General features: G+C 41.4%; 1 protein-coding gene and 1 pseudogene across 1 annotated transcript; one reads left to right on the forward strand and one right to left on the reverse strand.

Moving 5' to 3' along the window:
* Positions 1-14,855: 14,855 nt before the first annotated feature.
* LOC133067914 (pregnancy-associated glycoprotein 1-like) lies at positions 14,856-57,870 on the reverse strand (annotated as a pseudogene).
* A 46,141-nt stretch (positions 57,871-104,011) lies between these two features.
* On the forward strand, positions 104,012-112,679 carry LOC133066315 (pregnancy-associated glycoprotein 1-like). The gene is made up of 10 exons (XM_061157269.1): positions 104,012-104,064; positions 105,129-105,279; positions 106,257-106,374; positions 106,474-106,592; positions 107,792-107,985; positions 108,894-109,010; positions 110,514-110,655; positions 110,740-110,811; positions 111,197-111,226; positions 112,533-112,679. The coding sequence occupies exons 1-10, from the start codon at positions 104,012-104,014 to the stop codon at positions 112,677-112,679; spliced, it is 1,143 nt and encodes a 380-aa protein (XP_061013252.1).
* The last annotated feature ends 31,500 nt before the right edge of the window (positions 112,680-144,179 follow it).

Raw genomic sequence — 144,179 nt, forward strand, 5'->3', positions numbered from 1 at the left:
AAGCCATAAATGGCATGGATCTGGCAGAAGCAGAGTATATTAAGAAGAGGTTGAGAGAATATAGAGAAGAACTATACAAAAAATATATTAATGACCTAGATAACAACAATGGTATCATCACTCACCTAGGGATAGACATCATGAAATGTGAAGTCAAGGGGGTCTTCAGAAGCATAATTACAAACAAAGCTAGTGGAGGTGATGGGATTGCAGGTGAGCTATTTGAAATCCTAAGAAATGATGCTATTAAAGTGCTGCACTCAATATGCCATCAAATTTGGAAAACTCAGCAGTGGCCACAGGACAGGAAAGGTCATTTTTATTGCAATCCCAAAGAAAGGCGAGTTCAAAGAATGTTCAACTACCACACATTTGCACTCATCTCACATACTACCAAAGTAATTTCTCCAAGCAAGTCTTCAACAGTACATGAACTGCGAAATTCTATATGTTCAAGCTGGATTTAGAAAAAGCAGAGGAACCAGGGATCAAATTGCCAACATCCACTATAAAAAAAAAAAAAAAAAAAGAGAATTCCAGAAATATACCTACTTCTGCTTTATTGACTATGCAAAAGACTTTGACTGTGGATCACAACAAACTGTGGAAAACTTACAGAGACTGGAATACCAGACCATCTTACCTGCCTTCTGAGAAATATGTATGCAGGTCAAGAAACAACAGTTAGAACTGAACACGGATCAAAAGACTGGTTCCAAATCGGGAAAGGAGTATGTAAAGGCTGTATATTGTTGACAGAATCAATTCCTAGGCAGATTGATAAGAAGTCCAGAGGTCCCCAAGGAGAGAGGTGTCTGGAATTCTCAAGGAGGAAGAAAGGATAAACTTTTTGTGTCCCTCTATGTTTCTTACAATTATATAAGGATAATGCATCCTGCTTGAGGACAGTTTCTGAAAAAAAACAAAAACAAAAACAAAACTTCTGGCTAATCCTGTTATCTTAAGGTGTAAATTATGGGAGTAGGTCTATTGAGGTGTTTATGACCTCCAGATATTATTTTGATTCACTGTGATAACTAATTAGAGAGCATATAATTCCAATGCTAACATTAGCAAGGGGGTACTCTTTCTGCCCCCTTCTGATGCCTATGTCAGTAGCTTTCTCTATCTCCTTTATACTATAATAAAATTTTATTACACAAAAGCTCTGAGTGATCAAGCCTCGTCTCGGATTGAATTCTTCTCCTCTGGATGCCAAGAATCCAGGCATCTTTGTGTGGTTCAGCAACAACCTTTCATCTTGGGGGGATTCTTCAGGAAAAGGTAAGGATGCTTGGAGCTCTAGTTCCTTGTTCTCCTAGCGAACACGTTTTCTGCTCTGCTTTACTAGCTCTATGCTGTGCTTGTGTGAATGAATCACATGCCCTGCACAATGCACATGTGGAGCCCCGCTCTGCGGTTCCGTGGTGACCTCACACAGCTTATGGAAGATACTTGTTGGGGGTTTACACCGACCTGCTAATGCCAAGAGGCACCCTTGGCTTCTTTGGGGGACCCACCAGAAATGGGAAAAGGTGTGTGGACTGAACTCTCTCTTTTGGTCAAACTTTTTGATCTCTTTGATAATTTCAGAGCTCTTTGGAATTAGAAGTACTAACATAATCTTTTGGATCATAGACTGTAAAGGGACTTGTGACCTATGCTATTACTGTGTACAATGACTTTGGACCCAAACTTGGATTGGTAGCCAGGAAGCGCCTAGCCTTGCTAGGCATGGAAACTTTGAAGATAGATGGAGCTCTAGCTTCAAGAGCATCTCTGAGGTTAAAGGTTATTCAGATTGGAACGTCAATGATTTTTTTTCCCCCCTTTGGTAATGCAGGCTCTTAGTGGACCAAAGGAGACTCTTAGACTGGTGTGGTGATTCTTAGGAGGCTTTTATATTGGTGTTGTGAGACTTGGAAGGAACATCTCAGGTTTATGTTGATATTGGCCGGATTATGGTCAGCAATATACTTAGGGTTGTGCACAGGCACTTAGGTAACGAGAATGCATCCCCCAGCGATTAAGCATGGGAGGCGTTCTGGAAGGTTACTCTGATTGCAACCTGGGTGGCATCAGAGGCAAGCAAGGTTTTAATGGTGAGGAGCTGGACGTCACTCAGGGATACCATCATGTCTACCCCTGGTGCATCTCCACCCCATCTCGGTGGTAGAACCAGGAGGGACGTGTACATTGCCTGCATTGGTAAGGGACCCACTAACTCTGAGCAGGAAAGAAAAGCTTTGGTGTAAAGTCTCTATACCCCCATCTAGAGCAGGCAGGGATGCCTCCAGTAGAAAGAGGGTGCTGGTCGCTTTTTTTTTTTTTTTTTTCTCTCTTACAGCGGGGAGCTAAGAATTCCAGCCTCACTACTTTGAACTGTATCCTGAAAAACGGATAGATTTGATCCCCAGGGCTTAAAGAAGACACACCCGGTCTTCCTATGTGATACTGCATGGCTACAGTGTCCATTGGAGGACAGCGAATGCTGGTTGGTTGGAGGGTCTCTTAAGTATAATACTGTTTTACAATTAGACCAGTTCTGTAGAAAACAAGGGAAATGGGTAGAAGTAGCATATGTGTTGCCCTTTTTCTCTCTGTGAAATATGCCAGACTTGTGTCCTAAGGGTATAGATTTGGGTGTGACACCTTCAGCTCCCTCCTGTCCTCCTACTTTGCTAGATGAGATGGAGGACAGGAGACAAAGAGATAAAGAAAAGCAGGTTTCTCCAATCTATCCCTGGGATCACATGCACAGAGCAGCCAGAGAGACTGAGGAACAGACACACAAGCTGTTTCCTCTTCATGAAGCACTCAGCAGGAGAAATAATCAGTCTATGAGAGTTAATAAGCCTTTTTCTTATCAAGAAACACAAAAAATCAAGGAGGATCTGGGAGACTATTTAGAGGACCCAGAAATATATATTAGAGCTTTTAAAGGTGTTTAAAGACTTTAAAGGTATTAAAGGCAAAAAAGGACAAGGGAACAGGTGGAAGCCCTCGCAATGGCTATGAAAACCGTTCTTAAACAGCCTGAGAAAAATGCACAGAGGGACCTAGGTGAAAAGGGATGGGATTGTTATTACTGTGGAAAGGAGGGGCACCTCAAGCGAGATTGCCCTCAGACATCCAGGCCACCCCGGGCTTCATGTCTGGTCCACAAGGGACCACACTGGAAAAGACGGCCCCCAGAGGCATGGGTGTCAGGGGTCAGACTCTCAAGACAATCAGGACTGAATGTGCCCACAGGTCCCCACACAAGCTTCTTTCATAATTGCACCTGAGGAACCCCAGGCATTGGGGTTAATTAATAATTAATTATTAATTATTACTGCCCCCCATTAATAAGTGTGTGTGTGTGTGGGGGGGCAATCCATCAATTTCCTTTTAGATACTGGGTCAAATTACTCCGTGCTTACTGAAACCCTGGCCCACTTTCTTCCCGATCTGCTTCTGTAATGGGACTGTCTGCATGAGCCAAAATGTATAACTTCAGTTTTTTTTTTTTTTTTTTTTTTTTTGTAAGTTGTGATTTACTCTGTGCTATTTTCACATGAGTTTCTGATTGTGCCAGATTCTTCCTCACCCCTTTTGGGGAGGGATATACTGAGTAAGGCCCATGCCTCAATTTTCATGAATATGGAGTCTTCCCTTTCTCTCCCTTGAATTGAACAAAATGTAAATCCTAGCATATTGGCTCATGGAAAATCTGTGGGTCAAGCACAAAATGCTATTCCTGTAGTTGTCAAGCTCAAAGACCAATACTTATTTCCACATAAGAAGCAGTATCCACTGAAACCTGAGGTTAAGGAAAGGTTAAAACCCATCATTGAGAATTTAAATGAGCAGGGGCTATTAATTTCCTGTAACAGTCCATGCAACAGTCCTATTTTGGATATAAAGAAATCAAATGGTAAATGGAGACTAGTTCAAGATTTACAAGTAATTAATGAGGCTGTATTTCCTTTACACCCCGTGGTGCCTAATCTTACACGCTATTGTCTGAAATTCCTGAGCAAGCCAAATGTTTCTCAGTAATTGATTTAAAAGGTGCCTTCTATTCAGGGCCTTTGGCAGAGGAAAGTCAATTTCTATTCACCTTTCGGGACCCTGCACAGCCAGCTTCTCAATTAACCTGGACAGTTTTGCCCCAGGGATTTCGATAGAGTCCTCATTATTTGGACAAGGTTTGTCATGGGATCTACAAAACTTTAATAGCTCCAAAGCTGTGGTGTTACAAAATATAGTTGACATTTTCCTCTGTTGTGAGACAGAGGAGGCTTGTTCACGAGCCTCAGAAGACTTCTTGAACATTCTGGCAGGCTGTGGTTACAAGGCATCAAGAAAGAAGGCTCAGCTTTGTCAACAATCTGTTAGATATCTGGGCTTAATCTTATCAGAAGGGACTAGGGCCATAGGCCCTGAGAGAATTAAACCTATACTAAATCATCCCCTACCTATGACTTTAAGATAATTGAGAAGATTTTTGGGAATCACTGGCTACTGTCACATTTGGATTCCAGCTTATGGGGAACCTGCCCAGCCTTTAAATAAACTTATAGCTGAAGCTCAGCAGGCCCAAACTGACAAACCGGTTTGGTCTCCAGATACTCAAAAGGCTTTTAAGGTTCTTCTGATTGCCCTCCTGAAAGCTCCTGCTCTGAGCTTGCCCACAGGGTCAGAATTTAATTTGTTTCTCACTGAAAGGAAAGGTGTGGCCTTGGGAGTTTTGACACAACCCCGAGGGCCTCACCAGCAACCTATTGCTTATCTAAGCAGAGAATTAGATGTAATTTCATGTGGGTGGCCCCACTGCCTAAGAGTAATTGAGGCAGTGGCTTTATTAGCACCTGAAGCTTTAAAAGTAATTAATGAACGAAACCTTACTGTTTTGACTTCTCATAATGTGAGTGGAATCTTAAATTCTAAGGTTAATATTTGGATGACAGACAGTAGACTTCTTAAATATCAGTCATTGTTGTTAGAAGGACCATCAACTAAGCTTAAAGTGTGTGGAAATTTAAATCCTGCCACTTTCTTTCTTGAGAAGGAAAATGAAACACCTGATCATGGTTGTTCCCTATTCTTAACTTTAAACTATGCAGCTTGGGGGGATCTAATGGATACCCCATTAGACAATCAAGACATGGAAATATTTACTGATGGCAGTTCTTTTGTTCGGGATCGAGAGTGTAAAGCAGGTTACACCGTGGTGACTGCTCAACAGGTTTTAGAAGCAGAATCTCTCCCCCAGGGAACCAGTGCTCAGTTAGTGGAGCTTGTGGCTCTGACCTGAGCTCTGACATGACATGACATGTGAAGTCGCTCAGTCATGTCTGATTCTATGCGACCCTGTGGACTGGTAGCCTACCAGGCTCCTCCATCCATGGGATTCTCCAAGCAAGAATGCTGGAGTGGGTTGCCATTTCCTTCTCCAGAGGATCTTCCTGATCCAGGGACTGAACCTGGATCTCCTGTATTGCAGGCAGATGCTTTAACCTTTGAGCCACCAGGGAAGCTCTAAAGTTAAGCAAAGGGCAGCAGGTAAATATCTACACTGATTCTAAGTATGCTTATTTGATTTTACATGCTCATGCTGCAATATGGAAAGAAAGACAGTTTTAAACAGCAACAGGAGAACTTCTTAAACATTTCAGAGAGATCGAGAGAATTTACCTGCTATATACTGTCCTAAAGAGGTAGCTATTATGCATTGCAAAGGACACAACAGGGATGGGAGTAAAGTAGGTGAAGATAATCAGCTGGCTGACTGTCAAGCCAGAAAAGCGGCACTTTATGAAGGCCACACACTACAGATGCCTTTGATCTGGACAGGTCCTGTGGAACAGGAAAACCACAATATACTGAGAAAGAATTAGAAAGATATGAGAAAAGAGGAGCAAAGATTACTGATAAAGGATGGTTACTGTCTGAGCATGAATTATTAATAATTCCTGAAAGTGCTCAATGCAAAATTCTTAAGGGTTTACATCAGAGTTTTCATTTGGGTGAGAGAGTACTTACAAGATAGCTTCTCGTTTGTTTGAAGGGAAAAATGTAATGAGCACTTAAAGAACACTATCAAAAGGTGTGAGGAATGCCAGAAAAATAACCCAAAGACTGAAAAGCTGGCAAAATCTGGATTACAAGGAAGTGGAAAGTATCCTGGAGAGGACTAGGAAATTGATTTTACTCATATGCCAAAAGCTAAGGGATATTCTTACTTACAAGTTTGGGTGGCTACTTTTACTGGATGGATTGAGGCTTTTCCATGTCATAGTGAATGAGCTAAGGAGGTTATAAAGATTTTAATTCATGAAATTATCCCCAGGTTTGGACTGCCACGGAGCCTTCAGAGTGACAATGGCTCCGCCTTTAATGCTGCTGTAACTCAGGGAGTGTCTAAAGCTCTAGGAATAGAGTATCACTTACACTGTTCCTGGAGACCCCAATCCTCAGGAAAGGTTGAAAAAGTTAATGACATTATCAAAAGATATCTGTGCAAATTAACTCAAGAGACCCAGGACAACTGGATTGAAGTCCTACCCATAGCTTTAATGAGGGCTTGAACTGCTCCCAAAAATGAAGGACTGCCCCTCCCCCCCTTTGAATGTATTTATGGAAGGCCTTTCTTATGCACAGACATTGTTAGAGACCCTGAAGATTTGGAATTAACTGGTTATGTAACTCAGCTCTCAGTTTTTCAACAGGCATTAACAGAACTCCCAGAGATGACTCCTGACCCAGCTCTGAGTCAAGCAAGCCTCTATCTGAGCCAGGAACCCAGGTCATCATATTGGGGCCTAGGGGCCAACCCTGGAGCTCCACTGGGAAGGCCCTTACCAGGTTATTCTTTCTTCTCCCACAGCTATCAAAGTGCCAGGAATTGATATGTGGGTACATCAGACTCGAGTTAAGAGGTGACGCTCTGACCAGAACTAAGTGACTTCATTTTATGTCTTTACTTTCTATGCTCTGACTTTATACTTTTCAGATGGGCCTGATAATCTATGTGAGCCTACTTATGTTTACTTCAAATATCCTGAGTCTGTCTTTTGATCCTCAAAACAATGCCTTCATGTCCTGGGCTCACTCCTCTGCAGCATTTCACAATCAGTCTAACAGCTGGGTCTGTGGAGAACTCTGCTCCTCGTCACTGGAAGGCTTCCCATGGTGGACATCTCCACTTCAAAGAAATACTTTCTCCAAGTCTGCACATACCTTTGACAACACTCATATGCGATGCCTCTTCTTCTGAAGACATCTAACAATCCTAAAATGGATGGGTGCAACACATTGTACTTTAACTATGGATATAATGTGACTTTTAATTTCAATTATACATTGTCTAGGTTCAATGACGAGTTTGCTACATAAAAGGCAAATCGATCTTGATCTAATGGCTTTTTACCTGATGTCTATCAAATATGGAATGAGGTTATATGGTTAGCTCCTGAAAAAGGACATCTAATATCTACTGCCCCTATATGCGGGGAACAAATAGAACCATCCCCAGAAGTTAGTCGGCAAATTAATTATAGTGATTCGAAACACTTGGGATTTTTGCCTCAGGAAATACGCAGTATAATCATTCCTTTGTTTTCCAACCCCAATTCATATCCTCCCTTTCTCTGGCCAGCCACTGATTGGGACTGGATATCTCAGTCATGCTGGCTTGCTCCAATCAGGACTTATTGGATATGTGGCTCTTACCTATGGGCATGGCTTCCCCCTGGTTAGATAGGGAGATGCACCCTAGGCCTAACCTTTACTCATGGCTTTATATTTTCAGAGCTTCTGGAAAAGCCTGCTAATTTACCCCACCTTAAAAGCCGGTGGGCAAGGTCTGTATTTCACTGGTATGATTATTTGGCTGCAGTGTCTGTTCCCTCTTTGGGAACTACAGATGTTATGCTACGAGAGGATGCTTTGGCTAATTTTACTCAGCAGGCATTACAAGATTCTCAAAAAGCTATTTCAGCTCTTAATGCTGAAGAAGCACAAATTAGAAAGGTAGTTTTACAAAACAGATTAGCTTTAGCTATTCTGCCAGCTGTGCAAGGAGGAACTTGTGCCATTATTCACACTCAATGCTGTACTTATATACCTGATATGAGCACTGATGTCACTCATTTTACTAAACGCATGACTACGATGATTGAGGCTATGCAGACTCCTGAAGCCTCAATTGCCTCACTTTGGGAGATGTTAACTAGTTCCCCATGGAGGAAAACTATCTTAGTGACAATAATTCTAATTGTTCCACTTTTGCTGTTTGTTCCCTGCATCTGCAACTACGTAAGTGGATTTGTTTCTAGTCAAATGAAGGATTTTAAGTTACAAATGGTTGTCTGATCTCCTATCTGTGCCACAGGTTCCTCCAACTATTAGTTGAGGTTCCTGGATCAGAGAACCTCAGTATGAGTGTTAGGAGAATATACTGCGTTAACGATTTAGGGACCAGAACCCTAAACAGCAGAAAGTAGTTATGGAATGAAAATGAAGCCCCTTTCCCTTGGCAACATAATTCTCCTAAAAGAAAAGAGGGGAATGAGGAATGGGAGGACATACTGAAAGTAATGAAAGAGAATAACCTACAACCTAGACTACTGTATCCAGCAAGGATCTCATTCAGATATGAAGGAGAATTCAAAAGCTTTACAGAAAAGCAAAAGCTGAGAGAATTCAGCACCACCAAACCAGCTCTTCAACAAATGCTAAAGGATCTTCTCTAGACAGGAAATGCATATACGTATGCGTAAACGTGACCCCAAAACAACAAAGTAAATGGCAACGGGACCACACCTATCAATAATTACCTTAAATGTAAATGGGTTGAATGCCCCAACCAAAAGACAAAGATTGGCTGAATGGATACAAAAACAAGACCCTTATATATGCTGTCTACAAGAGACCCACCTCAAAACAAGAGACACATACAGACTAAAAGTGAAGGGCTTGAAAAAAATATTTCATGCAAACAGAGATCAAAAGAAAGCAGGAGTCTATCAGATAAAATAGACTTTCAAATAAAGGATGTGAAAAGAGACAAAGAAGGATACTACATAATGATCAAAGGATCAATCGAAGAAGAAGATATAACAATTATAAATATATATGCACCCAACATAGGAGCACTGCAATATGTATGGCAAACGCTAATGAGTATGAAAGAGGAAATTAATAGTAACACAATAATAGTGGGAGACTTTAATACCCCACTCACAACTATGGGTAGATCAACGAAACAGAAAATTAAGAAGGAAACACAAACCTTAAATGACACAATGGACCAGCTAGACCTAATTGATATCTATAGGACATTTCACCCCAAAACAATCAACTTCACCTTTTTCTCAAGTGCACACAAAACCTTCTCCAGAATAGATCACATCCTGGGCCATAAATCTGGTCTTGGAAAATTCAAAAAAAAATTGAAATCATTCCAGTCATCTTTTCTGACCACAGTGCAGTAATATTAGATCTCAATTACAGGAAAAAAATTGTTAAAAATTCAAACACATGGAGGCTAAATAACACGCTTCTGAATAACCAACAAATCATAGAAGAAATCAAAAAAGAAATCAAAATATGTATAGAAATGAATGAAAATGAAAACACAACAACACAAAACCTATGGGACACTGTAAAAGCAGTGCTAAGGGGAAGGTTCATAGCATTACAGGCTTACATCAAGAAACAAGAAAAAAGCCAAATAAATAACCTCACTCTACACCTAAAGCAATTAGAGAAGGAAGAAATGAAGAACCCCAGGGTTAGCAGGAGGAAAGAAATCTTAAAAATCAGGGCAGAAATAAATGCATAAGAAACTAAAGAGACCATAGCAAAAATCAACAAAGCTAAAAGCTGGTTTTTTGAAAAACTAAACAAAATTGACAAACTGTTAGCAAGACTCATTAGGAAACAAAGAGAGAAGAACCAAATTAGCAAAATTACAAATGAAAATGGAGAGATCACAACAGACAACTCTGAAATACAAAGGATCATAAGAGACTACTACCAGCAGCTCTATGCCAATAAAATGGACAACTTGGATGAAATGGACAAATTCTTAGAAAAGTATAACTTTCCAAAACTGAACCAGGAAGAAATAGAAGATCTTAACAGACCCATCACAAGCAAGGAAATCGGAACTGTAATCAAAAATCTTCCAGCAAACAAAAGCCCAGGACCAGATGGCTTCACAGCTGAATTCTACCAAAAATTTAGAGAAGAGCTAACACCTATCTTACTCAAATTCTTCCAGAAAATTGCAGATGAAGGTAAGCTTCCAAACTCATTCTATGAGGCCACCATCACACTAATTCCAAAACCAGACAAAGATGCCACACAAAAAAAGAAAACTACAGGCCAATATCACTGATGAGCATGGATGCAAAAATCCTTAACAAAATTCTAGCAAACAGAATCCAACAACATATTAAAAAAATCATACACCATGACCAAGTGGGCTTTATCCCAGGAATGCAAGGATTCTTTAATATCCACAAATCAATCAATGTAATACACCACATTAACAAATTGAAAGATAAAAACCATATGATTATCTCAATAGATGCAGAGAAAGCCTTTGACAAAATCCAACACTCATTTATGATTAAAACTCTCCAGAAAGCAGGAATAGAAGGAACATACCTCAACATAATAAGAGCTATATATGACAAACCCACAGCAAGCATTACCCTCAATGGTGAGAACTCGAAAGCATTTCCCCTGAAATCAGGAACAAGACAAGGGTGCCCATTCTCACCACTACTATTCAACATAGTGTTGGAAATTTTGGCCACAGCATTCAGAGCAGAAAAAGAAGTAAAAGGAATCCAGATAGGAAAAGAAGAAGTGAAACTCTCACTGTTTGCAGATGGCATGATACTCTACATAGAAAACCCTAAAGACTCTACCAGAAAATTACTAGAGCTAATCAATGAGTATAGTAAAGTTGCAGGATATAAAATTAACACACAGAAATCCCTTGCATTCCTATATACTAACAATGAAAAAACAGAAAGAGAAATTAAGGAAACAATACCATTCACCATTGCAACAAAAAGAATAAAATACTTAGGAGTATATCTACCTAAAAACACAAAAGACCTATACATAGAAAACTATAAAACAATGATGAAAGAAATCAAAGAGGACACAAACAGATGGAGAAACATACCGTGTTCATGGATTGAAAGAATCAATATTGTCAAAATGGCTATCCTACCCAAAGCAATCTATAGATTTAATGCAATCCCTATCAAGCTAGAAACGGTATTTTTCACAGAACTAGAACAAAGAATTTCACAATTTGTATGGAAATACAAAACACCTCGAATAGCCAAAGTAATCTTGAGAAAGAAGAACGGAACAGGAGGAATCAACCTGCCTGACTTCAGACTCTACTACAAAGCCACAGTCATCAAGACAGTATGGTACTGGCACAAAGACAGAAATATAGATCAATGGAACAGAATAGAAGGCCCAGAGATAAATCCACGAACCTATGGACACCTTATCTTCGACAAAGGAGGCAAGGACATACAATGGAAAAAAGACAACCTCTTTAACAATTGGTGCTGGGAAAACTGGTCAACCACTTGTAAAAGAATGAAACTAGAACACTTTCTAACACCATACACGAAAATAAACTCAAAATGGATTAAAGATCGAAATGTAAGACCAGAAACTATAAAACTCCTAGAGGAGAACATAGGCAAAACACTCTCCGACATAAATGAAAGCAAGATCCTCTATGACCCACCTCCCAGAATATTGGAAATAAAGGCAAAAATAAACAAATGGGACCCAATGAAACTTGAAAGCTTTTGCACTACAAAGGAAACTATAAGTAAGGTGAAAAGACAGCCCTCAGTGGCATCAGAGGCAAGCAAGGTTTTAATGGTGAGGAGCTGGACGTCACTCAGGGATACCATCATGTCTACCCCTGGTGCATCTGCACCCCATCTCAATGGTAGAACCAGGAGGGACGAGTAGGTCGCCTGCATCAGTAAGGGCCCAACTAAGTCCGACCAGGAAAGAAAAGCTTTGGTGTAAAGTCTGTCTATAACCCTATCTACAGCAGGGAGGAATGCCTCTGGTAGAAAGAAGGCACTGGCTGCCTTTTTTTTTTTTCCTCTCTCTTACAGATGGGAGCTAAGAATTCCAGCCTCACTACTTTGAACTGTATCCTGAAAAACTGGGATAGATTTGATCCCCAGGGCTTAAACAAAACACACGTGGTCTTCCTATGTGATACTACATGGCCACAGTATCCATTGGAGGACAACAAATGGTGGCTGATTGGAGGGTCTCTTAAGTATAATACTGTTTTACAATTAGACCAGTTCTGTAGAAAACAAGGAAAATGGGTAGAAGTAGCATATGTGTTGCCCTTTTTCTCCCTGTGAAATATGCCAGACTTAGGTCCTAAGGAAATAGATTTGGGTGTGAAACCTTCAGCTCCCTCCTGTCCTCCTACTTTGCTAGATGAGATGGAGGACAGGAGACAAAGAGATAAAGAAAAGCAGGTTTCTCCAATCTATCCCTGGGATCATATGCACAGAGCAGCCAGAGAGACTGAGGAACAGACACACAAGCTGTTGCCTCTTCATGAAGCACCCACCAGGAGAAATAATCAGTCTATGAGAGTTAATAAGCCTTTTTCTTATCAAGAAATACAAAAAATCAAGGAGAATCTGGGAGACTAGTTAGAGGACCCAGAAAAGTATATTATAGCTTTTAAAGGTGTTACTCTGCTTTATGACCTTACTTGGAAGGATGCAACGGATGTCTTGGGACAAACACTGACTCCTGACTCAACGACTCAAGTATTGGGGAAAGCGGTTGCTTATTGAGATGAATGGTTAGGTAATGATTCAGTAGGGAAGAGGGAGGATGAGATAACCACCCTACCCACTAGAAATCAGGCAGTACCAACTACAGAACCAGACTGGGACTACAACACAGCTGAATAAAGATGGGATCAGAGTCATTTTGTCAGATGTGTTCTTGAAGGACTCATGCAGGCACTTGCTAAGCCTTTCAGTTCAGTTCAGTTCAGTTCAGTCACTCAGTCGTGTCCAACTCTTTGTGACCCCATGAATCGCAGCACGCCAGGCCTCCCTGTCCATCACCAACCCCAGAAGTTTACTCAAACTCATGTCAATCGAGTTGGTGATGCCATCCAGCCATCTCATCCTCTGACGTCCCCTTTTCCTCCTGCACCCCCCAATCCCTCCCAGCAGCAGGGTCCCTTCCAATGAGTCAACTTTATGCATCAGGTGGCCAAAGTACTGGAGTTTCAGCCTCAGAATCAATCCTTCCAATGAACACCCAGGACTGATCTCCTTTAGGATGGAATGGGTCGATCTCCTTGCAGTCCAAGGGACTCTCAAGGGTCTTCTCCAACACCATAGATCAAAAGCATCAATTTTGGGGTGGAGAGGGTGTGGAGAAAAGGGAACCCTCTTACACTGTTGGTGCGAATGCAAACTAGTAAAGCCGCTATGAAGAACAGTGTGGAGATTTCTTTAAAAAGTAGAAATAGAACTGCCATGTGACCCAGCAATCCCACTTCTGGGCATACACACTTAGGAAACCAGATATGAAAGAGACACATGTGCCCCTATGTTCATCACAGCACTGTTTATAATAGCCAGGACATGGAAGCAACCTAGATGCCCATCTGCAGACGAGTGGATAAGGAAGCTGTGGTACATATACGCTATGGAATATTACTCAGTCATTAAAAAGTATTCATTTGAATCAGTTCTAATGAGATGGATGAAACTGGAGCCCATTATGCAGAGTGAAGTAAGCCAGAAAGATAAATACCAATACAGCATACTAATGTGTATATATGGAATTTAGGAAGATGGTAACGACAACCCTATATGCAGAACAGAAAAAGAGACACAGATGTACAGAACAGACTTTTAGATTCTGTGGGAGAAGGTGAGGGTGGGATGTTCAGAGAGAACAGCATTCTAACAATTATACTATCAAGGGTGAAACAGATCACTAGCCCAGGTTGGATGCATGAGAGAAGTGCTCAGGGCTGGTGTACTGGGAGATCCAGAGGCATGGGATGGAGAGGGAGGTGGGGGGGTGGGGTCGGGATGGGGAACACATGTAAATCCATGGCTGATTCATGTCAATGTATGGCAAAAACCACTACAATGTTGTAAAGTAATTAACCTCCAACTAATAAAAATAAATGGAATAAATAAATAAATAAATAAAAGAATGTCTTTACTGGGAACTCAACTGTCCACCACCTTGATGTTGCTTTGTCTCCAACTATAACAACCTCTGGGATTAAGAAATCAGTTCTGTAGTTATAGATGTCAAATGATGAACTATAGGGTTCATGACACTCTTCCTCCTTATATATGTTATGTGTGAAACTGTTTAGTAGTAAGAAGTTTATACAAGGTCCATTTTGAAGTTTCTTAGTGATACCCTGAGGAGCCCAAGATAACAGACTCAGGCAGGTTCCCAATGAATGAGTAATTGGAGGACTACATGCTCCTTACTCCATCTCATCTCTTGTCATCTGAAAACTGTCCCCCACACCTGAAAAACTTACCGTCCTCCACGCCCGCCCCTCCCCACCATCTGCATCTCCATTTCCCTGCTAATCTGAGTTATCTTGGTGGAGATGTTGATTCAGGACAGAGTCTGGAAGCAGAAGGAATGCAGACATTTTTATAAACAACGAACTAGGCAGACCGCTCCTTGGTTTTACCTTCTTTAGTGCCATCGTCAGGTGAGGGATTTGGCCTGGGTAAGGAGTGAGCTACCAGTGGGACTCCATAGATATCTGCAAGTGAGGGAGGAGGAATTCAGAACCCAGTCACCAGGAGGTGGGCAGCTTGCATAGGACCCTGGAGAGAAAGAAGAAGTACAGGGAAAAGAATAGAGCCTAACAGAAAGCCAGACCTACCTGAGTCCTCTGGTTAAACATGTAAGTCACGTCCTTCCTGCTGGAATTATTACTCCAGATGTGGAGGGGATAGAGCTGTACTCACTGCCAAGGAGTCACGAGGAGATGGACAGCCTCCCCCAGAGGCACTTTGATTCCTCTCTAACTGTGTGTATCCTCCCAAGCCAGAGAGCAGGTCATCCAAAAGATGACCTATTTGAAATAGTATTTAAAACACTACAAAATTTGTCTAAGAGCCTTGGCAGAGTTTTGTGGGAGAGAGGATTAATCAGCCTAATTTGGGTTTCCACTGAAGAATCTACAAGCTTCCCCATTGGTAACTTCTGACTTATAATGACCTGATCTCATCTCACAGAACCCAAGTGATGGTAAGTTCCAGTGGGCAAGGCCTCTAAGGTTCTTGGTGTCACAGCAGCTGTGTGCCAAGTGATCTACTACTCCCAGGCCTGAGCCCAGGATGCAGGAACATCACCAGACAGTTACAGCCCCCGGCCCACCAGAGGCAGCCTCAGGATCCTCAGCAACATGCACCTCTGAGCCATTTGTCCGCTGATTGGCACTGAGCTTCAGTCTGGAACATGTGTTCTGGAGGAAGTCCAGTCTCCCTCATCCAAGAGATGGGAAACTGAACCCTGGTGTGTGTGACTCAGCTTAAGGCTGCAGGTAAGTTAGTGAAGACTTGGGACACAGGAACTGTGGTTTCCAGGCTAGGAGGCTTCAAGGAAGGGCAAGAGGAGTGAAAGCTCAATTGCACCCACTGCTGGGCAGCTCTCAGATGTCTGCAAGCACCAGAGTGGAAGTTCCTTTCCGTTGCCCCTCAAGTCTGGTTCCGATTTGACCAGCAAACCTGCCTCCATGTAGCAGCAGGAAAGCAATATTCAGGGCTGTTTCTTCTGTTTTCAGGGCACAGTGGGGAAGGCCCAGCTGTTGTGACCCAAGGAGGCAGTCTTGCAGGTGGTGACTGACTCACTCCCAACTTAGGATCGAAGGAGCACCTGCTCCTGATTCACATAACACAGACCCTTGGGTGCCTGGGTGACATTAAACTGCATTCACAGCTAGAAGCATTCTGTTCTCAGCCTTCTGGCAACTTAGGTAAGTGTCTTATGTTTCCTCAGGGAACCCCTGGCTGAGCGAAGCTGGGGTTTGAGACTAGTGTGGATGAAGGAAATGTGTTCCCTCTTTGATGCTTCAAGAGATCTTGGAGATTCAAAGGCCTTAAGTAGGTTACAATCAATTTTATGTTTTTCAGGCACTTTGCTTTATGAATCTCATTGGAGAAAAAGGACAGAGATACAGGACAAGGCTGGATATCTCTGGTTCCCAGCTGATTGTGAGTTGAGTTTCAGCCACTAGGCTTCAGAGTCAGGGGCTGATGTTATTCACAAGCCACCTTTGAAGAAGGAATAGAGGAAAGAGTTTTGGGGGAGAGAGCAGTGTGGTCAAAGGGCCATGGGAATCACACAGAGCAAGATGAAACAAGAGTGATTACTTGTTTCTTTGCTCTATCAGTTCCTTGGAGTTTCTACACCTGAGAACAAGTACATGGAGTTAGTCAAGGCATTGGTGGTGCCCCTGGCACCTGATGCTCCTGGTGATAACCAGTTTGTGTACACACCCCTGTGTCCAGAGCCGATTCAGCCTTGTGATAGTCCCAGGTTCTTCCTTGTTGGGAAGGTTGATATGGCTCATTGCTGCTAACTCACAGCTGAAGCATGGGATGACGGCATGGTGGTTGACCTGCAGGCTGCGTTCCAAGCATGGAAGAATGGTTGGCAGTGGAAGGGTAGCCATTTATTAAGCATGGTTACCTTGGTTCTTAGCATTGGCTACTTCCCACATCTAGAATGCTTTTCTTCCAGCTTTTTGCGTGGCCAGGCCCTTCTCAACATTTAGCATCATCTCAAATGAGTGTCTCTCAGGTTTGCTTTTCCTGGCCACTGCACTCTCACAAGCACAGACTCTGATTCAAAAAGTGCCTAGACACTTCCCTCGGCCAAAACAATAATTATAGTTACCACAGTGGCAAGGTGGAAGAAGGATAAATTGAAAGTTTGAGATTAATATATGTATACTACTATATTTAATAGATAATCAACAAAGACCTACTGTACAGCACAGGAATTCTGCTCAATAATCTGTAATATCCTGTATGGGATAAGAATCTAAGAAATAATAGATACATGTGTATGTATAAGGGTATTAATTTCCCATACAACTAATATTAATACAATACTGTAAATACACTATACTCCTATATAAATTAAAAGTTCAATTTAGAAAAAAAAAAAAAAAAGATTACCTGTAGAGACCTATGTTGTTCTTTAGAGACGCAGGATTCCAGATATGATGCTGGGGTTGGCAGAGTGGGTGCAGAAATCTAGAAATGATCTGAGGTTTCATTTTCCTGAGCTTTGGTGTCTTTGGCTTCTAGTGTCACCATTCATTTGTCTTTCGAAGATCTAGTACAAGGGCTTGGAGATGCCAGCGGGGTGTAGTTGCAGGATGAGAGGGAGGTGTTTGTAGGAGAGTGAAATCCCAGCTCCCTAGCCTTGGGTTGGGGCACGTTTGAGGCACAACTTACGTCCCAAATTCCATGTGAAAACTGACTGTAGTTTCCCTCCCCACGACTTGCATGAATTCAGACCCAGGCTGGTTTCATCCTTTGCCATGTCCTGGTTCCCCTGAGACCACACTAGTTTCTCTGGGATATTTTTTTGTTTGTTTGTTTTTAATTTTGGCTGTGCTAGGGCTTCATTGCTGCTCAGGACTTCTCTATTTGCAGCAAGTACAGGCTACTCTGTAATTGCACTTGTTTTCAATCCTGTGCTTCTCTTGAGCAGATCACAGGTTCTAGGGTGCTGAAGCTCAGAAATTGTGGCCCACCAGCTTAGTTGCCCTGGGGCAGTTGCAATCTTCCTAAACCAGATCTCAAACACATATCTTAAGCACTGGATCAAAAGGGAAAACAATCTGAAAGGAATTTTATTTTATTTTATTTTCTCCTTTATTTATTTATTTTTTCAGTGGGTTTTGTCATACATTGATATGAATCAGCCATAGATTTACACGTATTCCCTCTCCTGATCCCCCCTCCCACCTCCCTCTCCACCCGATTCCTCTGGGTCTTCCCAGTGCACCAGGCCTGAGCACTTGTCTCATGCATCCCACCTGGGCTGGCGATCTGTTTCACAATAGATAATATACATGCTGTTCTTTCAAAACATCCCACCCTCACCTTCTCCCACAGAGTTCAAAAGTCTGTTCTGTACTTCTGTGTCTCTTTTTCTGTTTTGCATATAGGGTTATCGTTACCATCTTTCTAAATTCCATATATATGTGTTAGTATGCTGTAATGTTCTTTATCTTTCTGGCGTACTTCACTCTGTATAATGGGCTCCAGTTTCATCCATCTCATTAGAACTGATTCAAATGAATTCTTTTTAACGGCTGAGTAATATTCCATGGTGTATATGTACCACAGCTTCCTTATCCATTCATCTGCTGATGGGCATCTAGGTTGCTTCCATGTCCTGGCTATTATAAACAGTGCTGCAATGAACATTGGGGTGCACGTGTCTCTTCTGAAAGGAATTTTAAATGTATCACTTTTACTTGAATCTTGGCACCATGGCTGATTGATGAGAAGACTGATAGAAGATTGTCCCCTGCTTCAAGCAACCTCCTGAGATCAGGACTGGTTTAGGTTCCCCTCCCAAGTGTTCCTACAGCATCTTGACTATCCTGCTATGTGGCTTTGTTCTTGTTTGAGTTTCTGAAACCCACACTAGACCACAGCTTCCAGAGGGCAAGGCTGTCATTTGACTGCCCTTTCAAGTGACTTAAAAGGCTGTCACTTGTAAGTATACATCAGTAGATCTTGTCTCATTCAGACTCTAATGTCAAGACAAGGCTAACACAAAGATCAGTTATTCTATTATGAGTGTTAGGTTATAGGTTCAACTACTGTAATCAAACCCTAAATACCATTGTGTTAAACAGAATACAATTTCAATTATCTTTCATATAATGGTAGTGCAGGTCTCTCCAGAGAGATGGGGACCCACTTCTTTCTTGTCACATCTTCCACCTGTGCTATGTACCTCTGGTCTAAAATGGCTACTCCAGCTCCTGTCATTATATTTACATCCCAGCTCGTGGGACAGAAAATAATTTTTCCATTTGGAAGTGACTTATCAACTCTACTCAAATTCCACTGGTAGAAGTATCTTCCATGGTCATGGCAAACCTGGGGTGGTGGGTTCACAGAAGGGCAGGGTAATGTGATCCTACTACAGAGCATTCATGATGAGTAACAAGGGCCACCGTCCTTCATTCATGTCTCTGTAATTCTTTCTTTTTTGATTCTCCCCGCAAATCTCTCTGTCTGTTTTGGCCTGCAGATATGGATATGGATGAGGTTATAAGAGAGGAAATGGCCCAGGCTCTACAAATATGTAGAGAACAAGAAAGGAAAGAAGATAAGAAAGTATAAAAGTGCAAAATCTATAGGAAAGCATGCTTGTAATCATAATTTTGCATTTATACAATTTAGGTATGCTGCTGCTGCTGCTGCTATGTCACTTCAATCGTGTCTGACTCTGTGGAACCCCATAGATGGCAGCCCTCCAGGCTCCCCATCCCTGGGATTTTCCAGGCAAGAACACTTGAGTGGGTTACCGTTTCCTTCTCCAATGCATGAAAGAGAAAAGTGAAAGTGAAGTCACTCAGTCATGTCCAAATCTTAGGGACCACATGGATTGTAGGCCACCAGGCTCCTCCGTCCATGGGATTTTTCAGGCAAGAATACTGGAGTTGGGTGCCATTGTCTTCTCCGTTATGAATCAATTTATAAAATAAAAAAATAAGAGAAATGTAAAATATAAATATATTAACTAAACCCAACAAAATAATAAGGCTGTATCATATTATACACATAGTAATATCAGGATTAAATTTGGATGCACATTGCAAAAAACTAAAACAACCATAATTTTAGCAAGATAAACTTGATTTTTCTCTCCCACTGAAACAAAGCTGGAGGTGGGCCAGCCAAGCCTGGGTGGTATCCATCTCCAAGTTTACATGATTGGCCAATACAACTACAGGAGTTCCAGTCATCTCAACTAAACTCCAGACAACAGTTAGGAAATAGGTGTGGAAGGGAAGAGTCTCATCTCTCAGCTAAATCAGCTCCTTGAAAGCAGTCTTCCAAGAAATCCCTCTTCTATATCTGCTTGCATCTCAAATTCACTGATCATGACAAAGAGCATGGGTGGGCAGGAAATGCAATCCTGTAGCTCCTGGGCTCATAACTATATAACAAACCATTTTCAGTTTTGAAAGAGAAGCAGAAAATAGATCATTTTGTAGGTAGCCACAAGTGCCTGCCTTAAAGAAAAAACCGTTTCTGAATGGATGAGACTGAATGGCTGGGCAGTATGGGAGCCAGGAGGAAGGAGAAACGATGGGAAACAGTTAGATGGATCTGAACTGTGCTCCAGATAAGAGACAGACTGGTCAGTAGAGATCTTCTAAGGACTGAAGTGAGGATTATACATACCACATGACCCAATTTGTTCTGAAAACTGCTTTTCCCACTCAGGTCCAAAATCTCTCTCAATTCTTCAGCTTCTAAATACCTTGTCTTTGTTACCTCACATTCTGGCCTACCTGTCTCACCTTCCTTATTTCTGTTCACATCACTTCTCCGTCTAGTCCACCAGCATTGCAAGGTCCAGAGCTGAGGAGTTAGCAATACTTTCTAGAAGTGGGTAGAAACACAATGACTATTTCTACTTTAGTATTTGTTTGTGCTGATCAAGGTCTTTTGAAGGACTGAGATGGCTAGAACTATGGAGATCTCATGTTTCCTCTAAAATCCTAACCAAGAATGTGACTTTCTTGGCCTTGGAGGGGATGCTTTCACTTTTGCACCACAGGTCTTAGCAGAACAATAAGTCCCCTTTATATGAACAAGTTACATTTCAAAAGGGTGTTCAAAAATCCCAATTTCTTCATAAGTCCAGCAAAGTTACTTAGGTAGCCAACTAAGACAATTGCTTATGTATTAAAATGGTAGTTTAATAGCTTTATGATACTATTTATGCAAGTAATGCATAAAATAACAAACACAAACAATATAACAAACATATTTAATCTTGCAATACCTAGAGAGAGTATGGCAACCCTCTCTAGTATTTTTGTCTGGAGAATCCCCATGGCAAGAGGAGCCTGGCAGACTACAATCCATATGTTGCCAAAGTTGGACACAGCTGAGCAACTAAGCACAACTTTAAAAGTAGAGTAGTAGTACCATCTACATCACCACTGCATTTATGCTTCCGTCCAGACAGCGTAGGCTTGAAATAAAAACACTGCACTATTGTCCTCCATACACTTCTGTACAATAAAATACGCAAAGCACACCCACTTGTCTGGGATGTGCCCACGACAATGTGTGTCAGATCTGTGAAATAACTGATGTGATTGCACATTCAGTTGCATTTTTACATGTTTGAAAGTTTTCAACTTGAAGGTCTGTATGTAACAGACTTGTTACACATGCTTTCAGTGAATGTATGTAGTGAAGGAACAAGAGATGAGAGTAAGGATCTACCTGTTCTTTCCGTTTGTCCATGTATTATGGCCACTCTAAATAGGAATTTCAGTGGGTATAATTGAGGCCCAGTGTATGGGAACACGGTTGCAAGTGACAGAGGACCAGGATCCCAGGATGTAGAGCAAGAGCCATGGTATGTTGAAAAGAGCCAAGAGTGTGAAATAGGAGGAAACAAGTTGTCACTGGTTTATGTGAAAGACTTGGCAAATATCATCTGGATTTGTCTGTAGTGATTGAGCAGTGGTTTAGACGAGCAGTCCCTGTTGCCCAGGGTGTGCAAGAGAGGAGAAGAGAGTGGAGACTGAACTGTGAAAATCAAACCTGTATCCCAGGTCAAGTATGTCTAGTATTGAAGAGACATAAGTCCTGTCAATTTATCTGCTCCCTCCTGAGAAGAATTAGAGTAGTATAAGAGGGAAGGTCCACACTATACTATCACCTAGTTCTTCTTTTGTCCAGTGAACATTGATTTCTAATGCAATTTCTTTATAAACAGGGCCTATACTTTGTATGATGGAAGACTTCTAATTTACTGTCCCATATAAACATTTGGGGCTCTTCTGTGCCCAGGCACATGGTGCCCTGGAGACTGGAACGCTCTGTTTCGGCTTCAGAGTGCAGTGTACGGGGATCTGCTGTCATCTGGGGCCTGGGTTATATCTTCAGTCTGGGTTCACATCTGAGGGGTTAACTCTAGTTGGGTTTAATTCTATCATCTTGCTCTTTATCTTCAATTTATCCCATGTTCTTTCTTGCCACATCTCTTTCTATCCCTGACTTCTTTGTGACTGAGTAGTTTTAATGATTCCCTTTTATATCCTTTGTCACTTTATTAAATATAACCATTTTTAAGTAGTTTTAAGATCCATGGTATGCACCTTTAACTTGCCCATCTATCATTATTAGTTATGATAATTATTAATAATTATTAAATTATTTATTTATTTGTCATTTCTTTGACTGTGTTGGTTCTTAGTGTGGAATGCAGGTCTTCTTTGTGGAAGGGATTCTCTATTTGAGCAGGGCAAGCTCAGTACTTGCAGCATGTAAACTCTATTTGAGATGTGCAGACTTAGTTACTTAGTGGTATGTGGGATCTTAGTTCTCTGGCAAAGGAACAAACCAGCATCCCATGCAATGCAAAGCAATTCCCTAACCATTGGACCACCAAGGAAATCTCTATATTTATCTTTTAACACATATTACATGTTTATCATTTTGGGTACTATTCATTCCCCTGGAGATCCAGATTTCCACTTCGTTTTAAATTCATTCTGACTTGAGACCTTTAAAAAAACATTTATTACATTGGTGTGTTGGTGGTGATGCAGTCTTGTAGTTGTTGTATGTCTGAGAAAGTATTTTATCTTGTTTTTGATATGTATTTTTCTTGGCTATAGAATTCTGAGTCAATTATATTTCTTTCAGTATTTTAAGATGTGGTGCCAGTGTCCTCTGGGTAACGTTGTTTCACATTCCTAATCGGCTGTCATTCCCAGTTTTGTTCTGCTATTTCTGTTTTCCCTTCTGGTTACATTCTTTTGATTGATTATTTTAAACAATGAATTATGATATGCCTTTTATTGGTTGTCATATTTCTTGTCCTTGAATTAATTGTGCTTCTGTGTTAACGGGTTTAAAGCTTTCATGATATCTGGAAATTTTTCAGCCAGTAATTATGAAGTTCTTTCCTCTATTCTCCTGTCTTTCACTTCCTGTGGGATTCCATTTACATATATTTTAGCACTCTTAAAGCTGTTTCTAAGCTCTCTGATGCACAATTAATTTTTCCCACAGTCTTTCCTTTTTATTTTACATTTCAATATTTAACATACTCAATATTCTTCAGCTTCATGAATATAAGGATTGTTGATGTAGGAAGTATCTTAATGTCCTTTCTTGCTAATTATGTGATGCATATTTTACCTGTGTTTTCACTAACTGATTTTTCACTCATTATGGGTATTTTCTTGCTTCTTTACACATTTGGATTTTTTTCTTCTTAAGTTTATTTATTTATCTTAATCAGAGGATAATTACTTCACAATATTGAGATGAAACTAGGACGAATACTTTCACAATTTATATGGAAATTTTAAATTGGATTGTGGCTGTAATCACTTTTACCCTTTGGATGCTGGATATTTTTTAATTTTTATAAATTTTTCCTTTCACTGTTTGCAAACACTGTTAATTTCTTGGAAACAATTGCATTTTTGAAGGCTTGCTGTTCTTCACCAACTCCTGGAGCTTGGGCAAGCTCATGTCCATCAAGTCAATGATGCCATCCAACCATCTCATCCTCTGTCGTACTCTTCTCCTCCTGCCTTCAATCTTACCCAGTAACAGGGTCTTTTCTAATGAGTCAGTTCTTCACATCCGTTGGCCAAATTATTGGAGGTTCAATTTCAGCATCGGTCCTTCCAATGAATGTTCAGGATTGATTTCCTTTAGGATTGACTGGTTGGATCTCCTTACAGTCCAAGGGATGCTCAAGAGTCTTGTCCAACACCACAGTTCAAAACCATCAATTCTTCATTGCTCACCATTTTTTATGGTCCAACTGTCACATGCATACATGACAACCGGAAAAATCATAGCTTTGGTTATACTGAACTTTTTCAGCAAAGTAATGTCTCTGCTTTTAAAAAATTTGTATAGGTTTGTCATAGATTTTCTTCAAACAAGCAAGCCCCTTTTAATTTCATGGCTGAAGTCATCATCTACAGTGATTTTGAAGCCCCCAAAAATAAATCTCTCACTGTTTCATTGTTTTACCATCTATTTGTCATGAAGTGATGGGACCAAATGCCATGATCTTCATTTTCTGAATGTCCAGTTTAAACCAGATGTTTCACCCTCCTTTTTCACTTTCATCAAGAGGTTCTTCAGTTCCATTTCAATTTCTGCAGTGAGAGTGGTGTCTTCTGCATATCTAAGGTTATTGATATTTCTCCTAGCAATCTTGATTTCAGCTTCTACTTCATCCAGTTGGCATGATGTACTCTGCATACAAATTAAATAAGCAAGGTGACAATATACAGCCTTTACCTACTGGTTTCCCGATTTGGAACCAGTCCATTGTTCCATGTTCAGTTCTAACTGTTGCTTCTTGACCTGCATACGGATTTCTCAAAAGGCAGGTAAGATGGTCTGGTATTCACATCTCTGGAAGTTTTCTGCAGTATGTTGTGATCCACACAGTCAAAGGCTTTTGCATGGTCAAAACAGCAGAAGTAGGTGTTTTTCTAGAATTATCTTGTTTTTTCCATGATCCAAAGGATTTTGGCAATTTGATTTCTGGTTCCTCTGCCTTTTCTAAATCCAGATTGAACATATGGAATTTCACAGTTTATGTAGTATTAAAGACTTGCTTGGAGAAATTACTTTGGTAGCATGTGAGATGAGTGCAACTGTGTGGTAGCTGAGCATTCTTTGAAATCACCTTTCTTTGGGACTGGAATGAAAATGAACTTTCGAGTCCTGTGGCCACTGCTGAGTTTTCCAAATTAGTTGGCATATAGTGCGGCACTTTCACAGCATCATTTTTTAGGATCTGATATAGCTCTACTGCAATCCCATCATCTCAACTAGCTTTGCTGATAATGATGCTTCTGAAGGCCCATTTGAATTAGCATTTCAGGATGTCTAGCTCTAGGTGAGTGATTACACCATCATGGTTATCTGGGTCATTAATGTCTTTTTTGGACAGTTCTTCTATGTATTATTTCAGCCTCTTCTTAATATATTCTGCTTCTGTTAGGTCCATATCATTTCTCACTTTTATTGTGCCCATCTTTGCCGAAAATGTTCCCTCCCTTTATCTAATTTTCTTGAAGAGATCTCTGGTATTTACCATTCTAATATTTTCCTCTATTTCTTTGCCTTGATCACTTAGGAAGGCTTTTTTAAAATTTTTAATCTCTTCTTGCTATTCTTTGGAACTCTGCATTCAGATGGGTATGTCTTTGTTTTCTCCTTTACCTTTTCCTTCTCTTCTTTTCTAAGATTTTGTAAGGCCTCGTCAGACACCCATTTTGCCTTTTTGCATTTCTTTTTCCTGGGGATGGTCTTGATGTGGCATGTACAGATCAAAAAAATGAAGATCACGACATCCAGTTCCATCACTTCATGACAAAAACCTGGATAAACACTGAAAACAGTGACAGCCTTTATTTTCCTGGGCTCGAAAATCACTGAAGATAGTGACTGCAGCTGTGAAAAAAGAGATGCTTGCTCCTTGGAGAAAAGCTATGAAAAACCTGACAGCATACTAAAAAGCAGAGACATTACTTTACCAGCAAAGGTCTGTATAGTCAAAGCTATGGTTTTGCCAGAAGTCGTGATTGGATGTGAGAGTTGGACCATAAAGAAAGCTGAGCACCAAAGAATTGATGCTTTTGAACTGTGGTGTTGGAGAAGACTCTTGAGAGTCCCTTGGACCTCAAGGAGATCCAACCAGTCAATCCTAAATGAAATCTGTCCTGAATATGCTTTGGAAGGACCGTTGCTGAAGTTGAACTTCCAATACTTTGGCCAATTGATGAGAAGAACTGACTCATTAGAAAAGTCCCAGATGCTGGGAAAGTTTAAAGGCAGGAGGCAAAGGGAAAGATAGAAGACGAAATTGTTGGGTGGCATCACCGACTTGATGAACATGAGTTTGAGCAAGCTATGGGAGTTGGTGATGGACAGGGAAACCTGGCATGCTGCACCGCATGATATAGCAAAGAGTTGGACATGACTGACAGACTGAACTGAACTGATGTACAGAGGACATCAGGGAGCAGGCAGAAGTCTTTGGGGAAGGTAGAGGGATCAATTCCTGGCTGGCTGACAATGATGGGTCAGGAGGCCTTTTAAAGCTGGAGAAGCTGTAGGGAAGCAATTCCATGCCAGGTGAAGAGAATGGTAAGAGAAAGACAGGGCGGCAGTGCTGGGATTTCCCAGAGGACAAGAACCCTGTTTGATTAAACTTTATCAATGCTCAATATTGTTCAGTGATTGGAAACATGAGTTTTGTTTTGGAAGTGGTAGAGCAATAATCAATGGAAGGACTGATGTTGAAGATGAAGCTCCAACACTTAGGCCCCCTGATGTGAAGAGCCAACTCATTGGAAAAGACCCTGATCCTGGAAATTTTGTGGGCAGAAGGAGAGAGGTCAAAAGGATGAAATGGTGATTCAACATCACTCACTCAATGGACATGAGTTTGAGGAAACCACAAAACAGTGAAAGCCAGGGAAACCTTTTCTGTTTCCGTACATGTAATCACATAGAGTCAGACATGACTTAGCAACTGAACAATACCAATGAGAACAGAGGGTCCAGTCAATCCTGTGGCCCTGGTGGGAGTGGTGAAAGATTTAGGTGGAAGGGGAGGCTTCCCATCCTCTGGTGCAGGTCCTTAAATCCAAGACAAGGAGCACAAGGTTTTGAATGTGTAATTAAACATTGTTTTCTGAAAAAAACAAAACAAAACAAAAAAACTGTATTCTGCAGGAGTGAGAACTTTGGCTGAGTTTGTTCTATAGATTTTCTGAGGGATGTGGAAGGGATATGGATTGGGCTGAGCCTGCAAAAACCAGGTGACCAGCTGCTGGAGGGCGAGTCATGTGGTAAACATTCTGCACTAGGTGGAAAACGAATCCAGAAAAATTGTCCCTTATGGAGTGTAGATACCAATGTATCAGATTGTTTCAACAGATCACTTCAGTGCTGTTGTGGGGCAATCGAGAAATGCATGATGATTTGTTTGCTTTTGTCAATTCCTGTGGGTAGTTAGATGAGTCAGTGTCTGGTTACTTCACTGCATGTTTGGAATCATGCTTGGGAAAGAAAACTAGATGAGGTCCACACATATTTTGTTGTTAAACAGCAAGCATAGGAAGGTTTCTAAGACAACTGTAGGTAATTTAAACATGAGGGGCTAAATGGGGGCAGTTTCATTTAACAGGCTCAGATTGGACTGTACAGGTTGCCATAGTTGATGCTATGTCAAGTAGCTATAAGAGATACTTGTTGCTACTCTGGAGATTTGGGAAACTGACAAGAGACCAAGAGCCTTTTTGGCTTTCCTTTCAGTGTGATTTCAGGGGAGAAGTAGTTGACAAGGAAAGGCTGACTGGTAAGGCTGAGGAAGGGATTAATCTGAGAAAGTAATCATTAGCTCTTGTGGGAACCCAAAAAACTGAAGCATCGGCTCAGTCAAAGTTCTGTGTCATGGTTCAGAAATAGAGGTCATTTGGCTTGAATCTATATTTAGCCTTGGAGATGGCAGCCATAACCTCTAAACAGAAGATTTCCTTCTCCCCAGGTGGCAGAATAATTCATATTTGTTCTAGACTCAGAAACCCAGAGAGCTCTTTTAGGGCCACTTGTTCTTTGCAGGCACACATGCAATCTAGATGGTGGGATTATCATCATGCTGCCCATTCTCCAGATGAGAAAACTGAGGTTAAGGGACTTGATCAAGGTCACACAGCTAAGTATGTGAAAAGCCAAGCACAAACCCAGGGTAACAGTCCTCAAATTGTGTGTTTCTGCTCCACACCCACTGGGAGTGGTGGGTGGTGATCTGCAACCAATGCTTAGGCAGAAGCAAGCAATATTCAGGCTTAAATTGAATAAAGTAAGGAAAACCATTAGAAAATTCAACTATGACCAGAATCAAATCCCTTATGATTTTATAGGGGAGATGAAAAAAAGATTCAAGGGATTAGGTCTGGTAGCCTGAAGAACTATGGATGGAGGTTTGTAAAACTGTACGGGAGGTGGTCACCAAAACCATCCCCAAGAAAAACAAAAGTGAGTAGGCAAAGTGGTTGCCTGAGGAGGTCTTAAAAACAGCTGAGAAAATAAGAGAAGTGAACAGCAAAGGAGAAAGGGAAAGATACACCCAATGGAATGCAGACTTCCAGTGAATAGCATTCACTGGAATGAATAGCAAGGAGAGATAAGAAAAGTCCTCATAAGTGAACAGTGCAAGGATTACTGGAATACAACAGAATTGTAGAATATGGATCTCTTCAAGAAAATTGGAGATACCAGAGGATCACATCATGCAAACTTGGGCACAATAAAGGACAGAAAACTCAATGACCTCACAGAAGCAGATAGATTAAGAAGAGGTGGCAAGAATGCACAGAAGAACTACACAAATATGGTCATAATGACTGGGATAGGGAAGATGCTGGGGTCACTCACATAAAGTCAGGTATACTAGAGCACGAAGTCAAGTGGGTCTTAGGAAGCATCACTACAAGCAAAGCTAGGGAAGGTGATGGAATTCCAGCTGAGTTGTTTAAAAATCCTATAGAATGAGGCTGTAAAAGTGCTGCATTCAATATGTCAGCAAATTTGGAAAACTCCGCCATGTCCACAGTGCTGGAAAAGGTCAATTTTCATTTCAATCCAAAAGAAAGGCAATTTCAAAGAATGTTCAACCTATCATGCAATTGCGCTCATCTCACTTGCTAGCAAGGTAATGCTCAAAATCCTTCAAGCTAAGCTTCTACAGTACATGAACTGAGAACTTCCAGATGTACAAACTAGTTTGAGGAACCAGAGATCAAATTGCCAACATCCATTGGATCATAGAAAAAGCAAGGGAATCCCAGAAATACATTTTCATCTGCTTCATTGACCATGCTAAAGCCTTTCACTGTGTGGACCACAACAAACTGTGGAAAATTCTTAAAGAAATGGGAGTATTATGTCATCTTACCTTTCTCCTAAAAAAGTCTGTATGTAGGTCAAAAAGCAGCAATTAGAATCAGATATGGAACAACTGAAAGATTTAAAATTGGGAAAGGAGCATGACAAGGTGTAGATTGTCACTCTGGTTATTTAACTTATATGTAGGATGCATCATTCAATATGCTAGTCTAGATAATTCCCAAGCTGGAATCAATATTGCTGGGAGAAGTATCAACATCCACAGATATGAAGATGACACCACCCTAATAGCAGAAAGCAAAGAACTAAAGACCCTCTCGATGAGGAGAGGAGATGAAAATACTGGCTTAAAACTCAAGATTCAATAAACTATTGACAAAAAGATACTCACCATTCATGGCATCCAGTCCCACCACTTCATGGCATATCAATGAGGGAAAAGTGGAAAGGGTGGCAGATTTTATTTTCTTGGGCTCCAAAATCACTATGAACCTTGTTTGCAGCTACAAACTTAAAACACACTTGCTCCTTGGAAGGAAGAAATGCTATGAAAAACCTGGACGGTGTATTAAAAAGCACAGATTCACTTTGCTACAGAGGTCTGTAGTGTCAAAGCTATGGTTTTTCCAGTAATCGTGTACAGATGTGAGATCTGGACCATAAGACAGGGTGAATGCCAAAGAATTGAGCTTCTGAACTGTGGTGCTTGAGAAGATTCTTGAGAGTCCCTTATACAACAAGGGGATGAAACCAGTCAATCTGAAAGGAAATCAACCTCTGACCCCTGCTGTCTCAGCTGAGGCATCTATTGAGGGCCTCCAGGTGGAAAGAACGGATGCTTCCACAGCAAAAGTACCTAACCATGGCAGCTCCAAGCAAAGAGTTTGTAGCTCCAGAGGAGGAAGCTCAGAAAGGCTGAAGGCTCTGTGTACCCTGGGCCCCCTGAAACAAGCGTTGCATTCTCCCCTGCATCATTGAAGGCCAAGGAAGGGGCATTTTGGACCCTGGAGGAGGGGGATGGCTCAGGAATCCACTGGGACCACCACTTACCAAGTAGGACTGGAAAGGACAGAGCAGGCATATGTGGCAGAGAGCTGGTGACTGGGGTGTGATCACAAAAGGGAACCAGCTCTGCATGAAGTACCTCACCCAAACTCCCCTGGAGGAGAAGCCCAGTGATAAGTACCTCTGAGATGGGAAGAAGAGTGTCTATATCATTACCCCTTAGAATTCCTCTGAATGAGGAGCTGGTGGAGTTGGTGGGTCAACACAAGCACTTCCATGGCCTAGACCATCCCCCAGTCGCTATCCTTGGGTCTGCCTCTCCCAAGCTTCAGTCATGAAGTTCTGGAGGAAACTGAGAATCATGTGTGTCCTCTGGGTCAGGGCCAATGACTACGTAAAGCCATCTGCCAGGATGGCTGATCTGGGGCTCTACATGTGGTCTGAGGTGGGTCATTCAGGGAACACACTTGAAGTCTGATGTCTGCAATCTTTTTCCTTATTGGAGATTCCTTCAGGACATAAAACCCTAGAGCAGGTAGCTTGGACTCCCTTACTAGGTGTAGAAGCCTTAAGGAAGAAAGTTGTCAGGCTAAGACCCTCAAAGAAGAGTGAAGGTTAGAAAGAGAAATATGATGACCTATGATTTCTTGGGTCCAGTCACTGAGATCCTTATATTTGCTCTCAGTCTTTTGTCCTTGATTCCCAGAAACATTTCAATGAATCTCCCCATTCTTCCAAGCCGGTTGCAGTTGTCTCCCCTTTACTGTGATTCAGACTTTGTTCCAGATCCTTCCCGATCATTGTACAACTCCCAGGCACAAACATACGCACCCATTTGTTTCAACACCATTATGAGTGAAACCCTTTATTCTTTACTGAGAATAGGGTGTGCAGACCACCAGTTACAGTTCACCAGCATCTTGGGCAGGAGTGCCCTAAGTGTGAGTGAGTGTTTCTTAGGGGCGGCCGTACTGATTCCTGTGCCACTCCAAGCATGTACACTGCCTGTGCCGGGCCAATCCTGTCATTTCCTCTATCAAAGACTGAGAAATGCGGTCTCAGGAAGACGTCACCCAGGATCCACGTCTCTGTAGATGTACTCACTGTGTGCTCTTAAAAGGTGGTATAGCAGTGGCCTCTAGAATCCTGAGGGAGTCAGAGACACACACCAGGCACCTTGAGCCCTTACATGCGACTCCCACAAATATCCAGACCCAGCACACTTGGTTTTATTTCCCTCTTTTGGTAAGTATCAAAGGATTTTCCCTTTAGCAGGGGATATGTGAGAGCTCATCCAAAACCAAAAAGGGCCCATACATGCAGTTGCCATGAGGAAGAGTGTGGGGGAGGGGAGAACTGGGAGTTGGGGAAACAAGGAATGTTAAAAAAACTAAGTCCTAATGTAGAGCATAAGGAACTATATTCAATATCCAGTGATAAACCACATGCAAGAGAATAAGAAAAAGAATATATACTTTTTATGTGTATAACTGAGTCACTTTGTTGTGCAGCAGAACTTAAGGCAACACTGAAGATCAGCCACACTTCAATACAATTTTTAGAAAAGAACAAGAGTGTCCCCTGGTTCTCCTCACTCCCTGTCTCTTTCCTTCTGACTCCTGCTCCTTGTTTTCTCTGCAGAGAATGCCGGTTCTCCTCCTGCATCCCCACAATCCGTACTTTATTTTATTAAAAAAAAATTTATTTTGTATTGGAATATAGCTGATTAACAATATTCTGGGTTTCAGGTGGACAATAAAGTGACTCAACCGTATGAATCCGTGTATCCTGGTCCCAGAGATACCCCTCCCATCCAGGCTGTCATATAACTGAGCGGAGTTGCCTGTGCTACACAGTAACTCATTGTTGGTTATGCATCTTAAATATAGCAGTGCCCACAACACGTTCTTGAAGACTTAACTCAGGAGCTCTGGGAAACCTCCTTCAGCCCACACTCACCCATTCTGGCCACTCCAGGCTTGATTGGGTAACTTACTCTGGTTCCCCATTCCCACCGGTCAGTCCGTAGCCCTCATCACCCCTAGTAAGTCCCCAGTGCCCCAGTGCAGAGCACCTTGGGATGCCATTTGCATGGAATCCAGTGCAGTGTTGCCTAGAACCAAGCAACCCTCCATATGGCTCCATGAGTTTGTGGTTTTAGAATTCCTGAAATTCCCTCTGTTCCTCAAAGCCTTGTTTGAGCACATCAGCCTGCTCTGAACTCCCATAGGGAGCTGACATGAAGCATCCACCCTGTGCCGGGGCTGAGCAGTCACCATGCACTCTTTATTCACCTTAGCATCCAACCTCCTTAGAGAAGGGTCAGGTATCCCAACTTACAAAGGCGTCACTTGGCCAGAGCAAGGGGAAGATGGTAGCCGAGAACTAGGCTGACCATGTAATTTATCATCCAAACCAGGAAAACTGCGAGAAGGGGAGGGAGAGTGTTATTCCCTGTGTTGAGACAGCACACTGGGACTGTCCCCAGCCATTCTCCTTGTCACGTGGCCTATTTCAGGGACTGCTAGCGCTGACTTCCCGGGTTCATGCATCTGAAGTTTCATTTTGAACTGAAGCTCCTTGAACACTGAGGACCTTAGTGTTCCTCTCTCGTTGAGACTCCCACCATGCCAGCATGGTGTGGCGTCTCCGCACTTATTTCGGGATGATCAGTGTCCCAAACGGGCCTTTACTCTCAAATGGTTGGTGCTGTGGGAGGTTCTGGCCCAGCCACAGGGCTCAGCAGCATCTGCAATAGTGAGAGATGGCCTGCAGAGGGCGGCCTCCTCCCAGCAGCAGACCAAGGGTTATTTTGAGTCCCTATTTGAGAACCACCCCTCAGGGTCCTCCCCTCACCTCGAGGATGTAGGCTCGAGCTGGCACTGGGTAGTTGATGCCATTGATGGTTGAAGATAATACAGGGCAGGTTATTGACCGCAAAATATGAAACGTAGTGCTATTAGAGAGAGAGGGAGAGAGGTTGGCCCTGGGGATCATTGTTGTGTGTGGAGACTGGGAGTGATCCTGGGGCATGAGCCTCCACCTCGGAACCCCGTGGCGAGGCACTGATGAGCTCCTGGATGTTATTGATCAGTCTTCTTGAGCCAAGGGTCAGTGATGCCCCGGTGTCCACAAGAGCCTCGCAGGTTCCAGAACAAGCAGTTAACCTGTCTTTTCACGGAGATGCTGAGAGACAGTGGAACAAAGCAGGCATCGAGGTCACTCTGAGTCTCCCCAGAGCTGCCCCCTTCCCGACTGTCTCCTAAACAGCCCTTTGTCTCTTACCCTGAATCTTTTCCCTTTCTCTCGACACGGCATCTTCCTTGACATCCCTGAATGCAGTACTTGAGTACACCAGGATCTTTGGTACCTTGACACAAGCTGGTTTTCCTTCCTAGAAGAGTCCCCTCCCCTTTGAAGAGCAAATTTTTTCTTATCTTCCAGATTCCAGCTTAACTGATATGGTTTCAGGGAAGTCTTTCCCCCGGTATTTATCAGTCTCCCTTCTTGACACTCTCTGTAGACCCTTCTTCACGTCTAGCATGTACCAAAGTCACAATTCATTATGAGTGTGTGTCACTTCTGTGCATCTGCCTTCTTAGATGTGAGGGCGAGTTTTAGTCTCATTGCCTCTCTAAAGTGCCTGGCACACAGTGGATGCACAACGCTTCTCTGTTTAGTGAGTGAATGAAGACTGTGAAAATAATGAATGAGAAACATCCAGAGAGCTGTGCAAATAACCAGTCAACCACAGGGTGAAGATGGAGATTCGCAGGGTCAGGAGATTCTCATAGTGGTGGGAATGAAGGGCTCCTCTGTGAGAGGGTGTCTCCCAGCACTGCTGCTGCAACCAGCTCGGACCTTGAGACCCTGGCCAGGAAATACATGACTAGCACATAGAAACTCCAAAAGACAGGTCAGCTTTTGTCTGAGTGTATCACACAGAATGCTATCAGTTGTTGCCTCTTGTCCTCAGGTCACTTCTGGATCCCACCTTTCTGATTTTCTGTTATAGCTCCTGCCCCAGTATCTGCCCATGTACGTGGGGTGTCTTTTTATTAGTTGCTTTCATGTCTTAAGACTGCAGCCAATCTCTCTCCACTGCTGAGCAGCTTCTCTAGAAGGAGACCTGTTTTCCCCATTTGCTCAGGACTTACCCTGTTTTTAAACTTGCATTTATCTGTACTGAGAACTTGCTTGGTCCCAGGTAACCCTGGACAGTTGGTCATCTTATAACGCTGTCCAGGCTGGTGAAATCCTCCCTGACCCTGTTCACCACACTGCAGAGTCCTCTGACTGTGCTCCCCGCCTCACAGGGCAGTGGGTGCAACGCTCTCCCAGCTGCACAGACCTCTCTGGACCCTGTGAGGATCCTGGTCAGAGCGCTGGTCAGGAGGACTGGGGTGATTATGAACGCATGGGTTGTTTGTGTATCTATGTGCTTGTGTGTTTGTTTGTATGTGTGTTTGTATGTTTGTGTGTGTTTCTGTGTGTCTCTGACTAGTATGCATGTTTATACGTGTCTCCGTGTATGTTTATATGTGTCTGCTTATGTGTTTCCATGTGGCTGTGTGTCTCTCTGTGTCGTTGTGGGTGGTATATATGTCTGTGTTACTATGTGTCTGAGAATCCATTTGTGTGTGTCTGCCTGTGTCCATGTACAGTAGTGGGAGCATCCCTTGGGTTGACCCTCAGAGGGAGAGGCTTACTGGTCCATGTGTACACGCCAGTCACCCACTTGTGTCAATGGTATCCAGTTGAGCTCTCCCTTGTAGTAGTGTTGGTCCACCCCACCAAACATCACCACACTGCCTTTTGCCCTGCATGTGTAGAGAGAATAGAGGAGGGGATCTTTGGAGGACAGTAGCAACAGCACTGTCTGAGAGCTTTGCTTCTCCACCCATCAAGGCCCTAATAAGTTCCCCATCTACAGATGCAGAAATCGAGTCTAGGAGCGATTGAGAACCAGACTGAGGTTGGTTACTGGCTAATGAGTGGTACAGAGGAGGTTACAAGCTGAGTCACCTGGTTGGGCTCCACCCACTATGTCTTCTGAAGATGCCCTGGACCTCCTGTGACCTGAGTCCTCAGACACCCTCAGAGGACAGCTGCTGAAGTATTTTGGCTCTCTCCTTCTCCAGGTTGTCATTTTTCAAGAAAATCAAGGCCTGGGAGTGCTAAGAATGTGGGTTCAGGTCACCCAGACTAGGCTCCGCTGGCCTGTGACCTCTACTGTCCAAAGGGCCCCACACTCAGAAGGGAACCCACCTCTGCTCTCCCTGTTTTGAAATGCCTAATATTTAGTGAGCAAGGGGGTCCCACACTTTTGTTTTGTGCCTCACGCTTTCATTTTTCACTGGCTCCTGCAAATTGGGTAGCTAGTCCTGAGCTTGCTATGAAATGCTAATGAGGAAGGAAAGCTACCCACCATCCTTTTCCTTCCTTCCTTATCAAATTCATAGGCAAATCCTATTGCCTTTTCCTCCAACTTGTTTCCTGTTGCCTCCCATTAGTCTTCCTCCTCACTCAGTCCCCTAGACCAAGCTACTGGTCTTGAGCCCAGGAGCATGGTTGTGTTCCAATAAAACATTATTTATAAAAGCCAGTGGTGAAGCTATGTATGGCCCTAGGCCTATAGTTATCCTGGGTTAGATTATCTCTCAGAATACTTCTTTATCAAGTGTTCTATAATTTTCGTGCAACTGAAAACATCCTACAGCTAATTTAGAAAAGGCATTGTCCATATCAAACTTACTTACTCAAGTGGAAGGCAAAATCCGGCTAAGAAATGGCACCTTGATTCTTCAGGTTGTCAAAGATGGGGATATCTCCAAAGATGGGTAGCTCAGGGTAGTTCAAGCCCAAGATGCCATCAAAGGTACACCCTCACACCTGTATTCTGCCACACGTAGACCGATCGGCTGGTCAGTACTTACAAGGTCCCCAATCTGTGGGAGAGAAGAGTATTCCCACTTACAGATATGTGAAGTGGGGCTAGGACTGGAATGGGGTGCACTGTCATTAGATCCTCAGAGAAGAATTGAGGTTGGGCTGTGTCTTTGGTGGACTTCAGATGGTTAGACCAAGCTGGGAGGGGAATTAGGGTTCCATTTGTGAGAGGCTGTGAATTTTATAACATCTGGCCCTCTGAAAAACACCAACTGAGTGAGTCAAATTGGCCTCGTGGCTTCCGTACAGGTTGGGCAACCGAGTCAGGCCAGGTCCCATCAGTGCCCCCTTCTGGACAAAATGAGCCGAGAACAAGGTAGCCTTCTCTTTGGCATCACTGTGGCCTAATGACAGGAATGGACTGCATTCTCTGTAAGGCACTGTGGATTCTGCATCTGTCCAGGAAGACAGAAGCTGAAAACACAATCTTGCTTGCAGGGATCTATGAAATTACTGCCTGGGAAATTCACTTTTGGGGGTATGTCTGTATTACTTTGGGTACGAGAGAGAAAGAGAGAGAGAGGAACTACTGAAGTGTGTTGAGGAGGCAGGCCATAGGTTTTATTAGACTCTCAACGGTGCTCTAAAGTGAGAACTCATCTATCAGGGCCCCTGACTTATCTGGCCTCCAGTTTACCAGTCTGGATACCTAAAGCCCTTGACTGCCCCGAGGGTCCCTAGATCAGTTTTATCCTGTCCCCAAACACCCCACAGCAACTGCAGTCCTGAAAAGCCAGTCTAGCTCCATTGTTCACCATATGTGTGACCTCAGCAAGGCCTTTGCTGTCTGCACCTGTTTCCTCATATGTCTCATAAGCTAATCAGACCACCTGCTATGTGGGGTTGTTGCAGGATTAAAACAATTATTACCTGAAAGTGCCTGGAACAGTCTAAGAATATAAAAGTGGGTGTTTTTTTCCGCTCTTCTCGCTCCTAACAAAATGAACCTTGAACTGCTCATGGGCAGAGAAGCTGCAAGTCCACACCTCAAGCCACTCTCTGAGTTACTTAATCTGTTTACTTGTGTGTCACCACAGGCACTGCCTCCCCAGGGATAGATTCCTGTGGGTAAGGTGGCCAATATCTATGGGAGTTAGGCTAGGAAGGGTCCTGCCAGATGGTCCTGCATCTGTTTTGCAAGCCATGGTCACTCCACAGGCAGTCCTGACACAGCTTCTGTTTACACATTACCCGAATGGTGTCATAAGCAAGAAATCCCTTCATGCTCCCAGATCCATATGCAATGCTGAATGTCTTTTGGGTAGGCCGGAAGGTGGAAGACTTGTAATGTCTGAACCTAACTTGTGTAGCTGCAGTCAAGAAATGAGTGTCATCAGGGCCAAGAGTGCAAAACAGGGTGGCAGGGCAAATGAAAGATGGTCCAAGTACGGGGTGTCTGTACTCACAACAAGTTGGGCTGGTGCAAAAGAGGGAGGGTACCCACAAGTCAGATGAGCCTGTGTCAAAGATAACCTGGAATTCCTAAGGGGGTGTTCCAATGGTGACGTTACCCACATAGAGCATCTACAGGGAAAAGGAGGGAGTGGGTTAGTGCAGAACATCTAACTGCATAGACATCTAAGAAGATTTAGAACCTTGCCTACTTGAAGAAAAAAAAAATGCTAAAAACATCATAAAAATGGATACTAAGGGCCATATTCAACATTCATGGTTTCATGTCATCTTCCTAGCCATTTCATGAGATATGCATTGCTGTCTTCGTTGGAGAGGAGATTGCTAGGAGGATAAGTTTTCAGATGGCAAAGTGAAGACTTCAGGGACAGCCCAGGGACATACAACTGGCCTTAGCTAGTGGGTCAAATGGCAGAGATAAGGGGTACCTATGATGCCAGTCTGCATCAAAGATTTAGGGCAGTGTAGTACTTCAATTACATGGTTTCAGCATTGGAAAAAATGTCATATGCATCCACAAGATATTTTATATCATCCAACAAATGTACAAGGAAGTACTGTGTGTTGGGTTCTGGGTTAAAGGCTTCAAAGTCAAAGCTGATCAAGACAAATGTAGTCTTTATCTTAAGAGAGCCAGCAGTCTAGTTCTCACAAACTCATGGCCCCTGGAGGCAAGATAAATTATAGTAGGACTAGGTGGCCATGCCGGACCCTGGGCAGCACAGACCTGATCAATGGGAGCAGCCTTTCCTCCACTTCAACCATGCTGGAAGGCAGGCCAGTTGTCCATGTTTTCAATAGAATCAGAAGTTTGGATATTTATGTACAATCTACTGATTTTAATATTAGCAGCTAATTTTTTTTTTCCCCAAAAAAACAGTTGGAATGCAATCTCCACAATGATGTGCGGAAATCAGCCTTCAGTCTCTGCACTTTTTTATTTCTGGCCTAGACTTGGGAGTGCAGTGGAGACAGAGAGGAATTTAACTCAAGTTAGTTGATTTACAAAGCGACTGAATGCATGTAAACATGTTTGTTTCCTTTCTGTTTATAACGAAAGATCATCCGGGATATAGAAGCCAATGAATTTCACTGCTGAAGATAAATGGATATATTTCTGATACAATTTCCCCATAGGATCTATGCCTTGAAAAATTTTGTCTACCAAAGCAAACATACAAAAAATAATTTTGAAATGTCTTCCCAATAAAAGAAGACAGAACAACTGTGGCAGCCAAAATAAACACAGTTGTGTTTAATGACTCATCCAGGACTCCCAGGGCCTATTTCTGCATGGGATCTATCCAGGCCTGTCCCTTGAATATAATAGGAGCCTCTCGTATTGCCAGGTGTATGTAGGTGGGACACTGTGACTTAATGCTCATTTTTGCATATTGTTTAAATGCAGTTTTGGCGGTTGAATCCCAAAAGGGGAGTATGACATCACTGACAAATGACACACGTATATGCCCTTTGAACTATGGTGTTGGAGAAGACTCTTGAGAGTCCCTTGGACTTAAAGGAGATCAAACCAGTTCATCCTAATGGAAATCAGTCCTGAATATTCACTGGAAGAACGGATGCTGAGGCTGAAGCTCCAATTATTGCCCACCTGATGGGAAGAACTAACTTAATGGAAAAGACCCTGATGTTAGGAAAGATTGAAGGCAGGAGAAGAAGACAGAAGATGAGATCATTGGATGGCATCACCAACTTGATGGACATGAACTTGAGCAAGGCCTGGGAGTTGGTGATGGATAGGGAAGCCTGGCATGCTGCAGTCCAAGTCGTTGCAAACAGAAGGACACGACTGAGTGACTGAATTGAACTGTACAAATACAGAACAAGACTGATAAATCTCATTGCATCAAGTTGGTGACTAGCTGCCCATAACAACACATTACTTAAGTGGCTTTAGAATTCAGAATTATGACTACATTCAGAGTGGAATATCTTCTAAGGAAAAACAAAAATACTGCCCATCCAAAACAAAACCAAAGAAAACAAAAAGAAAAATAGGAAAGAAATCTGAAACTATATTCAACAACTTATTGTTCCTCATATTGCTTCTGTTATTGTGACAGAGTCATATATATGTTAACAGGCAAAAACAGAACAATAATTAAAACTAATGTTCTGAAGTAAGCCTTTCAGTGACTAGAAAATGAGGCTCACGCATAACATAAAGAAGTTTAATTAAAACCCTGCTGTCTTAAATCTTGAACTGAAAGAATAAGTTTCTACCAACTAATTACATTCCTTTTTATTTTATTTTTAAAGGAAAATGTGTACTTCCTACTCTGACCATTGTAAAGCCTACAAGCAATGACAACTTGATAACACTGACTATTCTGAGGTCTACCATGTAGCTTCTAAATACATTTTCCATCAGACGATCCATGGATTCTTAAAGAGAAGGCTGATTTCAGGACTTGGTAAAGAAATACACAAAATAATCTTGGGAATCGTGATGGACAAGAAAGCTGAGGGACTTCAAAGACCAGTGGGGACTGGACAGAAAGTTTAGGAATCCAAATGAAAAGGCCAACCATCTATCAGTTTGTTGGCCAGAATGATGTTTCCGCTTCTCAAACAACTGTTTATGTTTGTCAAAGCTTTCCTGCCAAGAAGTAATGCCTTCTGATTTCATGGCTGCAGTCATCATCCACAGTGGTTTTAGAGGCTAAGATGATGAAATCTGTCCTGCTTTGACCTTTTCTCCTTCTATTTGCCATGAAGGATGGGGCTGGATCCCATGAGTTTTTTAATATTTAATTTTAAGCTGGCCAAATGTGTCCAAATGTTAATAGGCAACATCTAATTTGTCACTGTGATAGACTGCTAGGGCACCAACTCACCATTCTGAGCACTGAGAAAGGAAAATAATCATCAATATTTATGCTATTTTTGTTTCTATTAAGCATATGTTATATACCTACAAACAGTTCCAGGAAAACAAGCTGGACTGTCCTTTCTGGGGGTGATGAGAGAGTGATGGGGGCAGCTATAATACAGATGAAGCCTCACTGACTTGCAGCTCACCTCCTGCTGTGGAAGTCTGGTTCCTAATAGAGCAAAGACTGATATTGGTCCTGGCCCACTGTGCTGGTATTGTGGACTCCTGCTCTAAAACCAATAGTGGGACATTCTGTAAGAAAAACCACCCTGCTTCCTCCCAGTTTCTGAACAAATAAATGGCATTAAAATTGGGAGAGGAAGATATTTTTTCTTAAAGGAGAACAACCAAGTGCAACATATGATTACATTCTTTCAATAAACTGTGAAAACCGCTTTTTGTGAATCAAGGAAATTTGTACATGGACTGGATATTAGATGGTAATTTTATTGGGGACAGAAGAGCATTTTTTTCACATCTTATCATTTTACCCCAAATACTCATTATGTACATTTTGTGAAATGTTCATCTCATCCCTAAAATACTTCAGGAAAAATAAATAAAGAGGACAAAAGAGAATTAAATGAGGGTCTGTCTTGATTTAAACACAGATATGCATACCTGCTATGGATTTAATTGTGCCCACCCTTGACTGCCATTGTGATGGAATTAGGAATTAGGGTCTTTGGAGGTATACAAGTTGACATGGGGTTTTGATAGTGGTCCCTCATGATGAGATTTGACTCTCCCTCTTTTTCTTTCTTATTCTCCCTCTTCCTCCTTCCCTTCCCCCTCCACAAGTGAGAACATAGCAAGGAGAGAAAGACCTGATACAAATCAAGAATGTCTTCACTGGGAACTCAATTGTCCACCACCTGGATGTTGCATAGTCTCCAGTATATGGCAACCTCTGGGACTGAGAAATTAGTTTTGTAGTTATTGATGCTGGATTATGAAATATAGGGACATGACACTCTTTGTTCTTATATTTGTTATGTTTGAAATCATTTTGGAGTAAGAAGTTTATAGAATGAAATTTCTCTCTTAGTGATACCATGAGGGGCCCAAGTTAGCAGATTCAGGCAGGTCTCTGAAGAGTGAGTGCTTGGATAACCACTGCTCTTTACTATAACTCTTCTCTTGTCATCTGAAAACCATCCCCCCTCACCTGACAACCTTACTTCCAACCCTATCTGCATCTCCACTCTCTTGCTAAGCTACTGAGTCATCTAGCTGTAGGTATTGATGATTCAGGAGAGGGTCTGGAAGCAGAAGGAATGTGGACATTTTTATAAAGAATGAACTGGGCAGACCCCTCCTTGGTTTTCCCTTCTTTAGTGCCATATTCAGGTGAGGGTTTGGGCCTGGGTAGGGTGTGAGCCACAGGTGGGACCTTGTAGATATCTGCAAGTGAAGGGAGGAGGAATTCAGAAGCCAGTAACCAGGAGGTGGGCAGCTTGCACAGGACCCAGGAGGGAAGGAAGAAGCATTGGGAAAAAAATAGTGCCTACCAGAGGGCCAGACCTACATGAGTTCTCTGGTTAAACTTGGAGGTCATGTCATTTCTGCTGAAATTCCTACCCAAGATGTGGAGGGGCTAGAGCTGTACTCACTACTATTGAGTCATGGGAAAAGGGAGAGCATCCCCCACGGGCCCTTTGATTCCAGTATAACTATGGGCATCATCCCAAGCCAGAGAGCAAATGGCAGGTCATTCAAAAAATGACCTACTTTAAACACTATTTAAAATACTACAAAATTTGTCTAAGAGTTCTGGCGTATCTTGTTCCCAGAGTTTTTTAGAAGAGAGGATTCATCAGCCTAATTGGGTTTCCGCTGAAGAATCTACAAGCTTTGCCATCGGTAACTTCTGACTTATAACTGCCTCATCTCAACCCACAGAACCCAAGTGATGGTAAGTTCCAGTGGGCAAGGCCTATAAGGTCTTCGTTGTCACAGCAGCTGTATGCCACTTGTTCCATCACCCCCAGTCCTGAGCCCAGGACCTACGAACATCACCAGAGAGTTACAGACCCCTGCCCACCAGAGGAGGCCTCAGCATCCTCAGCAACATGCCCCCTCTGAGCCATTTTTCCAATGATTGGCACTGAGCTTCAGTCTGGAACAAGTGTTCTGGAGGAAGTCCAGTCTCCCTCATCCAGGAGATGGGAAACTGGACCCTGGGGTGTATGACTCAGCTTAAGGCTGCAGGTAAGTTAGTGAAGACTTGGGATGCAGGAACTCTGGTTCCCAGGCTAGGAGACTTCCAGGAAGGGCAAGGTGAGCGAAAGCTCAATTGCATTCTCTGCTGGGGAGCTCTCAGAAATCTACAAGTACCAGTGTGAAAGTTCCTTTCCTGTTGCCCCTCAAGGCTGGCTCCGATTTTATCAGCAGACAGGCCTCCATGTAGCAGCAGGAAAGAAATAGTCAGGGCTGTTCTTCTGGGTTCCAGGCACAGTGGGGGAGCTCCAGTTGCAATGGCCCCAGGAAGCAGTCATTCAGGTGGTGACTGACTCACTCCCAACTCAGAATCCAAAGAGCTCCCTCTCTTCATTCATACAACACAGATCTTTGGTGACAGGATAACATGGAACTGCATTCACAGTGAGAAGCATTCTCTTCTCAGCCTCTGGCAACTTAGATAAGTGTCTTATATTTCCTCAGGGAATCCCTCAGTGAGCGAGTTTGGGCTCTCAGACTAGCCTAAATGAAGGGGATATGTTCCCTCTTTGATGTTCTAAAGAGACCATGGAACTTCAAAGGCCTTGAGAGGGTTATAATCACATTTATGTATTTCAGGGACTTTGCTTTATGAATCTGGTTGGAGCAAAAGGACAGAAACAGAGAACAAGGCTGGACATCTCTGGGTCCCAGCTGATTGTGAGTTGAGTTCCAGCCACCAGGCTTCAGAGTCAGGGGATTATGTCATTCACAGGCCACATTTGAAGGAGGAATAGAGGAAAGAGTTTTTGGGCAGAGAGCAGTGTGGTCAAAGGGACATGGGAATCACATGGCACAAGATGAAACAAGAGTAATTACTTGTTTCTCTGCTCTATCAGTCTCTTGGAGTTTCTACTCCTGAGAAGAACTACATGGAGATAATCAGAGGCAGTAGTGGTACCCCTGGCACCTGATGCTCCTGGTGATAACCAGTTTGTGTACACGCCCCTGAGTCCAGAGCCGATTCAGCCTTGTGATAGCCCCAGGTTCTCCCTTCTTGGGAAGGCTGTAATGCCTCATTGCTGGTAACTCACAACTGAAGTATGGGATGAGGTCATGGTGGTTGACCTGTATGCCAAGGTCCAAACATGGAAGGCAGGTTGGCTCTGGAAGGGTAACCATATATTAAGCTTGATTACTTTGGGTCTTAGCAGTGGCTATTTCCCACATCTAGAATATTTTTCTCCCAGCATTTTGCATGACCGGGTCTGTCTCAAAGTTTGGCATCATCTCAAATGAGTCTCTCTCAGGCTTGCTTTCCCTGGCCACTGCACTCTCACAAGCACAGACCTTCATCCAAAAAGTGTCTATAGACACTTCCCTTTGTCAAAACAATAATTCTAATTGCCAAAGTGGAAAGGTAGAAGAGGATAAATTGAGAGCTTGAGATTAATATCAATAAAACTTTATTCAATATATAATAATAATAATAAAAAAAGATCTACTGTACAGCACAGAAATTCTGCTCAATAGTCTGTAATGTCCTGTATGGGAAAAGAACCTAAGAAAGAACAGGTACATGTGTATGTATAAGGGAATTAATTTCCCATACAACTAATACTCATACAATACTGTACATTAACTATAGTTTTATATAAATTAAAAGCTGAATTTTTAAAAATGCTTATGTCTAGAGACCCATGAAATTTTCTAGACTTGCAGGATACCAGATATGATGCTGGAGATGGCAGAGTGAGTGTAGAAATCTAGACATTATCTGAGGTTGCATTTTCCTGAGCTGTGGTGTCCCTTTGCTTCTAGTGTCACCTTTCATTTGTCTTTGGAGGATCTAATACAAAGGCTCGGAGATAGCAGCTGGCTGTTAGTTGAAGGATGAGAGGCAGATGCTAGTGGGAGAGTGAAATCCCAGGTCCCTAGCCTTGAAACCTGTATGCAGGTCAAGAAGCAACAGTTAGAACTGGACATGGAACAACAGACTGGTTCCCAATAGGAAAAGGAGTATATCAAGGCTGTATATTGTCACCCTGCTTATTTAACTTATATGCAGAGTACATCATGAGAAACGCTGGGCTGGAAGAAGCACAAGCTGGATTCAAGATCACCGGGAGAAATATCAATAACCTCAGATATGCACATGACACAACCCTTATGGCAGAAAGTGAAGATGAACTAAAAAACCTCTTGATGAAAGTGAAAGATGAGAGTGAAAAAGTTGGCTTAAAGCTTACCATTCAGAAAACTAAGATCATAGCATCTGGTCCCATCATCTCATGGCACATAGATGGGGAGACAGTGGAAACACTGTCAAACTTTAATTTTTTGGGCTCCAAAATCACTGCAGATGTTGATTGCAGCCATGAAATTAAGAGATGCATACTCCTTGGAAGGAAATTTATGACCAACTTGGATAGCATATTAAAAAGCAGAGACATTACTTTGCCAACAAAAGTCCGTCTGGTCAAGGCTATGGTTTTTCCAGTGGTCATGGATGGAAGTGAGTTGAACTATGAAAAAAGCTGAGCACTGAAACATGGATGCTTTTGAACTGTGGTGTTTGAGAAAACTCTTGAGAGTCCCTTGGACTGCAAGGAGATCCAACCAGTCCATCCTAAAGGAGATCAGTCCTGGATGTTCACTGGAAGGACTGATGCTGAAGCTGAAACTCCAGTACTTTGGCCACCTCATGTGAAGAGTTATCTCGTTGGAAAAGACACTGATGCCGGGACGGATTGGGGGCAGGAGAAGAAGGGGATGACCGAGAATGAGATGGTTGGATGGCATCACCGACTTGATGGGCACGGGTTTGAGTAAACTCCGGGAGTTGGTGATGGACAGGGAGGCCTGGCGTGCTGCGATTCATGGGGTCACAAAGAGTCGGACACGACTGAGCGACTGAACTGAATGACTGACTGACAGACTGAGCCTTGGGTTGGGGCACAACTTATGTCTCAACTTCCCTGTGAAATCAGGCTGTAGCTTCCCTCTCCATGACTTGCCTGAAATCAGACCCAGACTGGTTTCATCCTTTTTCATGTCCTGCTTCCCCTGAGACTTCACTGATTTCTCTGGGAGAATACTTTTTTTTAAAAATATAAATTAATTTATTTTAATTGGAGGCTAATTACTTTACAATATTGTAGTGGTTTTGCCATGCATTGACATGAATCTGCCACAGGTGTGCATTTGTTCCTCATCCTTAACCCCCCTCCCACCTCCTTCCCCATCCCATCCTTCTGGGTCATTCCAGTATACCATCCCCAAGCACCCTATCACATTCATCAAACCTGGACTGGCGATCCATTTCACATATGATAATATACATGTTTCAATGCCATTCTCCAAAATCATCCCACACTCGCCCTCTCCTACAGAATCCAAAAGACTGTTCTATACATCTGTTCTCTTTTGCTGTCACATATAGGGTTATCATTACCATCTTTCTCAATTCTATATATACGCATTAGTATACTGTACTGGTGTATTTCATTCTGGGTTACTTCACTCTGTAAAATAGGCTGCAATTTCATCCACCTCATTAGAACTGATTCAAATGTATTCTTTTTAATGGCTGAGTAATATTCCATTGTGTATATGTACCACAGCTTTCTTATCCATTCGTCTGCTGATGGACATCTACATTGCTTCCATGTCCTGGCTATTATAAACAGTGGTGCAATGAACTTTGGATACATGTGTCTCTTTCAATTCTGGTTTCTTCGGTGTGTATGCCCAGCAGTAGGATTGCTGGGTCATATGGCAGTTCTAGTTCCAGTTTTTAAAGTACTCCCAACACTGTTCTCCAGAGTGGCTATACTAGTTTGCATTCTTGTCAACAGTGTAAGAGGGTTCCCTTTTCTCCACACCCTACCCAGCATTTATTGTTTGTAGGCTTTTGGATAGCAGCCATTCTGACTGGCGTGAAATGGTACCTCATTGTGGTTTTGATTTGCAATTCTCTGATAATGAGCAATGTTGAGCATATTTTCATGTGTTTGTTAGCCATCTGTATGTCTTCTTTGGAGAAATGTCTGTTTAGTTCTGTGACCCATTTTTTGATTGGGCCGTTTATTTTTGTGGAATTAAGCTGCAGGTGTTGCTTGTATATTTTTGAGATTAATTCTTTGTCCATTGCTTCATTTGCTATTATTTTCTCCCAATCTGAAGGATGTATTTTCACCTTGTGTATAGTTTCCTTTGTTTTGCAAAAGCTTTTAAGTTTAATTATGTCCCATTTGTTTATTTTTGCATTTATTTCCAATACTCTGGGAGGTGGGTCATAGAGGATCCTGCAGTGATTTGTCAGAGAGTGTTTTGCCTATGTACTCCTCTAGGAGGTTTATAGTTTTTGGTCTTACATTTAGATCTTTAATCCATTTTGAGTTTATTTTTGTGTATGGTGTTAGAAAGAGTTATGGTTTCATTCTTTTACAAGTGGTTGACCAGTTTTCCCAGCAACACTTGTTAAAGAGATTGTCTTTTCTCCATTGTATATTCTTGCCTCTTTTGTTGAAGATAAGGTGTCGATAGCTGTGTGGATTTATCTCTGGGCTTTCTATTTTGTTTCACTGAGCTACGTTTATGTCTTTGTGCCACTACCATACTGTCTTAATGACTCTAGCTTTGCAGTAGAGCCTCAAGTCAGGCCCGTTGATTCCTCCAGTTACATTTTATTTCTCAAGTTTGCTTTGGCTATTCGAGTTTTTTTTTTTTTTTTTTTTTTTTTTTTTTTGTATTTCCATAGAGATTGTGAAATTATTTGTTCTAGTTCTGTGAAAAATACCATTGGTAGCTTGATAGGGATTGGTTTGAAAATCTATACATTGCTTTGATCGTATACTCATCTTCACTATATTGATTCTTCCAATCCATGAACATGGTATATTTCTCCATCTATTTATGTCCTCTTTGATTTCTTTTATCAGTGTTTTATAGTTTTCTATATATAGATCTTTTGTTTTTAGGTAGATTTATTCCTAAGTATTTTATTCTTTTCATTGCAATGGTGAATGGGATTGTTTCCTTAATTTCTCTTTTTGTTTTCTCATTGTTGGTGTATAGGAATGCAAGTGATTTCTGTGTGTTAATTTTATACCCTGCAACTTTACTGTATTCATTGATTAGTTCTAGTAATTTTCTGGTGAGTTTTTAGGGTTTTCTATGTAGAGGATCATGTCATCTGCAAACAGTGAGTTTTATTTCTTCTTTTCTAATCTGGATTCCTTTTATTTCTTTTTCTGCTCTGATTGCTGTTGCTGAAACTTCCAAAACTATGTTCAATAGTAGTGATTAGAGTGGGAACCCTGATCTTGTTCCTGACTTTTGGGGAAATGTTTTCAATTTTTCACCACTGAGGATAAGGTTTTCTGTGGGTTTGTCAAATATAACTTTTATTATATTGATGTATGTTCCTTCTATTCCTGCTTTCTGTTGTTGTTTTTTTTAAATCATAAATGGATGTTAAATTTTGTCAAAGGCTTTCTCTGCATCTATTGAAATAATCATATGGTTTCTATCTTTCAATTTGTTAATCTGGTGTATTACATTGATTGATTTGTGGATATTGAAGAATCCTTGCATCCCTGGGATAAAGCCCATTTGGTCATGGTGTATGATCTTTTTAATATGTTGTTGGATTCCTGGATTCCTTTTGCTAGAATTTTGTTAAGGATTTTTGCATCTGTGTTCATCAGTGATATTGGCTGTAGTTTTCTTTTCTTTTCCTTTTTTTTTTTTTTTTTTTTTGTGGCATCTTTGTCTGGTTTTGGTATTAGAGGGATGGTGGCCTCATAGAATGAGTTGGGCAGTTTGTTTCCCTCTGCAATTTTCTGGAAGAGTTTGAGTAGGATAGGTGTTAGCTCTTTTCTACATTTTTGGTAGAATTCAGCTGTGAAGCTGTCTGGCCATGGACTTTTGTTTCCTGGAAGATTTCTGATCACAGTTTCAATTTCTGTACTTGTGATGGGTTGGTTAAGTTTTTCTATTTCTTCCTGATACAGTTTTGGAAATTTTATTTTTCTAAGAATTTGTCCATTTCTTTCAAGTTGTCCATTTTATTGGCATATATTTGCTGATAGTAGTCTCTTATGATCCTTTGTATTTCTGTGTTGTCTGTTGTGATTCTCATTTTCATTTCTAATTTTGTTGAGTTGATTCTTCTCCGTTTCTTTTTTGATGAGTCTGGCTAATGGTTTGTCAATTTTATTTATCTTCTCAAAGAATCAGCTTTTGACTTTGTTGATTTTTGCTATGGTCTCCTTTGTTTCATTTGCATTTATTTATGCCCTAATTTTTAAGTGTTCTTTCCTTCTACTAACCCTGGGATTCTTCATTTCTTCCTTTTCTACTTGCTTTAGGTGTAGAGTTAGGTTACTTATTTGGCTCCTTTCTTGTTTCTTGGGTTAAGCCTGCACTGCTATGAACCTTCCCCTTAGCACTGCTTTTACAGTGTCCCATAGGTCTGTGGTTGTTGTGTTTTCATTTTTATTCATTTCTATGTATATTTCAATCCCTTTTTTATTTCTTCTGTGCTTTGTTTGTTATTCAGCAGCGTATTGTTCAGCTTCCATATGTTGGAATTTTTAAAAGTTTTTCTTTTGTAATTGATATCTAATCTTACTGCATTGTGGTCAGAAAAGCAGCTTGGAATGATTTCAATTAATTTGAATTTACCAAGGCTAGATTTATGGCCCAGAATGTGATATATCTCGGAGAAGGTTCCATGTGCACTTGTGAAAAAGGCGAAATTCATTGTTTTGGGGTGAAATGTCCTATAGATATCAGTTAGGACTCACTGGTCTATTGCATCATTTAAAGTTTGTGTCTCCTTATTAATTCTCTGTTGATATATCCATAGGTATGAGTGGGATGTTACGGGCTCCCACAATTATTGTGTTATTGTTCATTTCCCCATATTTTAAAAACAATTTTGGCTTCACTAGGTCTTTATTGCTGCTCAGAATTTCTCTATTTTCAGGAAACAAGGGCTACTCTGTAATTGCAGTGCACTGGATTTTCAATCCCATGCTCCTCCTGATGCAGATCACAAGCTCTAGGGCACTCAGGCTCAGTAGTTGTGGTCCGCTGGTTTAGTTGACCTGGGGCATTTACAATCTTTCCAAACCAGGTCTCAAACGCATATCTTAAGCACTGGATCAAAAAGGAAAACACTTTGGAAGGAATTTGAAATACATCACTTTTACAGGAAACTTGCAACCATGGCCTATTTTTAAGGAGACCTACAGAGGATTCTCTGCTACCTCCAGCAACCTCCTGAGACAAGGACTGATTCAGGTTCCCCTCCCAAGTTTCCCTACAGCATCTTGAAGCTGTCCTGCCATATGGCTTTGCTCTTGCTTGAGTGTCTGAAACCCACACTAGACAACAGCTTCCAGAGGGCAGGGCTGTCACTTGACTCACTTGTAAATATAGGTCAGTAGATCTTTTCTCATTATACCAGACTCTAATGTCAAAACAAGGCTAACACAAAGATCACTTATACTATTATGAGTGCTATGTTACAGGTTTAACTACTGTAATCAAACCTTAAGTAACATTGTCTTAAATACAATACAATTTCAAATATCTTTCATCTAATGTTAGTGCAACTCTCTCCACAGAGATGGGGACCCAGTTCTTTCTTGTCACATCTTCCACCTGTGCTACTTATCTCTGGTCTAATATATCTACTCCATCTCCTGTCATTGCACCTGCATTCCACCTAATGGGACAGAAAATAACCCTTCCATATGGAAGAGACATATCACCTCTACTCAAATTCCACTGGCCAAAGTATCTTCCATGGTCATGGCAAACCTGGGGGTGGTGGGTCCACAGAAGGGCAGGGGAATGTGATCCTACTACAGAACATTCATGATGAGTCACAAGGGCCACCATCCTTCATTCTTGTCCCTGTAATTCACTCTTCTTCGTTTCTCTCCACACAGCTCTCAGCCTGTCTTGGCCTGCAGATATGGATATGGATGAGGTTATAAGAGAGGACATGCCCAAGGGTGTACAAATATGGAGAAAAAAAGAAAGGAAAGAAGATAAGAAAGTATAAAAATGCAAAATCTATAGGAAAGCATGCTTCTAATAATAATTTTGTATTTATATGATTTAGGTATACCTGGGGTTTATGAATCAATTTATAAAATAAAAAATAAGAGAAATGTAAGTATAAATATATTCACTAAACACAACAAAATAATAAGGCAGTATTATATTAAACACATAGTATTATTGGGATTAAGTTTGAATGCATGTTGCAAAAAATTAAAATAACCATAACTTTAGCAAGACAAACTTGATTTTTCTTTCCCACTGAAACAAAGCTGGAGGTGGGCCAGTCAGAGGTTGTGTATAATCCATCTCCAACGTTACATGATTGTCCAATTCAACTGCAAGAGTACCAGCCATCACAACTAAAATCCAGGCAGCAGTTAGGAAGAAGGTAGGGAAGGGAAGAGACTCATCTCTCAGGTAAATCAGCTCCTTGAAAGCAGTCTTCCAAGATATCCTTCTTAAAGGTCTGTTTGCATCTCAAAATCACTGGTCATGACTAAGAGCATGGGAGGGCAGGAAATATAGTCCTGTCTCTTCTGGGCTCATAGCTGTATAAAAACTATTTACAGTTTTCAAAGAGAATAGATCATTTTGTAGGTATCCAGAAGTGCCTGCCTTAAAGAAAAGACTTTTTCTGAATAAATGTGGCTGAACTGCTGGACACAGTGTGGGAGCCAGGAGGGAGGAGCAGCAATGAGAAACAGCTAGATGGATCTGAATTGTGCTCTGGAATAAGGAGGCAGACTGGTCAGTAGAGATCTTATAAGGACTGATGTGAGGATTAGACATACCACCTGACCCAATTTGTTATGAAAACTGCTTTTCCAACTCAGGACCCAAATCTCTCTCAATTCTTCAGCTTCAAAATACCTTGTCTTTGTTACCTCACATTCTGATCTACTTGTCTCACCTTCCTTATTTCTGTTCACATCTCTTCTCCATCCAGTCATCAGCATTACAAGATCCAGTACTGAGGAGTTAGCAACACTTTCTAGACGTGTGTAGAAAGACAATGAGCTTTTCTACTTTAATATTAGTTTCTGATGATCAAGGAGTTTTGAAAGGACATTGATAGCTAGAATTATGGAGATCTTACATTTCCTCCTAAATCCCAGACAAGAATGTGACTTCCTTGGACCTGGAGGGGATGCGTTCACTTTGTATCCACAGGTCTTAGCAGTGAAGTAAGTCCCCAGTATATGAAAAGGTTACATTTCAAAAGGGCATTCAAAATCCCAATTTCTTCATAAGCCCAGCAAAGATACTTAGGTAGCCAAGTAAGACAATTTCTTATATATTAGTTTAATATAGTGGTTTAATAGCTTTATGATACTTTTCACACAAATAATACATAAAAAAGAATCACAAACTATAAAACAAACATTTTTAATCTTGCAGTACCTGGATAGGGCATGGAATCCCACTCCAGTATTCTTGTCTGGAGATTCCCTATGGCAAGAGGAGCCTGGCAGACTACAGTCTGTATGTTGCCAAACTTGGACACAGCTGAGCCACTAAGCACACCTTTAAAAGTAGAGTAGTAGTACCATCTACTTCACCACTGCATTTATGCTTCCATCAGACAGCGTAGGCTTGAAATAAAAACACCATTGTCCTCCATGCACTTCTGTACAATAAAGTACACAAAGCACACCCACTTCTCTGAGATGTGCCCACGGCAATGTGTGTCAGATCTGTGAACTAACTAATGTGATTGTACATGCAAATGCACTTTTACATGTTTGAAAGTTTTCAACTTGAAGGTTTATATGTAACAGACTTGCTACACAGGCTTTCAGTGAATGTATGTAGTTAAGGAACAAGAGAGGAGAGTAAGGAGCTGCCTGTTATTTCCCTTTTTGCATGTATTATGGCCACTCTGAATAGGAATTCCATTGAGGATAATTGAGGCCCAGTGTATGGGAACATCACTGCAAGTGACAGAGGACCAAGATTCCAGGACGTGGCACAAGACCTATAGTTGGTTGAAAAGAGACAGGAGTGCAAAAAAGGAGGAAACGAGTTTTCCCTGGTTTATGTGAAAGACTTGGCAAATATTATCTGGATTTGTTTGTAGTGATTGAGCTGTGGTTTAGAGGAGCAGTCTCTGTTGCTCAGTATGAGCAAAGAGAGGAGAATGAACAATGAAAATCGAACATGTGTCCCAGGTCACGTATTTCTACTATTGAAGAGATGTAAGTTCTGTCAATTTTTCTGCTCCCTCCTGAGAAGAATTAGAGTAGTAAAAGAGGGAAGGTCCACACTATGCTATCACCTAATTCTTCTTCTGTCCAGTGAACATTGATTTCTAATGCAATTTCTTTATAAACAGAGGATGTACTTTGTATGATGGGAGATTTCTAATTTACTGTCCCATATAAAACTTTGGGGCTGTTCTGGTCCCAGGCACATGGGGCCCTGGGACCTGGCAGGCTCTATTTTGGCTCAGAGTCCAGTGTATGGGGATCTGCTCTCATCTGGGGCCTGGGTTATATCTTTAGTCTGGGTTCAATTCTATCATCTTGCTCTTTATCTTCAGCTTTTCCCATGTTCTTTCTTCCCATTTCTCTTTTCATCCCTGACTTCTTTGTGACTGACTAGTTTTTATGATACCCTTTTATATCCTTTGTCACTTTAATAACTGTAAATGTTTTCTAAGTAGTTTTAAGATCCATGGTATGCATCTTTAACTTGCCAATCATTATTAATTATGATAATTATTAATAATTATTAAATTAATTATTTATTTATCTTTTCTTTTTTAGTTTGGCATGCAGGATCTTCCTTCTGCTAGGGAACTCTCTATTTGAGGAGGGCAAGCTCAGTACTTGCAGTATGTAAGCTCTATTTGAGACATACAGCCTTTGTTGCTCAGTGGCATGTGGAATATTAGTTCTCTGGCAAAGGAACAAACCAGCATCCCATGCATTGCAAAGCTGATCCTTAACCACTGGACAATTGGGAAGGCCCTATATTTGCCTTTTAGTGTATATTACATGTTTTTCATTTGGGGCACTCTTCATACCCCGGTAGATATAGATTTCCACTTACTTTTAAATTCCTTCTGACTTGAGACTTTTTATAAAACATTTATTACATTGTTATGTTGGGGTGATGCAGTCTTGTACTTGTTGTATGTCTGAGAAAGTATTTTATCTGGTTTTTGATATGTATTTTTCTTGGGTATAAAATTCTTAGTCAATTATATTTCTCTCAGCACTCTAAGATGTGGTGCCAGTGTCTTCTGGCTAACATTGTTTCATATGCCTAATCTGCTGTCATTCTCATTTTTTCTTCTACTATTTCTGTTTTTCCTTCTGGTTACAATTATTTCGTTGCTTTTTTTTTTTTTTTTTCATTTATTTTTATTAATTGGAGGCTAATTACTTTACAATATTGTAGTGGTTATTGCCATACATTGACATGAATCAGCCGTGGATATACAAGTGTCCCCCATCCTAAATCCCCCTCCCACCTCCCTCCCCATCCCATCCCTCTGCGTCATCCCAGTGCACCAGCCCCGAGCACTTCTCATGCATCCAACCTGGACTGGCTTTTAAGCAATGAATTATGATATGCCTTTGTATAGTTGTCATATTTCTTGTTCTTGAGTTACTTGAGCTTCTGTGTTTATGGGTTTAAAGCTTTCATCACATCTGGAAATTTTTCAGCCAGTAATTATGAAGTTCTTTGCTCTATTCTCCTGTTTTTCACTTTCTGTGGGATTCCATTTACATATATTTTAGTATTCTTAAAGTTGTTTCAAATTTCTGTGATGGACTATTAAATTTTTTCCCAAAGTCTTTCCATTCCTATTTTCCATGTCTCAACTTAACATACTCAATATTCTTCAGCTTCATGAATATAAGGATTATTGTTGTAATAAACATTCTAATGTCCTTCCCTGCTAATTATGTAATCTATATTTTTAACTGTGTTTATGCTAATTGATTTTTCCATCATTATGGACATTTTCTTGTTTCTTTGCACATCTGGATTTTTTTTTGTCTTTTTAAATATATTTATCTTAATTTGAGGATAATTATTTTACAATATACGATGGAATTAAGACAAATACTTTCATGATTTATATGGAAATATTAAATTGGATGTTGTATGTGGTCATTTTATGCTTTGGAAGCTGGATATTTTTTAACATTTAGAAATTATTCCTGGTACTATTTGCAAACTCTGTTCATTTCTTGGATAGAATTGTACTTTTTGAAGGCTTGCTTTTCAGTTTTTTAAGCTGAAATGAGACCAGCTTTAGATCAGGTTTATTATTCCCCACTAGCAAGGCAATATTGTCTTCAGGGCCCTACTGATGTCATGGGAATTATGAGTAATTTCCACTCTGGTGGGTGGAGACACAATTAGACTTGGCTCAATTTGAGGCTCAAAGATTTTTCCCTATAATTCTAACTAGGACTATCAATTCTCCACTGAAAACTGGAGGGGTGTCACCTGTACACTGCCACAGATCTCTGTGTGTAGCTCTTTCCTGTGAACTTTAACTACCTACAGCCTCAAATCTCTCTTCTTGAGGAGACTGCTTCTCTCTGCCTAGATACCCCTTCCATGGATGTGTTGGAAACTATTTCTTGGAGTTGGGGCAATTGTAGAACTCACCTTACTTGCTCCCCGTCTCAGGAATCCATTCTCTGCTGCCAGATGTTTGATGTAAAAAACTGTTCTTTCATGTATGATGTCTCCTTTGGAGGTGTTTGAGACAGGAAGATAAATGTGTCATTTGCTCCTCTATGTCTACCAAAATGGATGTCCCCCTGCAATCAGAACTCACTGAATGCCTTGTGAATGGTAGGTACTGACTTCTGTGCATGGGTGTGGGCTTGATTGGGGATACGTCTTGGGGCCTTGGGAAGCCCAAGTCTTGCTGGAGAAACATGCCAATTACAAATAGTATTTGCTATGGGGTATGTTCAGTTCAGTTCAGTTGCTCAGTCATGTCTGACTCTTTGCAACCACATGGACTGTAGCATGCCAGGGCTCACTGTTCTTCCCAACTCCTGAAGCTTGCTCAATCTCATGTCCATCAAGTTGGTGATGCCATCCAAACATCTCATCCTCTGTCGTCCTCTTCTCCTTCCTTCAATCTTTCCCAGCAACAGGGTCTTTCCTAATGAGTCTCTTCTTTACATCAGCTAGCCAAAATATTGGAGCTTCAGGTTCAGCATCAGTCCTTCTAATGGACATTCAGTATTGATTTCCATTAGAATTGACTGCTTGGGTCTCCCTGCAGTCCAAGGGACTCTCAAGGGTCTTGTCCAACACCACAGTTCAAATCCATCAATTCTTCATCGCTCACCATTTTTTATGATCCAACATTCACATCCATACATGACAACTGGGAAGAATCATAGCTTTGATTATACTGAACATTTTCAGCAAAGTAATGTCTCTGGCTTAAAAATGCTGTTTAGGTTTGTCATAGCTTTTCTTCAGAAAAGCAAGCATCTTTTAATTTCATGGCTGCAGTCATCATCTGCAGTGATTTTGGAGCCCCCAAAAGTAAAGCTTCTCACGTTGTCCATTGTTTCACCATCTACTTGCCATGAAGTGATGGAACCAAATGCCATGACCTTCATTTTCTGAATGTGGAGTTTAAGCCAGATGTTTCACTCTCCTCTTTCACTTTCACAAAGAGGTCCTTTAGCTCCTCTTCACTTTCTACCATGAGGGTGGTGTCATCTGCATATCTGAGGTTATTGATATTTCTCCCAGCAATCTTGATTCCAGTTTGTGCCTCATCCAGTTGGGCATTTCTCAAGATGTATTCTGCATATAGGTTAAGTAATCAGGGTGACAATATACAGCCTCGACATACTCCTTTCCTGATGGAACCTGTCTGTCGTTCCATGTTGAGTTCTAGCTGTTGTTTCTCGACCTGCATACAGATTTCTCAGAAGCCAGATAAGATGATCTGGTATTCCAGTCTCTGTAGGTTTTCCATAGTTTGTTGTGATCCACTCAGTCAAAGGATTTGCATAGTCAATGTAGCAGAAGTAGGGATTTTTTCTGGAATTCTCTTGCTTTTTCTATGATCCAAAGGATGTTCACAATTTGATGTCTGGTTCCTCTGCTTTTTCTAAATCCAGCTTGAACATATGGAATTTCACAGTTTATGTACTGTTGAAGACTTGCTTGGAGAAATTACTTTGGTAGCGTGTGATATGAGTGCAACTGTGTGGTAGTTGAACATTATTTGAAATCACCTTTCTTTGGGATTGCAATCAAAACGACCTTTCCAGTCCTGTGACCACTGCTGAGTTTTCCAGTTTATCAAGCACACTGTATATTAGATATAGTCCCTTAAATCTATTTCTCACTTCCACTGTATATTCATAAGGGATTTGATTTAGGTCATACCTGAATGGTCTAGTGGTTTTTTCCACTTTCTTCAATTTCAGTCTGAATTTGGCAATAAAGAGTTCATGATCTGAGCCACAGTCAGCTCCTGATCTTGTTTTTACTGACTGTATAGAACTTCTCCATCTTTGGCTGCAAAGAATATAGTCAATCTGATTTTGATGTCGACCATCTGGTGATGTCCATGTGTAGAGTGTTCTCTTGTGTTGTTGGAAGAGGGTGTTTGCTATGACCAGAGCGTTCTCTTGGCAAAGCTCTATTAGTCTTTGCCCTGCTTCATTCTGTAATCCAAGGCCAAATTTGCGTGTCACTCCAGGTGTTTCTTGACATCCTACTTTTACTTTCCAGCCCCCTGTAAAGAGGAGGACATCTTTTTTGGGTGTTAGTACTAGAAGGTCTTGTAGGTCTTCATAGAACTGTTCAACTTCAGCTTCTTCAGCATTACTAGTCGGGGCATAGACTTGGATTACTGTGATATTGAATGGTTTGCCTTGGAAACAAACAGAAATCATTTTGTCATTGTTGAGATTGCATCCAAGTACTGCATTTCTGACTCTTTTCTTGACTATGATGGCTACTCCATTGCTTCTAAGGGATTCCTGCCTTGCAGGTAATTGCTCCTTACCTTGGAAGTAGGGTAGCTCCTTTCGACTGCCGCCCCTGAGCTTGAATGTGGGGAATTTCCTCTTCACCGTGCTTCTGCAGTGACTTTGCAGCCGCCATGCTTCTGTACCGCCATCACAGCTGTGGCTAGCAATAATTCAACAACTTATTCTTCCTGATATTTTTTCTGTTATTGTGACAGAAACATACGTATGTTAATACCTCAAAGCAAGACAATAATTTAAACTAATGTTCTGATGTAAGCTCTTCAGTGGCTAGAAACATAGGTTCACACATATCATAAAGAAGTTTAATTGAAATCCTGCTGTCTTAAATTGTGTACTGAAAGCATAAGTTTGTACCAACAAAATATATTCAGTTTTATTTTATTGTCTAAGGAAAATTTATACTTCCTCCTGTGACCACTGTTAAGCCCAGAAGAAAGACAACTTGATAACAGTGACTGTTCTGAGGTCTAACATGTAGCTTCTAAATATATATCCCATCAGATGATCTTAAAGAGATGGCTGATTTCAGGACTGGATCAAGAAATGCACAAAATAATCTTGGGAATCTTGAATGACAGGAACCTGAGGGACTTCAAAGACCAGTGGGGACTGGACAGAAAGTTTAAGACTCCACATGAAAAGGCCAAACATCTACCAGTTTATTGGGCAGAATGATGTTTCTGCTTCTCCTCAACTGTTTATGTTTGTCATAGCTTTCCTGCCAAGAAGCAAACTTCTTCTGAGTTCATGGCTGAATTCACCATCCACAGTGGTTTTAGAGGATAAGATGAAGAAATCTGTCAGTACTTCCACCTTTACTCCTTATATTTGCCTAGAAGGATGGGGCTGGATCCCATGATCAGAGTGTTTTAATATTTAATTTTAAGCTGGTCGAATGTGTCCCAATGTTAAAAGACAACATCTAATTTGTCACTGTGATAGACTGATAGGGCACCAACTGACCATTTTGAGCACTGAGAAAGGAAATAATCATCAATATGTATGCTATTTTTGTTTCTATTAAGCATATGTTATGCAACTACAAACAGTTCCAGGAAAACAAGCTAGACTGTCCCTTATGGGGGTGATGAGAGAGTGATGGGGATTATCTATAATGCAGATGAAGACTCACTCACTGCCCTGCAGCTCACCTCCTGCTGTGGAGGTCTGGTTCCTAATAGACCTGGGACTGGTACTGGTCCTGGCCCACTGTGCTGGTATTGTGGACTGCTGCTCTAAACCCAATAGTGGGACATTCTGTAAGACAAACCACCCTGCTTCCTCCCAGTTTCTGAACAAGTAAATGGCATTAAAATTGGGATAGGAGAAGTTATTTTGTCTTAAAAGAGAACAACCAAGTGCAACAAATAAGTACATTCTTTCAATAAACTGTGAAAAGACAACTGCTTTTTGAAAATCAGGGAAATTTTCATATGGAATGGATATAAGATGTTCATTTTATTGGGAACACAAGAGCAATTTTTTCACATCCTATCATGTTACCCCATATACTCTTTATGTACATTTTGTGAAATGTTCATCTCGTCCTTAAAATAGTTCAGAAAAAATGAATATGGAGTAAGATAGAGAATGAAATAAGGGTCTGTCTTGATTTAGAAACAGATCTGCATAGCTGCTATGGATTGAATTCTGTCCATCCTTGACTCCCAATGTGATGGGATTAGGAAATAGAGTCTTTGGGAGGTACTCAGGTTGACATGGTGTTTGATGGTGATTTCCTCATGATGGGATTAACCTCTCCTCTTTTTCTTTCTTATTCTCCCTCTTCCTCAGTCCCCTCCCCCACCACATGTGTGAACATAGCAAGAAGTGAAAGACCTGATGTAAGTCAAGAATGTCTTTACTGGGAACTCAACTGTCCACCACATTGATGTTGCATAGTCTCCAGTCTATGACACCCTGTGAGAGTAAGAGGTTAGTTTTGTAGTTATAGATGTCAAATGATGTAATATATGGTTCATGCCACTCTTCCTTCTTATTTTTGTTATGTGTGAAATCGTTTAGTAGTAAGAAGTTTATAGAAGGTCCATTTTGAAGTTTCTGTCTTAGTGATACCCTGAAGAGCCCAAGATAGCAGATTCAGGCAGGTTCCCAATGAATGATTAATGGGAGGGCCACATGCTCCTTGCTCCAACTGATTTCTTGTCATCTGAAAACTGTCCCCCACACCTGACAAACTTCCCGACCTCCCCCCTGGCCCTCCCCACCATCTGCATCTCCATTTTGCTGCTAAGCTCAGTCATCTAGCTGGAGATGTTGATTCAGGACAGGGTCTGGAAGCAGAAGGAATCCAGACATTTTTTAAAACAATGAACTGTGCAGAGCCCTTCTTGATTTTCCCTTCCTTAGGGGCATCGTCGGGTGAGTTATGGGGCCTGGGTAAGGAATGAGCCACAAGTGGGACTCCATAGATAGCTGCAAGTGAAGGGAGGAGGAATTCAGAATCCAGTAACCAGGAGGTGGGCAGTTTGCACAGGACCCAGGAGAGAAGGAAGAAGCATTGGGAAAAGAATAGTGCCTAACAGAGGGCCAGACCTACCTGAGTCTTCTGGTTAAATTTGGAAGTCACTTCTTTCCTGCTGGAATTCTTACTCCAGATGTGCAGCCAATAGAGCTGTACTCACTGTCAAGGAGTCATGCAGAGATGGACAGCCTCCCCCAGGGGCCCTTTGATTCCATTATAACAGTGAGTATCCTCCCAAGCCAGAGAGCAAATGGCAGGTCGTCCAAAAGATGACATACTTGAAATAGTATTTAAAATACTACAAAATTTGTCTAAGAGTCCTGGCATATCTTGTTCCCAGAGATTTTTAGGAGAGAGGATTCATCAGCCAAATTTGGGTTTCCGCTGAAGAATCTACAAGCTTCCCCATTGGTAATGTCTGAATTATAACGACCTGATCTCATCCCACAGAACCCAAGTGACAGTAAGTTCCAGTGGGAAAGGCCTCTAAAGTTTTCGGTGTCACAGAAGCTGTGTGCCAAGTGGTCTGCCACTTCCAGTCCTGAGCCCAGGACCCAGGAACATCACCAGACAGTTAAAGCCCCCGGCCCAGCAGAGGCAGCCTCAGCATCCTCAGCAACAGGCACCTCTGAGCCATTTGTCCACTGATTGGCATTGAACTTCAGTCTGGTACAAGTGTTCTGGAGCAAGTCTAGTATCCCTCATCCAAGAGATGGCAAACTGAACCCTGGGGTGTATGACTCAGTGTAAGGCTGCAGGCAACTAGTGAAGACTTGGGACTCAGGAACTCTGGTTCCCAGGCTAGGAGACTTCGAGGAAGGGCAAGATGAGTGAAACGTCAATTGCATCCACTACTCGGGACCTCTCAGTTGTCTGCAATCTCAAGAGAGGAAGTTCCTTTGTTGTTGCCCCTCAAGTCTGGTTCCAAATTGACCAGCAAACCTGCCTCCATGTAGCACTAGGAAAGCAATAGTCAGGGCTGTTTCATCCATGAACAAGGCACAGTGGGGAAACCCCAGTTGTTTTGACCCCAGGAGGCAGTCATGCAAGTGGTGACTGACTCACTCCCAACTTAGAATCCAAAGAGCACCTGCTCCTCATTCACACAACATATACCCTTGGCTTCCTGGGTAACATGAACCTGCATTCATAGAGAGAAGCATTCTCTTCTCAGCCTTCTGGCAACTTAGGAAAGTGTCTTATGTTTACTTCGGGAACCCCTGGCTGAGTGAATTTGGGGCTTGAGACTAGCCTGGATGAAGGGGCTGTGTTCCCTCTTTGATGCTGCAAGAGACCTTGGAGCTTCAAAGGCCTTGAGTAGGCTACAATCACATTTATGTTTTTCAGGAACTTTGCTTTATGATTCTCGTTGGAGAAAAAGGACAGAAACACAGGACAAGCCTGGACATCTCTGGGGCTCAGCTGATTGAGTTGAGTTTCAGCCACCAGGCTTCAGAGTCAGGGGCTGATGTTATTCACAAGCCACCTTTGAAGAAGGAATAGAGGAAAGAGATTTTGGGCAGAGAGCAGTGTGGTCAACGGGCCATGGGAATCACATAGGGCAAGATGAAACATGAGTGACTCCTTGTTTCTTTGCTCTTTCTGTTCCTTGGAATTTCTACTCTTGAGAACAAGTACATGGAGAGAGTCTAGGCGCTGGTGGTGCCCCTGGCATCTGATGCTCCTGGTGATAACCAGTTTGTGTACATGTCCCTGAGTTCAGAGCCGATTCAGCCTTGTGATAGCCCCAGGTTCATCCTTCTTGGGAAGCTTGATATGGCTCCTTGCTGCTGACTCAAAACTGAAGTATGGGATGAGGCCATGGTGATTGAGCTGTTGTCCACGTTCCAGGCATTGAAGGATGGTTGGCAGTGGAACGGTAGCCATTTATTAAACTTGGTTACCTTGGTTTTTAGTAGGGGCTACTTTCCACATCTAGAATTCTTTTCTCCCAGCTTTTTGCATAGCTGAGTCTTTCTCAACATTTAGCATCATCTCAAATGAGTGTCTCTCAGGTTTGCTTTCCCTGGCCACAGCACTCTCACAAGCACTGACTCTGATCCAAAAAGTTCCTAGACACTTCCCTCGGTCAAACCAATAATTATAGTTACCACAGTGGCAAGGTGTGAGAGGGATAAATTGAGAGTTTTAGATTAATATATGTATACTACTATATTAATTTTTTCCCAATTATTTTTATTAGTTGGACACCAATTACTTTATAATATTGTAGTTATTTTTTGCCATACATTGATACGAATCAGCCATGGATTTACATGTGTTCTCCATCGTCAACCCCCCTCCCACTGCCCTCCCCATCCCATCCCTCTGGGGCATCCCAGTGCACCAGCCTGAGCACTTGTCTCATGCATCCAAACTGGTGGTCTGTTTCACACTTAATAATATATGTTTCACTGCTGTTCTCTCAGATCAACCCACCTGCGCCTTCTCCCATGGAGTCCAAAAGCCTGTTCTATACATCTGTGTCTCTTTTTCTATCTTCCACATAGGGTTATCGTTACCATCTTTCTAAATTCCACATATATGCGTTAGTATATTGGATTGGTGTTTTTCTTTCTGGCTTACTTCACTCTGTATAATGGGCTCCAGTTTCGTCCACCTCATTAGAACTGATTCAAATGAACTCTTTTTAATGGCTGAGTAATATTCCATTGTGTATATGTACCACAGCTTTCTTATTCATTCGTCTGGTCATGGACATCTAGGTAGTTTTCATGTCCTGGCTATTATAAACATTGCTGTGATGAACTTTGTGGTACGCGTGCCTCTTTCACTTCTTGTTTCCTCGGTGGCTATGCCCAGGAGTTGGATTGCTGGGTCATAAGGCAGTTCTGTTTCCATATTTGAAAGAATCTCCACCATGTTCTCCATAGTGGCTGTACTAGTTCGCATTCCCACCAACAGTGTAAGAGGGTTCCCTTTTCTCCACACCCTCTCCAGCATTTATTGTTGTAAACTTTTGGATAGCAGCCATTCTGACTGGAGTGTAATGGTAGCTCACTGAGGTTTGATTTGCATTCCTCTGATAATGAGTGATGTTGAGCATCTTTTCATTGTATACTTTACTATATTTAATAGATAATCAACAAAGACCTACTGTATAGCACAGGAATTCTGCTCGATAGTCTGTAATATCCTGTATGGGAAAAGAATTTAAGAAAGAATGGATACATGTGTATGTATAAGGGAATTAATTGCCCATACAACTAATATTAATACAATACTGTAAATACACTATACTTCTATATAAACTAAAAGCTCAATTTAGAAAAAAAAAAAGGTTACCTGTAGAGACCAATGGGGATCATTAGACAGGCAGGATTCCAGATACAATGCTGGAGATGGCAGAGTGGGCGTTGAAATTTAGACATGATCTGAAGTTGCATTTTCCTGAGCCTTGGTGTCTTTTACTTCTAGTGTCAGCCTTCATTTGTCTTTGGAGGATCTAATACAAGGTCTTGGAGACACCAGCTGGGTGTACTTGCAGGATGAGAGGGAGGTGCTAGTAGGAGAGTGAAATCCCAGCTCCTTAGCCTTGGGTTGGGGCACATTTGAGGCACAACTTATGCTCCAAGTTCCATGTGAAAACAGATTGTAGCTTCCCTCTCCACGGCTTGAATGAAATCACACCCAGACTGGTTTCTGAGTCATCTAACTGGAGATGTTGATTCAGGACAGGGTCTGGGAGCAGAAGGAATACAGACATTTTTAGAAACAATGAACTGGGCAGATGCCTCCTTGGTTTTCCCTTCTTTTGTGCCATCTTCATGTGAGGGATTGGGCCCAGGTAGGTAGTGAGCCACAAGTGGGACTGTGTAGATATCTGCAAATGAAGGGAGGAGGAATTCATAACCCAGTAGCCAGGAGATGGGCAGCTTGCACGGGACCCAGGAAGGAAGGAAGAAACACTGGGAAAAGAATAGTTCCTAACAGAGGGCCAGACCTGCATGAGTCTCTGGTTAAACTTGTAGGTCACGTCCTTCCTGCTGGAATTCTTACTCCAGATGTGCAGTGGATAGAGCTGTACTCACTGGCAATGAGTCACGGGGAGGTGGACAGCCTCCCCCAGAGGCCCTGTGATTCCACTCTAACTGTGGGTATCCTCCCAAGCCAGAGAGCAAATGGCAGGTCATCCGACAGACTAGCCTGGATGAAGGGGCTGTGTTCCCTTTTTGATGCTGCAAGAGACCTTGGAGCTTCAAAGGCCTTGAGTAGGTTACAATCACATTTATGTTTTTCGGGGACGTTGCTTTATGAATCTGGTTGGAGAAAAAGGACAGAAACACAGAACAAGCCTGGACATCTCTGGGTCCCAGCTGATTGTGAGCTGAGTTTCAGCCACCAGGCTTCAGAGTCAGGGGTGATGTTATTCCCAAGCCACCTTTGGAGAAGGAATAGAGGAAAGAGTTTTTGGGCAGAGAGCAGTGTGGTCAAAAGGCCATGGGAATCACACAGGGCAAGATGAAACAAGAGTGATTACTTGTTTCTTTGCTCTATCAGTTCCTTGGAGTTTCTACACCTGAGAACAAGTACATGGAGTAAGTCAAGGCATTCCTGGTTCCCCTGGCATCTGATGCTCTTGGTGATAACCAGTTTGTGTACACATCCCTGAGTCCAGAGCCGATTCTGCCTTGTGATAACCCCAGGTTTGTCCCTCTTAAGAAAGTTGATATGGCTCCATGCTGCTGACTCACAACTGAAGTATAGGATGAGGCCATGGTGGTTGACCTGTAGGCCAAGCATGGAAGGATGGTTGGCAGTGGAAGGGTAGCCATTTATTAAGCTTGGTTACCTTGGTTTTTAGCAGGGGCTACTTCCCACATCTAGAATGCTTTTCTCCCAGCTTTTTGCATGGCCGGGTCCTTCTCATCATTTTGCATCATCTCAAGTGAGTGTCTCTCAGGTTTTCTATCCCTGGCCACTGCACTCTCACAAGCATAAACTCTAATTCAATAAGTGTCTAGACACTTCCATTGGTCAAAACAATAATTATAGTTACCACACTGGCAAGGTAGGAGAGGGGTAAATTGAGAGTTTGAGATTAATATATGTATAATACTACATTTAATAGATAATCAACAAACCTACTGTACAGCACAGGAATTCTGTTCAATAATCTGTAATATTCTGTATGGGATAAGAATCTAAGAAATAAGAGATACATGTGTATGTATAAGGGTACTAATTTCCCATACAACTAATATTAATACAATACTGTAAATACACTATACTTCTATATAAATTAAAAGCTCAATTTAGAAAAAAAAAAAAAAAGGTTACCTGGAGAGACCCATGGGGTTCTTTAGACAAGCAGTATTCCAGATATGATGCTGGAAATGGCAAAGTGAGTGAAGAAATCAAGACATGATATGAGGTTTCATTTTCCTGTGCTTTGGTGTCTTTTGCTTCTAGTGTCACCTTTGATTTGTCTTTGGAGGATCTAATACAAGAGCTCAGAGACACCAGCTGGGTGTAGTTGAAGGATGAGTGGGAGGTGCTAGTAGGAGAGTGAATTCCCAGCTTCCCAGCCTTGGGTTGGGACACATTTGAGGCACAACTTATATCCCAAGTTCCATGTGGAAACAGACTGTAGCTTCCCTCTCCACGACTTGCATGAAATCAGACCCAGACTGCTTTTATCCTATGTCATGTCCTGCTTCCTCTGAGACCACACTTGTTTCTCTGGGATGATTTTTTTTTTTTTAATTTTGACTGTCCTACATCTTCATTTCTGCTCAGGACTTCCCTATTTGAGGCAAGCAAGAGTTACTCTGTAACTGCAGCACACTGGTTTTCAATCCTGTCCTTCTCTTTGGCAGATCACAGGCTCTAGTGCACTCAGGCTCAGTAGTTGTGGCCTACCAGCTTAGCTGCCCTGGGGAATTTTCAATCTTCCACAACCAGGTCTCAAATGCATATCTTAAGCACTGGATCAAAAGGCAAAACACTCTGGAAGGAATTTGAAATGCATCACTTTTACATGAATCTTGGCACCATGGCCTATTTATGAGGAGACTGATAGAGGATTGTCCCCTGCTACAAGCAACCTCCTGAGATCAGGACTGATTTAGCTTCCCCTCCCAAGTGTTCTGACAGCATCTTGACTGTCCTGCCATGTGGCTTTGTTCTTGCTTGAGTTTCTGAAACCCACACTAGACCACAGCTTCCAGAGGGCAGGGCCGTCACTTGACTCACTTGTAAATATATGTCAGTAGATCTTGTCTCACTCAGACTCTCACATCAAGACAAGACTAACACAAAGATCAGTTATTCTATTATGAGTGTTAGGTTACAGGTTCACCTACTGTAATCAAACCCTAAATAACAGTCTTAAATACAATAAATTTTCAAATCTCTTTCATATAACGTTTGTGCAGGTCTCTCCACAGAGATGGGAGCCCACTTTTTTCTTGTCACATCTTCCAGCTGTGCTACTTACCTCTGGTCTAAAATGGCTACTCCAGCTCCTGTCATTACATCTGCATCCCAGCTCGTGGGACAGAAAATAATACTTCCATTTTGAAGTGACTTATCAACACTCTTCAAATTCCACTGGCCAGAGTATCTTCCATGGTCATAGGAAACCTATGGGTGGTGGGTCCACCAAGGGCAGGGGAATGTGATCCTACTACAGAACATTCATGATGAGTAACAAGGGCCACCATCCTTCAGTCATGTTCCATCATTCATTTTTCTTTGCTTCTCCCCACACAGCTCTCAGTCTGTCTTGTCCTGCAGATATGGATATGGATGTGGCGATAAGAGAGAAAATGGCCCAGGCTGTACAAATATGAGGAAAACAAGAAAGGAAAGAAGATAAGAAAGTATAAAAATGCAAAATCTATAGGAAAGAAGGCTTGTAATCATAATTTTGCATTTATGCAATTTAAGTATACCTGGGCTTTATGAATCAATTTATAAAATAAAAAAATAAGAGAAATGTAAAATATAAATATATTCAATAATCAGAACAAAATAATAAGGCTGTATCATATTAAACACACAGTAGTTTCAGAATAATGTTTGGATGTGCATTGCAGAAAACTAAAACAACCATAGCTTCAGCAAGATAAACTTGATTTTTCTCTCCCACTGAAACAAAGCTGGAGGTGGGCCAGCCGGAGCTTGGGTGGTATGCATCTCCAAGGTTACATGATTGTCCAAAACAACTACAGGAGTTCCAGCTATCACAACTAAAATCCAGACAACATTTAGGAAATAGGGGGGGAAGGGAAGAGTCTCATCTCTCAGCTAAATCAGCTCCTTGAAAGCAGTCTTCCAAGAAAACCCTCTTCTAGGTCTACTTGCATCTCAAAGTAACCGGTTATGACTAAGAGCATGGGTGGGCAGGAAATGCAGTCCTGTAGCTCCTGGGCTCATAGCTATATGACAAACCATTTTCAGTTTTGAAAGAGAAGAAGAGAATAGATCATTTGGTAGGTAGCCACATGTGCCTGCCTTAAAGAACAAACCTTTTCTGAATGGATGAGGCTGAATGGCTGGGCACAGTGTGGGAGCCAGGAGGAAGGAGAAGCAATGAGAAACAGCTAGATGGATCTGAACTGTGCTGCAGAAAAAAAAGAGACAGAATGGTCAGTAGAAATCTTCTAAGGACTGAAGTGAGGATTATACATGCCACGTGACACAATTTGTTTTGAAAGCTGCTTTTCCAACTCAGGACTCAAATCTCTTCCAGTTCTTCAGCTTCTAAATACCTTGTCTTTGTTACCTCACATTCTGACCTACCTCTCTCACCTCCCTTATTTCTGTTCACATCACTTCTCCATCTATTCCACTAGCATTGCAAGATCCAGGAGTGAGGAGTTAGCAATACTATCTAGAAGTGGGTAGAAACACAATGACTATTTCTACTTTGGTATTTGTTTGTCCTGATCAAGGTCTTTTGAAGGACTGAGATGGCTAGAATTATGGAGATCTCATGTTTCCCCTAAAATCCCAAACAATGTGACTTCCTTGAACCTGGAGGTAATGTGTTCACTTTTGCATGTACAGGTCTCAGAAGAACAGTATATCCCCTGTATATGAAGAAATTACATTTCAAAAGGGTGTTCAAAAATCCCAGTTACTTCATAAGTCCAGCAAACTTACTTAGTAGCCAACTAAGTCAATTGGCTATATATTATTGTAGTTTAATAGCTTTATAATGCTTTTCACACAAACAATACATAAAAAACAAGCCCAAACAATAAAACAAACCGTACCTGGATAGGGCATGAAAACCCACTTCAGTATTCTTGTCTGGAGAATCCCCATGGCAAGAGGAGCCTGGCGGACTACAGTCCATAGGTTGCAAAAGTCAGATAGAGCTGAGCAACTAAGCACAGCTGTAAAAGTAGAGTAGTAGTACCATCTACATCACCACTGCATTTATGCTTTTCCGTTCAGACACTGTAGGCTTGAAATGAAAATACTGCACTGTTGTCCTCCATACACTTCTGTACATTAAAGTACACAAAGCACACCCACTTGTCTGGGATGTGCCCACGAAAATCTGTCTCAGATCTGTGAACTAACTGATGTGATTGTTCATGCAAATGCACTTTAACATGTTTGAAAGTTTTCAACTTGAATGTCTGTATGTAACATACTTACTACACAGGTTTTCAGTGAATGTATGTAGTGAAGGAACAAGAAGGGTGAGTAAGGAGCTGCCTGTTCTTTCTCTTTTTGCATGTATTATGGCCACTCTCAGCAGGAATTTCATGGGGTATAATTGAGGCCTTGTATATGGGAACATCCCTGCAAGTGACAGAGGATAAGGATCCCAGGATTTGGTACAAGAGACATGGTTGGCTGAAAAGATCCAGAGGTGCAAAATAGGAGGAAACAACTTTTCACTGGTGTATGTGAAAGGATTGGCAAATAACATCCGGGTTTGTTTGTAGTGATTGAGCGGTGGTTTAGGGGAGCAGTCCCTGTTGCCCAGGATGAGCAAGAGAGGAGACTGAACCGTGACAATCCATCCTGTATCCCAGGTCAAGTGTGTCTAGTATTGAAGAGATGTAAGTCCTGTCAATTTATCTGCTCACTCCTGAGAAAAATTGGAGTAGTAAAAGAGGGAAGGTCCACACTGTGCTATCACCTAATTCTTCTTCTGTCCAGTGAATGTTGATTTCTAACGTAATTTCTTTATAAGCAGAGCATATATTTTGTATGATGGAAGACTTCTAATTTACTCTTCCATATAAACATTTGGGGCTGTTTTGGGCCCAGGCACATGGCACCCTGGAGACTGGCAGACTCTGTTTAGGCTTGAAAGTGCAGTGTATGGGGGAATCTGCTGTCGTCTGGGCCCTGGATTATATCTTCAATCTGGGTTCACATCTGAGGGATTAACTCTAGTTGGGTTTAATTCTATCATCGTGCTCTTTATCTTCAATTTGTCTTCAATTTCTCTCAGCACTCTAAGATGTGGTGCCAGTGTCCTCTGTTTCATATGTGCAATCTGCTGTGATTCCCATTTTTTTGTTCAACAACATCTGTTTTTCCTTCTGGTTACATTACTTTGGTTGATTGTTTTAAACAATGAATTACTCTGCCTTTGAATTATTGTCATATTTCTTGTCCTTGAATTAAGTGAGCTGCTTTGCTCATGGGATCGAAGATTTCATTGTATCTGGAAAATGTTCAGCCAGTAATTATGAAGTTCTTTTCTCTATTCTCCTTTCACTTCCTGTGGGATTCCATTTACATGTATTTTGGTATTATTTACATATATTTTACATATATTTAGTTTCAAGTCTCTGTGATGGACAATTAATTTTTTCCCAAAGTCTTTCCATTCCGATTTTCGATGTCTCTATTTAACATACTCAATATTCCTCAGCTTCATGAATGAAAGGATTATTGTTCTAGTAAGCATTTTGTTTTTTTTTTCTCTTTTTTTTTTCTAGTAAGCATTTTAATGTCCTTCCTTGCTAACTATTTAATGTATATTTTAACTGTGTTTTTACTAATTGATTTTTCCCTCATTATAGATATTTTCTTGCTTCTTTGCACATTGGAATTTTTTTTCTTTTTAAATGTATTTATTTATCTTAATTAGAGGATAATTACTTTTCAATATTGTGATTGACCTACGACAAATACTTACACAATTCATATGGAAATTTTAAATTGGATATTGGGCATGGTCATTTTTATCCTTTGGATGCTGGATATTTTTTAAATTTTATAAATTACTCCTGGCACTGTGTGCAAACACTGTTAATTTCTTGGAAACAATTTTACTTTTTGAAGGATTGCTATTTACCCTTTTTTGCTGAAAAGAGACCAGCCTTTAGACCAGGTTTACTATTCTCCACTAGCAAGGCAATATTGTCTTCAGGGCCATACTGGTGTCATGGGAATTATGAGTAATTTGCATGCTGGTGGGTGGGGACACAATTAGACCTGGCTCAATTTGAGACTCAAGGATTGCTCCCTATAATACTGACCAGTGCTATCAACTCTCTGCTGAAAACTGGAGGGGTATCCCCTGTACACTGCCACAGATCTCTGTGTGTAGCTGTCTCCTGAGAACTCTAACTATCTAAAGTCTCAAATTTCTCCTGGAGACCATTTGTCTCTGCCTAGTTACCACTTCCAGGGATGTGTGGGAAATTATTTCTAGAGCTGGGGCAATTGTATAGCTCACCTTACTTGCTTCCCCGTTCAGGAATCCATTCTGTGGTGCCTGATGTTTGATGTAAAAAAAGTGCACTTTCATTTATCTTGTCTACTTTGGAGTTGTTTGAGACAGGAGGATAAATGTGTCCTTTACTCCTTTATGTCGACTAAAATGGATGTCCCCGTGCAATCAGAACTCACTGAATGCCTTGTGAATGCTAGGCACTGACTTCTGTGCCTGGGTGCAGACTTGATTGAGGATATGTGTTAGGGCCTTGGCGAGCTCCAGTCTTTCTGGAGAAACTCACCAATTCCAAATAGCATTTTCTATGGGGTATGTTCAGTTCAGTTCAGTCTCTCAGTCGTGTCCGACTCTTTGCAACCCTATGGGCTGCAGCACAACAGGTCTCCCTGTCCTTCACCAACTCCTGGAGCTTGTTCAAACCCATGTTCATCACGTTGGTGATGCCATCCAACCATCTCATCCTCTGTCGTCCTCTTCTCCTCCTGCCTTCAATCTTTCCCAGTAATAGGGTCTTTTCTAATGAGTACATTCTTCACATCAGTTGGCCAAAGTATTGGATCTTCAACTTCAGCATCTTCCAATATCCTTCCAATAGATATTCACGATTGATTTCCTTTAGCATTGACTAGTTGGATCTCCTTGTAGTCCAATGGATTCTCAAGAGTCTTGTCCAACACCACAGTTCAAAACCATCAATTTTTCATCACTCACCATTCTTTATGGTCCAACTGTCATATCCATACACGACAACTGGAAAATTCATAGCTTTGATTATACCGAATTTTTTCAGCAAAGTAATGTCTCTTCTTTTAAAAATTTTGTCTAAGTTTGTCATAGCTTTTCTTCAAACGAACAAGCATCTTTTTATTTCATGGCTGCAGTCATCGTCTGGTAAGTCAGGTGGTCTGGTATTCCCATCTCTTTCAGAATTTTCCTCAGTTTATTGTGATCCACAGAGTCGAAGGTTTTTGGCAAAATCAGTAAAGCAGAAATAGATGTTTTTCTGGAATTCTCTTGATTTTCTGATGATCCAGTGGATGTTGGCAATTTGATCTCTTGTCCCTCTGACTTGTCTAAATCCAGCTTGTACATCTGGAAGTTCTTGGTGCACGTATTGCTGAAGCCTGACTTGGAGAATTTTGAGCTTTACTTTACTAGCATGTGAGATGAGTGCAAGTGTGAGGTAGTTTGAACATTACTTGGAATTGACTTTCTTAGGGATTGGAATGTAAACTGAACTTTTCCAGTCCGGTGGCCACTGCTGAGTTTTCAAAACTTGCTGGCATATTGAGTGCAGCACTTTCACAGCATCATCTTTCAGGATTTGAAATAGCTCAACTGGAATTCCATCACATTGACTAGCTTCATTCATAGTGATGCTTTCTAAGGCCCACTTGACTTCACATTCCAGGATGTCTGGCTCTAGGTGAGTGATCACACCATTGTGATTATCTGGGTCATGAAGATCTTTTTGGTACAGTTCTTCTGTGTATTTTTGCCACTTATTAATATCTTCTGCTTCTGTTAGTTCCATACCATTTCTGGCTTTTATTGATCCTTTTTTTGCATGAAATGTTCCCTTAGCATCTCTAATTTTCTTGAAGAGATCTCTAGTCTTTCACATTCTCCTCTATTTTATTGTGTTGATTGCCAAGGAAGGCTTTCTTATCTCTCCTGGCTATTCTATGGAACTCTGCATTCAAATGGGAATATCTTTCCTTTTCTCCTTTGCTTTTTGCTTTTCTTCATTTCACAGCTATTTGTAAGGCCTCCTCAGACAACCATTTTGACTTTTTGCATTTCTTTTCCATGGGGATGGTCTTGATCCCTGTCTCCTGTACAATGTCACGAACCTCTGTCCATAGTTCATCAGGCTCTCTGTCTATCAGATCTAGTCCCTTAAATCTATTTCTCACTTCCACTGTATAGTCATAAGGGATTTGATTTAGGTCATACCTGAATGGTCTAGTGGTTTTCCCTACTTTATTCAGTTTAAGTCTGAATTTGGCAATAAGAAGTTCATGGTCTGAGCCATAGTCAGCTCCCAGTATTGTTTTTCTGACTGCATAGAGCTTCTCCATCTTTGGCTGCAAATAAAATCAATCTGATTTCAGTGTTGACCATCTGGTGATGTCCATGTGTAGAGTCTTCTCTTGTGTTGCTGGCAGAGGGTGTTTGCTATGGCAAGCGCGTTCTCTTGGCAAAACTCTATTAGCCTTTGCTCTGCTTCATTCCATACACCAAGGCCAAATTTGCCTGTTACTCCAGGTGTTTCTTGACTTCCTACTTTTGCATTCCAGTCCCCTATAATGAAAAGGATATCTTTTTTGGGTGTTAGTTCTAAAAATTCTTGTAGGTCTTCATAGAACCGTTCAGCTTCAGCTTCCTCAGCATCACTGGTTGGGGCATAGGCTTGGATTACCATGATACTGAATGGTTTGCCTTGAAAACAGAGATCATTCTGTCATTTTTGAGATAGCATCCAAGTACAGCATTTCAGACTCTTTTGTTGACTATAATAGCTACTTCATTTCTTCTAAGGGATTCCTTCCCACGGTAGTAGATATAATGGTCATCTGAGTTACATTCACCCATTCCAGTCCATTTTAGTTCACTGATTCCTAGAATGTTGACATTCACTCTTGCTATCTCCTGTTTGACTACTTCCAATTTGCCTTGATTCATGGACCTATCATTCCAGGTTCCTATGCAATATTGCTCTTTACAGCATCAGACCTTGCTTCTATCACCAGTCACATCCACAACTGGGTATTGCTTTGCTTTGGCTCCATCCCTTCATTATTTCTGGAGTTATTTCTCCACTGATCTCTAGTAGCATATTGGGCACCTACTGACCTGGGGAGTTCCTCCTTCGGTATCCTATCATTTTGCCTTCTCATACTGTTCCTGGGGTTCTCAAGGAAAGAATACTGAAGTGGTTTGCCATTCCTTTCTCCCTTCTGACATTCTATCAGACCTCTCCATCATGACCCGACCATCTTGGGTGACCCCACACGGCATGGCTTAGTTTCATTGAGTTAGACAAGACTGTGGTCCATGTGATCAGATTGGTTGCGCTTCTGTGATTATGGTTTTAGTGTGTCTGCCCTCTGATGCCCTCTCTCAACACCTGCCATCTTACCTGGGTTTCTCTTACCTTGGACGTGGGGTATCTTTTCACGGCTGTTCCAGCAAAGTGCAGCCACTGCTCCTTGCCTTGGACGAGGGGTATCTTCTCATGGCCGTCACTCCTGACCTTGAACGTGGAGTAGCTCCTCTCAGCCATCCTGTGCCCACACAGCAGCCACTTCTTGAAGGTGGGGTTGCTCCTCTAGGTCACGGACACTGACCTCGGGTGTGAGTCAGCTCCTCTCTTGCAGGGCCCCTGACCTCTGGGGTGGGGTAGTTCCTCTCGGCTGTCGCCCCTTTCCTCGGATGTGGGGAAGCTCCTCTCGGCCGCTGCTCCTGCGCTGTCACAGCCTGGCGCTCTCAGTCACTACCGCTGACCTTGAGTGAGGGGTAGCTCCTCACAGTCACACTTCTGCGTGGTCCATTGCAGCCGGCGCACTTCCAGAAGGTTTTTTTCACAGACTATCCTCAAGCAGGATGCATTATTGTTATATAATCCTAAGGAATGTAGAGGGACGAGAATTCTCGTCTCGTCTGCAATTCTCTTCATCCTTGAGAATTGCAGACCCCTCTCTCCTTGGGGACCCTGGACTTCTTATCAATCTGCCTAGGAATAGACTCTCTCATTCCCCTCTTTTCTTTTAGGAGAATTATTTTGCCAAGGGAAAGGGCCTTGGTTTTCATTCCATAACTACTTCCAGCTCTTTAGGGGCCTGGTCCCTAAATTGTTAAGGCAACATATTCTCCAAACCCTCATATTGAGGATCTCTGACCCAGGGCCCTAAGTAATGGAGGAGGCTGTGGCACTCATAGGAGCTCACACAACCATTTGTAACTTAAAAGTTTTCATTCGGCTAGAAACAAATCCAATTACCTAGTTACAGATGCAGGGAACAAACAGCAAAAATAGAACAATCAGAATTATTGTCATTAAGATAGTTTTCCACCATGGGGAACTAGTTAACGTCTCCCAAATTGAGACAACTGAGGATTCAGGAGTCTCCATGGCCCTAATCATCTTGGTCATGCGTTTAGTAAAATGAGTAACATTAGTGCTCATATCAGGTATATAAGTACAGTGTTGGGTATGAAAAATAGCACAAGTTCTTTCTTGCACAGCTGGCAGAATATCTAAAGCTAATCTGTTTTATAAAACCGCCTTTCTAATTTGTGCTTGTTCAGCATTAAAAGCTGAAATAGCTTTTTGAGAATCGTGTAATGCCTGTTGAGTAAAATTAGTCAAAGTATCCACTTGTAGCATAACATCTGTAGTTCCCAAAGAGGGAACAAACACTGCAGCCAAATAATCATACCAGTGAAATACAGACCTTGCCCACTGAGTTTTAAGGTGGGGTAAATTAGCAGGCTTTTCTGGAAGCTTTGAAAATATAAAGCCGTGAGTAAAGACCAGACCTAGGGTGCATCTCCCTATCCACCAGGGGGAAGCGATGCCCATAGGTAAGAGCCACATATCCAATAAGTCCCAATTGGAGCAAGCCAGCATGACTGTGATATCCAGTCCCAATCAGTGCATGGCTAGACAAAGGAAAGACATGAATTGGGGTTGGAACACACGGGAATTATTATACTGCATATTTCCTGAGGCAAAAATCCCAAGTGTTTCGAATCACTGTAATTAAGTTGCCGACTAACTTCTGGCGATGGCTCTCTTTGTTCCAATCATATAGGGGCAGTAGATATTAGACATCCTTTTTCAGAAGTTAACCATATAACCTCATCCCATATTTGATAGACACCAGGCAAAAAACCATTAGATCTAGACCTGTTTACCTTATATGTAGCAAAATAGTCATTGAACAGAGACAAAGTGTAATCAAATTAAAAGTCACACTATATCCATAGTTAAAGTACAACGTGTTGCACCCTTCCATTTTAAGGTTGTTAGATTTCTTCAGATGAAGAAGTGGCATCACATATGATTGTTGTCAAAGGTATTCGCAGACTTGGAGAAAGTATTTCCTTGAAGTGGAGATGTCCACCATGGGAAGCCTTCCATTGATGAGGAGGGGAGTGCTCCACAGACCCAGCAGTTAGACTGATTGTGAAATGCTGCATAGGAGTGAGCCCAGGACAGGAAGGCATTGTCTTGAGGATCAAATGAAAACTCAGGATTTTTGGAGTAAGCATAAGTAGGCTCACATAGATTACCAGGCCCATCTGAAAAGTACAAACTCAGAGCATAGAAAGTAAAGACATAAAATGAAGTAATTTAGTTCTGGTCAGGGTGCAACCTCTTAACTTGATGTGATGTACCCACAAATCAATTTCTGGCCCTTTGACAGCTGTGGGAGAAGAGAGAATAACCCGGTAAGGGCCTTCCCATTGGTGCTTGAGGGATGGGCCCCTAGGCCCCAATGTTTTTATGAGGAACTCAGTTTCTGGCTCAAATAGAGGCTTGTTTGACTGAGAGCTTTGATCAGGAGTCATCTCTGGGAGTTCTGTTAATGCCCGTTGAAAAACCGAGAGCTGAGTTACATAACTATTTAATTCCAAGTCTTCAGAGTCTATGACAATTTCTGTGCATAAGAAAGGCCTTCCATAAATACATTCAAAGGGGGGCAGTCCCTACTTTTGGGGGGCAGTTCACACCCACATTAAAGATATGGTATGAGATTAAACTAATTGTCCTGGGTCTCTTGAGTTAATTTGCACACAAGTTTTTTTTTTTTTTTTTTATTGTTGTCTTTTTTTTTTTTATTTTATTGAAGTATAGTTGATTTACAATGTTGTGTTAGTTTCAGGCCTACTGCAAAGTGAATCACTTATATGTACACGTTTATCCCCTCCTTTTCAGATTCTTTCCCATATTGGATATTACAGAGTACTGAGTATAGCTCCCTCTGTTATTCAGTAGGCTCTTATTAGCTATTTTATATATAGTAGTGCATATATGTCAACTCTGGTCTCTCAGTTTATCCCTCCCATGCCTTACCCTCTGGTAACCATAAGTTTGTTTTCTACATCTATAACTCTATTTCTGTTTGTAGATAAATTTGTTTGTACTCTTTTTTTTTAATTCTACATAGAAGCAAAATCATTTATTTGTTTTTCTTTGTCTGACTCACTTCATTAAGTAAGACAATCTCTATATCCATTCATGTTTCTTCAAATGGCATTATTTCAGCTTTTTTATGGCTGAGTAATAGTCCACTGCAGGCTTCACAGGTGGTGCTAGTGGTAAAGAATCCACTATGCAGAAGACATAAGAGATGCAGGTTTGACCCCTGTGTTGGGAAGATCCCCTAGAAGAGGGCGTGACAACCCACTCCAGTATGATTGCCTGGAGAATCCCATGGACAGAGGATCATGGTAGGTTACAGTCCTCATAGTCAGAAAGAGTCAATCACAATTGAAGCAATGTAGCACACACATTTCACTGTATATATCTTCTTTATATATATTCTGTACCACATTTTTATACATTCCTCCACTGATGAACATTTAGGTTGATTCCATGCCCTCGCTAGTGTAAATATTGCTGCAATGAACATTAGGGTTCATGTATCTTTTCAAATTATGGCGTTCTCTGGATATATATCTAGGAGTCAGAATGATGGATGATGCGGTAGCATTATTTTTAGTTTTTTTTTTTTTCTTCATTTATTTTTATTAGTTGGAGGCCAATTACTTTACAATATTGTAGTGTTTTTTGTCATACATTGACATGAATCAGCCATGGATTTACATGTATTCCCCATCCTGATCCCTTCTCCCACCTCCCTCTCCACCTGATTCCTCTGGGTCTTCCCAGTGCACCAGGCCCGAGCACTTGTCTCATGCATCCAACCCGGGCTGGTGATCCGTTTCACCCTAGATAATATACATGTTTTGATGCTGTTCTCTCGAAACACCCCACCCTTTCCTTCTCCCACAGAGTCCAAAATTCTGTTCTGTACATCTGTGTCTATAATTCTGTTTTGCATATAGGGTTATCATTACCATCTTTCTAAATTCCATATATATGCGTTAGTATACTTTATTGGTCTTTATCCTTCTGGCTTACTTCACTCTGTATAATGGGCTCCAGTTTCATCCATCTCATTAGAACTGATTCAAATGAATTCTTTTTAATGGCTGAATAATATTCCATGGTGTATATGTACCACAGCTTCCTTATCCATTCGTCTGCTGATGGGCATCTAGGTTACATCCATGTCCTGGCTATTATAAACAGTGCTGCGATGAACTTTGGGGTGTTTGTGTCTCTTTCAGATCTGGTTTCCTAAGTGTGTATGCCCAGAAGTGGGATTGCTGGATCATATGGCAGTTCTAATTACAGTATTTTGAGAAATCTCCACACTGTTTTCCATAGCGGCTGTACTAGTTTGCATTCCCACCAACAGTGTAAGAGGGTTCCCTTTTCTCCACACCCTCTCCAGCATTTATTGCTTGTAGAATTTTGGATAGCAGCCATCCTGACTGGCATGTAATGCTACCTCATTGAGGGTTTGATTTTCATTTCTCTGATAGTTAGTGATGTTGAGCATCTTTTCATGTGTTTGGGAGCAATCTGTATGTCTTCTTTGGAGAAATATCTGTTTAGTTCTCTGACCCATTTTTTGATTGGGTCATTTATTTTTCTGGAATTGAGCAGCAGGGCTTGCTTGTATATTTTTGAGATAAATCCTTTGTTTGTTGCTTCATTTGCTATTATTTTCTCCCAATCTGAGGGCTGTCTTTTCACCTTGCTTATAGTTTCCTTTGTTGTGCAAAAGCTTTTAAGTTTCATTAGGGGCCATTTGTTTATTTTTGCTTTTATTTCCAATATTCTGGGAGGTGGGTCATAGAGGGTCCTGCTGTGATTTATGTCAGAAAGTGTTTTGCCTATGTTCTCCTCTAGGAGTTTTACAGTTTCTGGTCTTACATTTAGATCTTTAATCCATTTTAAGTTTATTATTGTGTATGGTGTTAGAAAATGTTCTAGTTTCATTCTTTTACAAGTGGTTAAACAGTTTTCCCAGCACCACTTGTTAAAGAAGTTGTCTTTTTTCCATTGTATATCCTTGCCTCCTTTGTCAAAGATAAGTTGTCCATAGGTTCGTGGATTTATCTCTGGGATTCCTATTCTGTTCCATTGATCTATATTTCTGTCTTTGTGCCAGTACCATACTGTCTTGATGACTGTGGCTTTGTAGTATAGTCTGAAGTCAGGCAGGTTGATTCCTCCAGTTTCATTTTTCTTTCTCAAGATTACTTTGGCTATTCAAGGTTTTTTGTATTTCCATACAAATTGTGAAATTATTTTCTCTACTTCTGTGAAAAATACTGTTGATAGCTTGATAGGTATTGCACTGAATCTATAGATTGCTTTCGGTATAATAGCCATTTTGACAATATTGATTCTTCCAATCCATGAACACGGTATTTTTCCCCATCTGTTTGTGTCCACTTTGATTTCTTTCATCAGTGTTTTATAATATTTTTATGTATAGGCCTTTTGTTTCTTTAGGTAGATATACTCCTATGTATTTTATTCTTTTGGTTCAATGGTGAATGGTATTGTTTCCTTAAACAATCTAAACAATCTTAAAAAATATAAAATGGCAGAGAAATACCCAACAGGTAAAGGAATATGAGAAATGCCCACCAAGTCAAACAAAAGAGGAGGAGATAGGGAATCTACCTGAAAAAGAATTTAGAATAATGAAAATAAAAATGATCCAAAAACTTGAAAATAAAATGCAGTTACAGAAAAATAGCCTGGAGACAAAGATTGAGAAGATGCAAGAAATGTTAAATAAGGACCGAGAAGAAACAAAAAAGCATCAGTTAAAAATGAATAATGCAATAAATGAGATAAAAAACACTCTGGAGGGAACCAAGAATAGAATAAAGGGGGCAGAAGATATGATAAGTGAGGTAGAAGATAAAATGGTGGAAATAAATGAAGCAGAGAGGAAAAGAGAAAAAATAATCAAAAGAAGTGAGGACAACCTCAGGAACCTCTGGGACAATGTGAAACACCCCAACATTCAAATCATAGGAATACCAGAAGAAGAAGACAGAAAGAAAGGCCATGAGAAAATACTTGAGGAGATAATACTTGAAAATTTCCCTAAAATGGGGAAGGAAATAGCCACCCTAAACTAAGAAACCCAGAGAGCCCCAAACAGGATAAACCCAAGTCAAAACACCCCAAGACACCTATTAATGAAATTAACAAATATCAAACACAAAGAACAAATATTAAAAGCAGCAAGGGAGAAACAACAAATAACGAACAAGGGGATTCCCATAAGGATAACAGCTGATCTTTCAATAAAAACCCTTCAGGCCAGAAGGGAATGGCAGGACATACTGAAAGTAATGAAAGAGAATAACCTACAACCTAGATTACTGTACCCAGCAAGGATCTCATTCAGATATGAAGGAGAATTCAAAAGCTTTATAGACAAGCAAAGGCTGAGGGAATTCAGCACCACCAAACCAGCTCTTCAACAAATGCTAAAGGATCTTCTCTAGACAGGAAACACAGAAAGGTTGTTTAAATGTGAACCCAAAACAGCAAAGTAAATGGCAACGGTACCATACCTATCAGTAATTACCTTAAATGTAAATGGGCTGAATGCCCAAACCAAAAGACAAAGACTGGCTGAATGGATACAAAAACAAGACCCCTATATATGCTGTCTAAAAGAGACCCACCTCAAAACAAGAGACACATACAGACTGAAAGTGAAGGGCTGGGAAAAAAATATTTCACGCAAATGGAGACCAAAAGAAAGCAGGAGTCACAATACTCATATCAGATAAAATAGACTTTCAAATAAAGGATGTGAAAAGAGGCAAAGAAGGACACTACATAATGATCAAAGGATCAATCCAAAAAGAAGATATAACAATTATAAATATATATGCACCGAACATAAGAGCACCACAATATGTATGGCAAACACTAACGAGTTTGAAAGAGGAAATTAGTAGTAACACAATAATAGTGGGAGACTTTAATACCCCACTCACAACTATGAATAGATGAACTAAACAGAAACTTAACAAGGAAACACAAACTTTAAATGACACAATGGACCAGCTAGACCTAATTGATATCTATAGGACATTTCACCCCAAAACAATCAATTTCACCTCTTTCTCAAGTGCACACAGAACCTTCTCCAGAATAGACCACATCCTGGGCCATAAATCTAGCCTTGGTAAATTCAAAAAAATTGAAATCATTCCAGTCATCTTTTCTGACCACAGTGCAGTAAGATAGATCTCAATTACAGGAAAAAAAATTATTAAAAATTCAAACATATGGAGGCTAAATAACACACTTCTGAATAACCAACAAGTCATAGAAGAAATAAAAAAAGAAATCAAAATATGCATAGAAATGAATGAAAATGAAAACACAACAACCCAAAGCCTATGGGGCACTGTAAAAGCAGTGCTAAAGAGAAGGTTCATAACAAAACAGGCTTACCTCAAGAAACAAGAAAAAGTCAAACAAATAGCCTAGCTCCCCACCTAAAGCAACTAAAGAAGGAAGAAATAAAGAACCCCAGGGTTAGTAGAAAGAAATAAATCTTAAAAATTAGGGCAGAAATAAATGCAAAAGAAACTAAAGAGACCATAGCAAAAATCAACAAAGCTAAAAGCTGTTTGTTTGTTTGTTTGTTTTTTCAAAAAAATAAACAAAATTGACAAACCGTTAGCAAGACTCATTAAGAAACAAAGGGAGAAGAACCAAATTAACAAAAATAGAAATGAAAATGGAGAGATCACAACAGACAACACTGAAATGCAAAGGATCATAAGAGACTACTACCAGCAGCTCTATGCCAATAAAATGGACAACTTGGAAGAAATGGACAAATTCTTAGAGTAGTATAACTTTCCAAAACTGAACCAGAAAGAAATAGAAGATCTAACAGGCCCATCACCAGCAAGGAAATTGAAACTGTAATCAGAAATCTTCCAGGAAACAAAAGCCCAGGACCAGATGGTTTCACAGCTGAATTCTACCAAAAATTTAAAGAAGAGCTAACACCTATTTTACTTAAACTCTTCCAGAAAATTGCAGAAGAAGGTAAACCCAAACTCATTCTATGAGGCCACCATCACCCTAATGCCAAAACCAGACAAAATTGAGAGGATTTTTGAGAATCACTGGTTACTGTCATATTTGGATTCTGGCATATGGGGAACCTGCCCAGCGTTTGTATAAACTTATAGCTGAAAGTCAGCAGGCCCAAACTGATGAACTGCTTTGGTCTCCAGCTACTCAAAAGGCTTTTAAGGTTCTTCAGATTGCCCTCCTGCAAGCTCCTGCTCTGAGTTTGCCCACAGGGTCAGAATTTAATTTGTTTGTCACTGAAAGAAAAGGTGTGGCCTTGGACGTTTTGACACAAACCTCAGGAACAACCTGTCTCTTATCTAAGGAGAGAATTAGATATAATTTCACATGGGTGGCCCCACTGCCTAAGAGTAATTGGGGCAGTGGCTTTATTAGCAACCGAAGCTTTAAAAATAATTAATGGATGAAACCTTACTATATTGACTTCTCATGATGTGAGGGGAATCTTAAATTCTAAGGTTAATATTTGGATGACAGACAGTAGACTTTTTAAATATCAGTCGTAGTTGTTAGAAGGAGCAGTAACTAACCTTAAAGTCAGTGGAAATTTAAATCCCGCCACTTTCCTTCCTGAGAAGGAAAATGAAACACCTAATCATGATTGTTCCCAACTCCTACCTGTGAACTATGAGGATCGGGAGGATCTAATGGATACCCCATTAGACAATACTGACATGGAAATATTTACTGATGGCAGTCCTCTTGTTCGGGATGGAGAGTGTAAAGCAGGTTATACCGTGGTGACTGCTGAACAGGTTTTAGAAGAAAAATCTCTCCCCCAGGGAAGCAGTGCTCAGTTAGTGGAGCTTGTGGTTCTGACCCGAGCTCTAGAGTTAAGCAATGGGCAGTAGGTAAATATCTACCCTGATTCTAAGTATGCTTATTGATTTTACATGCTCATGCTGCAATATGGAAAGAAAGACAGTTTAAAACAACAACAGGAGAACTTATTAAATGTTTCAGAGAGATCCAAGACTTTTAACTGCTATATATTGTCCTAAAGAAGTAGCTGTTATGCATTGCAAAGGACACACAGGGATGGAAGTAAGTAGCTTAAGGTAATCAGCTGGTTGACTGTCAAGCCAGAAAAGTGGCACTTTATGAAACCCCTTCACTATAAATGCCTTTGATCTGGACAGGTCCTGTGCAACAGGAAAAACCACAATATACTGAGGAAGAATTAGAAAGATATGAGAAAAGAGGAGCAAAGTTTACTCATAAAGAATGGTTCCAGTCTGAGAATGGACGATTAATAATTCCTAAAAGTGTTCAATGGAAAATTCTTAAGGGTTTACACCAGAGTTTTCATTTCGGTGCAGAGAGTACTTACCAGATGGCTTCTCGTTTGTTTGAAGGTAAAAAAAAATAATGAAAACTTTAAAGAACATTATCAAAAGATGTGAGGTATGTCAGGAAAAAAAAAAAAAAAACAAAGACTGAAAATCTAGCAAAATCTGGATTACAATAAAGTGGAAAGTATCCTTGAGAGGACTGGGAAATTGATTTTACTCATATGCAAAAAAAACTAACAGATATTCTTGCTTACAAGTTTGGGTGGATATGTTACTGGATGGATTGAGGCTTTTCCGTGTCGTAGTGAATAAGCTAAGAAGGTTATAAAGATTTTAATCCATGAAATTATCCCCAGGTTTGGACTGCCACAGAGCCTTAAGAGTGACAATGCCTCCTCCTTTAAAGCTGCTGTAACTCAGGGGGTGTCTAAAGCTCTAGGAACAGAGTATCACTTACACTGCTCCTGGAGACCCTAATCCTCAGGACAGGTTGAAAAAGCTAATGACATTATCAAAAGACATGTGTGCAAATTAACTCAAGAGATGCCAGACAATTGGCATCCCAACTCCTACCTGTGAACTATGAGGATCGGGAGGATCTAATGGATACCCCATTAGACAATACTGACATGGATTGGATTAAAGTCCTACCCATAGCTTTAATGAGGGCTCAAAATGCCCCCACAAAGGAGAGACTGTCCCCCTTTGAATGTATTTATGGAAGGTCTTTCTTATGCACAGACACTGTTATAGACCCTGAAGCCTTGGAGTTAACTACTTATGTAACTCAGGTATCAGTTTTTCAACAGGCATTAACAGAATTCCCAGAGACGACTTCTGACCCAGTCTCTGACTCAAGCTAGCCTCTATTTGAGCCAGTAACTGAGCTCCTCAATAAAACGCTGGGGCCTAGGGGCCTGTCCCTGGAGCCCCACTAGGAAAGCCCTTACCATGTTATTCTGTCTTCTCCCACAGCTGTCAAAGTGCCAGGAATTGATTCGTGGGTACATCACACTGGACATAAGAGGTGGAACCCTCACCAGAACTAAGTGACTTCAGTTTAAGTCTTTACTTTCTATGCTCTGACTTTGTACTTTTCAGATGGGCCTGATAATTTATGTGAGCCTACTTATGCTTACTCCAAAAATACTGAGTCTGCTGTTTGATCCTCAAGACAATGCCTTCCTGTCCTGGGCTCACTCCTATGCAGCATTTCACAATCAGTCTAACTGCTGGGTCTGTGGAGCACTCCCCTCCTCATCAGTGGAAAGCTTCCCATGGTGGACATCTCCACTTCAAGGGAATGCTTTCTCCAAGTCTGCGAATACTTTCGACAGCAATGATACATGATGCCTCTTCTTCATCTGAAGAAATCTAACAACCCTAAAATGGACTAGTGCAACACGTTGTACTTTAACTATGGATATAATGTGACTTTTAATTTTGATTATACATTGTCTCGGTTCAATGACTATTTTGCTACATATAAGGCAAATAGGTCTAGATATAATGGTTTTTTACCTGACATCTATCAAATATGGAATGAGATTATATGGTTAACTCCTGAAAAAGGACGTCTAATATACACTGCCCCCATATGCTGGGAACAAATAGAGCCATACCCTGCAGTTAGTCAGAACCTTAATTATACTGATTGGAAACACTTCAGAATTTTGCCTCAGGAAATATGCAATATAATCATTCCCTTGTGTTCCAACTACAATTCAGGTCCTCCTTTTGTCTACCAGGCACTAATTGGGACTGGATATCTCAGTCACACTGACTTGCTACAATGGGGACTTATTGGATATGTGGCTCTTACCTATGGCCGTAGCTTCCCCCTGGATGGATAGGGAGATGCACCCTAGGTCTAGCCTTTACTCATGGCTTTATATTTTCAGTGCTTCCAGAAAATCCTGCTAATTTACCCCACCTTAAAAGCCAGTGGGAAAGGTCTATATTTCACTGCTATGATTATTTGGCTGCAGTGTTCATTCCCTCTTTGCGAACTACAGATGTTATGCCATGAGTGAATGCTTTGACTAATTTTACTCAACAGGCATTACAAGATTCTCAAAAAGCTATTTCTGCTTTTAATGCTGAACAAGCACAAATTAGAAAGGTGGTTTTACAAAATAGATTAGCTTTAGCTATTCTGCCAGCTGTGCAAGGAGGAACTTGTGCCATTATTCACACCCAATGCTGTACTTATATACCTGATATGAGCACTAATGTTACTCATTTTACTAAACACATCACCAAGATGTTTGGGGCTATGGAGACTCCTGAAGCCCCAATTACCTAACTTTCAGGGACGTTAACTAGTTCCCCATGGTGGAAAACTATCTTAATGACAATAATTCTGATTGTTCTATTTTTGCTGATTGTTCCCTGCATCTGTAACTATGTAATTGGACTTGTTTCTAGTCGAATGAAGGCTTTCATGTTACAAGTGGGTGTCCGAGCTCCTATGAGTACACAGCCTCCTCCAACTATCACTTGGGGTCCCTGGATCAGAGACCCTCAAAATGAGGGTTAGGAAAATTTATCACTTTAACAATTTAGGGACCACACCCCTAAATAGCAGGAAGTAGTTATGGAATGAAAATAAAGCACCTTTTTCTCGGCAACATAATTCTCCTAAAAGAAAAGGGGGGAATGACAGAGCCAATTCCTAGGCAGATTGATAAAAGACCAGGGGTCTCCAAGGAGAGAGTGGTCTGGAATTTTCAAGGAGGAAGAAAAGACAAACTGTTTTTGTCCCTCTACATTCCTTAGGATTATATAACAATAATGTATCCTTCACGAGGAAAAGCTCTGCGAATAAACCTTCTGGCTAATCCTGTTATCTTAAGGTGTAATTTATGGGAGTAGGTCTAGTGAGGTCTTTATAACCTTCAGACATTCTTTTGATTCACTGTAATAACTAATTAGAGAGTATATAACTCCATGGCTAACACTAGCAAGGGGGTACTCTTTCTGCCCCCTTCTGATGCCTATGTCAGTAGCTTTCTCTATCTCCTTTATACTTTAACAAAACTTTAATACACAAAAGCTTTGAGCGAACAAGCCTTATCTCTGGGCCCGGATTGAATTCTTCTCCTCCAGAGTCCAAGAATCCCAGAATCTTTGCGTGGTTCAGCAACAACGTTTCTTTGTCACCTTGCTTATTTAAATTATATGCTGAGTATATATCATGTGAAATGCCCAACTGGATGAAGCACAATCTCAAATCACGATTGCTAGGAGAAATATCAATAACCTCAGATATGCAGAAGACACCACCCTAATGGCAGAAAGTGAAGAGGAACTAAAGAGTCACTTGATGAAAGTGAAAGAGGAGGGTAAAATATCAGGCTTAAACTCCACATTCAGAAAGTGAAGATCATGACATTTGGTCCCATCACTTCATGGCAAATACATGGGGAAACAATGGAAACAGTGAGAGACTTTATTTTTGGGAGCTCCAAAATCACTGCAGACAATGACTGCAGCCATAAAATTAAAAGATGCTTGCTCGTTTGAAGAAAAGTTATGAGAAACCTAAACAAAATTTTTAAAAGAAGAGACATTACTTTGCTGAAAATGTTCAGTATGATCAAAGCTATGATTTTCCGGTTGCCATGTATGGATGCGACAATTGGACCATAAAGAATGGTGAGTGATGAAGAATTGATGGTTTTGAACTGTGGTGTTGGACAAGACTCTTGAGAATCCATTGGACTACAAGGAGATCCAACTAGTCAATGCTAAAGGAAATCAATCGTGAATATATTTATTGGAAGGAGCAATGCTGAAGTTGAAGCTCCAATACTTTGGCCAACTGATGTGAAGAACGTACTCATTAGAAAAGACCCTATTACTGGGAAGGATTGAAGGCAAGAGGAGAAGAAGACAACAGAGGATGAGATGGTTGGATGGCATCACCGACTCGATGCACATGAGTTTGAACAAGCTCCAGGAGTTGGCGAAGGACAGAGAGACCTGGCGTGCTGCAGTCCATGGGGTTGCAAAGAGTCGGACATGACTGAGCGACTGAACTGAACTGAACATACCCCATAGAAAATGTTATTTGTAATTGGCATGTTTCTCCAGAAAGACTGGGTCTCCCCGAGGCCCCAACACATATTCCCAATCAAGTCTACACCCAGGCACAGAAGTCAGTGCCTAGCATTCACAAGGCATTTAGTGAGTTCTGATTGCAGGGGGACCTCCATTTTAGTCGACATAAAGAAATAAAGGAGACATTTATCCTCCTGTCTCAAACAACTCCAAAATAGACAAGATAAATGAAAGAGCAGTTTGTTACATCAAACATCAGGCAACAGAGAATGGATTCCTGAGCAGAGGAGCAAGCAAGGTGATTTCTACAATTGCCCCAACTCTAGAAATAATTTCCAACACATCCATGGAAGTGGTAACTAGTCAGAGACAAATGGTCTCCCCAAGAAGAGAGATTTGAGACTCTAGATAGTTCGAGTTCACAGCAGAGAGCTACACACAGAGATCTGTGGCAGTTTGCAGGGGATACCCCTCCAGTCTTCAGCAGAGAGTTGCTAGTACTGGTCAGTATTATAGGGAGCAATCCTTGAGTCTCAAAATGAGCGAGGTCTAATTGTGTCCCCACCAAACAGCCTGCAAATTACTCATAATTCCCATGACACCAGTATGGCCCTGAAGACAATATTGCCTTTCTAATGGGGAATAGTATACCTGGTCTAAAGGCTGATCTCATCTCAACTAAGGAAACTGGACAGCAATCCTTCAAAAAGTACAATTGTTTCCAAGAAATTAACAGTGTTTGCAAACAGTGCCAGGAGTAATTTATAAAAATTTAAAAATATCCAGCATCCAAAGGGTAAAAATGACCATATCTAATATCCAATTAAAATTTCCATATGAATTGTGAAAGTATTTGTCCTAGGTCAGTCACAATATTGTAAAGTAATTATCCTCTAATTAAGATAAAGACATTTAAAAAGAAAAAAAAAATTTCCAATGTGCAAAGAAGGAAGGAAATATCTTTAATGAGGTAAAAATCAATTAACAAAAACACAGTTAAAATATACATTACATAATTAGCAAGGAAAGACATTAAAATGCTTACGAGAACAATAATCCTTATATTCATGAAGCTGAAGAATATAGAGTATGTTAAATAGAGGCATGGAAAAGAGTGGGAAAAAATTAATTGTCCATCACAGACATGAAACGAAATATATGTAAAGTATATGTAAAAAATACTAAAATATATGTAAATGAAAATCCACAGGACGTGAAAGGAGAATAGAGAAAAGATATTCATAATTACTGGCTGAAAATTTTGCAGATATGATGAAAGCTTTAAACCCATTCACACAGAAGCTCACTTAATTCAAGGACAAGAAATATGACAACTATTGAAAGGCACATCATAATTCATTGTTTAAAACAATCAAGCAAAGATATGTAACCAGAAGGAAAAACAGACGCAGTAGAACAAAAAAAAAAAAAAAAAAAAAAAAAAAAAAATTGGAAATGACAGCAGATTAGGCATAGGAAACAACGTTAGCCAGAGGACACTGGCACCACATCTTAGAAATATAACTGACTCAGAATTCTATACCCAAGAAAAGTACATACCGAAAACAAGATAAAATATTTTCTCATACAGTGACTACAAGACTGCATCACCACCAACAGACCAATCTAATAAATGTTTTATAAAAGGTCTCAAGTCAGGAGGAATTTAAAGAAAATGGAAATCTGGATCTACAGGGGAATGAACAGTACCCAAAATGATAAACATGTAATATATATTAAAAGGCAAATATAGGGACTTCCTTGATGGTCCAATTGTTAAGGAACTGCTTTGCAATTCAGTGGATGCTGGTTTGTTCCTTTGCCAGAGAACTAAGACCTCACATGCCACTGAGTGTCTAAGCCTGCATGTTTCAAATAGAGTTCACATGCTGCAAGTACTGAGCTTGCCATGCTCAAATAGAGAGTCCCTACCACAAGGAAGACCTGCATGCCAGACTAAGACCAAAGACAGCCAAAGAAATGACAAATAAATATATGATTTAATAGCTATTGATAATTATCATAATTAATAATGATAGATGGGCAAGTTAAAGATGCAAACCATGGATCTTAAAACTATTTTTAAAAAAAGTTAGTCTTAATAAGTGACAAAGGATAGAAAAGGGAGTCACAAAAACTACTCAGTCACAAAGAAGTCAGAGATAGAAAGAGAAATGGAAAGAAAGAACATGGGACAAATTGAAGATAAAGAGCAAGATGACAGAATTAAACCTGACTAGAGTTAACCCCTCAGATATGAACCCAGACTTAAGATATAACCCAGGCCCCCGACGACAGCATATCCCCATACACTGCATTCTGAAGCCGAAACAGAGCCTGCCAGTCTCCAGGGCCCCATGTGCCTGGGCACAGAACAGCTGCAAAGGTTTATATGGGACAGTAAATTAGAAGTCTTCCGTCAAACAAAGTATATGCTCTGTTTATAAAGAAATTGCATTACAAATCAATGTTCACAGGACACAAGAAGAATTAGGTGATAGCCTAGTGTGGACGTTGCCTCTTTTACTACTCGAACTCTTCTCAGGAGGGAGAAGATAAATTGACAGAACTTAAGTCTCTTCAATACTAGACATACTTGACCTGGGATACAGGTTGAATTTTCATGGTTCAGTTTCCTCTCTCTTCTCCTCTCTTGCTCATCCTGGGCAACAGGGACTGCACCCCTAAACCACAGCTGAATCACTACAAACAAATCCGGATGATATTTGCCAAGTCTTTTACATATACCAGTGAAAACTCATTTCCTCCTATTTTTGTGTATGGTGTTAGAAGGTGTTCTAGTTTCATTCTTTTACAAGTGGTTGACCAGTTTTCCCAGTACCACATGTTAAAGAGGTTGTCTTTTATCCATTGCATTTCCTTGCCTTCCTTTTCGAAGATAAGGTGTCCATGTGTTCATGGATTTATCTCTAGCCTTTCTATTCTATTCCATTGATCTATATTTCTGTCTTTGTGCCGGTACCATACTTTCTTGATGACTATGGCTTTGTAGTAGAGCCTGAAGTTGGCAGCTTGATTCCTCCAATTCCATTTTTCTTTCTCAAGAGTGCTTTGGCTATTCAAGGTGTTTTTTGTTTGTTTGTTTGTTTGTTTATTTCCATACAAATTGTGAAATTATTTGTTCTAGTTCTGTGTAAAATACCGTTGGTAGCTTGATAGGGATTGCATTGAATCTATAGATTGCTTTGGGTTGTATACTCATTTTCACAATACTGATTCTTTCAACCATGAACACGGTCTATTTCTCCATCAATTTGTGTCCTCTTTGAGTTCTTTCATCACTGTTTTATACTTGTCTATATATAGGTCTTTTGTTTCTTTAGATAGATATACTCTTAAGTATTTTATTCTTTTTGTTGCAATTGTGAATGGTATTGTTTCCTTAATTTCTCTTTCTGTTTTCTCATTGTTAGCATATCAGAATGCAAGGGATTTCTGTGTGTTAATTTTATATCCTGCAACATTACTGTATTCATTGATTAGCTGTAGTAATTTTCAGATAGAGTCTTTATGGTTTTTTATGTAGAGGATCATGTCCTCTGCCAAACAGTGAGAGTTTTACTTCTTCTATTCCTATCTGGATTCCTGTTGTTTCTTTTTCTGCTCTGATTGCTGGGGTGAACACTTCCAAAACTATGCTAAATAGTAGTGGTGAGGGTGGAAACCCTTGTCTTGTTCCAGATTTTAAGGGAAATGTTTTCAATTTTTCACCATTGAGGATAAAGTTTGCTGTGTGTTTGTCATATATAGCTTTTATTATATTGAGGTGTGTTCCTCTATTCCTGATTTCTGGAGAGATTTTTTGCATGTAAAATCACATCATTTAGTTCACAGACTTGACACACATTATCATGAGCACATCCCAGACAAATGGGTGTGCTTTTGTGTATTTTTCTACTACTCTATTTTAAAAGGTGAGCTTAATGCTCAGCTATATCTGACTTTTGCAACCTATGGACTGTAGTCCACCAGGCTCCTCTGCCATGGAGATTCTCCAGACAAGAATACTGAAGTGGGTTTCCATGCCTTATCCAGGTACTGTTTGTTTTATTTTTTGTGTTTGTTTTTTATGTATTATTTGTGTGAAAAGTGTCATAAAGCTATTAAACTACAGTAATATATATAGCCGATTCTCTCAGTTGGCTACCAAAGTAACTTTGCTGGACTTATGAAGAAATTGGGATTTTTGAGCAACCTTTTGAAATGTAACTTGTTCATATACTGGGGACTTACTGTTCTGCTAAGACCTGTGGATGCAAAAGTGAACACATACACTCGAGGGCCAAGGAAGTCACATGCTTGGTTGGGATATTAGAGAAAACATGAGATCTCCATAATTCTATCCTTCTCAGTCCTTCAAAAGACCTTGATCAGGACAAACAAATACTAAAGTATAAATAGTCATTGTGTTTCTACCCACTTCTAGAAACTATTGCTAACTCCTCTGTACTGGATCTTGCAATGCTGGTGGACTGGATGGAGAAGTGATGTGAACAGAAATAAGGAAGGTGAGACAGGTAGGTTAGAATGTGAGGTAACAAAGACAAGGTATTTAGAAGCTGAATAACTGAGAGAGATTTGGGACCTGAGTTGGAAAAGCAGTTTTCAAAACAAATTGGGTCACATGGCATGTATAATCCTCACTTCAGCCCTTAGAAGATCTCTACTGACCAGACTGTCTCTTTTTTCTGGAGCACAGTTCAGATCCATCTAGCTGTTTCTCATTGTTTCTCCTTCCTCCTGGCTCCAACACTGTGCCCAGCTGTTCAGCCTCATCCATTCAGAAAAGGGTTTTTTCTTTAATGCAGGCACTTGTGGCTACCTAAAAAATGATCTATTTTCTGCTTCTCTTTCAAAACTGAAAGTAGTTTGTCATATATCTATGAGCCCAGTAGGTACAGTACCGCATTTCCTGCCCACCCGTGTTCTTAGTCATGACCAGTGACTTTGAGATGCAAGCAGACCTAGAAGAGGATTTTCTTGGAAGACTGCTTTCAAGGAGCTGACTTAGCTGAGAGATGAGACTCTTCTCTTCCCCACCTGTTTCCTAACTGTTGTCTGAATTTTAGTTGTGATGGCTGGAACACCTGTAGTTGTATTGGACATTCATGTTACCTTGGAAATAGATACCACCCAAGCTCTAGCTGGTCCACCTCCATCTTTGTTTCAGTGGGAGAGAAAAATCAAGTTTATCTTGCTAAAGTTATGGTTGTTTTAGTTTTTTGCAATGTGCATCCAAACTTAATCCTGATACCACTATGTTTAATATGATATAGCCTTAATATTTTGTTGTGTTTAGTGAATACATTTATATTTTACATTTCTCATATTTTTTATTTTATAAATTGATTCATAAACTCAAGGTATACCTAAACTGTATAAATGCAAAATTATGATTACAAGCATGCTTTCCTATAGATTTTGCATTTTTATACTTTCTTATGTTCTTTTCTTTCCTGTTTTATCCATATTTGTATAGCCTGGGCCATTTCCTCTCTTATAACTTCATCCATATCCTTATCTGCAGGCCAAAACAGACTGAGAGCTGTGTGGGGAGAACCAAAGAAGAATGAATTATGGGGACATGACTGAAGGATGGTGGCCCTTGTAACTCATCATGAATGTTCTTTAGTAGGATCATATTCACCTGCCCTTCTGTGGACCCACCACGCCTATGTTTGCCATGAGCATGGAAGATACTTTGGCCAGTGGAATTTGAGTACAGTTGATAAGTCACTTCTAAATGGAAGTATTATTTTCGGTCCCATGATCTGGAATGCAGATGTAAAGACAGGAGCTGGAGCAGACATTTTAGACCAGAAGTAAGTAGCATGGGTGGAAGATGTGACAAGAAAGAAGTGGGTCCCCATCTCTGTGGAGAGACTTGCACAAACATTATATGAAAGAGAATTAAAATTATATTCTATATAAGACAATGTTATTTAGGGTTTGATTACAGTAGTGTAACCTGTAACCTAACACTCATAATAAAACAACTGATCTTTGTGTTAGCCTTGTCTTGACAGTAGAGTCTGAATGAGACAAGATCTACTGACGTATACTTACAAGTGAGTGAAGTGACGGCCCTGCCCTCTGGAAGCTGTGGTCTAGTGTGGGTTTCAGAAACTCGAGCAAGAACAAAGCCACATTGCAGGACAGTCAAGATGCTGTAGGAATACTTGGGAGGGGAACCTAAATCAGTCCTGGTCTCAGGAGGTTGCTTGAAGCAGGGGACAATCCTCTATCAGTCTCCTCATAAATAGGCCATGGTGCCAAGTTTCATGTAAAAGTGATGCATTTCAAATTCCTTCCAGAGTGTTTTCCCTTTTGATCCAGTGCTGAAGACATGCGTTTGAGACCTGGTTTGGAAAGACTGCAAATACTCCAAGGCAACAAAGCCAGTGGGCCACAACTACTGAACCTGAGTGCCCAAGAGCCTGTGATCTGCTCAAGAGAAGCACTGGACTGAAAACCAGTGTGCTGCAATTACACAGTAGCCCCTGCTTGCTGCGAATAGAGAAGTCCTGAGCAGCAGACCTAGTGCAGCCAAAAAAAAAAAAAAAATTATTTTTCCTAGAGAAACCAGTGTGGTCTCAGGGGAAGCAGGACATGACAAAGGATGAAACCAGTCTGGGTCTGATTTCATGCAAGTCGTGGAGAGGGAAACTACAGCCTGTTTTCACGTGGAACTTGGGACATAATTTGTGCCTCAAATGTGCCCCAACCCAAGGCTATGGAGCTGGGATTTCACTCTCCTACTAGCACCTCCCTCTCATCCTGCAACTACACCGAGCTGATGTCTCCACGCCCTTGTATTAGATCCTCCAATGACAAATGAAAGATGACACTAGAATCAAAAGACACCAAAGCTCAGGAAAATGAAACCTCAGATCATGTCTAGATCTCTGCACCCACTTTGCCATCTCCACCATCATATCTGGAATCCTGTGTGTCTAAAGAACCCCATGGGTCTCTATACATAACCTTCTTTTTTTCTAAATTGAACTTTTAATTTATATAGGAGTATAGTGTATTTACAGTATTGTATTAATATTTGCTGCATGGGAAATTAATTCCCTTATACATACACATGTATCCATTCTTTCTTAGTTTCTTTTCCCATACAGGATATTACAGAATACTGAGCCAAATTCCTGTACTGTACAGTAGCTTTTTGTTGATAATCTATGAACTGTAGTAGTATACATATATTAATCTCAAAGTCTCAATTTATCCCTCTCCCACCTTTCCACTGTTGTAGCTATAATTATTGTTTTGACAAAGGGAAGTGTCTAGGCACTTTTTGGATCAGAGTCTGTGCTTGTGAGAGTGCAGTGGCCAGGGAAAGTGAACCTACGAGACATTCATTTGAGATAATGCTAAATGTTGAGAAGGATCTGGCCGTGCAAAAAGCTTAGAGAAAAGCATTCTAGATGTGGGAAGTAGCCACTGCTAAGAACCAAGGTAGCAATAACCTCAGATATGCAGATGAAACCACCCTTAAGGTAGAAAGTGAAGAGGAACTAAAAAACCTCTTAATAAAAGTGAAAGAGGAGAGTGAAAACGTTCGCTTATAGCTTAACATTCAGAAATTTAAGATAATGGCATCTGGTCCCATCACGTCATGGGAAATAGATGGGGAGAGAGTGGAAACAGTGTCAGACTTTATTTCTGGGGGCTCCAAAATCACTGCAGATGGTGACTGCAGCCATGAAATTAAAAGATGCTTATTCCTTGGAAGGAAAGTTATGACCAACCTAGATAGCATATTAAAAAGCAGAGACATTACTTCGTCAAGAAAGGTCCGTCTGTTCAAGGCTATGGTTTTTCCAGTGGTCATGTATGGATGTGAGAGTTGCACTATGAAGAAAGCTGAGCGCCAAAAAATTGATGTTTTTGAACTATAGTGTTGGAGAAGACTCGTGAGAGTCACTTGGACTGCAAGGAGATCCAACCAGTCCATCCTGAAGGAGATAAGTCCTGGATGTTCATTGGAAGGACTGATACTGAAGCTGAAACTCCAATATTTTGGCCACCTCATGTGAAGAGCTGACTCATTGGAAAAGACCTTGATGCTGGGAGGGATTGGGGGCAGGAGGAGAAGGGTACGACAGAGGATGAGATGGCTGGATGGCATCACCAAATCGATGGACATGAGTTTGAGTAATCTCTGGGAGTTTGTGATGGACAGGGAGGCCTGTTGTGCTGCGATTCATGGGGTCACAAAGAGTCGGACACGACTGAGCGACTGAACCAAGCTTAATAAATGGCTACCCTTCCACTGCCAACCATCCTTCCATGTTTGGAACTTGGTCTAGAGGTCAACCACCATGGATGGCCTTATCCCATACTTCAGTTGTGAGTTAGCAGCAATGAGCCATATCAACCTTCCCAAGAAGGAAGAACCTGGGGCTATCACAAGGCTGAATCAGCTCTGGACTCAGGGACGTGTACACAAACTGGTTATCACCAGGAGCATCAAGTGCCAGGGGCACCACCAATGCCTTGACTACGTCCATGTACTTGTTCTCAGGCATAGAAACTCCAAGAAACTGATAGAGCAAAGAAACAAGTAATCACTCTTGTTTCATCTTGCCCTGTGTGATTCCCATGGCCCTTTGACCACACTGCTCTCTGCCCAAAAACTCTTTCCTTTATTCCTTCTTCAAAGGTGGCTTGTGAATAACATTAGCTCCTGACTCTGAAGCCTTGTGGCTGAAATTCAACTCACAATCACCTGGGACCCAGAGATGTCCAGCCTTGTCTGATGTTTCTGTCCTTTTGCTCCAACCAGATTCATAAAGCAAAGTCCCTGAAAAATATAAATGGGATTGTAACATACTCAAGTCCTTTGAAGCTCAAAGGTCTCCTGGAGCATCAAGGAGGGAACACATCCCCTTCATCCTGGCTCATCTCAAACCCCAACTTCACTCAGCCAGGGGTTCCCTGAGGAAACATAAGACACTTCTCTAAGTTGCCAGAAGGCTGAGAAGATAATGCTTCTCTCTGTGAATGCAGGTTCATGTTACCCAGGCAGCCAAGATTCTGTGTTGTGTGAATGAAGAGTAGGTGCTCTTTGGATTCTAAGATGGGAGTGAGTCAGTCACCACGTGCAGGATTGTCTCCTGGGGTAACTACAGCTTGGGTTTTCCCACTGTGCCTTGAACACAGTAGAGACAGCCTTGAATATTGCTTTCTGCTGCTACATGGAGGCAGGTCTGCTGATTAAATCGAAACCAGACTTGAGGGGCAACGGGAAAGGAACTTCCACTCTTCTGCTTGCAGGCTCTTAGAGCTCCCCAGAAGTGGATGCAATTGAGCTATCTCTCATCTTGCCCTTCCTGGAAGTCTCCTAGCCTGAGAACCAGAGTTCCTGGCTCCCAAGTCTTCATTAACTTACCTGCAGCCTTAAGCTGAGTCATAGACTCCATTGTTCAGTTTCCCATCTCTTGGATGAGGGAGACTGGACTTCCTCCAGAACACTTGTTCCAGACTGAAGCTCAGTGCCAATCAGTGGACAAATGGCTCAGAGATGCGTGTTGCTGAGGATGCTGAGGCTGCCTCTGGTGGGCTGGAGGCTGTAACTGTCTGGTGATGTTCCTGGGTCCTGGGCTCAGGTCTGGGAGTGATAGACCACTTGGCACACAGCTGCTGTGACACCGAGATCGTAGAGGCCTTCCCCACTGGAACTTACCATCGCTTGAATTCTGTGGGATGAGTTCAGGTCATTATAAGTCAGAAGTTACCAATGGAAAAGTTTGTAGATTCCTCAGCAGAAGCCCAAATTAGCCTGATGGATCATCTCTCCTGAAAAACTCTGGAAACAAGCTATGCCAGGACTCTTAGACAAATTTTGTAGTATTTTAAATACTATTTCAAGTAGGTCATCTTTTGGATGACCTGCCGTTTGCTCTCTGGCTTGGAAGGATACCCATAGTTAGAATGGAATCAAAAGTCCCCTGGGGGAGGCTGTTGGTCTCTCTGTGACTCATTGGCATTGCATACAGCTCTATCCCCTCCACATCTGGAGTAAGAATTACAGCAGAGAGGACGTGATCTCCAAGTTTAGGCAGACGACTCAGGTAGGTCTGGCCCTCTGGTAGGCACTAATCTTTTCCCAGTGCTTCTTACTTCCCTCCTGGGTCCTTTGCAAGCTGCCCACTTTCTGGTTACCTGTTTCTGAATTCCTCCTCCCTTCACTAGAAAATATCTATGGAGTCCCACTTGTGGCTCACTCCCTACCCAGGCCCAATTCCTCACCTGATGATGGCACTAAAGAAGGGAAAACCAAGGAGGGGTCTGCCCAGTTCATTGTTTCTAAAAATGTCTGTAGTCCTTCTGCTTCCAGACCCTGTCCTGAATCATCATCTCCAGATAGATGACTCAGCTTAGCAGGAAAATGGAGATGCAGAAGGTGGTGGGGGGGCAGTATGGTTGTCAGGTGGGGGGACCATTTTCAGATGACAAATATGAGGTGAAGTAATGAACATGTAGTCCCCCAGTCACTCATTCATTGAGGACCTGCCAGAATCTGCTATCTTGGGCTTCTCTGGATATCACTAAGACAGAAACTTCTTTTTTTTTTTTTTTTTTTTAGACAGAAACTTCTAATTGTACATTCTATAAACTTCTTACTACTAAATGATTTCACACATAACATATATAAGAAGAAGTGTGTCATGAACCCTATATTTCATCACTTGGCATCAATAACTACAAAACTAACCTGTTAGTACCACAGGTTGTCATAGACTGGAGACTATGCAATATCAAGGTGGTGGACAGTTGAGTTCCCAGTAAAGACATTCTTGACATGCATCAGGTCTTTCTCTTCTTGCTATGTTCACACATGTGGTGGGGGAAGGGAAGGAGGAAGAGGGAGAATAAGAAAGAAAAAGAAGGAGAGGCTAACCCCATTATGAGGGACCACCATCAAAACTCCATGTCAGCCTGCTTACCTCCCAAGGCCTTACTTCCTAATTCCATCACATTGGGAGTCAATGGTGGACACAATTCAATCTATAGTAGTTATGCAGATCTGTTTTTAAATCAAGACAGACCTTCATTTGATTCTGTCTTTTACTCCTTATTCATTTTTTCTGAAGTATTTTAGGGACCAGATGAATATTTCACAAAATGTACATAATGAGTACTGGGGGTAAAATAATAGGATGTGAAAAAATTGCTCTTTTATTCCCAATAAAATTAACATCTTACATCCAGTCCATGTGCAAATTTCTCTGATTCTCAAAAAGCAGTTGTCCTTTCACAGTTCACTGAAATAATGTACTCTTATGTTGCACTTGATTATTCTCTTTAAGATGAAATACCTGTTCCTCTCCCAATTTTAATGCCATTTATTTGTTCAGAAACTGCGAGGAAGCAGGGTGGTTTGTCTTACAGAATGTCCCACTGTTGGGTTTAGAGCAGGAGTCCACAATACCAGCACAGTGGGCCAGGACCAGTACCAGTCCTTAGTCTATTAGGAACCAGAACTCCCCAGCAGGAGGTGAGCTGCAGGCCAGGGAGTGAGGCTTCATCTGTATTATAGCTGATCCCCATCACTCTCTCATTACCTCCAGAAGGGACACTCTAACTTGTTTTCCTGGAACTGTTTGTAGTTACATAACATATGCTTAATAGAATCAAAAATAGCATAAATATTCATGATTATTTCCTTTCTCAGTGTTCAGAATGGTGAGTTGGTGCCTTAGCAGTTTATCACAGTGACAAATTAAATGTTGCCTATTAACATTTGGACACATTTAACCAGGTTAAAATTAAATATTAGAACACTCTGATCATGGGATCCAGCCCCGTCCTTCAAGGCAAATAGAAAGAGAAAAGGTGGAAGCAGTGACAGATTTCTTCACCTTATCCTCTAAAACCACTGTGGATGGTGACTGCAGCCATGAAATCACAAGTTTGCTTCTGGCAGGAAAGCTATGACAAACATAAACAGTTGATTGAGAAGCAGAAACATCATTCTGCCCAACAAACTTGTAGATGGTTGACCTTTTCATTTGGACTGCTAAACTTTCTGTCCAGTCCCCACTGGTCTTTGAAGTCCCTCAGGTTCCTGTCATTCAAGATTCCCAAGATTATTTTGTGCATTTTTTGACCCAGTCCTGAAATCAGCCATCACTTGAAGATCATCTGATGGGAAATGTCTTTAGAAGGTACATGGTAGACCTCAGAACACTCACTGTTATCAAGTTGTCTTGCTTCTAGGTTTTGCAGTGGTCACAGAAGGAAGTAAACATTTTCCTTAGAAAATAAAATAAAACGGAATATAATTAGTTGGTACAAACTTATGCTCTCAGTTCAAGATTTAAGACAGCAGAGTTTTAATTAAACTTCTTTATGTTATGTGTGAACTTCTTTTTCTAGCCACTGAAGGGCTTATATCAGAACATTAGTTTCAATTATTGTCTCGCTTTTGGCTATTAACATACATATGAACCTGTCACAATAACAGAAACAATATCAGGAAGAATAAGTTGTTGAATTATTGCTAGCCACATATGCGATGGTGGTGCAGAAGTGTGGCGGCTGCAAGGGCAGTGCAGAAGCTCGGTGGAGAGGAGCTACCCCACATCCAAGGTCAGGGGCTGCAGCTGAGAGGAGCTACCCTACTTCCAAGGTAAGGAGCAGTGGCTGCACTTTGCTGGAGCAGCCACGAAGAGGGACCCCAAGTCCAAGTTAAGAGAAACTCAAGTAAGAGAGTAGGCACCGAGAAAGGACATCAGAGGACAGAAAGACTGAAACCACAGTCACAGAAAACTAGCCAATCTGTCACATTGGACCACAGCCTTGTCTAACTCAATGAAACTAAGCCATGCCTTGTGGGGCAACCCAAGACAGACGGGTCATGGTGGAGAGGTCTGACAGAATATGGTCCACTGGAGAAGAGAATGGAAAACCACTTCAGTATTCTTGCCTTGAAAACCCAATGAGCAGTATGATAAGGGAAAAAGAAAGGACAGTGAAAGAGGAACTCCCCAGGTTGAAAAGGTCAGTTTTCCTTTCAATTCCAAAGAAAGGAAATTCCAAAGAATGCTCAAACTACCACACAATTGCACTCATCTCACACGCTAGTAAAGTATTGCTTAAAATTCCCCAAGCCAGACTTCAGCAATATGTGAATGGTGAACGTCCAGGTGTTCAATCTGGGTTTAGAAAAGGCAGAGGAACCATGGAATATAGCCAACATCCAATGGATCATTGAAAAAGCAAGAGAATTCCAGAAAAACACATACTTCTGCTTTACTGACTATGCAAAACCTTTCACTGTGTGGATAACAATAAAAAGTGGAAAATTCTTCAAGAGATGGAAATACCAGACCACCTGACCTGCCTCTTGAGAAACCTGTGTGCAGGTAAGGAAGCAACAGTTAGAACTGGACATGGTACAACAGCCTGATTCCAAATAAGAAAGGAGTACATCAATCTGTATATTGTCACCCTGCTTATTTAAATTATATGCAGGGCAAAACATGAAAACCCTGGGCTTGAGGAAGCACAGGCTGGATTCAAGATTGCCAAGAGGAATATCAATAACCTCAGATATGCAGATGACACAACCCTTATGGCAGAGAGTGAGGAAGGACTAAAGAACCTCTTGATGAAGGTAAAAGAGGAGAGTGAAAACGTTGGCTTAAACTATACATTTAGAAAACTAAGACCATGGCATCTGGTCCCATCACATCATGCCAAATAGATGGGGAAACAGTGGAGACAGTGGTTGACTTTATTGTTAAGGCCTCCAATATGACTGCAGATGGTGAATGCAGCCATGAAATGAAAAGACACTTACACCTTGGAAGGAAAGTTGTGACCAACCTAGACAGCATATTCAAAAGCAGGGAAATTACTATGTCACTAGGGGCCATCTAGTCAAGGCTATGGTTTTCCAGTGGTCATGTATGGATGTGAGAGTTGGACTATAAATAAAGCTGAGACCCGAAGAATTGATGCTTTTGAACCGTGGTGTTGGAGAAGACTCTTCAGCATCCCTTGGACTGCAAGGAGAGCCAACCAGTCCATCCTAAAGGAAATCAGTCCTGAATGTTCACTGGAAGGACTGGTGCTGAGGCTGAAACTCCAATACTTTGGCCACCTGATGCAAAGAGCTGACTCATTTGAAAAGACCCTGATGCTGGGAAAGGTTGAGGGCAAGAGGAGAAGGGGATGATAGAGGATGAGATGATTGGATGGCATCACCAACTCAAGGGACATGAGTTTGTGTGGACTCCACGAGTTGGTGATGGACAGGGAGTCCTGGCGAGCTGCGGTTCATGGGTTCACAAAGATTTGGACACGACTGAGTGACTGAACTGAACTGAGGATATTAAACATAGTTTCATATTTCTTTCCTTTTTTTTTTCTTTTGGTTTTCTTTGGTTTTGTTTTTGATGGGCAGTATTTTTGTTTTTCCTTAGAAGATATTCCACTCTGAATGTAGTCAAAGCCTGAATTTTAAAGTCACTTAAATAATGTGTTGTTATATGCAGCTAGTCACCAACTTGATGCAATTAGATTTATTGGTCTTTGTTCTCAATTTGTTCAGTTCAGTCCTTCAGTCGTGTCCGTCTGTTTGCAACGCCATTGACAGCAGCATGCCAGGCTTCCCTATCCATTACCAAAACCCAGAGCTTGCTCAATATCACGTCCATCGAGTTGGTGATGCCATCCAACCATCTCATCCTCTGTCTTCCCCTTCTCTTCCTGCCTTCAGTCTTTCCTTACATCAGGGTATTTCCCAATGAGTCAGTTCTTCCCAACAGGTGGGCAAATTATTAGAGCTTTAGCATCAGTCCTTCCAGTGAATGTTCTCGACTGATTTCCTTTAGGATGGACTGGTTTGATCTCCTTGCACTCCAAGGGACTCTCAAGAGTCTTCTCCAAAAAGGGCATATATGTGTGTCATTTGTCAGTGATGTCATATTCTCCCTGTTTGGATTCAAACATCTAAACTGAATTTGAACAATATGCAAAAATCAGGATTAAGTCACAGTGCCCCATCTATACACACGTGGCAACCAGGAGAGTTAACTGTTGTATTCAAGGGACAGGCATGGATAGATCTTATGAAAATATAGGCCCTGGGAGTCCTAGATGAGTCTTTAAACACGATTGTCTTCACTTTGGCTGCCACAGCTGTTTTGTTTTCTTTGATTGAGAAGACGTATCAAAATTATTTTTTTGCATGTTTGCTTTTGCAGGCAAAATTTTCATGGCATAGATTGGAGGAAATTATATCAGAAATATATCTATTTATCTTCAGCAGTTAAATTTGTTGGTTTATATGTCCCCGATGGTCTTTCTTTATAAATAGAAAGGAAACAAACATGTTCAGTATGCATTCAGTCTATTTTTAAATCAACCAACTTGAATTAAATTCCTCTCTGTCCCCACTGCATTCCCAAGTCTAGGTTAGAAACAAAAACATGCAGAGACTGAAGGCTGATTCCAGCACATCGTTGTGGAGATTTTGTTCCCACTGTTTTTTCGTGAAAAAGAAAAAAATTAGTTGCTAACATTAAAATCAGTAGATTGTACATAAATATACAACCTTCTGATTCTCTTGAAAACATGGCCAACTGGCCTGCTTTCCAGCTTGGTTGAAGGGGAGGAAAGGCTGTTACCAGTGGTCAGGCCTGCGCTGCCCAGTGTCCAGCATGGCCACCCTAGTCCTACTATCATTTCTCTTGCCTCCTGGGGCCATGAGTTTGTGAGAACTGACTGCTGGCTCTCTTAAGATAAAGACTACTTTTGTCTTGATCAACTTTGACTTTGAAGCCTTTAACCCAGAACCCAGCACACAGTTCTTCCTTGTATGTTTGTTGGATGATATAAAATATCTTGTGGATGCATATGACATTTTTTCCAATATTGAAACCCATGCAATTGAAGTACAACTCTGCCCTAAATCTTTGATGCAGACTGACATTACAGGTGCCCCTGATCTCTGCCATTAGACCCACTACCTAAGGCCAGTTGTATGTCCCTGGGCTGTCCCTGAAGTCTTCACTTTGCCATCTGAAAACTTATCCTCCTAGCAATCTCCTCTCCAATGAAGACAGCAATGCATATCTCATGAAGTGGCTAGGAAGATGACATGAAACCATGAATGTCGAGTATGCCCCTAATTACCATTTTCATGATGTTCTTGGCAGATTTTTCTCCAAGTAGGCAAGGTTCTCCATCTTCTTAGATGTCCATGCAGATCAGTTAGATTTTCCAGTCAAGCTTCAAGGAAGAGATTACAGTTCATTTGTCTGTATTCTGAGAAGCTTCAAAGTCCATTCGCCAAGGACACTGATGAAGGTAAAGATTATATCGAAAGCTTTGGGGTTTTATCAGATCTATTAGTGGCATAAAGGGGAAAACTAGGGTAGGTCAGAGCATATATAACTTGGGGCTCCCGGTCACCACTACATGCTAAGAACCTGAATTTCCCTGAGTACTTGGAACTAGGAAAGTAGCATGAAGTGGCTTGTGCTCCTCGGGCTGGTGGCCTTCTCAGAGTGCATAGTCAAGTAAGTATGAGGACTGTAAGCTGCATCATCTTCCTTTCTCGGATTTTTCTTTTCATCTGATTATTCTTCCACCCATCAGGATTAGATGGGAATAAATATTTCCCTGACAGTCTTAAAGTTCAACCCTTACTTGTTGATAAGTGCCTTGCTTTAGGAACTGTGGATCCCAAGGGTCTTGGTGTAGATTTGCATGGTTGCACTACTCTTGGGGTCCAGTCATGACCTACTGAAAATGCAACTCCTTACAACTGTTCAGTGCACAGTCTATGCAGATGTATGTGTGGTCCTGTGGAATAGCACTTTTCTACATTTTATTCAACAAGTCCTCTTTGTTCCCTGTCTACTTCAGTGTGTATATGTCTATGTCTGATTCTCTGTATCACCTCTCCATCTTTTTGGAATTCTCTGTGAGTGTATTCCTCTCTGTGTTGTTTTCTTGTAATTTTTCATTTGACTCATCCTTACTTCTCAAGCCTCTGAATTTCCCTCATTTATTCCCTATCCCCTGGATTCTTCTTTCAACTCCCTCTTCCCTTGCAACTTGGAGAATGATACACTGTTTTGTATACAGTTTTATATCGGACAAGCAGTGTGACCACAGCAAACTCAGTAACCTCTTGCATTTCAAATTTCTCCCTTGTAAAAGAGCATAAGAGTCCCCCTTCTACCTCTTCCTTGAGGTTCTATGAGAAGGATACAGTGGGATGGCAACAGCAATGCTAATGCCTGTCATTGTTGAGACTTCCTATTTATCAGGTACCTTATATCCATTACTTCACTTATCCCCAAGATATTCTGTTTGGACGGTTTGTATTGTGACATTACACCATTTTACCAAGGGGGAGATTGAGACACCACATGGTCATATGGCTTATCCCAGACTGCAGTACAGAACTTGAAATCAAACCTATGTCTTTGTCATGGTATGCATAAAATTCTGATAATAATGGGCCTTATAAAAATGATTAGAAAATACATAGGGCCATTATAATGACAATTTTACCTGAACACTGACAGCTAATTGTAACTTCTTCTTTGTTTTCTTTGTCAAATGCTCGGTAAAGAATACCTCTAGCGAGAGTGAAGATCATGAGAAAAACCCACAGTGAAACAAACATGCTGAACAATTTCCTGAAGGAACATGCTTACAGACTGTACCTGACTTCTTCTCCTGGCTCAAATATAACTACTCACCCCCTGAGAAACATCCAGGATGTGAGTATTTGGGGAAGATGGTAATCCACAGCGCCCCCTGGTGCTCTAGCCTAGCCCCAGGACTCATCTGGAGGTGCCAGGTGGGATGTGGGGTTGGGGTTCCTGCAGGAGGCAGAAACACTGGAAAACAGGGACCCCACCCAGAGGAGAACACACTCTTATCCTCAACAGTTGGTCTTTGTGACTGGGCATGGCAATTATCAGGTGGCAGGTAAAATCCATTTCTGTGTCAAAGGTGTGTCATTAGGTTGAGGGAGATTGTTCCTTCTGAAATAAGTGAGTCAGTCAGTTACAGATGAAGAGTGAACCATCACTGATCAAATGGTAGAACCAACGGCAAAGCAATTGTGAATTTCCAGGCAGAGGAATTCAGTTTACACAGAAGCAAGAACCACAGCTGTAAAAAGTTACTGAACCCGTATTCCGTGTAAGGTCATAAGTATCTACCACTGTGGTTACTGTTTTTAGATTAGAAAAAGGGCTTCTTTTGTCTTCAAGAATGCTCATGCAGGCCTGAGAGATAGACATATTACTAAATACATGTCAAATGAAAGGGTCACCTCTATGGTGTTGATTGGATGTGTTCTGAGTTTAGAGGGAGTGGCTGAGGTTGATCAAGAAGGACCTTCTGGAGAAGGCGGTGCTAAGGCTGGGTTTGAAGAGACTACAGAGCTTCTCAAATGAAGGCACCAGGACTTCCCTGGGTGTCCAGTGGTCCTGGAGGTCCAGAGGTTATGCCTCTGTGCTTCCAATGCAGGAGGTACCACTTCAACGCCTGGTCATAGAGTCAGTATCCTGCATACCATGTAGCACAGGAAAAATATATCAAATGCAAGCACCTCTGTGACCAAAGTCAGTGAGCTGCACGATGGTTAGAAAGTGATCTCAAGAGATATGTGACATCCAGAGGGAGGCACGAGTGTGGGAATAGAGGGTAGCCAGTTCTGCACTAACTCACTCCCTCCTTTTCCCTGTAGATGCTCTACGTGGGTAACATCACCATTGGAACACCCCCTCAGGAATTCCAGGTTGTCTTTGACACAGCATCATCTGACTTGTGGGTGCCCTCCGTCTTTTGCACCAGCCCAACCTGTGGTGAGTACAGACACTCCGATCCCAGACCATCAATCTCTTACCCTGCCACCCTTTTTTGCACCCTTGGCACCTGATGACACTTATCTCTTGTATCTGCAGCCTCACACGTTATGTTCAGACATCTTGAGTCTTCCACTTTCCGGCCTATCAGAAAGACTTTCAGCATTGAATACGGTTCTGGAAGGATGAAGGGAGTTGTTGCTCATGACACCGTTCGGGTAACAGTGTAACAAATGCTGAGTCAGGACTGGCTGTGGGGTGATCACTGCTTGCAAAACATATGCAAGACCATCTGGCAGGACCCTTTCCAGCCTAAGTCCCGTAGATATTGGCCATCTTACCCACAGGATCCTGTCCCTGGGAGGCAGTGTCTGTGGTGACACAGGAGCACACAGATTAGCTAACCCAGAGAGTGGCTTGAGATGGGGACTTGCAGCTTCTCTGCCCATGAGCAGTTCAAGGTTCATTTTGCTGGGAACGAGAGGAGGGGAAAAAAGCACCCACTTTTATATTCACAGACTGTTCCAGGCACTTTCAGGTGATAACTAGTTTAGTTCTACAACAATCCCACACAGCAATTACTCTGATTAGCTCATGTGACATAAGGAAACTGAGGTACAGACATCAAGGGCCTTGCTGAGGAAACATATGTGGTAAACAGAGGAGCTCAACTGGCTTTTCAGGACTGAAGTTGCTGTGGGGTGTTTGGGGACAGAATAAAACTGATCTAGGGATCCTCGGGGCAGTCAAGGGCTTCAGGTACCCAGACTGGGAAACTGGAGGCCTGAGAAGTTAGGGGGCCTGATAAATGAGTTCTCACTTTAGGGGGTCTTTGAGAGACTAATAAAACCTATGGCCTGCCTCCCCCAAACTACTTGAGTAGTTGCCCTCTCTCTCTTTCTCTCTCATATACACACACACAAAGGCACACATATCCCCAAAAGTGAATTCCCCAGGCAGTAATTTCATAGAATCCTGCAAGCAAGATTGTTTTTTCAACCTATGTTTTCCTGGACAGATGCAGAATCCACAACACATTACAGAGAATGCAGTTCAATCCTGTCATTAGGTCACAGCGATGCCAAAGAGAAGGCTACCTTGCTCTCTGCTCATTTTGTCCACAAGGGGGTACTAATGGGTCCTGGCCTGTCTCTTTGGATGCCCCGCCTTTACAGAAGCCACGAGGCCAATTTGACTCATTCAGTTGGTGTTTTTCAGAGGGGCAGATGTTTTAAAATTCACAGCCTCTCACAAATGGAACCCAAATTCCCCTCCCAGCTTAGTCTAACTGTCTGAGGTCCACTAAAGACACAGCCCAGCCTCAATTCTTCTCTGAGGGTCTAATGGCAATGCATCCCATCCCAGTCCTAGCCTCACCTCACGTATCTGTAAGTGGGATCACTTTTCTCTCACACAGATTGGGGACCTTGTAAGTACTGACCAGCAATTTGGTCTAAGCGTGGCGGAATACGGGTTTGAGGGAATACCTTTTGATGGCGTTTTGGGCTTGAACTACCCCAACTTATCTTTCACTGGAGGCATCCCCATCTTTGACAACCTGAAGAATCATGGTGCCATTTCTGAGCCTGTTTTTGCCTTCTACCTGAGCAAGTAAGTCTGAGATGGGCAATCCATTTCTCCATATTAGCTGTAATTTGCTTTCAGTTGCACAAAATTTATGGAACACTTGAGAACGAAGTATCTTGAGAGATATTCTATTCCAAGATAACTATGGCCCCAGGGCCCTACCTGGCTTCACCACTGGCTTTTATAAATAATGTTTTATTGGAACAAAACCCTACAACTGGGCTCAAGATCAGTAACTTTGTCTAGGGTGATGAGTGAGGAGGAAGACTAATGAGAGGCAACAGGAAACAAGTGGAAGGAAAAGGCATTAGGATTTCCTTATGAATTTGATAAGGAAGGGGAAGCTTCCTTATTAACATTTCACTGGTAACCCTGGATCATCTACCCAATTTGCAAGAGCCAGTGAAAAACAAACATTTGGGACACAAAACAAAAGTGTGGGACACCTTGTTCAAGAAATATTTGGCATTTCAAGACAGGGAGAGAAGGGGTGGGTCCCTTTTGAGTGTGGGGCCCTTTGGACAGTAAAGGCCACAGGCTAGTGGAGCCAACTCTGGGTAACCTGATCCCACACCCTTAGCACTCCAAGGGCTTGATTTTTCTGAAAAATGACAAACTGGACAAGGGGAAAGCCAAAATGCTTCCTCACCCTGTCCTCTGATGATGTCTGAACACTCAGGTCACAGGAGGTCCAAGCCATCTTCAGAAGATATAATGGGTGGAGCCCAGCCAGTGACTCAGCTTCTAACTTCATCTGTGCCACTCATTAGCCAGTAACCAACGACAGTCTGGTTCCCAGTCGCTCCTAGCCTCAATTTCTGCATCTGTCGATGAGGACCTTATTAGGGCCTTGATGGGTGGAGAAGAAAATCTCTCAGACAGTGCTGTTGTTACTGTCCTCCAAGTATTCCCCCGCTATCATCTCCCTACAGAAACAAGTCGGAGGGCAGTGTGGTGATGTTTGGTGGGGTGGACCACCGCTACTACCAGGGAGCACTCAACTGGATACCATTGATCCAAGCGGGTGACTGGCGTGTCCACATGGACCGGTAAGCCTCTCCCTCTGAGGGTCAGCCCAAGGGATGCTCCACATCTGTACATGGACACAGGCAGACACTCACAGATGGATTCTCAGACAGATAGTCACACAAACATATACACCATCCACAATGACACAGACAGACACACAGACACATGGAAACACACAAGCAGACACATATAGACATACATAGGGACACATATAAACATGCATAGCTAGTCAGAGACACAGAAGCACACACAGAGACACATACAAACACACATACACACAAACACACAAAAACATTGATACACAAACAGCCCATGGATTCATAATCCCCAGGCCTCCTGACCAGGGCTCAGAGCAGGGTCCTCACAGGGTCCAGAGAGGTCTGTGCAGCTGGGAGAGTGCTACACCTGCTGCCCTGTGAGGCGGGGAGCACGGTCAGAGGACTCTGCAGTGTGGTGAACAGGGTCAGGGAGGATTTCACCAGCCTGGACAGCATTATAAGATGACCAATTGTCCAGGGCTACCCAGGACCAAGCAACTTCTCAGTACAGATAAATCTGTTTAAAAACAGGGAAAGTCCTGAGCAAGTGGGGAAAACTGGTCTCCTTATGGAGAAGCTACCCAACAGTGGAGAGAGATTGGCTGCAGTCTTAAGACATGAAAGCAACTAATAAAAAAGACACCCCACATCCCTGGGCACAGAGTAGGGCAGGGGCTATAACTGAGAGAATCAGGAAGATGGGATCCAGGAGTGACCTGAGGACAAGAGGCAATAACTGATAGGATTCTGTGTGATACGCTCAGACAAAAGCTGACCTGTTCTTTGGAGTTTCTGTGGGCTAGTCATGTATTTCCTGGCCAGGGTCTCAGGGTCTGAGCTGGTTGTAGGAGCAGTGATGGGAGACACCCTCTTCCAGAGGAGCCCCTCTCTCCCACCACTATGAGAATCTGCTGTCCCCATGAATCTCCATCTTCACTCTAGGTTTGACCCATTATTTGTTCCCCACCAGATACAGCTCTCTGGATATTTCTCATTATTTTCAGTCTTCATTCACTCATTGAAAAGACAAACATTGGACATCCACTGTGTGCTAGGCAATGAGAATAAACCTCGCCCTCACATCTAAAAAGGCAGATGCAAAGAAATTTCACACACACACATAGTGAATTGTCACTTTGGTACATGCTAGATGTGAGGAAGGGTCTACAGAAAGTGACCAAGACAGGAGATGGATAAACACTGCGGGAAAGACTTCCTGGAATCTATGACAAATAAGCTGGAATCTGGAAGATGAGAAGAAATTCGCTAGTCAAGGAGGAGGGGAGTCTTCTAGAAAGGAAGATCAGCTTGTGTCAAGGTAAAAAAGATCCTGGTGTATTCAAGTACTGCATTCAAGGATGTCAAGGGAGGTGCCCTGTCGAGAGCAGATGAAAAGAGTCAGGGTTTAGAAGACTGTCAGGAAGTGGGTAGCTCTGGGGAGACTCAGAGTGACCTCGATGCCCACTTTGTTCCACTGTCTCTCAGCATCTCCATGAAAAGACAGGTTATTGGTTGTTCTGGCGGCTGTGAGGCCCTTGTGGACACCGGGACATCACTGATCCATGGCCCAAGAAGACTGGTCAATAACATCCTGAGGTTCCTCGGTGCCACGCCACGGGGTTCCAAGGTGAAGTGTCGTGCCCTAGCGTCACTCCCAGTCTCCACACACAAGGATCTCCAGGGTCAACCTCTCTCCCGCTCTCTCTAACAGCACTACGTTTCATGTTTTGTGGTCCATAAACTGTCCTCTATTATCTTCACCATCAATGGCATCCACTACCCAGTGCCAGCTCAAGCCTACACCATCAAGGTGAGGGGACAATACTGAGGGATGGTTCTCAAACTGGAACTTGCAGGAACCCTTGGGCTGCTGCTGGGAGGAGGGCGCCGTCTGCAGGCCATGTCACACCATTGCAGATGCTCTGAGCCTTGTGGCTGGGCCAGTGTCTCCCACAGAACTAACTACTTGAGAGTAAAGGGCCGTCTGGGACACTGCTCATCCTGAAATAAATGTGGAGATGCCACACCATGCTGGCATGGTGGGAGTCACAAGGCAAGGGGAACACTGAGGGCTTCAGTCCTCAGAGAGCTTCAGTTCAATCTGAACTCTTAGGTGCATGAATATGAAAGTCAGCCCTAGCAGTCCCTGAAATAGGCCATGTTACAAGGTGAATGGCCGGGGACAATCCCAGTGTGATGTCCCATCATAAATTAACAGTCTCCCTTCCTTTCTCAAAGTTTTCCTGCTTTGGATGATAAATTACATGGTCACCCTAGATCTCGGCTGCTTCTTCCCCTTGCTCTGGCCAGGTTCCCCTTTGTGAATTGGGGTACCCGACCCCTCTGTGGGGATGTTGGATACTAAGGTGAATAAAGGGTGCATGGTGACTGCTCAGCCCAGGCACAGGGTGGAGGCTTCATGTCAGCTTCCAGTGGGAGTACATAGCAGGCTGATGGGCTCAAAAAGTCTTTGAGGAACAGAAGGAATGTCAGGAATTCTAAAACCACAAAATCATGGAGACCTATGGAGGGTTGCTTGGTTCTAGGCAACACTGCACTGGAGTCCATGCAAATAGCATCCCAAGGTGCTCTGCACTGAGGCACTGGGGACTTACTAGGGGTGATGAGGGCTATGGACTGACTGGTGGGAATGGGGAACCAGAGTACGTTACCCAATCAAGCCTGGAGTGACCAAAGAGGGTGAGTGTGGGCCAAAGGAGGCTTCCCAGAGTTGCTGAGTTAAGTCTTCAAAAACGTATTGTGGGCACTGCCATATTTAAGATGGATAACCAACAACGAGTTACTGTGTAGCACAGGCAACTCTGCTCAGTTATATGACAGCCTGGATGGGAGGGATATCTTTAGGATCAGGATACATAGCTACATACAATTGAGTGTGTTTGCTGTTCACCTGAAACTCAGAATATTGTTAATCAGCTATACTCCAATACAAAAAAAATTATTTCATAAAGTTTGGATTGTGGGGATGCCAGAGGAGTACCTGCATTCTCTTTAGAGAAAACAACAAGCAGGAGTCAGAAGGAAAGAAACAAGGAGTGAGGAGAACCAGGGGACACTCTTGTTCTTTCGTAAAAATTGTATTGAAGTGTGGCTGATTTTCAGTGTTGCCTTAAGGTCTGCTGTACAGCAATGTGACTCAGTTATACACATAAAAATATACATTCTTTTTCTTATTCTATTTCATGTGGTTTATCACTGGATATTGAATATAGTTCCTTAGTCTGTACAGTAGGACTTTGTTGTTTATCATTCCACTGTTTCCTGAACTCCCAGTCCTCCACTCACCACACCCTTCCTCATGGCAGTCGCATGTATGGGCCCTTTTTGGTTTTGGATGAACTCTCACATGCCCTGAAGCTCATAAAACCACTTGATAGTTAGCAAAAGAGGAAAATAAAACCAAGAAAGCTGCTCAGTCTGAATATTGGGGGGAATCGCTGATAAGGACTCAGGCTGACTGATGTGTGTCTCTGACTCCCCCAGGATTCTAGCGGCTGCTATATCACCTTTAAAGGGAACACAGCGAGTGCATCTACAGAGACCTGGATCCTGGGTGACGTCTTCCTGAGGCAGTACTTCTCGGTTTATGATCGAGGAAATGACAGGATTGGCCTGGCACAGGCAGTGTAAACGCTTGGAGTGATTCAGCAATCAGTAAGGCCACTCCTAACACACATTCACTCACACTTAGGGCACTCCTGCCCAGGATGGTGATGAAGTGTATTTGGTGGTCTGCACACCCTGTTCTCAGTAAAGAATGAAGTGTTTCACTCCTAATGGTGCTGAAACAAATGGATACCTCTGTTTGTGTCTGGGAATGAAGGATCTAGTACCAAGTCTGAATCAAAATTGAGAGGAGCCCACTTCAACTGGCTTCAAGGGAAAGAGAGACTCATTGAAATGATTCTGGGAATCCAGGACACAAGAATCAGAGTAAATACAAAGATCTGTGACTGGACCCAAGAAATCAGAAGTCATCAGTTCTCTCTTTCTCACCCCCGCTCTTTCCCTTCCCTCTCCTTTGGGGGTCTTAGCCTGACAACTTTCTTCCTTAAGGCTTCTACACCCAGTGAGGGAGTCCAAGCTACCTGCCTTTGTATTTTGTATTCCCAAGGCATCACCTAGTAAGAAAAGAAGCTCGGGGGTATCAGAGTTCAATGGTGTTCTCTGAATGACCCACCTCAGTTCACCTGTACAGCACCAGATCAGCCATCCTGGCAGGACCATGGGGTCCTAGGACTGGCTTTACATGGTCATTGGCCCTGATCCAGCAGCACACATGACTCTCAGTTTCCTCCAGAACTACATGACTGAAGCTGGGGAGATGTAGCCCCAAGGATAGCGACTAGGGGATGGTCTAGGCCATGGAAGAGCTCGTGGTGACCCACCAACTCCACCAACTCCTCATTCAGAGGAATTCTAAGGGGTAATGAAATAGACTCTCTTTGTCCTATCTCAGATGATCTTATCACTGGGCTTCTCCTCCAGGGGAGATTGGGAGAGGTACTTCATGCAGAGCTGGTTCCCTCTTGTTTCCACACCCCAGTCACCAGCTCTCTGCCACATATGCCTGCTCTGTCCTTTCCAGTCCTACTGGTAAGTGATGGCCCCAGTGGATCCCTGAGCCATCCTCCTACCCCAGGGCCCAGAATACCCCTTCCTTGCCCTCCAATGCTGCTGGGGAGAATGTGAAGCATGTTTTGGGGCACCCAGGGTACACAGAGCCTTCAGCCTTTTTGAGCTTCCTCCAGGGGTAGGACTACAAACTCTTTATTTGGAGCTGCCATGGTTAGGCATTTTTGCAGTGGAAGCATCTGTTCTTTCCACCTGGAGGCCCTCAGTAGATGCCTCATCTGAGACAGCAGGGGTCAGAGGTTGATTTCCTTTCAGAATGACTGGCTTGATCTCCTTGTTGTACAAGGAACACTCAAGAATCTTCTCAAGCACCACAGTTCAAAACTTAATTTTTTGGCATTCACTCTCTTTTTGTCCAGATCATACATCTGTGCATGATTCCGGGAAAAAATCATATCTCTGCCACTACAGATTTCTGTAGCAAAGTGAGTCTCTGCTTTTATTACACTGTTCAGGTTTTTCATAGGCGTGCTTCTTTACAAGAAGCAAATGTCTTTTAATTTTGTGGCTGCAGTCAAGGTCCATAGTGATTTTGGAGCCAAGAATATAAAATCTGCCATTGTTTCCACTTTTCCTTGTCTATATGCCAAGAATTGTGGGACTGAATGCCATGACTGTTGAGTATTATTTTGTGAATAGTTTTTTGAATGTTGAGTTTTAAGCCACTTTTTGCATCTCCTCTTCTCATCAAGAGGCTCTTTATTTCTGCTTTGCTTTCTGCCATTAGGGAGGTGTCCTCTTCATATCTGTGGCTGTTGATAATTCTCCCAGCAATCTTGATTCCAGCTTGAGATTCATCCTTTTCGGCATATTGAATGATGTATCCTACATATATGTTCAATAACCAGAGTGACATTGTATACCATTTAATGCTCCTTTCCCAATTCTAAATCTTTCAATTGCTCCATGTCTGATTCTAACTGCCACTTTTTGACCTACACGCAGGCTTTCAGGAGACAGATAATGTGATCCTATTCTTCCATTCCCTTAAGAATTTGCCACAGTTAGTTGTGGTCCACAGAATGAAAGGCTTTAGCATGGTCAGTGAAACAGATGAAATGCTTTTCTGGGATTCCCTTGCTTTCTCTATGATCCAGTGGATGTTGGCAATTTGATCCCTGGTTCCTCAATCCAGTTTGTACATCTGAAAGTTCTCAGTTCATGTACTGCTGAAGCTTAGCTTGAAGGACTTTGAGCATTACCTTGCTGGCAAGTGAGATAAGAGCAATTGAATGATAGGTTGAACATTCTTTGAAAATTCCTTTCTTTTTGATAGGTTGAAAACTGACCTTTTCCTGCACTGTGGCCACTGCTGAGTTTTACAAACTGCTGGCATATTGAATGCAGCAAGTTGTTTTTTTTTTAAATTATTTTTATTAGTTGGAGGCTGGATAATTACTTTACAATATTGTAGTGGTTTTTGTCATACATTGACATGAACCAGCCATGGACTTACATGTATTCCCCATTCCGATCCCCCCTCACACCTCCCTATCTACCTGATCCCTCTAGTCTTCCCAGTACACCAGGCACGAGCACTTGTCTCATGCATCCAACCTGGGCTGGTGATCTGTTTCACCCTTGATAATATACAGGTTTCAATACTGTTCTCTCTAAACATCCCACCCTCGCCTTCTCCCACAGAGTCCAAAAGTCTGTTCTGTACATCTGTGTCTCTTTTTCTGTTTTGCATATAGGGTTATCATTACCATCATTGAAATTCCATATATATGAGTTAATATGCTGTAATGGTCTTTATCTTTCTGGCTTACTTCACTCTGTATAATGGGCTCCAATTTCATCCATCTCATTAGAACTGATTCAAATGAATTCTTTTTAATGGCTGAGTAATATTCCATGATGTATATCTAGCACAGCTTCCTTATCCATTCATCTGCTGATGGGCATCTAGGTTGCTTCCATGTCCTGGCTATTATAAACAGTGCTGCGATGAATATTGGGGTGCATGTGTCTCTTTCAGATCTGGTTTCCTCGGTGTGTATGCCCAGAAGTGGTATTGCTGAGTCATAAGGGAGTTCTATTTCCATTTTTTTAAGGATTCTCCACACTGTTCTCCATAGTGGCTGTACTAGTTTGCATTTGCACCAACAGTGTAAGAGGGTTCCCTTTTCTCCACACCCTCTCCAGCATTTATTGCTTGTAGACTTTTGGATAGCAGCCATCCTGACTGGCGTGTAATGGTACCTCATTGTGGTTTTGATTTGCATTTCTCTGATAATAAGTGATATTGAGCATCTTTTCATGTGTTTTAGCCATCTATATGTGTTCTTTGGAGAAATGTCTGTTTAGTTCTTTGACCCATTTTTTGATTGGGTCATTTATTTTTCTGGAATTGAGCTGCAAGTGTTGCTTGTATATTTTTGAGATTAATCCTTTGTCTGTTGCTTCATTTGCTATTATTTTCTCCCAGTCTGAGTGTTGTCTTTTCACCTTGCTTATACTTTCCTTTGTTGTGCAAAAGCTTTTAAGTTTCTTTAGGTCCCATTTATTTTTGCTTTTATTTCCAAAATTCTGGGAGGTGGGTCATAGAGGATCATGCTGTGATTTATGTCAGAGAGTGTTTTGCCTATGTTCTCCTCTAGGAGTTTTATAGTTTCTGGTCTGACATTTAGGTCTTTAATCCATTTTGAGTTTTTTTTGTGTATGGTGTTAGAAAGTGTTCTAGTTTCAATCTTTTACAAGTGGTTGACTAACTTTCCCAACACCACTGGTTAAAGAGGTTGTCTTTTTTCCATTGTATATCCTTGACTCCTTTGTTGAAGATAAGGTGTTCTTAGGTTTGTGGATTTATCTCTGGACTTTCTATTCTATTCCATTGATCTATATTTCTGTCTTTGTGCCAGTACCATACTGTCTTGATGACTGTGGCTTTGTAGTAGAGTCTGAAGTCTGGTAGGTTGATTCCTCCAGTTCCATTCTTCTTTCTCAAGATTACTTTGGCTATTCGAGGTTTTTTGTATTTTCATACAAATTGTGATATTATTTGTTCTAGTTCTGTGAAAAATACCATTGGTAGCTTGATAGGGATTGCATTAAATCTATACATTACTTTGGGTAGTATAATCATTTTGACAATATTGATTCTTCCAATCCATGAATACGGTATGTTTCTCCATCTGTTTGTGTTCTCTTAGATTTCTTTCATCAGTGTTTTATAGTTATCTATGTATAGGTCTGTTGTTTCTTTAGGTAGATATATTCCTAAGTATTTTATTCTTTTTGTTGCAATGGTGAATGATATTGTTTCCTTAATTTCTCTTTCTGTTTTCTCATTGTTAGTGTATAGGAATGCAAGGGACTTCTGTGTGTTAATTTTATATCCTGCAACTTTACTATATTCGTTGATTAGCTCTAATAATTTTCTGATAGAGTCTTTATGGTTTTCTATGTAGAGGATCATGTCATCTGCAAACAGCGAGAGTTTCACTTCTTCTTTTCTTATCTGGATTCTTTTTACTTATTTTTCTGCTCTGATTGCTGTGTCCAAAACTTCCAAAACTATGTTGAATAGTAGTGTTGAAAGTGGACACCCTTGTCTTGTTCCTGACTTTAGGGGAAGTGCTTTCAATTTTTCACCATTGAGGGTGATGCTTGCTGTGGGTTTGTCATATATAGCTTTTATTATGTTGAGGTATGTTCCTTCTATTCCTGCTTTCTGGAGAGTTTTAATCATAAATGGGTGTTGAATTTTGTCAAAGGCTTTCTCTGCATCTATTGGGATAATCATATGGTTTTTATCTTTCAATTTGTTAATGTGATGTATTACATTGATTGATTTGAGGATATTAATGAATCGTTGTATTCCTGGGATAAAGCCCACTCGGTCATGGTGTATGATTTTTTTAATATGTTGTTGGATTCTGTTTGCTAAAATTTTGTTAAGGATTTTTGCATCTATGTTCATCAGTGATATGGGCCTGTAGTTTTCTCTTTTTTTGGCATCTTTGTCTGGTTTTGGAATTAGGGAATGGTGGCCTCTTAGAATGAGTTTGGCAGTTTACCTTCATCTGCAATTTTCTGTAAGAGTTTGAGTAAGATAGGTGTTAGCTCTTCTCTAAATTTTTGGTAGAATTCAGCTGTGAAACCATCTGGTCCTGGGCTTTTGTTTGCTGGAAGGTTTCTGATTACAGTTTCGATTTCCTTGCTTGTGATGGGTCTCTTAAGATCTTCTATTCCTTTCTGGTTCACTTTTGGAAAGCTATAATTTTCTAAGAATTTGTCCATTTCTTCCAAGTTGTTTATTTTATTGGCATAGAGCTGCTGGTAGTAGTCTTTTATGATCCTTTGTATTTCAGTGTTGTCTGTTGTGATCTCTCCATTTTCATTTCTAATTTTGTTAATTTGGTTCTTCTCCCTTTGTTTCTTAAAGGGTCTTGCTAATGGTTTGTCAATATTGTTTATTTTTTCAAAAAACCAGCTTTTAGCATTGTTGATTTTTGCTATGGTCTCTTTAGTTTCTTTTGCATTTATTTCTGCCCTAATTTTTAAGATTTCTATCCTTCTACTAACCCTGGGGTTCTTCATTTCTTCCTTCTCTAGGTTCTTTAGGTGTAGAGTTAGGTTATTTATTTGACTTTTTTCTTGTTTCTTGAGGTAAGCCTGTAATGCTATGAACCTTTCCCTTAGCATGGCTTTTACAGTGTCCCATAGGTTTTGGGTTGTTGTGTTTTCATTTTCATTCATTTATATGCATATTTTTATTTCTTTTTTGATTTCTTCTATGCTTTGTTGGTTATTCAGAATTGCGTTATTTAGCCTCCATATGTTTGAATTTTTAACAATTTTTTTCCCTGTAATTGAGATCTACTCTTACTGCACTGTGGTCAGAAAAGATGACTAGAATGATTTCAGGTTTTTTTGAATTTATCAAGACTAGATTTATGGCCCAGGATGTGATCTATTCTGGAGAAAGTTCCATGTGCACTTGAGAGAAAGGTGAATTTGATTGTTTTGTGGTGAAATGTCCTATAGATATCAATTAGGTCTAGCTGGTCCATTGTGTCATTTAAAGTTTGTATTTCCTTGTTAATTTTCTGTTTAGTTGATCTATCTATCCATAGTTGTGAGTGGGGTATTAAAGTCTCCCACTATAATTGTGTTAATATTAATTTCCTCTTTCATACTCATTAACGTTTACCTTACCTATGCTCCTATGTTGGGTGCATATATATTTATAATTGTTATATCTTCCTTTTGGATTGATCCTATAATCATTATGTAGTGTCCTTCTTTGTCTCTTTTCACATCCTTTATTTGAAAGTCTATTTTATCTGATATGAGTATTGCGACTCCTGCTTTCTTTCGGTCTCCATTTGTGTGAAATATTTTTTCCAGCCCTTCAGTTTTAGTCTGTATGTGTCCCTTGTTTTGAGGTGGGTCTCTTGTAGACAGCATATATAGGGGTCTTGTTTTTGTATCCATTCAGCCAGTCTTTGTCTTTTGGTTGGGGCATTCAACCCATTTACATTTAAGGTAATTACTGATAGGTATGGTATAATTGCCATTTACTTTGCTGTTTTGGGTTCACGTTTAAACAACCTTTCTCTGTTTCCTTTCTAGAGAAGATCCTTTAGCATTTGTTGAAGAGCTGGTTTGGTGGTGCTGAATTCTCTCAGCTTTTGCTTGTCTGTAAAGCTTTTGAGTTCTCCTTCATATCTGAATGAGATCCTTGCTGGGTACAGTAATCTAGGTTGTAGGTTATTCTCTTTCATTACTTTCAGTATGTCCTGCCATTCCCTTCTGGCCTGGAGGGTTTCTCTTGATAGATCAGTTGGTATCCTTATGTAAATCCCTTTGTGTGTTCTTTGTTGTTTCTCCCTTGTTGCTTTTAATATTTGTTCTTTGTGTTTGATCTTTGTTAATTTGATTAATATGTGTCTCGGGGTGTTTCGCCTTGGGTTTATCCTATTTGGGACTCTCTGAGTTTCTTGGATTTGGGTCACTATTTCCTTCCCCATTTTAGGGAAGTTTTCAGCTATTATCTCCTCGAGTATTTTCTCATGGCCTTTCTTTTTGTCTTCTTCTTCTGGGACTCCTATGATTCGAATGTTGGGGCGTTTCACATTGTCCCAGTGGTCCCTGAAGTTGTCCTCATTTCTCTTGATTTTTTTTTCTTGTTTCCTCTCTGCTTCATTTATTTCCACCATTTTATCTTCTACCTCACTTATCCTATCTTCTGTCTCCATTATTCTACTCTTTGTTCCCTCCACAGTGTTTTTTTATCTCATTTATTGCATTATTCATTTTTAAGTGACTCTTTATTTCTTCTAGGTCTTTATTAAACATTTCTTGCATCTTTTCAATCTTTGTCTCCAGGCTATTTATCTGTAACTCCATTTTGTTTTCAAAATTTTGGATCATTTTTATTATCATTATTCTAAATTCTTTTTCAGGTAGATTTCCCATCTCCTCATCTTTTGTTTGACTTTGTGGGCATTTTTCATGTTCCTTTACCTGTTTGGTATTTCTCTGCCTTTTCATCTTGTTTAGATTGCTGTGTCTGGAGTGGGCTTTCTGTATTCTGGAGGTCTGTGGCTCCTTTTTATTGTGGAGGTTTCACCCAGTGGGTGGGGTTGGACGTTTGGCTTGTCAAGGTTTCCTGGTTAGAGAAGCTTGCATCGGTGTTCTGGTGCGTGGAACTGGATTTCTTGTCTCTGGAGTGCAATAGAGTGTCCAGTAATGAATTTTGAGATGGGTCTATGTGTTAGGTGTGACTTTGGGCAGCCTGTATGTTGACTCTCAGGGCTATGTTCCTGCATTGCTGGAGAATTTGCATGGTATGTCTTGCTTTGAAATTTACTGGCTCTTGGGTTGTGGCTGGTTTCAGTGTAGGTATGGAGGCTTTTGAATGGTCTTTTATTACTTAATGTTCCCTGTAGTCAGGAGTTCTCTGGTGTTCTCAGGTTTTGCGCTTAAGTCTCCTGCCTCTGTATTTCAGTTTTATTCTTCCAGTCGTCTCAAGACTTCTCCAACTATAATGCACTGATAAGAAAACTTCTAGGTTAATGGTGAAAAGATTATCCACCATGAGGGACACCCAGAGAGGTTCACAGAGTTACATGAAGAAGAGGAGAGGGAGGAGGGAGATAGAGATGAGCAGGAGGAGAAAAAGGGGGACTTAAGAGGAGAGAGACAGATCTATGCTGTTGTCTGTTCCCAAAGTGTTCTCCGTAGCCCAGACACCCACAGAGATTCACAGAATTGGATTGAGAAGAGATGGGGAAAGGAGGAAATAGAGGTGTTCTGAGGTAGAAAACGGAGAGTCAAAAGTGGGTTAGAGTAATCAACACACTCCTGAATAAAAACGGGAACTGAATATTGTATTCTTAAATGTCCAAAATTTATATCACATACTGAAAAGCAAAGATTAAAAATCTAGAGTAGAGGTTAGACTCTTAAAAATACAATATTAAAAACAAAAACAAAAACACAAAAAATTTTAGAAATATATATGAAATTCGGTTTAAAAATAGGGCTTCTCTCTCTCTCTCTCTTTTTTTTTTTTTTTTTTTTTTGTTTTGCAAGGTTATAGTGAAATGAAAATGAAAATTAAGGAGTAGTAGAGGAGTAATAGAGGACTTTAAAAGAAAATAAGAGAAAAAGAAAAAAAAAGAGAAAAGAAAAAAAAAACAAGAAAAAAATTTGTTTTCCTAATTTAAAAATCTTAAAAATATATGAAAATGAAAGTTAAGAAGTAATGGGGGAGTAATAGGGAATTTTAAAAGAAAATAAAAAAGAAAAGAAAAGAATTGTTTTTAATTAAAAAAAAAAAAAAGGTAAAAATATATCTAGGAATTTCTCTGGAGCTGTTGCAGTCAGTGTGGGTTCGGTTCAGTTTCAGGTAGCTCCTTGTTCCAGCTTACACTTCTCAATAACTATAGGCTCCTTCCAGTGTAGTCAGTGTTATCTACAGGGATTTTAATCTGTTGCATAGGTCCCTTCTGAAGCGGTTCCCTTTGTTTATTTGGCTTCTGTTTGCCAGTCTCTTCAGTGTCTAATTTCCGCCCTGACACAGGCGGGCAGAGGTGGTCTCTTGTTCAGGTTCGCTAGTTCAGTCCTGCTGTGGGGAGGGAGGGGCGCTGCAGGCAGATATCGCTGTGTGTGGGGAGCTCTCACAGTGTTCTGGCCACACTGGGTTTGCCCCGCTCACGGGTGTGTGCTCTCCACGTCTACGTTGCTCAGGCTCCCGGCTGCTCTGTATGGAGTGGGCACTGCGTTGTGTGTGGTTCCAGTTTTTGGGTATTCCACAAAAGTGTGGACTCAGTTGCACCTGCGTTTTGTGCCTTCCCTAGCGGAGCAGCTCAGGCAGCCAGGAGCTTGACTGGTGCACTCTCCCCAGGTGCGGTGTGCCTTCTCCCCTTCGCAGCCCCAACCTCAGTTTCCGCCCCCGCCAGTCGGGTGCATGCACCTTGTTTAGCCGCAACCCTCCTGGCAGAAGTCGACCGTCCAGAATCTCAGGAAGTCTTTGGTTAGAAACTAGAGGCCTGTTTGCAGTGTGGTAGGGGATGCCGTCTTTGGGGCCGAATTTGCCCCTTTCCCCTCCCCCCTGCCTCCTGCCTCCAGCTGGGCTGGGCTGGTCTGCAGCCGGCTAGCTCTTCTCTGGACTTGCTCAGACCCTTTGTTCTATGAACAGCAGCAGTGTGTTTAGGTCAGTTAATTTTCTCTCTCTCTTTTGCTATCCCACAGTTTAAGTTGGCATCTCACAAAAGCTCCTTCCGATTGCCCTCAGGGCACTCAGGCCCGGTCCTTACCCTAAGCAATGCCGCCTGCTTCTCTCCGTTCCACCCCCACTTGCTGATAGCAGATGCAGGCGTCTGGGGTACTTTTCTGCTGGGGGTTGCTTTTAGGCACGTAATCTGTGGGTTTTATTTATTTTTCCTCCCAGTTAGGTTGCCCTCCGAGATTCAAAAACTTTCCCCAGACCCGACAGTGCGAGGGTTTCCTGGTGTTTGTAAACTTCCTCTATTAAGACTACCTTCCTGGGATGGGTCTCCATCCCTAGCTCTTTTGTCTCTCTTTTTATCTTTCATATTTTGTCCTACCTCCTTTTGAAGACAATGGGCTGCTTTTCTGGGCGCCTGATGTCCTCAGCTAGCGATCAGAAGTTGTTTTGTGAGGTTTTCTCTGCGTTCAATTGTTCTCTCGATGAATTTGTGGGGGAGAAAGTGCTATTCCTCCACCATTTTCGAATGCAGCAGATGTTTTAAACAGCTCATGATGATGTTTTAAACATCATCACCTCCACTAGCTTTGTTTGTAGTGATGCTTCCTAAGGTCCACTTGACTTCATACTCCAATATATCGGGCTTTACAAGAGTGACCCAAGCGTCATCCCTATCCCGAATTTATGGCCATTTTTGTATAAATCATCTCGGCACTCTTGCCACCTCCTCTTAATCTCATCTGCTTCTGGTAGGCCTTTGACATTGCTGTCCTTTATTCTGCCCATCTTTGCATGAACTGTTCCTCTGGTAGCTCCAATTTTCCTGGAGACTTCTATACTCTCTAAAATTCTATTATTTTCCTCTAATTCTTGCACTGTTCATTTACGAAGACTTTTTTTATCTCTCCTTGCTTTTCTCTGGGGATCTACATTCCATTGGGTATATCTTTCCCTTTCTCCTTTGCCTTTCACTTCTCTTATTTTCTCAGCTGTTTTTAAGACCTCCTCAGGCAACCACTTTTCCTTCTCACATTTGTTTTTCTTGGGGATGGTTTTGGTGACCACCTCCATACAATGTTACAAACCTCCATCCATAGTTCTTCAGACTACCAGACCTAATCCCTTGAATCTATTTTTCATCTCCACTATATAATCATAAGGATTTGATTCAGGTCATAGCTGAATGTTCTAGTGGTTTTCCTTACTTTCTTCAATTTAAGCCTGAATATTGCATACTTCTGCCTAAGCATTCTGCCAGATCACCACCCACCACTCCCAGTGGGTGTGGAGCAAAAACACACAAATTGAGGACTATTGCCCTGGGTTTTTGCTTGGTGATTCACATGTATAGGTGTGTGAACTTGATCAAGTCCCTTAACCTCAGTTTTCTCATTTGGAAAATGGGCACCATGATGATAGTTCCACCTTCTAGACTGCAGGTGTGCCTGCTAAGAACAAGTGGTGCTGAGAGGGCTTTCTGGGTTCCTGAGTCTGGAACAAATATGAATTATCCTCCCACCCAGGAAGAAGGAAATGTTCTGTATAGAGGTTATGGCTGCCATCCCCAAGGCTAAATATTGATTCAAGCCAAATGACCTCTATTTCTGAAACATGATACAAAATTCTGACTGAGCCAATGCTTCTGTTTTCTGGGCTCCAACAAGAGATGATGACTACTGGCTCAGATTATTCCCTTACAGACTTACCTGTCAGCCATCCTTGACAACTACTTCTAGCCTGAAATTGCATTGCAAGGAGAGCTGTAAAGCTTTTGATGACTTGTCAGTTTCCCACATCTCCAGCATAGCAACAAGTAGCTGTTATGGCTACTTCTCATAGCAACAACTATGGCAACATGTGCAATCCAATCACAGCCTGTTAAATGAAACTGTCCCCATTTGGCCCCTCATGTTGAAATTACCTACAGTTGCCTTAGAAACCTTCCTATCCTTGCTGTTTAATGACGAAATATGTGTGGGCCTCGTCTAGTTTTCTTTCTCAAGCATGATTCCAAGCATGCAGTGAAGTAACCAGACACTGACTCATCTAACTACCCACAGAAATTGATAAAAGCAAGCCAACCGCCGTGCATTTCTTTCTTGCCCCAAAACACCACTGAAATGATCTGCCTCAACAAAGGGATATGTTGGCATGTACACTCCAGAAGAGACACTTTTTCTGGATTCGTTTTTCACCTAGTGCAGAATGTTTACCACGTGCCTCGCCCTCCACCAGCTGGTTACCTGCTTTATGCAGACTCAGCCCACTCCAGTTTCCTTCCACATCCCTCAGGAAAATCTAGAGCACAAACTCAGTCAAAGCTCTCACACCTACAAATAAATTTTTTTGTTTGTTTGTTTCTTTAGAAAACAATATTTGGTAACACATTAAATATCTTGTGCTCCATGCCTTAGATTCAAGGACCTGCACCAGAGAATAGGAAGCCTCCCCTTCCACATGAATCTTTCTCCACTCCTACCAGGGCCAGAGGCTTCACTGGATCCTCTGTTCTCATTGGGATTGTTCAGTTGCTAAGTCATGTCTGACACTTTGTGATTACATATATGGCAACAGAACAGGCTTCCCTATTTTTCACTATTTTGTGGAGTTTCCTCAAACTCATGTCCATTGAGTCGGTGATGCCATCTCACCATCTCATCCCTTTGATTCCTCTCCTTCTGCCAAGAATCTTTCCCAGCACCAGGGCCTCTTCCAATGAGCTGGCTCTTCACATCAGATGGCCTAAATGTTGGAGCTTCATCTTCAGCATCAGTTCTTCCACTGTATATTGCTCTGCCACTTCCAAAACAAAACTCATGTTTCTAATCATCTAACAAAATTGAGCATAGATAAAGTTTAGTAGAAAAGGGATCTTGTCCTCTGGGAAATCCCAGCATTGCTGCCCTGCCTTTCTCTTACCATTCTCTACACCTAGCACAGAATTGCTTCCCTACAGCTTCTCCAGCTTGAACCGGCCTGCTGACAAATCATTGTCAGCTACCCAGGAATCGTTCCTTCCTCCTTCCCCAAAGACTTCTGCTGCTCCCTTATTGCCCTCTGTACATCAGTTCAGTTCAGTCTCTCAGTCATGTCCAACTCTTTTCTACATCAAGGGGTGCAGCACGCTAGAGTTCCCTGTCCATCACCAACACCTGTAGCTTGCTCAAACTCATGTTCATCAAGTTGGTGATGCCAACCAATAATTTTACTTCTTGTCTTCCCCTTTGCCTCCTCCTTTAAACTTTCCCAGCATCAGGGTCTTTTCTAATGAGTCAGTTCTTCCCATCAGGTGGCCAAAGTATTGGAGGTTAGCTTCAGCATTTGTCATTAAAAAGAATATTTAGGACTGATTTCCTCTCGGATGGACTCATTGGATCTCCTTGCAGTTCAAGGGACTCTCAAGAGTCTTGTCCAAAACCACAGTTTGAAAGGATCAGTTCTTTGGTACTGAGCTTTCTTTATGGTTCAACTCACATCCACACCCGAATTCCAGAAAAACCATAACTTTGACCCTACAGACGTTTAGTTGTAAAGGAATGCCTCTGCTTTTTAGTATGATTTCAAGGTTTTTCATAGCTTTTTTTTTTTTTTTTTCAAGGAGCAAGTGTCCCTTTTTTCACAGCTGCAGTCACTATCTGCAGTGATTTTGGATCACAGGAAAATAAAGTCCCTCACTGTTTTCATTGTTTCTCCATGTATTTGCCATGAAGCAATGAAACTGGCTGCAATTAACTTTGTTTTTTGATCTGTAAATACCACATCAAGTCCATCTGCAAGAAAATGAAATGCAAAAAGGCAAAATGGTTGTCTGAGGAGACGTTACAAATAACATAAGAAAGAAGAGAAGCAAAAGTCAAAGGAGAAAAGAAAGACATGCCCATGTGAATATAGAGTTCCAAACAAAAGCAAGAAGAGAATAAGAAAAAGCCTTCCTAAGTGATCAGTGCAAAAAATACATATATAGAGAGAGGAAAACAATAGAATGGGAAAGACCAGATATCTGCTTAAGAAAACTAAAGGTAGGGAAGGAACATTTCCTGCAAAGATGGGCCCAATGAAAGCCAGAAATGGCATGGATCTAGCAGAGGCAGAATATGTTAAGAGGTTGAAAGAATATATAGACGAACTATACAAAAAAAAAATATTAATGACCGAGATAACCATGATGTTGTGATCACTCACCAAGGGCTAAAATCCCGAAATGCGAAGTCAAGGGGGCCTTCAGAAACATAACTACAAGCAAAGCTAATGGAGGTGATGGAATTGCAGTTGAGCTATTTGAAATCCTAAAATATGATGCTGTCAAAGTGTTGCAATCAGTATGCCACCAATTTGGAAAACTCAGCAGAGGCCACAGGACTGGAAAGGTCATTTCCATTGCAATCCCAAAGAAAGGCGATTTCAAAGAATATTCAACTACCACACAGTTGCACTCACCTCAAATGCTACCAAAGTGATTTATCCAAGCAAGTCTTCAACATTACATGAGCTATGAAATTCTATACATTCAAGCTGGATTTACAAAAAGTAAAGGAAACAGGGATCAAATTGCCAACATCCACTGGGTCATAAAAAAAGCAACAGAATTCCAGAAATGCACCTACTTCTGTTTTATTGACCATGCAAAAGCCTTTGACTGTGAATCACAACAAACTGTGAAAAACTTATAGAGATTGGAATACCAGACCATCTTACCTGCCTTCTGAGAAATCTGTATGCAGGTCAAGAAACAACAGTTAGAACTGAACATGGAACAACAGACTGGTTCCAAATCGGGAAAGGAGTACATAAAGGCTGTATATTGTTGAGAGAGTCAATTCCTAGGCAGATTGATAAGAAGTCCAGTGGTCCCCAAGGAGAGAGTTGTCTGGAATTCTCAAGAAGAAACGACAAACTTTTTTTTGTCCCTCTACATTCCTTAGGGTTATACAACAATAATGTATCCTGCATGAGGAAAGTCTCTGCAAAAAACCTTCTGACTAATCCTCTTATATTAAGGTGTAAATTATGGGAGTAGGTCTACTGAGGTCTTTACAGCCTCCAGACATTATTTTGATTCACTGTAATAACTAATTAGTGAGTATATAACTCCATGGCTAACACTAGCAAGGGGGTAGTCTTTCTGCCCCCTTCTGATGCCTATGGCATTAGCTTCCTCTGTCTCCTTTATACTTTAATAAAACTTTATTACACAAAAAATCTGAGGATTCAAGCCTCTTCTCGGGCCCCAGATTGAATTCTTCTCCTCTGGTTGCCAAGAATCCTGGCGTCTTTGCATGGTTTAGCAATAACCTTTCATCTTGGGGGGATTCTTCAGGAGAAGGTAAGGATGCTTGGAGCTCTAGTTCTTTGTTCTCGTAGCGAACACATTTTCTGCTATACTTTACTAACTTTATGGTGTGCTTGTGTGAATGAATGACATGCCCTGCACAAAGCACGTGAGGAATCCTGCTCTGCGGTTCTGTGGTGACCTCACATGTCTTATGGCAGATACCTGTTGGGGGTTTATACTGAACTTCCAATGCCAAGAGGCACCCATGGCTCCTTTGGAGGACCCACCAGAAATGGGCAAAGCATGTGAACTTAACTCTCCTTTTCGGTCAGACTTTTCAGTCTCTTTGACCATTTCAGAACTCCTTGGAATTAGAAGTACTAACCTAATCTGTTGGATCATAGACTGTCAAGGGACTTGTGATTTTTGCTATTACTGTGTACAATGACTTCGGTTCCAAACTTGCATTGGAAGTCAGGAAGCACCTAGCCTTGCTAGGCATGGAAAGTTTGGAAGCTAGATGGAGCTCTAGCTTCAAGAGCATCTCTGAGGGTAAAGGATACTCAGATTGGAACTACAAGGGAACCCCCCCTCCTTTGGTAAAGCTGGCTCTTAGTGGAACAGAGGAAACTCTTATACTGGGGTGGTGATGCTTAGGAGGCTCTTATATTGATGTGGTGAGGCTTAGAAAGAACACCTCAGTTTTATGTTTGTATCAGTCATATTGTGGTCAAGAATATACTCAGGGTCATGCCCAGGAACTCAGGTGATGACAATGTTTCCCCCAGCGGTTAAGCCTAGGAAGCATTCTGGAAGGTTACTCTGATTGCACCCTGGGTGGCATCAGAGGCAAGCAAGGTTTTAATGGTGAGGATCTGGATGTCAATCAGGGATGCCATGAAATCTACCCCTGGTGCATCTCCACCCTATCTCAGTGGTAGAACCAGGAAGGATGAGTAGGGTCACCAGCGTTGGTAAGTGACAGACAAATTTCGACCAGGAAAGAAAAGCTTTGGTGTAAATTCTGCCTATACCCCCATATAGAGCAGGCAGGGATGCCTCCGGTAGAAAGAGGGTGCTAGTTGCTTCTCTCTCTCTCTCTCTCTCTCTCTCTCTCTCTCTCTCTCTCTCTCTCTCTCTGTCTCTCTCTCTCTCTCTCTCACATGGGAGCTAAGAAATCCAGCCTCACTACTTTGAACTGTATCCTGAAAAACTGGGATAGACTTGATCCCCAGGACTTAAAGAAGACACACCTGGTCTTCCTATGTGATACTGCACGGCCACAGTGTCCATTGGAGGACAGCAAATCGTGGCCAGTTGGAGGGTCTCTTAAGTATAATACTGTTTTAGAGTTAGACCGGTTCTGTAGAAAACAAGGCAACTGGGTAGAAATAGCATATGTGTTGCCCTTTTTCTATCTGTGAAATATGCCAGACTTAGGTCCTAAGGGTGTAGATTTCGGTGTGAAACACTCAGCTCCCTCCCGTCCTCCTACTTTGCTAGATGAGATGGAGGACAGGAGACAAAGAGATAAAGAAAAGCAGGTTTCTCCAATCTATCCCTGGGATCATATGCACAGAGCAGCCAGAGAGACTGAGGAACAGACACACAAGCTGTTGCCTCTTCATGAAGCACCCAGCCGGAGAAATAATCAGTCTATGAGAGTTAATAAGCATTTTTCTTATCAATAAATACAAAAAACCAAGGACGATCTGGGAGATTATTTCGAGGACTGAGAAAACTTTATTAGAACTTTTTAAGATGTTACTCTGCTTTATAACCTTACTTGGAAGGATGTGATGTATGTCTTGGGACAAACACTGACTCCTGACTCAAAGAGTCGAGTTCTGGGGAAAGTGGTTGCTTATGAAGATGAATGGTTTGGTAATGAATCAGTAGGGAAGAGGGAGGATGAGATAACCTCCCTCCCCACTGGAAATCAGGTGGTCCCAACTACAGAAACAGACTGGGACTACAAAACAGCTAAAGGAGAATGGGATCAGAGTCATTTTGTCAGATGTGTTCTTGAAGGACTCAGGCAGGCATGTGCTAAGCCTTTCAGTTCAGTTCAGTTCAGTTTAAAAGGTGTCTTCTATTCAGGGCCTCTGGAAGAGGAAATTCAATTTCTATTTGCCTTTGAGGAGCCTACACAGTCAGCTTCTTAGTTAACCTGAAGAGTTTTGCCCAGGGATCTCGTGACAGTCCTCACTTATTTGGAGAAAGTTTCTCACGGGATCTTCAAAACTTTAATAGCTTCAAAGAGTGGTGTTACAATTTGTAGATGATACTTTGCTCAGTGCTGAGACAGAGAAAGCTTGTTCAAGAGCCTCTAAAGACTTCTTAAACTTTCTTGCAGGCTGCGGTTACAAGGCATCAAGAGAAAAGGCTCAGCTTTCTCAACAATCTCTTAGATATCTGGGCTTAATCATGTCAGAAGGGACTAGGGCCATAGACCCCGGGAGAATTAAACCTATACTAAACCATTCCTTACCTATGACTTTAACACAATTGAGATGATTTAGGGGAATCACTGGCCTCTGTCACATTTGGATTCTGGCTTATGGGGTATCTGCCTGGACTTTAAATTAACTTACAGCTGAAAGACAGCAGGCCAAAACTGACCAACTGGTTTGGTCTCAAGATACGCAAAAGGCTTTTAAGGTTCTTCAGATTATCCTCATGCAAGCTCCTGCTCTGAGCTTGCCCACAGGGTCAGAATTTAATTTGTCACTGAAAGAAAAGTTGTGGCCTTGGGAGATTTGACACAACCCCAAAGGCCTTAACAGCAAACTATTGCTTATCTAAGCAGAGAATTAGATGTAATTTCGTGTGGGTGGCCCCACTGCCTAAGAGTAATTGGGGCAGCGTCTTTATTATTACCTGAAGCTTTAAAAATAGTTAATGGTGAAACCTTACTGCACTGACTTCTCATGATGTGAGTGGATTCTTAAATTTTAAGGTTAATATTTGGATGACAGACAGTAGTCTTCTTATATATCAATCATTGTTGTTAGAAGGACCAGTAACTAAGCTTAAGTTTGTGAAAATTTAAATCCTGCCACTTTCCTTCCTGAGAAGGAAAATGAAACACCTGATCACGATTGTTCCCAGTTCCTAACTTTAAATTATGCAGCTCTGGAGGATCTAATGCATACCCCATTAGACAATCCTGGCATGGAAATATTTACTGATGGCAGTTCTTTTCTTCAGAATGGAGAGTGTAAAGCAGGTTACGACATGGTGACTGCTGAACAGATTTTAGAAGCAAAATCTCTCCCCCAGAGAACCAGTGCTCAGTTAGTGGAGCTTGTGGCTCTGACCCGAGCTCTAGAGTTAAGCAAAGGGCAGCGGGTAAATATCTACACTGATTCTAAGTATGCTTATTTGTTTTTACATGCTCATGCTGCAATATGAAAAGAAAGACAGTTTAAAACAGCATAGGAGAATTTATTAAACATTTCAGAGAGATTGAGAGACTTTTAACTGCTCTATGTTATCCTAAAGAAGTAACTCTCATGCATTGGAAAGGACACAACAGGGATGGGAATAAAGTAGCTGAAGGTAATCGGCTGAATGAATGTCAAGCCAGAAAAGTGGCACTTTATGAAACCCCCTACTACAGACACCTTTGATCCGGACAGGTCCTGTGGAACAGCAAAAACCACATGTAATGAGGAAGAATTAGAAAGATATGAGAAAAGAAGTGCAAGGATTACTGATAAAGGATGGTTACAGTCTGAGGATAGACGATTAAAAATTCCTGAAAGTGCTCAATGGAGAATTCTTAAGGGTTTACACCAGAGTTTTCATTTGGGTGCAGAGAGTACTTACCAGATGACTTTTCATTTGTTTGAAGGTAAAAATGTAATGAAAACTTTAAAGAACATTATCAAAAGGTGTGAGGTATGTGAGAATAATAACCCAAAGACTAAAAAGCTAGCAAAATCTGGTTTACACTGAAGTGGAAAGAATCCTGGAGAGGACTGGGAAATTGATTTTACACATATGCCAAAAGCAAACGGATATTCTTGCTTACAAGTTTGGGTGGATACTTTTACTGGATAGATTGAGTCTTTTGCATGTCGTGGTGAACAAGCTAAGAAGGATATAAAGATTTTAATCCATGAAATTATCCCCAGGTTTGGAGTCTTCAGACTGATAATGGCTCCACCTTTAAAGCTGCTGTACCTCAGGGAGTGTTTAAAGCTCTGGGAGTAGAATATCACTTACACTGTTCCTGGAGACCCCAATCCTCAGGAAAGGTTGAAAAAGATAATGATATTATCAAAAGACATCTGTGCAAATTAACTGAAGAGATGCAGAACAATTGGATTAAAGTCCTACCCATAGCTTTAATGAGGGCTCGAACTGCCCCCCAAAACACGGACTGTTCCCCTTTGAATGTATTCATGGAAGGCCTTTCTTATGCACAGATATTGTTATAGACCCTGAAGCCTTGGATTTAACTAATTATGTAACTCAGCCCTCAGTTTTTTAACAGGCATTAACAGAACTCTGGGGGACGACTCCTGACCCAGCCTCTGAGTCAAGCAAGCCTCTATTTGAGCCAGGAACTGAGGTCCTCATTAAAACATTGGGGCCTTGGAGCTCATCCCTCGAGCCCTGCTGGGAACGCTCTTAACAGGTTATTCTTTCTTCTCCCACAGCTGTCAACGTGCCAGGAATTGATCCGTGGGTACATCACACTAGAGTTAAGATGTGGCACCCTTACCAGAACTAAGTGACTTCATTTTATGTCTTTACTTTCTATGCTCTGACTTTGTACTTTTCAAATGATCCTGATAATCTATGTGAGTCTACTTATGCTGACTCCAAAGTTCCTGAGTCTGCTGTTTGATCCTCAAGACAATGCCTTCCTGTCCTGGGCTCACTTCTATGCAGCATTTCACAATCAGTCTAACTGTTGGGTCTGTGGAGCACTCCCTCCTCATAAATGGAAGGCTTCTGATGGTGGACATCTCTACTTCAAGGAAATACTTTCTCCAAGTCTGTGAATACCTTCAACATCAATCATAAGTGACGCCTCTTCTTTATCTGAAGACATATAACAGTCTTAAAATGGGCTGGTGCAACACGTTGTACTTTAACTATGGATATAAAGTGACTTTTAATTTTGATTATACATTTTCTGTGTTCAGTGATGATTTTGCTACATATAAGGCAAATAGGTCTAGATATAATGGTTTTGTACCTGACGTTTATCAAATATGGAATGAGGTTATATGATTAATTCCTGAGAAAGGACGTCTAATATCTACTGCCCCAATATGCTGGGAACAAAGAAAGCCATCCCTGAAGTTAGTCGGCAACTTAATTATAGTGATTGGAAACACTTATGATTTTTGCCTCAGGAAGTATGCAATATAATCATTCCCCTGTGTCCCAGCTACAATTCAGGTCCTCCCTTTGTCTGGGCAGACACTGATTGGGACTGGATATCTCAGTCATGCTGGCTTGTTCCAATCGGGACTTATTAGATATGTGGCTCTTACCTATGGGCATGGCTTTCCCCTGGTTGGATAGGGAGATGCACCCTAGGTCTAGCCTTTACTCACGGCTTTATATTTTCAGAGCTTCCAGAAAAGCCTGCTAATTTACCCTACCTTAAAACTCAGTGGACAAGACCTGTATTTCACTGGTATGACTATTTGGCTGCAGTGTTTGTTCCCTCTTTGGGAACTACAGATGTTATGCTACGAGAGGATGCTTTGAAAAATTTTACTCAACAGGCATTACACGATTCTCAAAAAGCTATTTCAGCTCTTAATGCTGAACAAGCACAAATTAGAAAGGTGGTTTTACAAAACAGATTAGCTTTAACTATTCTGCCAGCTGTGCAAGGAGGAACTTGTGCCATTATTCATACCCAATGCTGTACTTATATACCTGATATGAGCACTAATGTTACTCATTTTACTAAACACATGACCATGATGATTGGGGCTATGGAGACTCCTGAAGCCTCATTGCCTCACTTTGTGAGACGGTAACTAGTTCCCCATGGAGGAAAACTATCTTAATGACAATAATTCTGATTGTTCTATTTTTGCTGTTTGTTCCCTGCATCTGTAACTACGTAATTGGACTTGTTTCTACTCAAATGAAGGCTTTTAAGTTACAAATGGTAGTCTGAGCTCCTATGAGTGCCACAGACTCCTCCAACTATCACTTGGGGTCCCTGGATCAGAGACCCTGAATATGAGGGTAGGAGAATATGTTGCCTTAACAATTTAAGGACCATGCCCCTAGTCAGCAGGAAGTAGTTATGAAATGAAAACGAAGGTCCTTTCCATTGGCAACATAATTCTTCTAAAAGAAAACAGGGAAATGAGAGAGTCAATTCCTAGGCAGATTGATAAGAAGTCCAGGGGTCCCCAAGGAGACAGCAGTCTGGAATTCTCAAGAAGGAATAAAGGATAAACTTTTTTTTCCCTCTACATTCCCCAGGATTATATAACAATCATGTATCCTGCTTGAGGACAGTCTCTGGAAAAAAAACTTCTGCCTAATCCTGTTATCTTAAGGTGTAATTTATGGGAGTAGGCCTAGTGAGGTCTTTACAACCTGCAGACATTCTTTTGATTTACTGTAATAACTAATGAGAGAGTATATAACTCCATGGCTAACATTAGCAAGGGAGTACTCTTTCTGCCCCTTGCTGATGCTTATGTCAGAAGCTTTCTCTGTCTACTTTATACTTTAACAAAACTTTATTACACAAAAGCTCTAGGCGAACAAGACTCATCTCTGGCCCCAGATTGAATTCTTCTCCTCCGGAGGCCAAGAATCCAGGCATCTTTGCATGGTTGACCAGCAACGTTTCATTGTCACCTTGCTGATTTAAATTATATGCTGAGTATATCACGCCAAATGCCCAACTGGATGAAGCACAAGCTGAAATTACGATTGCTGGGAGAAATATCAATAACCTCATATATGCAGAAGACACCACCCTAATGGCAGAAAGTGAAGAGGAACTAAAAAGTCACTTGATGAAAGTGAAAGAGGAGAGTGAAACATCAGGCTTAAACTCCACATTCAGAAAATGAAGACCATGGCATTTGGTCCCATCACTTCATGGAAAATAGATGGGGAAACAATGGAAACAGTGAGAGACTTTATTTTGGGGGGCTCCAAAATCACTGCAGACGATGACTGCAGCCATGAAATTAAAAGATGCTTGCTCAGCTGAAGAAAAGCTATGACAAACCTAGACAAAATTTTTAAAAGAAGAGACATTACTTTGCTGAAAATGTTCAGTATGATCAAAGCTATGATTTTTCAAGTTATTGTGTATGGATGTGACAATTGGATCATAAAGAATGGTGAGCAATGAAGAATTGATGGTTTTGAACTGTGGAGTTGGACAAGACTCTTGAGAATCCATTGGACTACAAGGGGTTTCAACCAGTCAATGCTAAAGGAAAACAATCGTGAATATTTATTGGAAGGACCGATGCTGAAGTTGAAACTCCAATACTTTGACCAAGTGATGTGAAGAACGTACTCATTAGAAAAGACCCTATGACTGGGAAAGATTGAAGGCAGGAGGAGAAGAATATGACAGAGTATGAGCTGGTTGGATGGCATCACCGACTCGATGCACATGAGTTTGAACAAGCTCCAGGAGTTGGTGAAGGGCAGGGAGACCTGGCATGCTGCAATCCATGGGGTTGCAAAGAGGCGGACATGACTGAGTGACTGAACTGAACTGAACATACCCCATAGCAAATGCTATTTGTAATTGGCATGTTTCTCCAGAAAGACTGGGTCTCCCCAAGACCCCAACACATATTCCCAATCAAGTCTACACCCAGGCACAGAAGTCAGTGCCTGGCATTCACAAGGCATTCAGTGAGTTCTGATTGCAGGGGGACCTCCATTTTCGTCAACATAAAGAAATAAAAGAGACATTTATCCTCCTGTCTCAAACAACTCCAAAGTAGACAAGATAAATGAAAGAGCAGTTTGTTACATCAAACATCAGGCAGCAGAGAATGGATTCCTGAGCGGGGAAGCAAGCAAGGTGAGTTCTACAATTGCACCAACTCTAGAAATAATTTCCAACACATCCATGGAAGTGGTAACTAGGCAGAGACAAATGGTCTCCCCAAGAAGAGAAATTTGAGACTCTAGATAGTTAGAGTTAACAGGGGAGAGCTACACACAGAGATATGTGGCAGTTTACAGGGGATACCCCTCCAGGCTTCAGCAGAGAGTTTATAGTACTGGTCAGTATTATAGGGAGCAATCCTTGAGTCTAAAATTGAGCCAGGTCTAATTGTGTCCCTACCAACCAGCCTGCAAATTACTCATAATTCCCATGACACCAGTATGGCCCTGAAGACAATATTGCCTTTCCAGTGGGGAATAGTAAACCTGGTCTAAAGGCTGGTGTCATCTCAGCTAAAAAAAAGTGGACAGCAAGCCTTCAAGAAGTACAATTGTTTCCAAGAAAGTAACAGTGTTTGCAAACAGGGCCAAGAGTAATTATGAAAATTAAAAAATATTTAGGATCCAAAGTGTAGAAGTGACCATATCCAATATTCAATTAAAATTTCATTATGAATTGTGAAAATATTTGTCCTAGGTTAGTCACAATATTTTAAAGTAATTATCCTCTAATTAAGATAAATAAAGACATTTAAAAAGAAAACAAAACTTCCAAAGTGCAAAGAAGCAAGAAAATATCCATAATGAGGGTAAAATCGATTAGTAAAAACACAGATAAAATATACATTATATAATTAGCTGGGAAGGACATTAAAATGCCTACTAGAACAATAATCTGTATATTCATGAAGCTGAAGAATATAGAACAGGTTAATTAGAGGCATGGAAAACATGAATGGAAAGACTTCAGGAAAAAATTAATTGTCGGTCACAGAGATTTGAAACTAAATATATGTAAAATATATGTAAAGTATACTAAAATATAGGTAAATGGATTCCCACAGGAAGTGAAATGAGGATAGAGAAAAGAAATTCATAAGAACTGGCTGAAAATTTTGCAGATATGATGAAAGCTTTATTTTTTTCCATTTAATTTTATTAGTTGGAGGCTAATTACTTTACAATATTGTAGTGGGTTTTGCCATGCATTTACATGAATCAGCCAAGGATTTACATGTATTTCACATCCTGATCCCCCCTCCTGCCTCCCTCCCCATCCCTTCGCTCTGGGTCTTCCCAGTGCACCAGCCCCGAGCACTTGCCTCATGCATCCCACCTGGGCTGGTGATCTGTTTCACCCTTGATAATATACAGGTTTCAATACTGTTCTCTCAAAACATCTCATCCTCACCTTCTCCCACAGTGTCCAAAAGTCTGTTCTGTACATCTGTATCTCTTTTTCTGTTTTGCACATAGGGTTATTGTTACCATCTTTCTAAATTCCACATATATGTGTTAGTATACTGTATTGCTGTTTATCTTTCTGGCTTATGTCACTCTGTATAATGGGCTCCAGTTTCATCCATCTCATTAGAACTGATTCAAATGAATTCTTTTTAATGGCTAAGTAATATTCCATGTAGCACAGCTTCCTTATCCATTTGTCTGCTGATGGGCATCTAGGTTGCTTCCATGTCCTGGCTATTATAAACAGTGCTGCGATGAACATTGGGGTACACGTTTCTCTTTCAGATCTGGTTTCCTTGGTGTGTATGACCAGAAGTGGGATTGCTGGGTCTTATGGCAGTTCTATTTCCAGTTTTTTATGAAATCTCCATACTCTTCTCCATAGTGGCTGTATTAGATTGCATTCCCACCAACAGTGTATGAGGGTTCCCTTTTCTCCACACCCTTTCCAGCATTTGTTGCTTGTAGACTTTTGGATAGTAGCCATCCTGACTTGCGTGTAATGATATCTCATTATGGCTTGATTTGCATTTCTCTGATAACGAGTGATGTTGAGCATCTTTTCATGTGTTTGTTAGCCATCTGTATGTCTTCTTTGGAGAAATGTCTGTTTAGTTCTTTGACCCACTTTTTTGATTGGGTCATTTATTTTTCTGGAATTGAGCTGCAGGAGTTGCTTGTATATTTTTGAGATTAATCCTTTGTCTGTTGCTTCGTTTGCTATTATTTTCTCCCATTCTGAAGGCTGTCTTTTCAGATTGCTTAGAGTTTCCTTTGTTGTGCAAAAGCTTTTAAGTTTCATTAGGTCCCATTTGTTTATTTTTGCTTTTATATCTACTATTCTGGGAGGTGAGTCATAGAGGATCCTGCTGTGGATTATGTCAGAGAGTGTGTTGCCTATGTTCTCCTCTAGGATTTATATAGTCTCTGGTTTTACATGTAGATCTTTAATCCATTTTGAGTTTATTTTTGTGTATGGTGTTAGACAGTGTTCTAGTTTCACTCTTTTACAAGTGGTTGACCAGCTTTCCCAGCACCACTTGTTAAAGAGGTTGTCATTTTTCCATTGTATATCTTTGCCTCCTTTGTCAAAGATAAATGTGTCCATAGGTACTACATCACCACCAACAGACCAATATAATAAATGTTTTTAAAAAGGTCTCAAGTCAGAAGGAATTTAAAGGAAGTGGAAATCTGGATCTGCAGGGGAATGAACAGTACCCAAAATGACAAACATGTAATATATATTAAAAGGTAAATATAGGGACTTCCTTGGTGGTCCAATGGTTAAGGAACTGCTTTGCAATGCAGGGGATGCTGGTTTGTTCCTTTGCCAGAGAACTGAGATCCCACATGCCACTGAGTAACTAAGCCTGCATGTCTCAAACAGAGTTTACATGCTGCAAATACTGAGCTTGCCCTCCTTCAATAGAAACTCCCTTCCACAAGGAAGACCTGCATGCCAGACTAAGATGCAACACAGCCAAAGAAATGACAAATAAATATATGATTTAATAACTATTGATAATTATCATAATTAATAATGATAATTGGGCAAGTTAAAGATGAATACCATGGATCTTAAAACTATTTTAAAAAACAGTTATTGTTAATAAGTGACAAAGGATATATAAGGGAATCGCAAAAACTACTCAGTCACAAAGAAGTAAAAAGAGAAATGGAAAGAAAGAACTTGGGACAAATGGAAGATAAAGAGCAAGATGACATAATTAAACCCAACTAGAGTTAACTGCTCAGATGTGAACCCAGACTGAAGATATAACCCAGGGCCCAGACGAGAGCAGCACTCTGAAACCAAAACAGAGCCTGCCAGTCTCCAGAGCCCCATGTGCCTGGGCACAGAATAGCCCCAAAAGTTTGTATGGGAAAATAAATAAGAAGTCTTCCATCATACAAAGTATATGCTCTGTTTATAAAGAAATTGCATTAGAAATCAATGTTCACTGGACAGGAGAAGAATTAGGTGATAGCACAGTGTGGACCTTCCCTCTTTTACTACTCTAATTCTTCTCAGGGGGGAGCAGATAAATTGACAGGACTTATGTCTCTTCAATACTAGACATACTTGACCTGGGATACATGTTTGATTTTCACGGTTTAGTCTCCTCTCTCTTCTCTTCTCTTGCTCATCCTGGGCAACAGGGACTGCTCCTCTAAAGCAGAGCTGAATAACTACAAACAAATCCGGATGATATGTGCCAAGTTTTTCACATACACCAGTGAATCCTCCTATTTTGCACCTCTGGATCTTTTCAAACAACCATCTTGCACCCTATCCTGGGATCCTTTTCCTTTCTCACTTGCACTGATATTCCCATACACAGGGCCTCAATGATATCCAATGGAATTCCTGCTGAGAGTGGGCATAATACATTGCAAAAGGGAAAGAACAGGCAGCTCCTTACTCTCCTCTCTTGTTCCTTCACTACATACATTCACTGAAAACCTGTGTAGTGAGTCTGTTACATACAGACTTTCAAGTTGAAAACTTTCAAACATGTAAAAGTGCATTTGCATGTGCAATCCCATCAGTTAGTTCACAGATCTGACACACACTGTCGTGGGCACATCCCAGAGAAATGGGTGTGCTGTGTACTTTATTGTACAGAAGGTTATGGAGGACAATAGTGCAGTGTTTTTATTTCAAGCCTACGCTGTCTGAACAGAAGCATAAATGCAGTGGTGATGTAGATGGTACTACTACTCTATTTTATAGGTGAGCTTAGTTGCTCAGCTGTATTTGACTTTTGCAACATATGAACTGTAGTCCACCAGGCTCCTCTTCCCATGGGGATTTTCCAAAAAAGAATACTGAAGTGGGTTTCCATGCCCTACCCAGGTACTCTTTGTTTTATTGTTTGGGCTTCTTTTTTATGTATTGTTTGTGTGGAAAGTAACATAAAGCTATTAAACTAAAATAGCATAGAGGCAACTGCCTTAGTTGGCTACCTAAGTAACTTTGCTGGACTTATGAAGAAATTGGGATTTTTGAACAACCTTTTGAAATGTAATTTGTTCGTATATTGGGGAATCACTGTTCTGCTAAGACCTGTGGATGCAAAAGTGAACACATACACTCCAGGTCCAAGGAAGTCACATTCTTGCTTGGGATTTTAGAGGAAACATGAGATCTCCATAATTCTAGCCATCTCAGTCCTTCAAAAGACCTTGATCAGGACAAACAAATACCAAAGTAGAAATAGTCATTGTGTTTCTACCCACTTCTAGAAACTATTGCTAACTTCTTAGTACTGGATTTTGCAATGCTGGTGGACTAGATGGAGAAGTGATGTGAACAGAAATAAGGGAGGTGAGACAGGTAGGTCAGAATGTGAGGTAACAAAGACAAGGTATTTAGAAGCTGAAGAACTCAGAGAGATTTGGGACCAGAGTCGGAAAAGCAGTTTTCAAAACAATTTGGGTCACATGGCATCCTCACTTCAGTCCTTAGAAGATCTCTACTGACCAGTCTGTATCTTTTTTTCTGGAGCACAGTTCAGATCCATCTAGCTGTTTCTCATTGTTTCTCCTTCCTCCTGGCTCTCACACTGTGCCCATCCATTTAACCTCATCCATTCTGAAAAGGTTTGTTCTTTAAGGCACGTTCTTCTGGCTACCCACAAAATGATCTATTCTATGCTCCTTTTCAAAACTGAAGATAGTTTGTTATATAGATATGAGCCCAGTAGCTACAGGACTGCGTTTCCTGCTCACCCGTGCTCTTAGTCATTACTGGTGACTTTGAGATGCAAGCAGACCTAGAAGAGGGATTTCTTGGAAGACTGCTTTCAAGGAGCTGATTTAGCTGAGAGGTGAGACTCTTCCCTTCCCCACCTATTTCCTACCTGTTGTCTGCATTTTAGTTTTGATGGCTGGAACTCATGTAGTTGTATTGGACAATCATGTAACCTTGGAGATGGTAGCACCCAAGCTCTGGCTGGCCCACCTCCAGGTTTGTTTCAGTGGGAGAGAAAAATCAAGTTTATTTTGCTAAAGTTATGATTGTTTTAGTTCTTTTCAATGTGTATCCAAACTTAATCCTAATACTACCATGTGTTTAATATGATATAGCCTTATTTTGTTGTGTTTAGTGAATATATTTATAGTTTACATTTCTTGTATTTTTTATTTTATAAATTGATTCATATACCTCAGGTATACCTAAATTGCATAAATGCAAAATTATGATTACAAGCATGCTCTCCTATAGGTTTTGCATTTTTATACTTTCTTAGCTTCTTTCTTTTCTTGTTTTCTCCATATTTGTACAGCCTGTGCCATTTCCTCTGTTATAGCCTCATCCATATCTTTATCTGCAGGCCAAGATAGACTGAGAGCTGTGTGTGGAGAATCAAAGAAGAATGAATTACGGAAACATGAATGAAGGATGGTGGTCCTTGATACTCATCATGAATGTTCTGTAGTAGGATCACATTCCCCTGCTCTTCTGTGGACCCAGCACACCCAAGTTTGCCATGACCATGGAAGATATTTCTGCCAGTGGAATTTGAGTAGAGTTGATAAGTCACTTCCAAATGGAAGTATTATTTTCTGTCCCACGAGCTGGGATGCAGAAGTAATGACAAGAACTGGAGTATCCATTTTAGACCAGAGGTTAGTAACCCAGGTGGAAGATGTGACAAGAAAGAAGTGGGTCCCCATCTCTGTGGAGAGACCTGCACAAACATTATATGAAAGAGAATTGAAATTGCATTCTATTTAAGACAATGTTATTTAGGGCTTGATTACAGTAGTTGAACCTATAATGTAACACTCATAATAGAATAACTGATTTTGGTGTTAGCCCTTTCTTGGCATGAGAGTCTGAATGAGACACGTTCTACTGATGTATACTTACAAGTGAGTCAAGTGACAGCCCTGCCCTCTGGAAGCAATGGTCTAGGGTGTGTTTCAGAAACTCAAGCAAGAATGAAGCCACATGGCAGGACAGTCAAGATGCTGTAGGAACACTTGGGAGGGGACCCTAAATCAGTTCTTGTCTCAGAAGGTTGCTTGAAGCAAGGGACAATCGTCTATCAGTCTCCTCATAAATAGGCCATGGTGCCAAGTTTCATGTAAAAGTGATGTATTTCAAATTCCTTCTGGAGTGTTTTTCCTTTTGATCCAGTGCTTAAGATATGCCTTTGAGGCCTGGTTGGGGAAGATTGCAAATGCCCCAAGGGAACAAACCTGGTGGGCCACAACTACTGAGTCTGAGTGCCCTAGAGCCTGTGATCTGTTCAAGAGAAGGACAGGACTGAAAACCAGTGTGCTGCAATTACATAGTAACTCCTGCTGTCTGTAAATCGAGAAGACCTGAGTAGAAATGAAGACCTAGTGCAGCCAAAATTTAAAAAAAAAAGAAAAAAATTCTCCCAGAGAAACCAGTGTGGTCTCAGGGGAAACAGAACATGACCAAGGATAAAACCAGTCTGGGTCTGATTTCATGCAAGTAGTGGAGAGAGAAGCAACAGTCTGTCTTCACATGGAACTTGGGACATAAGTTGTGCCTCGATTGTGCCCCAACCCAAGGCTAGAGAGTTGGGATTTCACTCTGCTACTAGCATCTCCCTCTCATCCTCCAACTTCACCCAGCTGGTGTCTCCAAGCCCTTGGGTTAGATACTCCAAAGATAAACAAAAGGGGACACTAGAACCAAAAGACACCAAAGCTCAGAAAAATGAAACCTCAGATCATATCTAGATTTCTGCACCCACTCTGTCATCTCCAGCATCATATATGGAATCCTGCATTTCTAAAGAACATGGGTGTATACAATAATTTTTTTTTCTAAAATGAGTGTTTATTTTATATAGGAGTATAGTGTATTTACAGTATTGTATTATATATTAGATGTATGGAAAATTAATTTGCTTATACATACATATGTATCTGTTCTTTCTTAGATTTGTTTCCCATACAAGATATTACAGACTACTGAGCAGAATTCCTGTGCTATATGTTAGGTATTTGTTCATTATCTATTAAATATAGTAGTATACATATATTAATCTCAAACTTTCAATTGATCCCTCTCCCACATTTACACTGTGGTAATTGTAATTATTGTTTTGACCGAGGGAATTGTCTAGGCACTTTTTGGATCAGTGTCTGTGCTTGTGAGAGTGCAGTGGCCAGGGAAAGCAAACCTGAGAGACACTCATTTGAGATAATGCTAAGTGTTGAGAAGGGCCCAGCCATGCAAAAAGCTGGGAGAAAAACATTCCAGATGTGGGAAGTAGCCACTGCTAAGAACCAAGGTAACCAAGCTTAATAAATGGCTACCCTTCCACTGCCAACCATCCTTCCATGCTTGGAACGTGGCCTGCAGCTCAATCACCATGGCCTCATCCCGTACTTCAGTTGTGAGTTAGCAGCAATGAGCCATATCAACTTTCCGAAGAAGGAAGAACCTGGGGCTATCACAAGGCTGAATCAGCTCTGGACTCAGGGACGTGTACACAGACTGGTTATCACCAGGAGCATCAGGTGCCAGGGGCACCACCAATGCAATGACTATCTCCATGTACTTGTTCTCAGGTGTAGAAACTCCAAGGAACTGATAGAGCAAAGAAACAAGTAATCACTCTTGTTTCATCTTGCCCTGCATGATTCCCATGACCCTTTGACCACACTGCTCTCTGCCCAAAAACCTTTTCCTCTATTCCTTCTTCAAAGGTGATTGTGAATAACATCAGCCCCTGACTCTGAAGCCTGGTGGCTGAAACAACTCACAATCAGCTAGGACCCAGAAATGTCCAGGCTTGTCCTGGGTTTCTGTCCTTTTGCTCCAACCAGATTCATAAAGCAAAGTCCCTGAAAAACATACATGTGATTCTAACCAACTGAAGGGCTTTGATGCTCCAAGGTGTCTTGGAGCATCAGAGAGGGAAAACATCCCCTTCATCATGGCTAGTCTCAAACCCCAACTTTGCTCAGCCAGGGGTTCCCTGAGGAAACATAAGACACTTCTCTAAGTTGCCAGCAGGCTGAGAAGAGAAAGTTTCTCACTGTGAATGCAGGTCCATGTTAGCCAGACAGCCAAGGGTCTGTCTTGGGTGTGTGAGGAGCGGGAGGTCTTTGGATTCTGAGTTGGAAGTGATTCAGTCACCACCTGCATGGCTGCCTTCTGGAGTCC

The sequence above is a fragment of the Dama dama genome, chromosome 2 (assembly GCF_033118175.1).
Source record: "Dama dama isolate Ldn47 chromosome 2, ASM3311817v1, whole genome shotgun sequence".
In the NCBI taxonomy this organism is placed as follows: domain Eukaryota; kingdom Metazoa; phylum Chordata; class Mammalia; order Artiodactyla; family Cervidae; genus Dama; species Dama dama.

What these genes read in the sequence shown, in the direction of transcription:
- LOC133066315 (XM_061157269.1), top strand. Translation starts at nt 104,012, where the DNA reads ATGAAGTGGCTTGTGCTCCTCGGGCTGGTGGCCTTCTCAGAGTGCATA. An exon ending in CCACGCCACGGGGTTCCAAG is followed by an intron (nt 110,656 to 110,739) that starts GTGAAGTGTCGT and finishes TCTCTCTAACAG; the next exon opens with CACTACGTTTCATGTTTTGT. An exon ending in TCAATGGCATCCACTACCCA is followed by an intron (nt 110,812 to 111,196) that starts GTGCCAGCTCAA and finishes CCATGTTACAAG; the next exon opens with GTGAATGGCCGGGGACAATC.